Here is a 144179-nt window from a genome sequence, read left to right on the forward strand (position 1 = left end):
AGCTATTTCAACTGCTCTTTTAAATGCAAGTTGTGCTTCAGTTGGTTGAATGCTTTCTTGTAAGATTCCACAAACTAAATGATCTCTCAGTACATCATTAAGCCCATCATTGAAATGTGACAATGCTTGGACAATCTCTTCAATTCAGCTATCCTGAAGTGGATTCCCCTTCCTTTTGATTCCACTTATGAAACCCTATGAGTTCTGCAATAATGGTCCTGCATTATTTTCATGATATCAAGAAAGCTCATTTTGGCTGACTTGGTTGGAGCAGTTAAACTTCTAAGTAAACTGGAAGCCCAATCTACTCAGCCAAACTGATGTTTGCTTCTTATTCGCTATTTCATTTATTTCACAATACAGCTCAATTCACTCATCCATTGTGCAATCAAATACATATATCTTTCCGATGTAGCCATCCATTTCTACTTTTTTTTATTTAGGATTTTTATCACATGGTATTCACTGTTTATAAACCTGTGATTGTGTCCATTTGCTGCCTTGTTCTTTTTACTTAAATGTCTCTTCCCTTCTGAAGAACACATGCTGCGTTGTTTTTAACTCAAACATCTCACTGCATATTTTTAACTGAAATATCTTGCTGCACTTCAGGTTTGTTTTAAAACTTCCTCGAGCTTCCACTGTTACGTTTTGTATCTCTGAAACATAAAATTAATTGCAAGAAAAAGGAGGGAGACCAGAAGAACGGGTCTCCATTTCATTTTTACTTTAAGCAAAGCACACACTTATTATGTGGTGCTGTGATGATGTATGCTATTTACATACTTTTAAATATAATCAGTTTTGAATTATATAAACAAAGAATACTTAAACAACATATTTACAATATTACTGAAATACGAAATATACAACACAATTCTATAATATATTCTACTCATTCTTCCCTAAAGACCTTTTGACAGCAGGTAAACAGTTAACTCTTATTGTACAAAATAGGATCCAAAATAGGCATTTCCCTAGTCAGTTCCTCAATATATTGATCCAGATATTCATCTCATATATATTCCATGTATTCATCCTTCAAGCTGTTGAAGAAAATTTGATTTGTCCAGTCTGTATGTAGTTTAAAACCTCTTGATTATTATACAACCTCTAGATTATTAAGCACATCAAATTTCCTGATTCATACCATGCCCAATATTACAGTGATGATGTTGTGGCCTCAGAAGTATCTTCAGCAAATTTTTTCTTCTGTTTGCTTTTGCTTGAGATGGTAAATTTATTCTAGTTCAGCATTATTATTTGTCACACCAAGATTATTTCTCACATTGGCACTGATCCCTTCCATTATTAACAATGCCCCCTTGTCCCTTTTTTTTCATTCTCTATCTATCCTAAATATTGAATACCTGGGATTATTTAATTCCAGGCTTTAGACACTGAAGAACTATATTTCTATATGACAATTAGATATTGTCTGTTTTCTAAGTCCATTAATTCACTTATGATTTTGCAAATGTATAGAACATTCAGATTTGCCTTAATTTTGTCATTTTAACATTTTCTTGTAATGGAACACTTTGTTTTTGCTACATTTTTCATGTGACACTTCTCTAACTTTATCTTCCTAAATTCCTTTAAGATTTCCATCTCCTTGTCAAGTTTATTTCCACCCTCCATAATGCCACAGACAATCTCCATCCACTGCAAAGATGGTGATTTTTTTCTCAGTTTAGCTGCAGGTTCTGCAGGTCCCACCTGCCCCAGAGCCTCAGGTATCTAAAGCTCTGTACGTCATGTACATCTCTTCAGACAAGTTTTCATCTCTCTAATCCTGCTCCCTCTGTAGTTATTAGCATGTCGCATTGAAAGTAATTCTGAGATAATACCTTTTATAAACATTCTCCTCACTTCCTAAACTCAGCCTACTTCTCATATCTTTATCAATCCGTGTTTTTGGCATGAATACAGACAACATGTTATCTATTATAGTGAGTTGGTAATGGGTAATGTTCATCATCCTTCAAGCTAAATATTTTGAACTGTATGGCAAAAATTTTTGAAGGGTATTGATAGTGGGTACAGAGAAAAGAGATACAAGTTCTTGTGATTATTCACAATAAACACTATGGATAGAGCAAAGGAAAAGTGAAAGATGATTCTGATATATTACTCAGCCCGCTTTCAAATGGTACATTTATTTACCACAAATGGTTTGTACTCCTATGGATGAACAATGAGCTGATTCAAAGAAGCTCTGACGAGAATCTCTTTGGTTGTTACAATACTGGGCCTTGATCTTCTCATCATCCTTTTCCTTGATTGCAAAGTGCACATCACAGATGATAATGAATTCTATCTTTTGTTTGTCTCACCTGAAGGTTATCACCTGCAGTAACCTGCTTCAATGTACATCACCCCATCCTCCTTCTCTCGAAATAAATTTAGTAATTACTACAATTTTTTTGCTGTTACACCTCAAGGTATAATGGGCAGCAAATAATTCATGCCCTCAAATATGCTTCAGGGACTTTGACAATCAGCAGCAGGAGCTCTAGCACAATCTCAGCAATGCTTTGGTGAGCCCAATGTTGCCACAGGGTTTAGATACTCATGTTTAATAGGTTAATAAATGGAGTTAGAACAAGAGAGAGAAAAAAAACATAAAAGGATATTAAAGCTGTAAAATGCAGAATTGTAGGAGGTGCTCAAAAGAGTGACAAACTGAACCAAAATCTCTAATCAATGACCCACAACTGAACCAGCTCACTCTGATAATAACAGAAAAAGTGGCCTACCTGAAGTTGTTGAACTGAGTCTGAAAGTCTGTTGCGCCTAGACAGAAAATAGTGTATTCCTCAAGTTTACACTGGGCCGTGAGATTAGGTGAGCTTTATTTGTTACATGTACAAACGTTTGTACATCAAAACGCACAATGTCACATCAATTAGCAAGGATTGTGCTGGATTGCCCAGAAGTGTTGCCACACTTCTGTTGCCAACATACCATGTCCACAACTCACTAACCCTAACTGTATGTCTTTGGCAAGTGGGAGGAAACTGGAGCACTGAGAGGAAACCAATGCGGCGTAGAAATAGCAGACAAACTCTGAAAGACAGTGCCCAATGTTACAGACGGTGCTGTAAGGTGTTGTACTAACAGCTACACTACAGTGACATCCCATTATAACACTGCAAGAGGTCAAGGATGGATACATCAAAGAGGGATGCAGAATTGAAGATGTAGCCAACAGGAATCTCAGGATCTCTCTTGCACTTGTGTTTCTCCAGTGTACAGAAAGCTATGTTGTTTGTGTCAGATGCAGCACACATGATTGGAAGGAGTTGCATGTGAAACGCCACTTCATCTGGGAGGATTATTTGGGTATCTTAAGTGATGGGAAGCAAAGAGTTAAAAAGGCAGATTGCATCTCCAGCAGTTACTTGGAAAAATCCTAAGAGAAAGGGAATAGTTGATTGAAATGGAAGACCAGATCTAGAAATCATGAAAGGAATATTCTCTTTGGAATGCTGAAAGGGGAGAAGAGGGGTAAGGTGTGTCTGGTGATAGAATACTGTTGACGATAGTAGACATTTTGAAGGAGCATCTTCCCTAAACTATCAACTGGATAACTGCTCCAAGAGTATATCCCCATGGCAACTCTGGCTTCACCCTTTCAAAGGTTTCCTTTTTGTGTTACCATCACTCGCCTATCCCCTCTACAGCTTTAAACAAGCTTGTTTTCTCCTTTTCTTTCCAGTCTGAGTGGAAATGATAATTCTGTTTCTCTTTCCACAGTTGCTATCTGAGTGTATCCAGCGTGCACTGCAATTATATTGGATTTCCATCATCTGCAATGTTTTTGTTCTCTTCCTCTAAAGCCTGTTGCAATATAATTTCCCTAAAAACAGCATACAGAGCTAAATTGCCCAGCATTGTTGTGCAAACAATCAAAACAAAAACAAAATACACAAGAGAAAAAAGGAAATATTAGAAGCACTCAGCAGGCCAGGCAGTATCATTGGGAAGAGAAATGGTTAATATTTCAGATATTAAAGAAATAAACTTACGTTGAAGTGGTGGGGAGGGATGGAAAAGACATGGATGAAGGTGATAGGGTGCAAAATGTATAGCTGGGGAAGTTGGTTCTGTGATCATTTTGGCTGAAATATTACATCATAGGATAAATGTTCACGTATCAAAAAAGCATATGGTGTGAACATAGTTATAGCTTCATGTTTTTTTTTCCTCACTGGAAATATTTGCCACTACTAATAGCTTTTGATTGGCACTGAAAAGCTCTGCTTCGGGTTAAAGAATTGGATATCCCTTTGTGTTCTCTTGATCTCCATCTTAAGTCCTTAATTACAACCATTCTTAAATCAGGTTGTCTTTACCCCTTCAGGCCTTTCCCCACCAACAATATTCTCATGCTTCCGGATCTGTGTCACTGATGTGCTCAACAGGAAGAGGATTAAGAATCTTTTCATGACTCTACTGGCAGGAAAGCAGAAATAACTTACAGATGATGAACCAAGGGTAGATTGAACTCAAGACTGCTGCCACAATCAAATATCAGTATTGTGCAGCAGGCCTCTTAATAGGAGTCGCTGGTCATTTTTCTCTACCTGTTAACGCCCTCATTGTTTTGATGTTTGGTTTAATATTTCTTATAATGTAGTTTTAATGTAGTTCTTTGCACATGCATTAGCACAGTTAAACATTCACCTACCCACTCCATTTTCACCCAGTTCGTATTCAGTCACTCACACTGCAATCACACCCAGTAATGCTTTGCTGTTTGTGATCCTTATAAAGCTCTGTACCATGCTTCTGCCCTTTCCTACTTAATTATAATGACTTACCTGAATCTGCACGGATTGTTGAAGTTCATCTGTCACTTTGCCTACCCATAGATTGGTGCTTGTTTCCACATTGAATCAAACATGGAAACAGGTTGTTTAGCCCACTGAGTCCACACCTGCCATCAAGTTCCCATTTATGTTAATCCAACATTCACCCATTTTCTTATTTCTTCCCATATTCCCATCAACATTCCCTCAGAATAATCCATTGACCTGCACACACAAAGGATGACTTACAGCAGCAAATTAACCTACCAACCCACAAATAGTTGGGATGCACCGAAATCTAGAATATCCTGACAAAACACGTGCTGTCTTGGGCAGAACATATAAACTCCACATGGACAGTGCCTGAGGTTAGAATCCAGGTCACCAGAGCTGTGAGCATCTGTTCTTGTTGCATTCACTGAAGATGTGTGTTGCTGCAAGAAACAAATGTTATCATTTCTGATCGTGTCCAGGAATGAACAATGTTAATTGACTTACCTTCTTCAGATTCCAGTATCTGGAGTATCCCATGATCCCAGTAATTTTGCAAACCTTTCTTTGTGATTTCAATGATTAATGAGACTTAATTATGAATCAGAATGATTCTGTGCCAGAGTATGGAACACACCAGAATTGATTGTGGTTTGGTGTCCAGCATAAAACACAGGACAGTACCATAACAGACAACACAATTGCAACCAACAATTGTGCAAACAGCCATGAGCAATCAACAATGATCAGAATGGTCACATGCACCAATGTCAATAGTCAAGCTTAAACAAATGTGAGGAGGCTCAATAGTTATCAACAGAACAGCAAGAACAGAAAAGGCCATTGAACAGATGTGCAATAATTGTTCAGGTATTATATCTGATAGAGTTTTGTAGAGAAGATGGATAGCTACAGGAAAGAAGCTTCGAAGATGACTTGCGGTCCTGGTGGTAATGGACTTGTAGCATCTCCCTGATGGCAATTTGGTGAATAGTTGACAACTAGGACGACTGGAGTCAGCAGTAATTTTTCCAGCTCTCTTCTTTGCTCTGATGATGAACAGATCTTTTAATGTTGGTAACTGACAGCCAATGATCTTCTCCACTGAGTGGACCATTTGCTCACCCTGGTCTTGGCAAGGGAGGAGGTGGCAGGAAACCAAACAGTGATAGAGGTGGTCACAACACTCTCAATGATGGCTGAGTATAAATTCATCAGGGTCTATTATTATAGTTTTTTTAACATATCGGGATACTATGTCGTGTTATGACATTTCTGATCTCTGATCCATTTAAATTTGCACACAAACCAAGTGAATGAACAAAGAAAATGTAATTTAGTTGTCAATCTTTGAGATGGGTTTGCAACTATTAGAAAATTGACTCAAATGAATTCAAAGAGAGCAAATCAATTTGTCAACTTAGACAAATTGCACCTTTATAACTGATCTCAGACGCTTCACACTCTTGTGCACAGACAAGCTTAGAATGTCTGAGGTTATCATAATTCTCTCTGGCCCAAGAAGTATCTGCTAGATTAAATTGATATGCTGCAAAATGCAGACTTAAGCTTTCAGTACGTATTTGGTGGCTGTGCTGCAGAGGAAATCTCAAAGCAATTGTATAAACTTTTAATGGATGTGGTGGCGTGTGGAGAATGGGGAGAGATAAAAAGACTGCCAAGAAGCTCTCCTCCTGTAGACCATAAAAAACGAAAAACCAATCTGCATGCCTAGTGCTGGTTCCCACCTAACTACAAAAAAAAAGTTTGATTCTCAGGCACAAGGGCATGAAATCAAAGTGAAAGATATAATCTAGGGGGATCACTGAAGGTGTATCAACATGACTCATTCTTCAGCTGCTGAATTTGTAAAGAAACAGAAAGAGAAACAGACAGGACATTTGGACTTCTCTATCTACTCCACTATTCAATAAGATTATGGTTTCTATTGTTCTTCAGAGCATCTACTAAGACTAGCTCCATATCTCTTGATTTTCTTAACATCCATACCCTTTTGATCTTCATCTTGAATGTGTTTGGTGACCAAACTTGCACAGTTATTTAGTACTAAGATTTTAAAAAATTCACTCATTTCTGGGTTTTATGTCATTTCACTCCTGAATTGTAAATGTTGGTGTAAGATCAGTCTAAATTATCCTACACACAAGGAGAGTCTGTTTAATTTTTCCAATTCCATGAATCAGTCTCAGGAATCTTTGTTGGACTCCAATCGAAAGTACACCTTCAAAGAGGAAGACGAGATCAGTCTGCAAAATTCCACGTGTTGTCTCAAGGAACTACATAATTGCAGTGACAATCCTTTACCGTTATACTCGCGTACTCTTGCAATAATACCCAATCTACTCTCCTAATTGCTTGCTGTGTCTGCACATTTACTGCAAATGATTAATGCAAAAGGATAACTAGCACCCTGTCTACACCAACGTTCTCTAATCTTTCACCACTTGTATTATATTTTCCATTTGCTGTATTCTCAATTCAGTGAGTCAGTTCACATTCCTCTATCTTCATTCTCACCAGCTTTGTACCATCAGCAAACTCAGATGTGTGAGCCACTTCATTCAGAGCACTGATAATGATTGTAAATAGCTGGTACACTTAAAATTAAGACCATAAGACTATAATATCATAAGATATAGAAGCAGAATTAGGCAGTTTGGCCCATTGAGTCTGCTCTGACATTTCATCATGGCGGATCCAATCTTCCTCTCAGCCCCAAACGTCTCCCTTCTCCCTGTATTCCTTCATACACTGACCAATCAAGAATCTAAGAATCTACCAACCTCTGCCTTAAATATACGTAAATTGTGCACTAGCAATTCACACAATTCACAAAGACTTTCACGTCATCTCTCTTGTATTTACATATGCTATGGTAGCATAGTAGATAGTGCAATGCTATTACAGCTCGGGGCGTCAGAGTTTGGAGTGCAATACCAGCATCCTCTGGAAGGAGTTTGTATGTCCTCCTCATGGATTGCATGGATTTTCTCTGGGTGCTCTGGTTTTCTCTAAAAATCCAAAGGTGTATTGGTTAATAGGTTAAATGGCAATTGTAAGTTGTCCCATGGTTGGGCTAGGGTTAAATCAGGGTTGCTGGTGACGTGGCTCGAAGGGTCGGTAGGGCCTACTCTGCGCAGTATCAAAAAAAGTTGAATAAATATACTGTGCAGAACCAGAGAGAGTGTCTTTGACAGTCTTTACGTATTAAGCCTTATTCTCGACAAAGTTTTGAATTAGTCTGGGTGTATATTGATTTATATTTTCTAAGGGATCTTGAGGGGCAGACATGTTTGACACATAATTGAGTTCTGCTCATTGAGAACATTTAGTTATATGTCAAAGGTTATTTTGACTGTTTAACTCATTGATAAGTTCAATTATTATGTGCAATTGTATGCAACCTGGCTTCAGAAAGATCTGTTCAGAAAATACTGTTCAGAGGTGAAACAAAGATACAGTATCTCCAGGTTATGAGGTAAGGCTCCCGTCATTAGTCTTTTCTACAGAAGTATGATCTAGGTTCATGTCTGAAGAATTGATAATGGAGATAAGAGCATGTTCCTTCACCTAATACGTTGAAGAGCAAAGTGCAATGTTAACAGATCTCGTCTGAATTTTATTCTTTGTGTTGCATCAGGAGAACAGGATGTAAGAAAATGTTTAAATTAAAGCACTTCATTCTGAACAAGGATGTATTTGAACTCCACTTAAGGTTGTAAATGTATACATAATGATGAACTGATGCTTGAGCTGGTGATGGTTCCTGAGTTGTTAGAATGTGGAAGTATTCCATTGTGTAATCAACCAAATGAAAAGACAGAAGCAAATATGGTCTTTTTCCACCCTCAAGCCTGTTCTGCGTTCAATTAAATCATTGCTGAATCTTTTTCCAGAAATTCAATCACATCATTTTATTTTTTCAATGTCATGTCATCAAAATTTATATTTATTTTCCTTAAGCAAGATGCAGTAACAACCATGTCTGGGTTATTTTGCATCACTTAAGAAATTTGAATTTGCACTTCCGGTTGTGATGTACCTACACTAACACTGTGTAATATCAGTCACACAGGGTGTGACATCATTGCCTTACAACAATCCCCATGAACATGGAGGAGATTAGAACAAAACATCTCATGAGTTACCATCAAAGGATAATTTTGGGTCCATCATTTTCAAGGTACAGTATTAGGTTTGGATGTCTGTAAGTTATGTACCTTAGCTCACATTCTTCAGGCCAGCTTGCACACAGCACCAAGTCACACTTCCAGTGACCCTCAAACACCTCCCAAAGTTCCACTGAAGCTCTTGAACCCCTGACATCTTTCTAGGCTCCCAATGAAAGACACAATTGCAAACTGCATCCCCAAGCACTAGCCTGAAAACCAGCCGACCCCAGGCCTCATTTGCTTCAGACTCCTCCCCAACCATAGGAACTCCTCTCCACCCAAGCAATTATACATCAAGTATTTAATTAACAATGACCCACATCCTGATGTTTACTAACAAGTGGTACCTAGAGAACCATCAGTTGATGCAGCACCCAGATCAATTTATTCCTGGCATCCATGTAGGAATGTGCAAGGAGTTGGCACTGAATTCAAGGATGGAATTAAGTCCTGCTCTTGGTTTGATGCTGGCCTTGGCCAGAATGCAAATGTAAGTCAAATAAATGGATTTTATTCTCTATTTTACTGGGACACAATCCTTTTAATTCAGTTGAAAATATTTTAAGCAATTTTATTATTTGTGATATTACTTCTTTAATTCCTAATATTCTTAAATTAGACCAGACCATAATACGATTAGCTCGTTCTAGAGTGCCCCCTGACACTCTCACATTTCTGGCATACTGCTAATGTTTTCCTCAGTGAAGTGATGCAACATGCTTATTAAGTTCTTTTGCCATTTCTTTGTCCCCTATTATTACCTCTCCAGCATCATTTTCCTTTGCCTCTCTTTTACTCTTTATATATCTGAAAAATCTTTTGGTATCCTCTGTTATATTATTGGCTATCTTGCCTTCATATTTTATTATTTCTCTCCTTATGTCTTTTTTAAGTTGCCTTTTATTGATTTTTAAAAACTTCCCAATCCATTAATTTCCCACCAATTTTTGCTTTATTATATGCACTCACTTTTCCTTTCCTGCGGTCTTTGACCTTCTCTTGTCAGCCACTGTTGTGTCATCCTCCCTTCAGAATACTTCTTGTTTGGAATGTATCTATCCTGTGCCTGCTGAACTTCCTGCAGAAATTTACCTTAAGCTCCCTAATCAAATCTGGGTCATTACATAACACCGAATCCAGAATTGCCTTTCCCATGTTAGCTCATCCACAAGCTGTTCTGAGAAGCCGTCATGTAGGCATTCTACAAATTCCCTCTCCTGGAATCCAGCCCCAACCTGATTTTCCCAATCAACCTGCATATTGGAGGGAATTGCCCATGATTTTCATAACATTCCCCTTATTACATGCTTTTTCTATCTCCCACTGTAATTTCTATCCCACATCCTGGCTACTGTTCGGAGGGTTGTATACAACATTAGGGTCTTCTTACCCTTGCAGTTTCATAACTCTACCCAGAACGATTCTATATCTTCCAATCCCTTGTCATCTCTTTCTAAGAATTTGATTTCTTTTATTTTAACCAATGGAGCCACTGCACCCCCTCTGCCTACCTGCCTGTCCACTTGATACAATGTGTATCCTTGGATATAAAGCTGCCAACCATGATAGTTTTGCAGCCATGACTGTGATGCCCAAATTGTCACACCTGCCAATCTCTAACTGCACTGCCAGGTCATCTATCTCATTCTGTATATTGCGTGCATTCAAATATAGCACCTTCAGTCCTTTATTCATCACCCTTTTTTTATTCATGTTACATTTCAGCTCATCCCACTGACTGCAATTTTGCCCTATCATCTTCCTTTCCTTCCTCGCAGTCTCACTGCACAATGCATAGACTTATATACCAGCTCGGCTCAAGCTTGGCCCAATCTCGGCCCAATCTCTCCAGTTTCTATCCCCCTGCCAAATTAGTTTAAACCCTCCCCAACAGCTCTAACAAACCTGCTCATAAGGATATTCGTCCCCCTTGTGTTCAGATGTAATCTGTCCTTTTTGTGCAGGTCGTACCTTCCCCAGAATAGGTCCCAATGATTGAGAAATCTGAAACTCTGCCCCCACCCCACCAATTCTTCAACCGTGCATTCAACTGAACTATCCTGTCCTGACCAGCACATGGCACTGGGAGCAATTCAGAGATTACTACCTTGGAGGTTCTGCTCTTCAACCTTTTCCTTAACTCTCTATAGTCACTGTGCAGGACCTCTTCCACTTTTTTACTCTGTAGTCTTGCAACTGGGAAGCAACACAGCATCCTGGCACCTTTTTCAGGGCCACAGAATCTCCTGTCTGTCCCGCTAATTTTTGGGTCTTGTATAGCTATGATTCTGCCTAACTTGGCCCTTTCGGAGCTGGCCACAGTGCCACTGGCCTAGCAGCTGCTGCTGTCCCTGATAGATCAACCACCCCCCCCCCCCCCAGCAGTATCCAAAGGTGTATACTTATTGCTGAGGGGAAAGGTCACAGGGAACCCTGCACCAATTGCTTACTCGCCCTTTACTTTTTCTGGTGGTGACCCATGTACTATCTGAAGCCTGAGCTCTAGTTGTGACCACCTCAGTAAAAGTTAAGTTGTTGAAACTTTTATCATCTTTGTTTAAAATTTGGCCATAGAAAAAGTATGATCAGTGAAATGCAAAGACTGGGCCAGATTTAGCACAACCAGGATTACTGATTCATGCCTATGTTTCATCTGTCATGATAAATACACACAAATGTAGCCCATGTGTACTCATGTCTTCAGCATAATTAATAAATGAAATAATTATGAGATTGATGACTATGCTACCACTCCTCTGCTCCAATACCACAGTGTTTTTGTTTTTCATTTTTCTCAGGAGTCAGAAGTGGGCGAAGTTCAATTTGAACAGAATTTCTTCTTTTGGAAGGGAGAGTTGAATAGCTTTCTGCTCCACATGACTCCTCGAATCATTCCTAGCTGAAAGAGATCTTGTGTTACTTTAGGCAGTGGCTGGAAATTCACCAGATTCTAATCGTGAATGTCTCTTTTAAGTTCAATTTAGATCGATGAAAAATTCTTTGAACATTTTATAATTTTAAGTCCCTTTTTTAATGAATGGAATTGAATACAAACGTAGGTTTATAGGTTGTGACAACACTGTCTGGAGTACTATGCGTGATATTAGTCTTACTTAATGAGGAATGCAAATGCATTAGAATCAGTACAGAGAATATTTACTAGACCGATACATTGAATGTGCAGCTTGTCTTATCAGGAAAGATTGATTTATCCACTGGTGTTTAGGAGTATGAGAGTTGACTTGACTGAAACAAATCAGATTCTGAAGGTTCTCACCCAGCTGGATGCAGGGACCCTGTCGGGAAATCCCTTGTGTGGGAATATTGAGAATTCAAGAGTCACTGCTTAAAAAGTAAGCACAAAGGCTCTCTGGGTTATGGGTGACCTGACTTATTGAAATCTGACTTTTTACAAATTCTAACATAAATTTTTCAAAGCATTTTTCAAGAGAATAATGGCAAAATATTTTATGTCCATTAATGGCTAGATATAGTATATACAGTATTCCATTAGTTTAACTACAGTGGTGTTAAACTAATTATATGATAAAATGAAAGAATTACAGGAAGTGTATATATAGTATACTGGTACAATATGAGTAGCTTACAAAAATGGATATTTCTGACTTGCATAGAAATCAGCTTGCAAATGGTTCTCAGGAACAGAACGTTTCTGTAACCCAGGGATTGCCTGCAATCACTTACTTAAGATGATTTTCTGTCAGAGTCGTGAGCCTTAAGAACTTTCTTCCTCACCGAGCAGTGGAAGAGAGTTTTGCATACTTTTAAGCTAAATAGAGACAGTTACTGGAGAAACAAAGAGAGGGAAGTTTTCTGGTGGTAAGCAGAAATGTAGAGTTAACATTGTGATCAAATGATCTGTGATCTTATTAAGTAGCATTGCCAATGAGCCAACTCATAACCCTACTTTATACATTGATGAGGAGATATACATAAATAAATGAAATAAGTAGAATGCTAGGCTTTGGATTTTGAAGCCTATCTTTTTTTATTGCGGTCAAAACACTGCCTTATGATGAAAGAAACTAAGTTTCAAAGGAATTTGCTTGCTGGCTTTTACTCTAAAATGCTGAGCAATGGAGCCAAGAGCAACAATTCAGCAGCATTGCAGTTATTCATTACATTACCAATCACTCTTGGAACCAATCTGTTCAATATTTTACAAATAGCTGGAACAAAATTTATAGATCGAAAACAAAGGCTGTAATGATCCATATTTTTTTCTATCAATCACTCTTGATTACTTTCAAGGATTCTGAAGCAATCATAAACTGGAGAAACCAAGCCAAAGAAAGGGCTTGTATATAAGGAGCAGAGAAATATTAAGGGCACACGCAGGCCTTAGAGCACAGTGTATTGCAAACTCACTTGCTTGAATTGTAAACAGAATTGTGGTTAGACTTTTAATGGGGAAAGGTGTCATTCTTGGAGAGGCAATATTTTGCAGCGAGAGGATACATATTGAACAAATCAGACATTCTTTAAAGGCTGGCAAAAGGATTAATAACCCAGAAAAGGGGTTACATAGTCTTCCACTTTCTTCAGCACTATAGGTTCCAAACTGAATTATCCAGAGTAAATTTTGTTGGCAGCCATTTCTGGGAAATAATGCCAAACAGAAGTTTGGCTTGAGCACTTTGCTGCACATGATAGTTCAGCATGCTTGAGGATGCTTTATCATAAGGGGTCCACCAAATAATGTCATTATGCACTCAACCCTTTTTCCAAACTGATGTAATCAACAGTTTAAACTTCAACGTAATGACCAGCCGGGGATAGCTCATTTAAACTAAATACACAGTGTGCAACCTTATTAATTGCCTTGAGGTTTAAAAGGATACTCTTTAAATAGTAGGAGACCTGAAGGGGCAATTTTAGTATTGATTGAGGATTTCTCAAAAGTCTCCTGCAGTATATAAAGTGTGTTACAATTAACAGACAATATTTTTTCTTCATTATTTAGCTGCTGAACATTTTATTCATTGTGAGTAAAAGTGCAACCATTACTGGGAGGTCTGGGGCAAGCATGGAAGGCCAGTCAGGGAAGGTCTTCAAAAATACGATCCTGCTAGGACTTATGACCAAAGTTATTTATTGGATCAGCTTTAATAGTCTGTCATCAGGGAAACTCTGTCCCATTCTGTGACATGACCTTTGAACTTGTCCATGTACTTAAACTTCTCTCTTTATGACAGTCAAGGTGAAAGTGACTCTCAGTGATTTTCAGACCACTAGATCATTCCAAACCACCATAATAGATGAGGAAGGAATTAACCACATTGTAGTTCATGATCATTGGTAAAATAACATGACAGTTTGTTGTGTCAGTCAAATTATTTTACAGTCACGCGCCCAGCCTGAATGAGGTCATTGTTTTTAAATGAGAAGAATCTCTGGCTATCAAGGGGCAATCAAAGGATGTTGACAGAAAATGTATGATTAGTCATGCTAAGACATATTGAAGGGCATGCAATAATGCCAAATTTTGGGCCCCCTCAGTGTGACTCATCTCTAGACACTGTGATTTAATTGAATCTTGCTGGTCTAGTATATTGAGGAACAATTATATCAAATAATACATCAGCAGACGATCCATACTTTTGTCTATGAAGGTAAACCCCCTAATGCTGCCTTCCTCTTAATAAGTTTTGATGTGTGATTCCTGTATGCCTGAGCCCTTATCCCTTTGAGTGCTTGATAGCCCATGAGAAGTCATTTTGTTAAAAATAACCAGTTCCAGATTGTTGTGTAGTAAACAGGAGGAATAGTTTTGGACTGTTAGCTGTGATGCCTTTATGAAGGGGACATCAATGATCAGTACATGGATACCTAAAGCCTCTCAGAGCACTGTTATTAGTCAGAGTACAGTACCATTGATTCAACCGTCACACATGGAGTTGACCCAACTGACAGACCGTGAGTCACCACACCTTAACTCTGCTGTCATCCTTGTCTTCTGTGTAACAGCTTTCTCCACAAGCTGAAGACAGTTTATGACAAGGACTGGGAATGGAATAAGTAGATTGGAGGGGAACAGGTCGTGGCTTCTTCAGAGGAGACACAAATTACCATGGATTGTGCCTCTTTTTGAGTTAGGAGAGTAGATGTGACACATCTCTGCTCCTGCAGGAAAGCAGTCAGTTCATGGAAAACATCTTGCTGTTCATGTAGTCCATGGTTCTTGGAAGCCTATGAGCTTCTCATGGATTATATCCCAGTGTCCAATGAGTGCAGTCCTCGTGTCCTCTTGAATCATGTTTTTTTCTCTAATCATGTCCTCTTAAAGATCATCTCTCTACTTATTGAGGGTATCAAATTGTTCCCATCTGGTAGAGACCAAATCTCCATCTGGATCAGGATGAGACTGCAGCAAAGCAGGAAACTTTGGGGTGTAATTTCTAGCTATAGTATATAGTGCCTGTTCCCAAAACCAGCTGGGACCATGTGATGCAATTGCCACTGAGCCCCAGCTAAGAATGCTGTTTCCAGCATTGTCAAGAGACCAACAAGAATATGGAGAAAGACTTTGTCATGCTTCATGTCTTCTCTTGTTCTGTGCAGACAGGCGTGACAATTGGCAAACCTTCTCAATAAGCATGTACACTAATCATGTCATAACTACACCCACCACCAGTCATGGTCTTCATTGAAATCTTTTGGAGCAGCAGAGATCTACAGAACTTGAATCTCTGCCATACCAGACTGCTTAGAGCTCATGTCAGACTGCAAGCCACTCATGCTTGAGGTCTGTCTTTGTGTCCATCTAAACTGCCTTTCACAAACTTCATGTGTCCCTTTAATCCATTGCACTCTGAGGTGATTGTATTTGTATTAACTGCATTAATACATTTACTTGTCATTATCATCATCACTATCCATCTGTTCTCTCTGTCTTCTATTCTTTTTCATAATATTCTGGTAAAGGGGACGAAGGGGGCCTCTTACCAATACTCTACAAAGACAAAACAATTAGAAACATAGAAAACCTACAGCACAGTCCAGGCACTTTGGCCCACAAAATTGTGCCAAACATGTCCCTACCTTAGAGGTTACTAAGCTTACCCATAGCCCTCTATTTTACTAAGCTCCATGTACCTATCCAAAAATCTCTTAAAAGACCCTATCATATCCGCCTCCACCACTGTTGCCGGCAGCCCATTCTACACACTCACCGCTCTCTGAGTAAAAAACTTACCCCTGACATCTCACTCTGTACCTACTCCCCAGCACCATAAACCTGTGTCCTCTTGTGGCAACCATTTCAGCCCTGGGGAAAAGCTTCTGACTATCCACATGATCAATGCCTCTCATCATCTTATACGCCTCTATCAGGTCACCTCTCATCGCCCATCACTCCAAGGAGAAAAGGCCGAGTTCACTCAACCTATTCTCATAAGGCATGCTCCCCAATCCAGGCAACATCCTTGTAAATCTCCTCTGCACCCTTTCTATGGCTTCCACATTCTTCCTGTAGTGAGGCGACCAGAAATGAGCACAGTACTCCAAGTGGGGTCTGACCAGGGGCCTATATAGCTGTAATGTTACCTCTCTGCTCCTAAATTCAATTCCACAATTGATAAAGGCCAATACACCATACTCTTTCTTAACCACAGAGTCAACCTGCGCAGCTGCTTTGAGCATCCTATGGTCCCCAAGACCCCTCTGATCCTCCACACTGCCAAGAGTCTTACCATTAATACCATATTCTGCCATCATATTTGATCTACCAAAATGAACCACCTCACACTTATCTGGGTTGAACTCCATCTGCCACTTCTCAGCCCAGTTTTGCATCTTATCAATGTCCAGCTGTAAACTCTGACAGCCCTCCACACTGTTCACAACACCCCCAACCTTTGTGTCATCAGCAAACTTACTACCGCATCCCCCCACTTCCTCATCCAGGTCATTTATAAAAATCATGAAGAGTAGATCCCAGAACAGATCCCTGAGGCACTCCACTGGTGACCAACCTCCATGCAGAATATGACTCATCTACAACCACTATTTGCCTTCTGTTGGCAAGCCAGTTCTGGATCCACAAATTGTAGTTTTAAGTTGAGTCTAAAAGAAAGTACTGCAGAAATGCAGCAGCATACATATTTATGCAAGTATTCATGAGGTGCAGGATCTGCACAAGCCTATGTAGAGATCCTCCTTCCTATTCTTTTAGATCAGGATGTGGAGGAGATAATGAAAAACATTTTATTATCCAGCTTTGGATGTGTAGCCCATGTGCAGAGGAGAAGTGGGTAGGTCAAATTTTGGGTCGTGGTGCATAGGGTTGTAGGAGATGCAGTGTAGATATATTGGGAGTTCAGATGGTGCATGAGCTTTTGCAATTGTGTCTCTGTCTGAAATCACTATTCCTGGTGGTTTGCAACTTATCTTGACACATTTGTTGTTTTTTTTGTGGTATTGCTTCTTTGTGCAGGGACTGCTATGTTGGAGGATTCAGAGGCACAGAAGAAACCCCCTCCCATATTGGGTGTGGTGGGCCTCCTACTCCCTCCTCGCTCAAAGGCATTCAATTTCCCGATATGTATCTCACGTCACCAATTCCGTGTCCAGTTCAAAACTAAATACCGTGCTCTCTCCTTCTTGTGGCAGCCTCTTCATCCTCATTGGTAATCCCAACATGTGTTCCTTCTGTCAGGCTGTCACAGAGAGGCCATCTTTCTCTGATTGCTGCTCACATTTAGTTTTAGTGCACGTTTCCATTACCATGTACCCTGAACCTAATGCTCGCTTATTTTGATGCATCGGAAATTTTTTTTTTTCGCTCACATCTGAAAATAAAAGGTGCAATCCAATTTCTAGATGAATGTCTTTGTACAGAACTGTATTTGTGGGACCTCATTTCAATTTATGGGGCCTCCATGTGAACGGTATGTCTTATTTCCAAAGAGGAATTAATACCAGTCAATCAGCTGAACAGATTAGATAATTTTCTATTACTCTGGTCTGTTGTGTACAGCAGATCTTCTCAATAATCATTTAGAGTAACAGGAGACATTTCAGATGCATAACCATAATAAAAATTTATGGCATATTTATTTTTAAACTGGGACCAAAGCTGAGAGTTTAGTTGTATGGTTGTGCAAATATTGTGGCTCATCTGTTATTTCTCTTCAACTGTGTTCTATTGACAGAGAAGGTCAATGCTAATTGTGAACAGCTGTAAGACTGCAATTCCAATTTCTCACACCAGTGAGGAGAGAGAGTTTTATTTTGATGGTTAGGTGATGGATGGAGATGTCAATCACCAATTAAGCTACAGGGAGACACTTCAACCCACCAATTGTATGATCTGACCTTTGTCAATAGAAGATGACAAGTTCGGTTGTACATGGAACTGACTATATTATCAGGGTCAGTGGCACAGTGAAGCTACCAAATTGTTTTTGAGGGCAGCTATGACATCTCTGTTAGAAACTGTATCTGAACTCCAGGAAAAGAAAACAGGTGGCTGTAGTTTGTGTCCAAGTTTGACCCATGAGAGGCATCCTGGAACTGAAAGGAAATTTTCCTGAAGCCTCCCCATTTCCTGCAATGGAAAATCTCATTTAATTAATTATATCCACCATATCTAACATTCTACATGTTTAAGTGGCTTGTTAATTCTTGTACAATTTCATTTCGTCCTTCACCAAACAAGGTACTGACATGAAGAGAGCATCAGATGTCTAATTCCGACTTTTATCATGGGATCCATTAACATTAAACTTGCATAAGCAGCACACAGTTAATTACATTGAAAGTGGATATTGGATAGGATTTTTAATCTGATTTCACTTTTAATCCCAGAACTAATGGTACCATTGTACATTTTGAGCAAAAAAATAGCATGTAAAGCAATTTTAATGGAAGCAGCACAAGATGTAGTGGGCCAAGCAACTTGTGAGAAAGTGGTTGGCTGTTTGAATATTATAGTGAGATTCAACCATACAGATTGGCCCAGTTTCTTGGACATTGGGGATGGCAGCAGGTGAAAAAGAGATGATTTTCTTTTCTTCTCTGCCTGTGGACCTGGAAAAAATGCTCCAGGCGCTGTAGCTGCCCAGTAAACTTCAACCCCGATGATCTATGTTCCTTCTCCTGATCATCAAATGAGCAGGTGATTTGTTGGAGAATTAACTGGAGGGAAGTTCTCTTCAATGTTTGATTCATGTTTTCCCTGTAATCAAACACCAAAACCAATCATCCAGACATATTTGAGGATCTCGTTGTGCATGAAGTGGCTCTTGTGCTCCCTGCATTTAAAACAGTGACCATGCTTCATTACATGCAAAACCGTTTGGATGTTTTGAGCTTTTAAATGATTTGTTTAACTGAAGATTTGTTCTCTCTCCTTAGAGACAATGGCAAATATTAGTAAACTTGAGAGGGAATCATCTAGACCTGATGGTGCTTATAGTAATGTGTGAGAGTATTAGGATCCACCATAACCAAATTTTTACATACTCTACAATAGCATGTTAATTTTTCCGTAGTATACTTCTCTCCTTCAGCACAACAAAGGGTTGCTGTATTGACATAAAGAGAGCATCAGATATTCAATACCAGTTTTCAGTATGGGATCTATTGACAAGCTTGAATAAGGCAGCACCTTGAATTTCATTAAAGGTGGCTGTTGAAATGACTGATCTGATTTTATTTTTAATCTAAGACCTAATAGTACTATTGTGTATTCTTAAAAGAGTATACACTGCTGAATATAACTAATTTCATTTTAGATTTGAAAACAGGAAATGATAACTAATAATTGTGTTACTTCCATTCCCCATAGAACATATGATCAAATCACAAGAGAAGCTATTTTGAGCTGGATTGTACTGGTAGGGCACATCCAGTACTAAGATCTCAGTTATGTTGAGACTGCATTTAGCAACTGGGACAGGGCCAGTTACTGATATATCCTTAAAGGAAGACAGAGGTGGAAATGAAATATTTTCCTTTGCCAAAGCTATCATTTGATTTAAAGGGTTTTAAATTTCTCCTATTCATTGACATGGTAACATTAAAGTAAATAAAGTTTTTTTTTCAAATCTTGATAGGTAAACATTAACTCCAAACACAAAAAAAAGTAATTAATACCATTATAGTAAATAATTCTGAGACAATTTCAAGGAAGCATAGTAACATATCTGATACGGCTACTGTGTCGGACTTCGAGTGACATGTTTTTAATCCGGATTCTGGTGCTGTCTCTACGGAGTTTACCTGTTCTTCTCGCAGTTTCTCATATGACCCATAGATGTGCAGTTAATTGTCACTCATGTCTGGGTAAAATCTGAAAGAGTTGATGGAAAAGTGGGAAGCATCAAATAGGATTTGTATATTTGGGTGCCTGATGGCTGGCACACAATCCAGGAGTTGTAGAGCCAGGTTCTGCAATGCATGAATGATTTTTGTACTGAATCTCTGCCAAATAATTCTTACTGCAGTGATTAGAGTATTTGATTCTCAGTAAGCCTAGCTTTGCTGCTGGATTTCATGTGGCAGAGCCAAAGAATTTCCAGGTCTTCCATTTCAACATTGAACTGTGGTGATGTCAGTTGGAACTGCTGACCAGATCCAATACAATTCAACCCATTCTACCAATTTCACACATTCAGCTGGTTTATGAGGGACTGGTGTTTTCTCATCTACTGATACACAATGGGTCAGTAATTAAGTTCTCACCCACTCTGCAGAAGTCCCATCTGGCCATTTTTAGTAAGATACTTGAGGTTGAGAGATTATATTCAGCATCATGTGACTTCTGCAACCTGTATGTTTACAGCCATTCAGTTGATGATTAAATGAGGCATGACCTCCAGTGACTGTTCACGTAGTCAATGTCCTTTTTGCTGACATCTGCGAATGAATGACCGGGTCTCCCTTCCTGATCAGTGTAACTTTGCGGCAGAAAGTTTTTACTGGAAAGGTCAGAAACAGGTTTACTGTTATTGACATTAGTCATGAAATTTGTTGTTTTGTGGCAGCAGTATAGTGATCTGATGACAGAGGGGAAGAAACTGTTCCTAAAATGTTGAGTGTGGGTCTTCAGGCTCCTCTGCCTACTCCCTGATGGTAGTGATGAGAGGAGGGCATGTCCTGGATTGTGAGGGTCCTTCATGTAGGCATCAACTTTTGAAGATGTCCTGAATAGTGGGGAGGCTTGTGCCCATGATGGAACTGGTTGAGTCTATAACACTCTGAAGCCTCATCCATTCTAGTGCATTGGTGCCTCCATATTAGATGGTGATGAAACCAGTCAGCATGTTCTCCGCGTACATCAGGAGAAATCCGGTGACATATCAAATGTCTTCAAATTCCAAAAGGAGTAGAGGTACTGGGAGGTATTCTTCACGATTGCATTAATATTTTGGGCCCAGGGTAGATCCGCTGAGATATTTATGCCCAAGAATTTGAAAATGCTCACATATTCCGCCACTGATCCCTCATGAAGATTGGTGTGAGCGATGAAACACCAGCCATAAATAATTGTAATGGCAGCTTCTCATTTGACTTTTAACAAAGATTTACACCGCTTTTTTACCTCTGTCTTGTTGTCTAACTCAACAGCTTGATATTAACTTTATTAGTTACAAAGTACAAATTTTTAAGTATATCCCAGGTGGTCCAGCAGAACACCTATAATATGGCAAGTGCGGAGCAGTTCAATGGAATTGCATATTCACGATAGGATACATGTCAACTGGTGAAAATCAAATCTTTAAAACTTCCCAACACCTGTTGAATCAAGCAAATCTCACATTGAAGTGAAATGCAATGTGTAAACACAATTCCTACATGCTGACATTTGTAAAAGCTTTCAAGATAAAACATCAGACATGAAAGGACTATGTTATGACAGTACCTTGAGTACTATAGCTCTAAACGATAGAAAAGTATCTTTCTGTCTTTCTCCCTCCCCAAGCCAACCAGCACCGCTCCCTCCTCTACCCTCTGTCTCCCCAACATATCTCTCTCCCCCTCCCTCCTCTCCTCTCCTTTCCTACTCTCCCCAATACACCTCCTCTTCCTTTCCCAGCTACTTTTCCTTCTCTCCCGTCCCCAGGCTCCTTTCTTCTCTCCTCTTCGAAAACCCCCATCCCTACTCTTCCCTTCCCAACCCCCTCCCTCCTCTCCTGTCCCCAATCACCCTCCCTCCTCTCACATTACCAACACCTCTCCTTCCTCTTCCCTCCCTAACCACTCTCTCTCCCCTCACCTTCCCAACACTGCTTCCTACTCTCCATTCCCTAACCCTTTCCTTCAGTCTCTTTGGCAACCACCCTCCGTCCTCTCCCTTCCCAAAACCCCTTCCTTCTCTCCTCTTTGCAAGTCCACTTCCTCCCTCCTCTCCACTTCCTAGCTCCCCACCCTCCTCTCCTCTCACTAACCCCTCTCCCTCTTCTCCTCTCCACAGCCCACCTCCCTCTTCTTCCCTCCCCAGCCCACCTCCCTCTTCCCTCCGCAGCCCACCTCCCTCTTCTCCCCTCCCCAGCCCACCTCTCTCCTCCCCTCCCCAGCCCACCTTCCTCTTCCCTCCACAGCCCATTTCCCTCTGCTCCCCTCCCCAGCCTGCTCCCTGCTCTCACCTCACCAACCTCTCTCTCCCCTTTCCCTTCCCCAGCCCACCTCCCTCCACTCCCCTCTGCAGCCCCTTCCTGCTCTCCCCTCAGCCTTCCTTTTCCCTTCCCAGGCCCTCTTCCTCCTCTCCCCTCCCCAGACCCCTTACATCTAATCCCTTTGTAACCCCCCTCCGTCCTCTTCCCTTCCCAATTCCTACCCTCATCTCCCCTCCCTAGCCCCTTCTCTCTCTTTCGCAAGCCCCCTTCTTCCTCTCCCCTTACCCAGCCCCCCTCCATTCTCTTCCCTCTCCAAACACCTCCCTCCTCTCCTCTCCCCAGCACCCCCATTCCTCTCCCCTCCCCAGCACCCCCATTCCACTCCCCTCCCCAGCCTGCTCCCTCCTCACAAACTCAACAAACTCTCTCCCTCTTCTCCCTCCCTAAAACCCCTCCTTCCTCTCCCTTCCCCAGCCCCTTCTGTCTCTCTCTTTCGCAAACCCACTTCCTCCTCTCCCCTTACCCAGCCCCCCTCCATTCTCTTCCCTCTCCAGACACTTCCCTCCTCTCCCCTCCCCAGCACCCTACATCCTCTCCCCTCCTCCATCCTATCCCACCTCCCTCCTCTCCCTCAACAACCTGAGTTCGCTTCCAGCACATTCTGGCTACTTCCAGAATCACAGAAAGCAAGTTGATGCTCATTGTACATTTAAGTGCACGTACTGCCATGTTCATCTATTCCTCTCATAGGTATTGCTACACTCAGAGAGTATCGATGTCTATTAACTTCCACGGCACCTGGACAAACACTTGTGATTTTCTTATTGTTGTTTGGAGCTGTGTAGTTTTTGCCCGGGGAGTCTCATTTTCACAGATGTCAGGGGAGATCGGCAATATATACACCTCTCTCTGGTGCTCCTTGTGGTGAATATATTTGGAGTAATCCTAATCACAACTGAAAACATTTGTTGAGTTTTACTTGACTGCAAATTTGATTCTTCAATAATCGATGAAGACCAATTCAGGAAATTGGATTGAGATAACTGTGTTGGTTAGATTACTCTCACTGTTTCTCAGTGCTTGAAATATGCAAATTGTATTTATTATGAAGGTGTAGAATACAACCAGCCATTAATCTTCACCGGGACCTGTTTATATTTGTTAAATTAGCTGTGCTTTGTGTGCTAATGTGATGCAGTTCTTGTCATTTTGGAAACATGAAATTCTATTAATTCCCCTCCCATTCTTGTTTACTTTGATGCAAAGTATGAAATGATTGGAGCTGTGTGAGGTAGAGAAGGCTTCACATTCACACCCACTGATGTTGCTTGCTTCAAGTAATCTGTGCCTTCATCATTTATAACACACACCCAGCAGCTGTTCAAGCGTAGTTTGCTTTCATCACAGTGATCTTTATTAATACACTTTCTCATCTGTTTATCGTGCTGTCTGAGTTGCTCGTGCCTTCCATGTTGTGTTATCACTGACTCGCCTATTTTTTTGTCTTGCTCTCAGCCTTGGCTTAGTTTCAGATTTTGATAAATTTTCAACCTGCGTCCTTGGGGATGTTCTGCAGTGGAGCATTATCTGTTGCAGTGCCCGTCCAAGAGGTGTGATACTTCAGAGCATGATCTCCTTCCAGCTCAGTGCAGTACTTGCAGTTTATCATTTGAGAAACTGAATCTGTGTTAAGATTTTAAATCATCCCTGGTGTGATACAACGGTGTGGATGAGATTGAAAGAGCTAACAAGCAGGGATATAACTAGTCTAGAGTAGATTAAAAGAGCAAACTAGCAATGACTCAACTATAAATCAAAGAAGGCTGGAATCATTCATTAGGACAGGAAACTTATGAGCAGAGAGGGGTAGAAATACCATTTCAGATCTTTCTTTGTTGAACCCTCGATGACACAGTAATAGAAGCATTTCTGATGGTTACAGACATTGAGCTGAATGGTGCTGAAACTTCAGCCTTTGGAGATGTTAAGACTACCCCCCCAAAAAAAATGACCAGAACAAAATTTGATGGTTTCAGATAAAGAAGCCATCATTTTTTTTGATGGATGTACTTTGAGGTTTTGGTCTATCTTTATAGCTAAACACCAACAGGCAGTGTGAGCCATGCAATGCAAAGCTAATTGGATTCTAAAGGCTTTCCTACTGTGTGAGAAAATGTATTAAACTCTTTAAAATAACCTGGTCCCAGAATTTATAAAATTAATCATTAAGTCATTGCTTTGCAACTGGATACTTGATATTTCAGAAGTGATTTCCAATTTTTCCTCTAAAGCAGAATGGAACACTGAAAGCCAAGATTACTTGACCTCCAATTTGTTGTGTAATTGTGCTTATTAAATCAACAGTCACAGAATTCTAGTGCAGATGATTATACATTGGTTTGTAGGAGTTCCGAAAATTGCAATGCATTAATCCAAAAGGAAACATCCTTCAGGGAATGCAATGTCAAAAGATGGCAAAATGTTGAAGTTGTCATCCATTAGCAATCTTGTCCCGTCCTTGTTACAAACACTTGTATAATAAGCATTCAGTTATCACAAGCATGTTAATGCTGTTTCTGTTTTCATTCCTTATTAATCACTTTGTGGGAGCACTCTCAGCAATGACTGGTCTCAACATGTAGTTGGCTTCATTAATAATCATTCCTCTTGATTTCTTTCTCAAGAGGGTTCCAGCTTCCAGTCTGTCCTAATCTGTCATGGCATTGACTTAAATTCCTAAGGGTCTACTTGGCCATAAGCAGCATCCATCAAACAGTGGTTCATTGACATTAATCCTTGTTTTTGTTCAGACAGGCAAGGTTAAAATCACTACACAAAGGTGAAAGAATTGTACTTCATTTTTGGTCAAACATTGCTGTTGGATCACCTTTGTAGATAAATTACTTCTCCTATTGAGTCATTAAAAATGAATCTCAACCCATTGTTAATCGGGCAATAAGTCCAATGGCTAAAACTTTGTGACATTGAAGTATATAATGCAGTATTTGAACACAAGTTTAATGATTGTAACCAAAACATCAGCAATTTCCACTTCAAGCTCTTGGCAACTTCTGGAGAAAGCAGATTCCAAACTCGGCTGCGTCAAGTCAAGTCAACTTTTATTGTCATTTCGACCATAACTGCTGGTACAGTGCATAGTAAAAATGAGACAACGTTTTCAGGACCATGGTGTTACATGACGCAGTACAAAAAACTAGACTGAACTACGTAAAAAAAACAACACAGAGAAAGCTACACTAGACAACAGACCTACACTGGCCTGCATAAAGTGCACAAAAACAGTGCAGGCATTAGAATAAATAATAAACAGGACAGTAGGGCAAGGTGTCAGTCCAGGCTTTGGGTATTGAGGAGTCTGATAGCTAGGGGGAAGAAACTGTTATATTGTCTGGTCGCGAGAGCCCGAATGCTTTGGAGCCTTTTCCCAGACGGCAGGAGGGAGAAGAGATTGTATGAGGGGTGCATGGGGTCCTTCATAATGCTGTTTCCTTTACGGATGCAGCATGTAGTGTAAATGTCCGTAATGGCAGGAAGAGAGACTCCAATCATCTTCTCAGCTGACCTCACTATCCGCTGCAGGGTCTTGCAATCCGAGATGGTGCAATTTCTGAACCAGGCAGTGATGCAGCTGCTCAGAATGCTCTCAATACAACCCCTGTAGAACGTGATGAGGATGGGGGGGTGGGAGATGGACTTTCCTCAGCCTTCGCAAAAAGTAGAGATGCTGCTGGGCTTTCTTTGCTATGGAGCTGGTGTTGAGAGACCAGGTGAAATTCTCCGTCAGGTGAACACCAAGAAATTTGGTGCTCTTTACAATCTCTACCGAGGAGCCATTGATGTTCAGCGGGGAGTAGTCACTCTGTGCCCTCCTGAAGTCAACAACCATCTCTTTTGTTTTGTTCACATTAAGAAACAGGCTGTTGGCTTTGCACCAGTCCATTAGCTGCTGCACCTCCTCTCTGTAAGCTGACTCATTGTTCTTGCTGATGAGACCCACCACGGTCGTGTCATTGGCAAACTTGATGATATGGTTCGAGCTGTGTGTTGCAGCACAGTCATGGGTCAGCAGAGTGAACAGCAGTGGACTGAGCACGCAACCCTGGGGAGCCCCCGTGCTCAGTGTGATGGTGTTGGAGATGCTGCTCCCGATCCGGACTGACTGAGGTCTCCCAGTGAGGAAGTTCAGGATCCAGTTGCAGAGGGAGGTGTTCAGGCCCAGTAGGCTCAGCTTTCCAATCAGTTTCTGAGGGATGATTGTGTTGAATGCTGAACTGACGTCTATGAACAGCAGCCGAACGTATGTGTCTTTTTTGTCCAGGTGGGTTAGGGCCAAGTGGAGGGTGGTGGCAATGGCGTCATCTGTTGAACGGTTGGGATGGTACGCAAACTGCAGGGGGTCCAGTGAGGGGAGGGGGGGGCAGCAGGGTCTTGATATGCCTCATGACGAGCTTCTCCAAACACTTCATGATGATGGATGTATCACAACCTGTTATGGAAACACCAATATGCTTGAATGGAAAATTCCTCAAAAAGTAGTGAATATGGTTCAGTCCATCAGGGGTAAAACCCTCCACACCATTGATTACATCTGCAAGGAATGCTGTCACAGGAAAGCATCGTCCATCATCAGGGACCCACCACACATGCTCCCTTCTCACTGCTGCCATCAGGAAGAAGGTACAGGAGTCTCAGGACTCCTACCACCAGGTTCAAGAACAGTTATTACCTCTCAACCATTAGGTTCTTGAATCAAAAAGGATAACTTTACTCAGCTTCACTTGCCCATCTTTTCTCACAACTTATGGACTCACTTTCAAGGACTCTTCGTCTCATGTTCTCAATGTTTATTGCTTATTTATTATTATTATTAAATCTTTCTTTATTTTGGTATTTGCAAACTGGTTGAACACCTGGTTGGTGTGCTCTTTCATTGATTCCATTATGGTTATTATTCTATTATGGATTTATTGAGTATGTCCTCAAGAGTACATATGTCCAAATGCACTCAGTGTCAGCAAAACCAAAGAGCTGATTTTGGTCTTCAGAAAGGGTATGACAAGGGAATACAAACCAATCCTCATAGAGTGATCAGAAGTAGAAAGAGTGAGCAATTTCAAGTTCCTGGTTGTCATTATCTCCGAGGACCTAACCTGGACACAGCATATTGATAATGAAGAAAGTAAGACAGTGGCTATATTTCATTATGAGTTTGAGGAGATTTGGTTTGTCAACTAAAGCACTTGAAAAGTTCTACAAATGTAACCTGGAGAGCATTCTGACTGGCTGCAACACCGTCTGGTATGGGGGACTATTGCACAAGATCGAAGTAAGTTGCAGTAACTTGTAAATTTAGTCAGCTCCATCATTGGTACAAGCCTTTGTAGTATCCAATACATCTTAAAGGAGTTGTGCCTTAGGAAGTTGATATCCATCATGCCGGACATGCCTCATTGTTATCATCAGGAAAGAGGTACAGAAGCCTGAAGGCACATACTCAGCAATTCAAGAACAGCATTTTCCCCTCTGCCATCCAATTTCTAAATGGACATTGAACCCATCAACACTGCCTCACTACTTTTTTTTATTATCTGTTTTTTCCACTACTTATTTTAACTTAACTACTTAATAGACATATACTGTATATACTTAATGTAACCCAGTTTTTTCTCTATATTCATTATGTAATTCATAGTACTACTGCCATAAAATTAACAAATTCCGTGGCATATGCCGGTGATACTAAACCTGATTCTGATTCTGAAGAAAATGAATCTCATGGTTGCCAAAGCACGTCTAGGTTGTGTTCTCCAGAATATTCTGAATATAGCAGTGATCTGATGTAACCGAGGTCATGAAGTCATTGAAAGTTACAGTCAGGAAAGAAGCCCTCAGTGCAAAAGTCCACACTGACCAACAACTATCCATTTAAACAAAATTTACCCTAATCCTGTACTACTCCTTTTTATAACTTTCCCTGCAATCCCATTAAATCCACTCCTCACAAACCAAAGCTACCACTCAACCACACACTAGGAATATCTCCAGTGCCCAGTTAACCCACCAACCGGTATGTCTTTGGGATTTGGATGTGGAAGGAATCAGAAGCACCCCAAGGAAACCCACACATTCAAGAAGAATGTGCAGACTCCACACTGATGTTCACGGCAGCTGAGCCAACAACTGACGTAACTGTGTCGCCCATGGGTTGTGAGGGCTCTGCAGTGACTAAGCCATTCACACCTTCATCAGGCACAGTTATTGTTCAGCAACTTCCTGTGTTCAGAAAATGCCACTTGCATTTGAGGAGCATCTTTCAAAAGACAATGAGGGTTTGTTTTTAAATTTATGTTTTGGATTCTTCCCCATTTCCCATGTGTTTTAGTCATGTTTAATTTTTACTCAATAAAATGTTGAATCTGCTATTTAATATATTGTATTTATTCCCTGGATTTTGATAGCTAATCACATGGAGGACTGATAAATTCACATCATAAAACCCCACTCGTGCTAGATTACAGTGATCTGAAGATAATGTTTCATAATAACTGATGTCAAAAAAAAGGGATCTTCATCCCACAGAGATCATTAAATGGTTGTGGTATTCAACTTTGATTTTAGTGTTTAGCAGAGGAATAATACTGCTACTTACAAATGGTTATCTCAGATGATGGAGTCATAGAAAAGTACAGTACAGAAACAGTCCATCTAGTCCATGCCAAACTATTTAAACTGCCTATTCCCATTTACCTACACTGGGACCACAGCCCTCCATACCCCTATCATCCACATACCTACCCAAACTTCTCTTAACGGTGAAATTGAGCTCACAACTATCACTTGCACTGGCAGCTTATTCCACACTCTCACGACCCCCTGAGTGGAGAAGCTTCCCTTCAGGTTCCCCTTAAACCTTTCACCCTTAACCCATGACCTTAGGTTGCAGTCCCACCCAACCTCAGAGGGAAAAGCTTGCTTGCATTTACCCGATCTATACCCCTCATAATTTTGAATGCCTCAATCAAATATCCCTTCAATCTTTTTATGTTCTAAGGAATAAAGTCCTAACCTTGAACTTAAGCAACAGCTTGAAAATTATTCAAATAGTAGAATATTTTATAATGAATACTTGTCAATACCCAAAAAATAGGTGGAATTTTAAAAAAAAATGCTTAACTATTTTAACAGTTCAAAAACAAATCAGATAACAATGGAATATCTATGAATTACCAACCCAGCATTGAGAGCTGACTTACCTTGAAAATATTCTGAAATTTCCAGAAGTGCCTTTGAATTTCTTGGCATGATTCAAACTGCGCCAAGCAGAAGGTATAAAGTTGCTTTTCCTGTAATTGCTCGATTTTATAATTGTGTTATTTGCTTCTTTAATTCCTTAGTAAATGGAATTTGATATAGCATTTATTTGGTACATAGAAACTTGAAGCAAAAATAGTCATTAGCACCACATCAATGGAATGCCTTGGTCATTGGAACTAGTTAGTGCAGTTGATAGTTGGATGATGCTTGGATGATTTTTTAAACACAAGGACACATAACACAAATATTCTGTTGTTGATGTGCAGTGGGATGAGTTGTTGTTCCTTGAAAGGTACATGATCTGATTATACACCTTCTTCTAGAAGTCATCTGAAGGAGACTTTCTATTGATTAGATTCTAAAACTGATTAAAGTCAGAAGAAGCCAACAGATTTGAAAGTGTGGCAACTAAAATCAATTAAACTATTTTTCTTCCAGTCAACTTGCTCTCTCAACTGGTTGGAAGTGACATTCTTTCTCCAGGTATTGTGTGTCTTTTCAGATTCATAGAAAATGATCAGCCAGGTGTAACAGTAACAATAAAAAAATCATTTTTCTCCTTGTGAACAAGGAGAGGATCAAAATCCTTTCATAAAACATGACCTAATATATTGGCCTACATTTTAACACAACAGTTGACCTTTTGATTGGATTGAAGGTGACAGCATAAATCTTGGATTTTTGTACATATATGCAATTTTTTTCTTATGCACATCAAACATATGCAAAAAATTCAACCAGGTTGATTCTCTCCAAGCCCAACAGTTATTTCCTGTAGCAATCTGTCAGTCTTGTAAATTGATACATGGATTGTTTGGTTAATGGTTCCACAATCTCATTCTCCACCAACATGGACATTAATCTGAGCTTCCTTTTGTGTGTCCCTGAAGCCATTTAACTCAATTATCTGTCATACTTATACTCATATGCACTCAGTGCCACTTTTTTAGGTACACCTGCTTGTTAATGCAAATATCTAATCAGTCAATCATGTGGCACAAACTTGATGCAGAAAAAACATGCAGACTTGGTCAAATGGTTCAGTTGTTCAGACTAAACATCAGAATGGGGAAGAAAAGTGATCTAAGTGACTTTGAATGTGGAATGATTGCTGGTGCCAGACAGAGTTATTTGAGTATCTTAGAAACTGCTAATCTCCTGGGATTTTCATGCACAATAGTTTCTTGAATTTACAGAGAATTTTGTGAAAAGCAAAAAAAACAAACATGCAGTCAGTTCAGTGGGTGAAAACAGCTTGTTAATGAGAATATGAGGATGGATGGACTGGTTCAAGCTGACAGGAATGCGATAGTAACTCAAATAACCACACCTCACAATAGTGATTGTGCAGAAGAGTATCTCTAAACACACATGACAGTGAATCTTGAAATGGATGGGCTACAGTAGCAGAAGACCACGAGCATACAGGAGGTACTTAATAATGTGGCCACTGAGTGTACATTGCAATCAATTCATTTAATGATGAAGCTATATGAAGCACCCGCTGTTGTATATTCAATAGAATTTGATCAAAATGATGGAAATGGCCTGGCAAATATTAAATCTCTGTTTGTCCATGATAACTATGTATTAATACAAAAATGCAGAATTATATACTGTAAATTACATACTTAACAGGATTATCATTGTAAGCTATTAGACAAATAGTTTCTGTAAAGTTTATTGTAACTGGAAGCAATTATAAAGAGCACATTTAGGGGACAGCAAGATTACTTCCTCCTACACAGGTCAGCTGCTCTCAGCACTGATTATACCGGAACATATTCACTGCATTTGAAACGTTTCAATCTAAATGAATAATTAATTTCAACAGGACATTTGCAGTGGGATTGACTGACTCATTCACCAGCACTCGTATTAAGTTGTTAGCTTGAATTAATTTCTTGCTACCTTGTGTACTATCTATACCCTTAATGTGCTTCTATTTTAAATTAATATTTTCTTTTACATTTAGTAATGGAGAGAAGGAAAATGTAAATCGTTTATTTGTGATATTCTGATCTCATACACTTATTCAGACACTAAAAAGTTTGAGAGTTTCTGTATTTTAATGCTGGCTGTGCAATATTAATAATAATGACATTTTTAATTGATGCTGAAATGCTCAGTGAATTTCAGCTAAGCGTTTCAATTTAAATGTAGTTGTTTGGGAATTCTTGAGCATTCTTAATTTATCCATAGAGTTCAGTCATTTCCATTATAAATAAAATGAGCTTTATTTGTCATGTGTACATCGAAATCTTGAAACATACAGTAAAATGCATTGTTTGCATCCAAAAAAAATCAGCGAAGAGTATCCTGGGCACCATGCTTCTGTTGGCAATATAACATGCTCACTGCTCACTAACCCTAACTGTATGCCTTTGGAATGTGGGGGATAAACTGGAGCACCGAGAGGAAATACGCAGTCACAGACAGTGACGGGAATTGAACTCCAATCTTACATCTGGCTCTGCATAGTGAAGATTCTGTGGAGGCTTACTTTCAAGCTGCTAAAAATTATTTACTAATCAGCAGATTATATGCAAAATCTACCTGAATAAAGGAAACAATTTCTTCCCAAAATGGTGGAATATAGATCATGTACATTTTCATACTTAAAGTCCGAAATAGTGGCAGTTGAGATCGGTCATGTGATCCCTTGAGTCAGTCTTAAATTAGTTTTCACTTTTTTGGCCTATCTGCGTATACAATAATTTCCTGAGTATTCAAACATCACCAAAGTATGTCATGTATATATCCAACATTTAAGTGTCCAAGAATTTTGTAGTAGAAAATTGCAAAGACTCGCAAGTTTAGGATTGAGGAATCATTTTTTTCTTCTCATTCCACTGTAGCTAGTTTCTTACTTTGGTATGATGACTCCTAATGCCTCTTTTTAGTCCATTCCATTCCAGAAGAGAAATAACTTCAGAGTCTAAATGTTCTTCAAATCATTTACACATTTGTAATACCTACCCAGAGTTTCTTTTAGCTTCCTACATGACTAAACTGAATGGTCCTCCTGACAGTTTGAATACATTAAACTTGAATTATCTTTTCATCTTCCCCTTTTGAAAGTTGTAGTTCTGGTTGATAGCTATTTTGAATGGTGATACACTAAATTAGGAATAATCAGATCCAAGTGCACACTCTACGTCGACCATCTTATTAACTTTGAAATTTTTTCCAGGATGCTGCCAGGATTAGAGTGCAAGTCCCATAAAGAGAGGTTGGACAAACTTTGGTTGTTTTCTCTGGAGTAAGAGAGGCTGAGGGTAGACCTGAGGGGTTCATATCATTCTCTGGGGTGACAGAGGCTGAGGGAAGAGCAGGTAGGAGTTTATAGGATTATGAGAAGCATAAATGGAGCAGACAGCCAGTATCTTTTTCTCAGGGTTGAAGTGTTTAATACTAGAGAGCATGCATTGAAACAACTACTCCTACACATCTCCTTTGAGCTTTTCTCCCTGAAAGTTCAAAGGAGATCTGCAGAATGAGTTAGTTTTTACAGACTGGTGGAAACAGAGTGCGCTACCTGAGGTAGTGGTGGAGGCAAATACAACTGAGGCATTCTAGAGGTTCTTATGTATATGAATATGCAGAGAATTGAGGGATATCAGCCTTGTATGGGCAGAAGGGATTCATTTACTTTGACATTTAATGTCCAGTTGCATATGTTCAGCACAGCATTGCAGGCTGAAGGGCTTGTTCCTGTGCTGTACTATTCTATGCTGTATGTTCTAAGTGCCTATTAAGGTGCATGAAAAAAGAGCCATAGACTGTGCAGTTCGAGCATTAATAATGAAACATATTTCAATAAACAATGGTGTAATCAAGCTGTTTAAATTAAACTGAAGTGGATGTGTCATTTTAACTTTGCTGGTATAAATTGATGTTTTTAATGTTAATTTTCCAATGAAATCCATTTACCATAATTAATTCAAAGTAACAGTATTTTTACAGTGTGGGTAATTCTCATTGAAAGCATGAACTTGACCTCAGAAATTGTCCCTCTGAATTGGAAAATTACAAATATATCATCGTTATCTCAGAAAGGTGAGCAGGAGAAACCAGGAAGTCTTGGACCTGTTGATCCAACATCTGTTATGGGAAAGTAATTGGAAATTATAATTAAGGCATGAGTCACTGAACATTTAAAAAAGCTGGAACTGATTAGGAGGAGTGAATGTGAATTTGTAGTGGGTGGGTCATGCCTAATACATCTAATTGAATTACTTGAGGAATTAAAAAATACTAACAGACCAGAATAGATCCATAGATGTAGTTTATTTGGACTTGCAGAAATCATGCATTAAATCTTCACAAAAGGAATTGTTTGCTTAGAATTAACATTCATACAAATCTAAGGAAGTTCTGTGCCTTATAAAATTGGTAATGGGAATAGAAGGCAATTAGGTACAAGTTCATCCTTTATTTTAATAAGTGTGTAATGCAGCATTTCAATTTCATTTCTGAAATTCAGTTTCATTGGCTTCAACAGAATGGAATTTCTGAAGCAGACTTCAACACAGATGCATTAGAATCTGCCATGTTTACTCCAAAAAAATGGAAATGAATTAGTATCTGCAAAGTCTGGAAAAATAGGGGTGTGGTGGAATAAATGAATAACAAAAATATCATGCTGAGGTCTCAATTATTCAACGGAGTTATTAATAACTCATCATTTCTACAAATTTATAAAGAGACAGAGATTGGTGCATCACCAGTGGTCACAAAATTAAATAGAAAAGTTGAGTTGTTGAGCATGGCAAAGATGTGGCAACGTGTCACAATAAAACCAAAATATAATGTAACAGTTTCACAGATGAACAGTTTGCGCCAATAAATTGGAGAGATATTGTAACATGAAAGTAGTCAATGAGCTGTCAAGTAAATATGATCACTTTGTCTGAATGCATGCTGAAGACATTGTGATGCTCTTTTATATTGGGAACATACAGTATCTGTTAATGTGCAGTGTAACTTATTCCCTTCCCATCACACCAAGTGGAAGCAATGTTTCTGTTAAGAAGCAAGTTACTTTGCAAATATTAGGGTTTAACTGGCGTAGCACAAGATGTTGAAGATGTTATGTGGCTTGGCACAAATTGTTAAGCTATTCAAAAGATTTTCAACAAAAACCTGATCACTCAATCCAAATGTGTGAATTCTGCTCTGGAAGAAATGTGTATAGCCTCAGGAGCCATCTGGGCTATTATATGCAACACTTGCCTTGAATTGCAAACAAAATTGTATTGCAGGTATGAGTCCAGAAAATAACAGAATCTTTGCATGCAGAGATCGGCCCTGAATGGAGAGTTGAAGCCCATTGTTTGAAAGTGACACTGTATGATTTTGATTGCTAAGAGCAGGAGTTTGCAACCTGGGGTCCACAGACTCCCTCAGTTAATGATAAGGCTCCATGGTTTATAAAAAAAATGGGTTGGGAACCCCTGGCTAAAGGAACCCATTGTGTCTGTGTTTTTCTAGGTAGGCCCTATGTGTTTGCTCACTCCCACTGCCTTCTTTCTGACAAACCCCAAGCTGTTCCCACTTTAGCTCTCCTCATTGTTTTCATAATATGACCACCATACTCCCTGAACACACACAAACTCATGCCCCAAATGCCTCATACTTCCGGTGTCACCTTCCTAAACTTTCCAGATATATAGGGTGATGCTGGCCACAATTGTCTCTCCCCATGCCAACCTCCAATCGTCTTTACCAACAGAATGTCTTGTGTTCCTTTTCAAAATCCTGATATATCACACCTACCAATTTTCCCTATTTTACCTCACTCTCATAGGTTTATCAGACATGTTTTTTCTTTCATTCATTAAACCACGTGGACTCTGCCTAATTAAGTAATAATTAATCATTTTCAATGTGCCATGACAGCTTTGCTTCCTAAAACGTTGATTCAGACATTCCAACATTTGTTTACTGCACAAAAGGAGGTAATGTGAATTAGGTGCCTATATTGCTTGAATTGTTCCAGAATTGAAGTCACTGTGATACATCTGCTCTTTTGATTCCACCCAATTTTGAGCCCAGGTCTAGGAGATTCATCAGCTTTTTGTCTTAGTTCAAAGGTTCAATAGATAAATTTAATGTCAGTGAAATGTATACAATATACATCCTGAAATTCTTCTTCTTCGCAAACATCCACGAAAACAGAGGAGTGCCCCAAAGAATGAATGACAGTTAGAACCCCAAAGTCCCTCCCAGCTCCCCGCCCTCTAGCGCCTAAGCGGCAGCAAGCAACAATACCCCCTACCCCCCCGGCAAAAAAAAAGCATCGGCACCCGCCACCAAGCATTCAAGTGTGCAGCAAAATTAACAACAAAGACACAGACTTGTAGTACTCTGAAGACTATGCATTCACTCGGTATTCAACATACCACAGGCTCTCTCTCTCTCTCTAATAAGGGAGAAAGAGGTATCCCCATTTCTTTGATTTGTCCCCACTGAATTTTGATCTGCCCGTCTCCATAGCCCCGAGATCCTGGGCCTCCAAAGGTGAGCTGAACTCTTAGGCCGTGCCCTTGGCATGTCGGATAGCGGCCCGTCATGACACCCTGAGAGCAGGTCCCATTTCCGCAAAATACTAAATTCAGCGTGTAACTCCAGGTCAGGGTTTTCAAAAGAACCCTGAAAGGGGAAAACTAAAGATATTAAAGATGGAAATAGAGCTGTTTCCAAAGATGCAAACAAAGGAGTCATCATTTAGCATCATCATGACTAAGCTCTGCCTTCCAAATCTTTCTCCAATTTGTTCTATTTACACTTCTTGGTAATATTATAAGTCTTCTCTTGCTCCCTGATATTTTTTTTAAATCTCTTCGGTTAACCGCAGATGGATCACATTTTCCATGGAGAGGTAATTTTTCACTGTGAGTCACAAGATATTGATTTAATTGATTAGATTTACTTGCTAATAAATCAATTTCCCAATTTCATTCAGCCAACTTCTTTATAATACCACTGTAACAACTTGGTCTAAGACTGAAGTTTCCAACTTAATTGTGTTACATGAAAACAGAGTGTAAAATTCTATCATATCATCATCAATTCTCCTTGAATAATTCTTTGCTAAATAATTACAAATTAACCTAGTCTCATTAGAAGCCGTGATCTAGAATATCCCAATTACTTTCTGTTTCAATGACATATTGTACCAGAAACTGTGAGATACCATTTATAACTTCATCCTTTCCATAGAGTAGTAGTAGTAATGTGATCACACTTGAGTTGAGTAAAATGTTCTTCTAAGGGGTTGTCTATTGGTGGGTCTTAGGGTGGCTATAGAGGCTGATGTAGGAATCACATAACCAGTAAGTTCGGATGGATTACCTTAATGGAGAACATGGGGAGGCTGATGTATGGGCAGCCACCAATCAGTTCTGGACAGATCAGGATCAAGGTCCCGTGACGTGGAATGCAAGACGACTATGGACACATCAATGCTGGAGCCTTCCTTTACCTTCGCTGTAATGTGTCATTATCTTCAGCCAGCTCCACTGTTGGGGTCTTGGTTGGATTGCTCTTTGGAACCTTTACCTTGACCTTCCCACCATGGGTGACCCTACCAGGAGCTAAGCACCAGCCAGAATTCCTCTTGGGATCTCAGAAACTCACTAGCCTTACCACAACTATTCTTTGGAGAAGTTTCCACACAGACAAAGCACCAGCTGACAGCAGAACTTAAAGGAAGCATCATTGCAAGAGGGCTAATATTTATTGCTTGATTCATTTTAATCCCACCAATGGCAAAAATGAAAGGAAGACTGTTGGTATTGTGCTGAGCAGAATCATGTTGAAAGGCTGTTTTATACTGTCGACCATTCTAAAATGTGTTATCAGATCAGCCCATCTCTCACCATGGGGACCAGGTGAAAAGCAGTTTTCCCAATACTGCAGATATATATTTTAAAGCCCTCAAGTGGGAATGTAATGCCTGGTTAATGTGCACAGCAGACCAAAGCTGACAGTTTGCCACCTGCGTGCATTAAATTTACGGTATTGAGCTCATAATAGACAAGCCATGTTGTAGTAAATTGCTTTTCTGCCTTCTAGTTTTGAGGAAATATTTTCCATGAGTGTCAAGCTGTCAGCTTTCAGCTAGGGTTGTCAGGCCCAGCACCAAGTAATTCAAAGACACCTGATTGATAACAGGAAAGCAAAGGAATTGGAAATCTTACCTTGGTTCATTGTTCCTATCACTAATGATTTGAAAATGGGGAAAAAAACAGGAAAGCTGCAAAAATCAGATATATTCTGCGACTACCTGAGGTGTGAATTTGGGGAGGCAAATGTACAATGATGCAGCTTAAACAATAAAGTATGCTATATTAATAATAGAAAGAAGTAAACTAACTGGTAGCTATGATTCCCTCTTGAGTGTTAAGGGAATAGACTGGGGAAAAGCTGAGACTTAAATTCTGTGGTAGCATCCAACAGAAATTTGTCCATTCCTAGGATAACACTTACAGACAATTGTTAGATGTTCTTGTGTTTTATACTGCTTTTTTTAGCTTCAGTAATTCTGATAGAAGTGGCATCCCTGACTCTTATAGAGTCACAGGTGCATGTCACTTGGAAACAGGACTTCCAGTGTACTTAGTCCACACTGACCATCAAAAACCCACTTATACTAATGACACCGTCATAGTATTCTATTTCTGCCATATTTTCATCAATTCTCCCTAGACTCTACCACTCCAAGTGCACACTAGGAATATTATCTTTGGAATGTGGGAGGAAACTGGACCATCTGTAGGAAACCCACATGATCCAAGGGAGAACATGCACACACGTAGACAGCGTTGGAAGTTAAAGATGTGGAATTGTGGGGCAACAGCTGTACTTGCTACATTACTCTGCCACCACTGCACCATTATTCCATGACTCCACTGAAGAACGTTAAAATCCAGATCAATATTTTTGTTTGATGGGCAATGACCTTGGTAATCGACTGTAGGTTGAGAATTTCTGTTAAATTTATTTGTTGGTGGTATGTGGGTGTCAGGAGCTCAAACAAGATTTATTGACTATATACCAGTGCTCCTGAACCAAACAGCTTGCTCAGCCATTCCAAAAGTCAGGTTGAGTCAACAACATTATGGTGGGACAGGGATCACATGTAGGCCTGACTTAGTATGAATATTGATAGTGTAAAATGAATAGAGCTATGATTTTCAATTTATTTCCTTCTCCCAGGAGTATTAGTGAGCCAAATGTGTTTTTAACAACAGACCAGTAATTTCATGGCTCCCAATGCTGATATTAGATTTTAAGTACTAGGTTAACTTTACAACTTAAATTGTGATTGTGTTTGAATCCATGACGCTGCATCCTTCACTCAAAAACTTAGGTACTGAGGCACTTACTTAACCACTATGGTGCTGCAACAGTTCTCCTCATTGCATAAACACAGCCATGCTCAACCACAGAAGCCAAAGGTAAGTACAACAGGTGAGAGAGTGTATTTGGTTTGAACTAGTTCTTTGCGACTCTCAGCAAATGTCAGGTTTTAATTACATCTTAAATCTTGACAAAGAGCACATCATTTAGTCGGCATATTTCCAGTAATAGCTCTGACATTTAATTAGAGGATGTAGGGCCATTGATTTTAATGCTGAATTTGGTCGGCTTTTAATTAGCTAGCTGCAAGTCGATGATGAGAAAAAGAAACATTGAAAGGAGTTATTGAGATGTTGCATAGAATATTTAATATTTAAACCAAATTGCCTAACATGGTAAAAGTGACCACTCCATGATGCACTGAATTGCCCCACTAGTTGAAAGATGAGAAAATAAGCAAGGAAGACATTTTTATTAAGGCTTGGTATGTTAGTTTCCTGCTGTGTGATATGATGTTGAAAGAAAATGAGAAAAGTTTCATTTTTATTCAATGTGCGCATGTAGTTAGGAATGAAAAGTGTTAGCCATGTCCCTTTGACCCGTTTTGTCAATATGGAAGCTTAAATATAGTCACAGAAAGAATTTAAAAATGGCTGATATAAAAATTTGGAAATAATGGAACAAATTCATGAATGAAATTTGAATAAAAATAAGCTGCTTTAGAAAGAGAGTTTAAGGTTGTCATTTTGATTTGAACTGCAATATCTCTTAGAATTTTGCAATTTAACTGCTGACTGTGTTTAATGAATCTGTTCATGCCATGTTTCAAAGTAACATATTCCACTTTTGAGATAAGTGGTCTAAGCCTTCATGGTAAAATAAACAACTAACGACAATACTGGGTCCAACTTTCAAGTTAGATCCAGTCACAAAGCAACATCTGTGAGAAGCGGGTATAAAGGGGTCATAAAAAATGATATTTGTTTAAGATTTATTTACAGAATATGCATCTCCAATTAATTTCACATCAGATTAGGACAATTCTCATTAAGTACTAGAAAGCTGGGTATTCCATGCATTTACAATGTACCTTTAATAAGGCCCTGGGTAAATTGTGGGCTGAACTTCAAAAACTGGCGCTGAGTTGCAAAGGAGATGGAGAAAATTCCAAAAGCAATAAATTTTGTTAGTTGCAATAAATTGTAGAAACCCTGCACATATTAGTTTCAGTGGGGAAATCATTTTAAACACAAAGATGCATACTTTTTTAACACCATCAAATCATGCTATGGAGTATTTTCCCAAGTAATTATTTTTTTTAATTCACATTCCTTAATATATTGCATCTCATTGCTCCAATACAGGGATTTGATTAGTTTCATTCCAAATCATTGCTGCAGGAATGGGTGTTTTTGTCAAATGAGGATTAAAATTGGATATAAAATCTTATATCCAGTTGCAATATGTGCACTGAATTTAAGTAGCTGATGTACAGTATACCTATCTTTTGATCAGCCAAGACAATTTATTGATCCTATTGAATCTCTAGGCCATGGCCAGTCCAGTGTCACCTCAGGGAACATGGTACGTTTGAGAGAGAGGGTCTGGTTTCTCTTTATTTGTGTCTGAGAAATGTAAATACAGAAGGAAAGCTGAAGGGAATTTCTTTTGCAGTGAATGGCTGTAAGTTGTGTGGTTCAAATCCCATGGATTTGCACATAATGAATCAGATAACACAGTATGGGAATATTCTGCCCACCTGAAACAAGGTTGAATTGCAGAAGAGTTCTGTCTTTTGAAAACAAAATGCACCAGTCTAGTCGTTAAATAATCCACGTAGAATCACTCAGTTCAACTCTTCGACAAATGAATCTGAATTGCCAGTTATACCTAAGAAAGGAGGGAGAAATAAAACAGGGAGTTGTGGACCTATCAGCCTAAAATCAGTAAAAGGGAAACATTGGAATCCCCAATTGAGGTAGTTGTAACTGGGAACTTGGACCCAATATGGATTTATGAAAGGGAAAACATGTTTGATGGATCTGTTTTCCTTGTGGTTGTAAATTGCAAATGAGATGAGCTCATGAGAATGACGTGCCACCCAAGACACTATTAAGCAAAACTGGAGCCAACAAATTGGGGACAATATAGTGGTGGAGTGAAGATTGCTCTGTGGACAGAAAAGAATGAATAATTTGTTTTTGGGTTGAGAGACGGTGACTAGTTCAGGGTTGATGGAATCAAGTGCCACATATCCAAGGAGCTGAATGATCAGCTCCTCCTTTTGTTTTTCTCTATTTGTATGTTTTTCACATCAAAACACAAATAATGACATTGTATTGATGTAATATCTTCTCTCATGTAGTTGGCAGATGGATAGGGAAGCCTAAATGAAAACAACATCACTGTTAGAAATGAGAAGGAAAATAAGAAATGTTGACATTGATGGCTGACATAGGACTGAAATAGCTGCAAGTGATAAAATATGGTAGGAAAAATAGTGATATCAAGTTATTGTTAATAATAAATGTCAGAAAAATGTTGATATTTAGAATAAATTGAGAATCCATGTATGTAAATCACTGAAAGTTAGCATGCAGTTGCAAACAACTAGGAAGGCAAAATGAATGCTTGCCTTTATTACAAGGAATTTTGGTAGAAGAATAGAGAGTTCTTGCTCCAATTATACAGTGTGGTGTTGAATAGCTACCTGGAGTGTTGTCTAGAGGTTTACTTTCCTTGCCCAAAGGAGAATATATTTAAGTTAGATGGAGCACAACAAAGGTTTACCTGGATAGTAAATTTGTTGTACACTTAAGCAGATTAGGTCTTTATTCTGCTGAGTATAGAAAAATGAACAGTTTCTCCGAGTGAGACCTCAAGATCCAATATTGAAATTAGGAAACAAGTAAAGGAGTCTTTTCACCTATAGGATGGTGAAACTTGGGAATTCACTTCCAAAGATATCATCAGAGGCTCAGATGCTGAGTGTCCTTAAGATCGATGAATATCTTGTATCATAAGGAAATCAAGAAATGTGAGGTTTCTTTCTTCCAAGAATCTATACTTAAATGTGTATCCGATTTCCAAGTAACTGCAATAGCTTTTTTGGCTACAAAAAATTACTTATAATTTAAGAGATAAATATGAAACATTTTTGAAAATTTGGAGCCCTTATTTACAAAAGACAGGATTAAATATATAGATGCTTTTAAGATGAAACAATTGGTTATTAGGGGAAAGAAATAAATATACATATTAAAATTATTACGAACTCCATGGAGCATGTGGAGATCTTCCAACCACCAGGCATTCTTTCTTTCTTTCTTTCTTTCTTTTTTTTTCTATGGGGCAGTTAGGGGGGAGGGGTTAAGGGGAGGGGGTATGGGTTATATACATTGTTTTTTCATACTTTGTAATCATTTAAAAATGCAATAAAAAATTATTAAAAAAAAAGAAATGTGAGGTTAGTGAGGTAAAATGAAAGTCGTGATTTTATGGAATGCACAGGAGACGTGAGGCTGAATAGTCAGCTCCTCCTTCTGTTTCTTCGGTTCTTATGTTCCTTGCATCAAAACACCAATAATGACATTATACTGATGTAATATATTTCTCTCATGTAGTTGGCAGATGGATAGGGAAGCCTAAATGAAAACAATGAAAACAAAATGGAAATGAGATGGAAAATAAGTAATGTTGACATTGATGGCTGACATGGGATTTAAACAGTGCAAATTATGTAAACCAAGGGTAGGCCATGGATGGTGTCATTTGAAGCTTTTGAGGAAGTTAATTTGGGAAATTTTAATGTGGTAGACGAGAGTGGAAAGTCAACCCAAGTGGGGTTTAGCAAGAGAAAAGAATGATAAAGAGATGGGACGCAATGTCCATTTAACTCCCAAAGCTGTCAAAACTAAGATTAAATTTGAACTAATCTTGTGCTGTAATTTAACATTAGGTGCATGAAATATTCCTCAAGTGAAATTTTAGTTAATTTTACTTTTGTTTTCTGGACTCTGCAGTAAAACATGACCTATTGAGGTTTAGTATGTGGGTGCTGATCTGTTCAAGTGAAATTGAGCAGCATTGACATTGTACTTCCGCCAATGTGGCATTCATTGAACCATAGAGTAGAGAGCACAGAAACAAGCCATCACACATCTCATGACATCATAGACTGTGCTGCAGATGTTTCCTTCACTTCTGGCAGAAAACAGACCTCGTGGAGAGAAACTACAGCCTCCATTGTTAACGTACAAAAAAAAACAGGGACACCTCTTGCAGGGTTTGGAACTGGGAAGTCAATATAAGGTCTGTAGTCTCACATTGGAATCCTGCTCATGGAATCTCCCAGCTTCAATTTCAATGTGAAATTATTCACTGATGCTCCCTTTACCGATCGCAGTCTTTTGTTTTAAACAAACACTTCCTGCAGCCATTCCTGGTCTATTGAGCAATCCATTCTAAGCAAAGACTCAGGAAAACTAACAGCACAGGATTCAGTCAGGGCACTTCCATCATGGAAGTGCACAGATAGGAGAGCAACACGCCTCCCCATCTCCACCAATTAGAGTAGCCTTTGCTACCACACTACTGTGGCTACAATGGTGAGAAGTCAATCATAGAATCATAGAGCTGGGAAATAGGCCATTTGGCCCTTCTCATCCACATGGACCAAAGGACTCCCTTCCTGATTAATACCATCTCTTAGCATTTGGCCCATATCTCTCTGTGCTTGGGCTATTCCTGTGCTCACAAAGACATTTCTGAAATGCTTTCAGTGACCCAACGTCAGCCATTCTCTCAGGCAGTGCATTCCAGCTACAAACCACTCTGGCAGAACAAAGTCACGACCTGTCAAAATGCCTTCCCCTTACTCTGTATCTGTGTCCTTCAGTTTTATTGACCTCTGTAAGGGGAAAGGTTTTCTGCAGTCTGTCTAATCTATATTTTACATACCTCCCTCTTCAAGTCCTCAAATTCAGAGACATAGCAGTGGAAAATTCAGAGATCCCATCTTGTTGGACAGTGTATCGACTAAAAGTCACATAATTTGGGCTAAATTCATGAATTTGCATCTAACAATGAGCTTTTGGTTGTCCTAAGCCAATTCCATCTGGTGGGTACAGGCCAAATTGCTGACGATTGCACATTGACCTGGAAATAGGAGTGAGCATTTAACACAACAAATGAAGAAGAATTCCCTTTGCTCAGCTAGAATATCTTAAGCCATTGACATCAAAGTTATTTCCTGGAAACTCTCAGCAGTCCAGGCAGCATATATGGAAAGAGAAACAGTTAAATGTCTATGTCTGGAACACCTTGTCAGAACTGCTTCTCTTGATACAGATGTTGGCTGACTTGCTGTGAGCTTTTACTGCCTTTTAGTGAAGACCCAGCATCACCAATTTGTTTAGTTCAGAATGATTACAATATAATAATCACTTATATTCAGTATTTAAAAAGCTGTGTAATTGTTAGATTCAGGTAAGATTGACCGAGTGTAATAGGAGCAGCCCATTTTTTATGAGCTGAATCTACCACACTCACTCTGCAGCCCACCTCACCCCTCCCAGGCACAACCATACTCCAATCTGTTAAAAATAGCTACTTGGGCAAAGTCTCACGAGGCAGCCGCTGGAATAATTGCTCCAACAATGTTTGAACTTTCAGGGACTGCTTGAAAAAAATGGAAAATAACTTTCATTTATTCATTCTTCTGAATATCATTGATTACATTTTTAACTTTGCTTCATATCTCCAGAAGGAGAAATAAAGCTATTGAATATTAAATCAATCCTGTTGAGGATGACAAATCCAGCCTGTACTGCATTTATTAAACATTTCTCATAATTAATTTCAGGAGGTAATTCTATGCTCATCTCTGGAACAGTACCTTCTCTTACAGTGTTCACCACTGAAATGCATGAGGAGGTGGGACAACAATATATTTATTACACTTGGTTAGAAAGCTTTTCTGAAGAGATGAAGAGTGTAGTATCTCTTAATTTTGAGGCCGTTGTGACAACCAAAGATGAATTATAGAACATTTTCAATGCAGTCAATTGTAATCCTCTGCCTCAGCTGTCAATCGGTGATGCTTATAAACATTTTTTTTTCATTTATTTTTCTCCACATTGTATAATCTAATTAAAGGGAAAATTACAGAAGATAAAACTACTGTTTCCTCATTTGTTTCAATCACAGCACCGAAGAAGTGTATTTATATAATACTCTTAAAATAGCACCATATTGCCAAACGCCTCACACACTCTTTATCAATGAAGTTTTTAGTGTAAGGAGATTCTAGAACCAAAGGCAAAGCTTGGTTACAGAAGTAGATTGAAAACCAGGGAGATCTTGTAGAAAACAGTCAATGACTTCTTAGGTTATGTTCGGATTTTTTTTCTCTAACATGGTTGCAAGCACTTATTAAGGCTGAGGACATTTCTTACAAAATCAATGTGCTTTGCAGTGATTTCAGTTACTATGCAGACATCTTTTAACTCTTTTAATCCTTCATGGTCACTTCACGAACTGCAATGCATTCCAGTTCTATATTAGCTGAGATAAGATGCCAAAGGTGACAAAATTGATCCCATGGTTGAAAGTTTAAGTTTAATAAAAAAAAACATGTTCAATTCTGTGAGATGAAGTATTTAATCACAGAGTGTGTAAAATGAGAAAGGGGTGAAGTTTCAGCTCTTATCACTCCTGATTTAATTAGGCTCAATAGTGAGTGTGAGATCTTAATCCTTAATCCTAGCAGAAAATTCAACAATCTGAAGCCGTTACCAGGCAACATGGAAATATCTTGCGTGAAGCACGACCAATGCTCATTCTAATTGCTATGGTTTCCATGCATTCAGTATTAATCTACAACAAGGTGAGCACAATCAAAACACACTTTGTGACTAAATTGGCTTTATATCCTCAGAAGGAAATAAAAAAGCTTAATGGTGATCCAACAAAACTTATGAAGAAAAATGTGTTATTAGCTAAAGCTTCAGTCAGATAGAGATTTGGAGATCCCAAGGAGTATTGGTTGAATATTAGAAGTAAGACCAATCAGACGCATTGTTTTACCAAGTAACCCAGTAACTTATGAAGTACTTTTGAAGCCGGCATTAAAAATGTATTGTTACACTAAGAGCCTGTGATTGCATTAAAAAGTTAGGAAGATAGAATTCTCTGGTAAATGGGGTAATATGGATGAACAGCAGAGATGGAATGGACCAAAAGGCATGTTTCCATGCTATATGACAGTGAATCTATAGAATTTCCACTTAAAGGATACGATTTTGAAGTGGAGCAGTTTTTTTTTTCTCATTCTAAAATTAATGGTCAGTTTAACAACCGTTGCATACTTTATTTAGAGATACAGCACAGAATAGGCCCTTCCACCAGGCAACCCACTGATTTAACCCTAGCCTAATCATGAGCCAATTTACAATGACCAATTAACCAACCAACTGGTACATCTTTGGATTGTGGGAGGAAACCAAGGCACCATGAGGAAACCCACACGCACACGGGAAGGAATGTACAAACTTGATTACAGAGGATGGTGGAATTAAATGCCGAACTCCAACGCCCCAAGCTGCAATAGTATGGTGCTAACTGCTACGCTACTGCGGCACCCCGTATGAGCGAAGGTTGCTTCGATATTTTTCAGGACTATAGTTTTTAACTGTATAATTAAAACTGGAATATTTCACCAAACAGACTAATTTAAATGTTGTAGAGTGATGATCCTTCTTGCACAGTCTGTACAAAAGGTGTCATAATTATGTCATCTGTAACTATCACCAAGTTGCTTCTAAAATTGGATTAAAATACACTGTTAAGTTTAAGACACCTTTGAAGAGTTCATTTTTCTCACAAGGTTAGTCAAAGAAAATGCATTTTATAATGAACTACCATTGACAAATTGAGGTGTACCAGGCACAAATAGAAATGATTTGCACAAATCCATGAAAATAATAAAGCGCCATTGATGGGCAAGTATTTTAAACCACATTAGAGAGAATCTGCTGTCAGGCCTTGCTTAAAAAGACACTTGCTAGAGCTTCTCTGGGAGTACCTGCAATAATGACCTTTAGAAACAGATGCTGACATATTGGATCTTGTTCTCCGATTTCACTTTTTACTTGGTTGTCGCTCTCTGGCACAAGACTGAATATGGGCAGGAATTTTAATTTGAGAACTGATTTTTCCTGTAGAAACCAATAATTTGATTGAAATATGTACATATGGAGGCACTATTTAGCCTGGCTCATCCTATTGAGAGACATCTGTTATGTGATTTCTAATGTAAAAGAAGCTTGTGCAAGTTAAATAAATGCTGCCATCAAAATCTGTCTTGGAAGCCAGGAATCCCACTGTGCGGAAGAGGGCCAATTGGAGTTCATTTAGCCAGATTGCAGCCAACCTGGCCCATGCCCCACAGCTGCAAATTCCTTTTGTGTTGGTGACATCTCTGTCTCAGCCATTTTGCAAGGTGCAGCGGGATATGCTTGGTGACTAGATAACTGGGAGTGGTAACTTAGTCCCTGCCCAAAGTTTGTATGTAAAGTTACTTGTGCTATTTCAATGGAGGATATTTGGCATGTGTCTAACTTCAGTCTTGTGAAGCTTATTGACAAGGACCAGTACCCGCTTTCTTGAGGAACTTCAGCAATTTAATCTTGCCGTCCAGCCACTTTCCCCATGATCAAGTTCCAAAACCAAGGAATTTGCTTGTGAGTTCTTTGATTTTGGATTTGAGATATTCTGGTATTTCTGGCCACAGTTTTCCTTTAGGAAGTCATTATTGTTTTCATATTGTAAAGCAATTTCAGTCAATGTTAGCACTTTTTTTTGGTTAAAGATATAGTTTCTACAGGGCGTCACCTGATGTCTAGAGATGGATTCTGTGAATGTTGTCCAACTACATTTGGAGACCTTTTCTTTCAAATACTGTACTATCTTAATGGCATGTGTTGTAAACCCAAGGAGTATTCTGAGTATCTTGGAAGTTATTACTGTAACTTGTAATGGCTGCTACTTTTCCAATATAGACACATTCACAATACTTTAATTTTGTTTGTGGTACTGGGAAACTGTTTGGCTGTGAATAACACACACAAGAGACAGAGAGGTGAGGAACAAATGTGAAGTTGTTTATATGACTTGTGAGTCATTTACCCAGAATGCTCTCTCACATTACGTTCAGTAGGTAACACACAGGGAAGCCTAACAGCAACCCGTAAGGGTCAAAATATTCATGACGACATAACGTATCCCTCCTGACAATTTTAAAAGTTTCTCTCCCACTTGCCATACCCAGACCAGCTGCTGATTTATTAACATTAAATGGAGTAATTATCAAATTCAACCAACAACAAAAAACAATTTTTCTCCAAATTAGAGGAAAAAGGTAGACTGCCTCTATTGGCAGTCATGACCCTGGGGATTATTCTGCCCCATGTGCAGAGGGTTAATCACTAAACTAAAGATTCAATCTGTCTGGAGGCCGCCTGTTCCTGTACCAACGATCTGAGATTCTTTTTATCCATGCTGCCAAGCAGCCACCTCCGCCACTCCGCTGAGAACCCAGGCTTAATAGCGATTTCTAAAACTTACTTTTCTTTATTACAGTAATCTTGGTTGACAGTGTCTCTTCACTTTTACAGGCGTGTTCAATATGTCCCTTCTGCCACAGCTTTGGCAATCTAAATCCTTACACCAACATTTTTTTGTTGAATGCCCAATTTTGCCATAGTGGTGACATTAATTGCCAATAGGTATCTTGTTCTTAGAGTCAGGAGAAACTTTATGAACTTGGGAAGGTGTGCTTAATAGCTGTGCTTCTTTAGCTGCCTTTTCCATAGAAGCACTAATCTCAGTTGCCTTATGTAAAGTTAGTCTGTATTCTCTAAGCAAATGCCTCTATGTGCAGACCACATCCGAGTCTATCACATAATGTATCATTCAGTGACTATGCAAGATCAAAGTGTTCAGACAATTGCTTTAGCACTGCCACAAACTGTGAAAAAGACTCACCTTCCTTTTCATTCATTTTATGAAACCTAAACCCCTCAGCAACAATCAAAGGTTCAGGTGAAATGTGGCCCTTTAAGACTTTAACTATGTCATCATAAGGCTTATCACCAGGGCTAGCTGGTTGCATTGGACTGCGAAATAAGTTAAATGTTTTAGCACCCATCACAGTCAGAAAAGTTGGAACATGAATATCGTCTGAAATTTGATTTTCCAGTGCAAAATATTCAAATCTTACAGTATATGAACTCCGTTGCTCTGTCATTTCATTATACATTTGGCCCCATACTTCCAAACATTGTCATCATTCTCAAACACAATCACGTTCCAAAGAAGTTAACTGGCCTTATCCATCTCCCTCTCCCTCTCATATTTATTTTATTTACTGTCATGTTCTCTTTCTCCTCCCTTGGATTCCTCACTGACGACACTTCCTGTGGCCATTTTCCCCTGGCATGCTGCGGCATCACACAGGTGGTACAATGTCAGTGTTGCACATGGGCTTTTCTTGGCGTAGGGAACAAAACAATAAATACCATGTGGGGACGTCACCTCGTCGCCAGTTATGATGTTTGTGGTTGTGGGAAGCCGAGTGGCCGTGATTAACCCACACTCGAGAGACGGAGAGGTGAGAAACAAACGTGCGGATGTTTATTTTGCTTACAACTCATCTGGCCAGAACACCCTCTCACATTACATTCAGTACGTAGCACACTGGGGAACTTAACAGCAACCCGCGAGGGTTAAAATATATATGAATCCATAACAACTTTAAACTTTGATTGCTAGCTAATCATGTCTTCTTTATAAAGCATATTAGCATCTGAAAAGTACGCCTGTGCCTCTACTTCCTCAGAAGGCTATGACAATTCAGCAGGTCCCCATTGACCCTCAACAATTTTTATAAATCTTACATAGAAACAACTTATCCAGATGCATTGCAGCTTGGTGTAGAAACTGTTCTATCCAAGACAGGAAGAAATTGCTGAGAGCTGTGAATGAAGTCCAGTTTATTATGGAAACCAGCCTCTCCTCCCCTCTGTCTGCATTTTCCACTGCCTCAAGAAAGCAGTCAATGTAATCAAGCACCCCACCCACTAAAGTCGTACTCTCTCACCCCTCCCATTAGGCAGGAGGGTCAAATAACCTGTTCCTGCATTGCATTGTTCTATGTTCTAAACCCATCAGTCAGATTTATTTAAAACTAAAATAATTACATTTTTATTCTGTCAAGCAATTACATAAAACTATTGAAATACAAGAGATATTAAGTACATAAACAGCAAGAGCAGGACACTTATCCATCAAACCTATCCCACCATTCAATATAATGAGGGCTGATATGCTTCTGACCTCATCTCCTCTCATGTGGCAGCTATCCATGCCAGTTCAGTTCCCTGATCTTTGGGGGTTTGGGGGGGGGGGGGGGTTCAAACTTCCTTTAATACCCCATGATTTATCCTGCACAATCATCAGGGATAGAAAACTCCAGAGATACACCACATTCTGTGAGAAGTTGTTCCTGTGCACCTCGGTTTGCAGACCACCCCCTATTCTTGTAATTATGTCCCATTATTCACAATTCTTGCATTTGTGGAACCAGCTTGAATGACCTCTGTCGTGTCTTCTCAGGATCTTTAATGTTCCAGGATAATCTACATCCATTCTTTTAAAGAATATAGTTCAAAATTCTTCATCCACAGCATAAGCCTAGTGGATCTCTTTTGGAACGTCTTATAACCACTATGTCATTTCTTAAATAGAGGAACCAAAACTGTGCACTGTACCCCAGGTCAAGCCCATCAAAGTCCTGTACAATTGTAACAAAGTTGATCACTAATACTAAGTTGAACACGAGATTTGAGTTTGTGTTGAGTAACTGGAGTTGAGCCTTTATCTCAAGAAATGGTATAGATCACCTGTGTTGATGTTGGCATGTCATTTATCTTTCCAGAAAATAACATCTTAAGGCTCAGATGTTTAGAGTTATACATTTCCTTGTTTCTCCCCTACCTCCTCCCTTCCTCACCCCACACCACGTGCAATCTTGAAGGCAAGGAAGAAGTGCTCAACTAGTAATAAATAAAAACTAATCAATCTCATTAATTCTGAAAACAATCATTGGCATCACATATGAAAGCTAGTAGTTCCTACTGAAAACGTTCTTGAGTCAGGATAACTTCTGGTACTTGGCATTTTTAATGACATTAAAGGCAAAAAAAATCCTTATAGAACTGCAGATATTAAAAGTCAACTTTTGATACACTTTGACCTTGTTAGAAGTTATATAAAATATACAGTGTTCCTATTAAATTTGATCTCTAATTGCACAAAGGACAAAATGTTTTAGGTCAATGCCTAATGCTAATTTTTGCTTTTATGCTGAATTGATACAAGCATTATCCTGATTTATGACATGTAAATTCTATTTAAAAGAAATGGGTCAATATTTATGTCAAAAAAGTACAGTATGCAAGTCAAAATATATGAAGAGAACTGAGCTGCTTGAAGGATGTATTCCCATCGTGTTTGCAGTGGTGATGCCTAAGTTCATAAATTTCTGGTAATTGGTCAACCCACTAGCATTGAACACAGTTAGTAAAATTAATAACAATAAAATTGATCTGGTCATTTGCCTGAAGCAATTAGATATTTAATGGTTCACTGGCTGTACAGTTTTAAGATTTAGCTAAAAGTATGCTTTTCATTTTGCATCCTTTACTCTGAAGGTGATTTGGTGTCCCCATGTTTCCTTGCCAAAGTTTTGGATGCACCATCAGGGAAAGTTAATTTATCCTTCAAAGTAGATCTACTCCAACCATTCAGCTTAAGTTATGTTTATGTTTGCTGAGTGGGGCCATTTTTATAGCTGTGGCATAGTCTTCTATCAGATTAATATTTGCCTAGATATAAACCAATTCAATATGTGTCTGAAGTTACATTCCTTATAGTCATCTAGAGAACCAGAACTCCAGAATTCTATAAATTCCATGGGTCCAAGATGGAAACGAACAATTCCATGCAAAAAATGAGACATGAGAGATACTTAAAACCAAGTAAATAAAAACAGCACTGTGGAGCAGCTGGTAGAACTGTTACTTTGAAACACCAGAGACTGGGTTCAATTCTAGCGTCTTATGCTATCTGTATGGAGTTTGCACATTCTCTCTATGGACATATAGGTTTCCTCCAAGGGCTCATTCCCTCCCACATCATACAGATATGCAGGTTGGTGAGTTAACTCGCCACTGCAAGCCTCATTTGCCACCACTCTGAACTACTGACTCACTTTAAAGGACTTATGTTCTCAGTATTATTTTTATTTGCAGGTTGTCATCTTTTGCACGTTGGTTGCTTATCTGTCTTTGTTTATGTATAATTTTTTGTAAATTTTCATTTTATTTCTTTTGCCTGTAAATGCATTAAGAAAATTAATCTCAATGTAGTACGTGGTAACATATATGTAGTTAAATTGCTCTTAGTGTACAGGTGAGCGGTAGAATGTAGAGGAGTGGCTGAGAATATGAAAATGAGTTTTGTGTAAGTTGGTAGTTAATAATCATCATGGAATCATAAAAACATGATTTTGTGATTTTAAGAATCATATTGGTTGCTCACATTATTGATTGATTGCCTGGGCATGGCACAGATGTAGCACAGTGGCTTTTCCAGGTAGTTCAGCTGTCTCATAGGTCCAGTAATATGGACTTGATCCAGTTTTCTCTGTATAATGCTTGCATGTTTTACCTGTGGCAGGCTGGGTTTCCCCAGAATGCCATGATTTTCTTCCACGCCTGCTAGATGTGCTGGGTGTCAGTTTCACTAGCCGAGGTAAATTGTCCCTGGTGTAGGTGGGCGACTGGATAATTAGAGTGTTAATGGCCATGTGGGAGAGAATAGTGTGGTGAACTACATATACCTGTCTGGACACGCCCCCCCCCACCCCCGTTGACTGCTGCTGTGGCTCCTCCCACTGACCCCGGTATAAAGGTGATTGATGGTGAACTACATATACCTATCTGGACACCCCCCCCCCCCACCACTGACTGCTCCTGTGGATCCTCCCACTGACCGTGGCTCCTCCCACAGACCCCGGTATAAAGGCGACTGGAGCCTGGGCGCTGCCCTCAGTCTCCAGGATGTAGCATGGTGGTCAATTGCTGCTTGTTCTTTCTTCTAGTCAATAAAAGCCTATATCTCGCCTCACGTCTCAGAGAGTTATTGATGGTGCATCAAATAGGCTATAAATAGAAATGCCAGAGAATGGAATTGATGGGATTGCTCTCAGAGCTAAACATAGACTCAGTGGGCCAAACAGCCTCCATTGAAGTCAAAGGGAAATACTTGATGTGTCTTTAAAAGGCTGACCATTTATCCTGAGTGGTCAGCCACTTACACCACAAAAGAATGTCCAACCTTCAGCTTTCAGTAACTGAAAGGCAACTGAAGTGTTCCCAGAAACAAGAGAAAATCTGCAGATGCTGGAAATCCAAGCAACACACACAAATTGCTGGAGGAACTCAGCAGGCCAGGCAGCATCTATAGGGAGAAGCACAGTCGACATTTTGGGTGGAGACCTTCCAGCAGGACCTGCTGAAAGGTCTGTCTTGCTACAGGGTCTGGGCCTGAAACATCAACTGTACTCTTTTCATAGATGCTGCCTGCCCTGCTGAGTTCCTTCAGCATTGTGTGTGTGTGTGTGTGTGTGTGTGTGTGTGTGTGTGTGTGTGTGTGTGTGTGTGTGTTGCTTAGATGTTACCAAAGGCTGTTTAACTCATGTCTCCACAGGTTGAGAAAGAGTTTCCCCACTAGGGAAAGAATTATTCAGTATAATCTGAATTATTCAGATTAGCTTGACTAATCTGTTGGAGTTTTTTGAGGGTGTAACAAGGATGTTAGACGAGGGTAAGCCAGTAGATGTTGTGTACCTAGATTTTCAGAAGGCATTCGATAAGGTGCCACATAGGAGATTGGTGAGTAAAATCAGAGCTCATGGCATTGGGGGCAGGGTTTCATCATGGATAGAAAACTGGTTGGCAGATAGAAAGCAAAGGGTAGCAGTGAATGGGTGTTTCTCAGACTGGCTGGAGGTGACTAGTGGGGTACCACAGGGCTCTGTATTGGGACCACAGCTCTTTACGATTTATGTCAATGATTTAGATGAGGGCATTGAAAACTATATCAGCAAGTTTGCTGACGATACTAAACTGGGTGGCAGTGTGACATGCGAAGAGGACGTTAGGAGAATACAGGGAGACTTGGATAGGCTGAGTGAGTGGGCAGATACTTGGCAGATGTCATTCAATGTGAATAAATATGAAGTTATCCACTTTGGAAGCTGGAACAAGAGGGCAGAGTATTGTCTGAACGGTGTCGAGTTAGGTAAGGGAGAAATGCAAAGAGACCTAGGAGTCCTAGTTCACCAGTCAATGAAGGTGAATGAGCAAGTGCAACAGGCAGTGAAGAGGGCAAATGGAATGTTGGCCTTTGTTACAAGGGGAATTGAATACAAGAGCAAGGATGTTCTTTTGCATTTGTACAGGGCCCTGGTGAGACCACACCTGGAATATTGTGTACAGTTTTGGTCTCCAGGTTTAAGGAAGGACATTCTGGCAATTGAGGAAGTGCAGCGTAGATTCACTAGGTTGATTCCTGGGATGGCAGGGCTGTCTTACGCAGAGAGATTGGAGAGATTGGGCTTGTACACGCTGGAATTGAGGAGATTGAGAGGGGATCTGATTGAAACGTTTAAGATAATTAAAGGATTTGATAGGATTGAGGCAGGAAATATGTTCCAGATGTTGGGAGAGTCCAGTACCAGAGGGCATGGATTGAGAATAAGAGGTCAGTTATTTAAAACAGAGTTGAGGAAGAGCTTCTTCTCCCAGAGAGTTGTGGAGGTGTGGAATGCACTGCCTTGGAAGACGGTGGAGGCCAATTCTCTGGATGCTTTCAAGAAGGAGCTGGATAGATATCTGATGGATAGGGGAATCAAGGGATATGGGGACAAGGCAGGGACTGGGTATTGATAGTGAATGATCAGCCATGATCTCAGAATGGCGGTGCAGACTCAAGGGGCCGAATGGTCTACTTCTGCACCTATTGTCTATTGTCTATTGTATAATCACACTTCCAGCATTATGTTTATAGGTCAGCAGATCACAGCTTTTCAAGTGCAAGTCCCAACACTTCTCAAATGTGTTGAGCATTTCTGGCTGTATCAGGCAGTGAGTTCCTGACACCCATCACCCTCCACATTCCTCATCTTCATTTTAATCCTCCTACCAATGACTTTATATCAAGGAACTTACTTTCTAGTTTCTGCTAAAGGAAGTAAACCTTTATTCATTGTATTTCTGCCTTTCCTATCTTTGTACACAATCAAATCTCACCTCCAGCCTTCTAAATTCAAAGGAATGAACCCCAGATTATCCAATCTTTTCCATTGGTGGCAATATCTTTACATCATACATGTTCTGTGATTTTGCAGAAGGTACATCATGTTTTAATAACAATTTGAGTATTCTAACTACCATCTGACCATTTTATAACAGCTGTCAGCTGGAGATCTTTCAATCAGTGCGTGACAGGTATATGTGTATTTGTGTTCACATTCAATAAATTGTTTTCTTAGGAGGTAATTGTCTGAGATTAATTTGGCAGAATTAAATGCTGGTATATTTTCATCTTGTCATTCAAGTGACTTTTGGTTGCACTGTTTACTGATCTGTGTTAAAGAGTTAATTGCTTGCGGCTTATTCTCAATCACCTCAAACTGAAAATAAATCCCTTTCCTGCACATTGAAGGCAAAATGTTTTATTATTTATCTGGAAGTTTCAGAAAAAATAATAATCAAAGGTAGTAAACAGTGAAGAGTGAGGATTGGATGCTGTTCACATTAGCACTGTCATCAAATAAAATCACTAAGCTGATAAATATTGTAATCTTTCTCAATGTATAGCCTTATCTCAATGATTTGGCTTGGATACATTTATACTTTCTCTTTCTCTGTCCTGCACTCTTGTCCTGTATGCATTATTAAAATAAATTTTTCCATTCTAGATTTTGACTTCAGTCATTTCTGAGCATCTACCTACATATTGAACCATTTCTCAACCCATAAAACCACAGCTCTGCACTCCTACTAGCAAATCTTAAAGGTCTTACACCATTACCTTCTTGACACCTGTGGGTAGTCGATTTGGCAGATTGATTTTCTTCCCCAAATTTGTAAAAGGAACTACTCTTCTACTATTAGTTGTGAAGCATTTGTGGTATCTTGTTTTCATTGATATTACAGTTGCAAATTCTTCAGTTCCTCTGTAACACCAAGCTTCAAATCTTGCAAAAGAAAACAAGATCATCAAATGGCCCATAATTGACTGAGAACTTACCAGTGAGAGTCATCAGACTTGTTATCACAGCAAATCCTGTACAATCTGAGTCCTGTTTGACACTGTAACATTGCTATTTCGAGCAATTTCATTGGATAACAGTCTCAAATAGGAACTGCAACTAATCTCATCAAAAAATTCAGAGATTAATTTATGTTGAAATAACTACATATAAATAGCAGAGCATTCTCTATTAACTGAAATCTTTCTTCCCCATCTGATTCTGTGATATATGACCACACTGAAACTACAGGGTAAATTATTGGCTAAGCAAATATAATTGGATTCAAATTTCAATTTAAAGGAAAAATAAACAATTTTATTGCATTAGTAAGTTTGTTTCCAGCAACTAACATAAAGATACTCTCTGCAAGTTGAATGATTTGTGTTTAACACTGGGAATGATCAGAGAGGCAGCTGTACAAAAGGTTTTATTTGTGACAAGACATTGTCTGCGAATTACAGAGTGTAAATATGTCACGTACAGTTTTTTTCAAGAAAATAATAATTCAGCGATGGCATCCTGTCATCGATGGTGCCCCATCTGTTGCACAAGCAAGAATGTTGTGAGTGGAATGCTCTTATCTTTGAAAAATTACTCAACAAGTGAAATATTGACTCCCCCTACATCTCAGTTTCTAGTTTCTAGTCCCCTCGCAAATAGCAACTCTTGTATACTTCCACGTTTCCATCATTTATGAAGCAAACATAAGCAAGAATCAAAAATTTGTTGCCTGGCAAAATGGATTCATCCAACTGCAGGACAAATTATCAGAATCTCCTTTATTGCTGGCAGAGTAAATTCTTCTCTAATTGCATGGGGCCTTCCAGATTCCATATTCCAGATTTAGCAATGAGCAATTAAATGTTGTATGAAGCACACAAACCATCACTGTTTTGTTGTGAAGTGCTGACAAACAAGTTTTGAAGAGCTTTCTGTTTCTGAAAGTTTTCACAAAACTGATTCAAAAGCCAACTTCTCGTTTGCTTTATCGGAGTACATTCCCTTCAAACGTTCAAGGGGCCTGGACAGTTTTATTGTCTCATTTGAAAAACCTTTTAAACACAACGGACACATTGGTTGCTGTTGGTTACTTGGTGCTGGTATAAATTCAGACTTCAGATACTCTACACTATACTGTCTACACCTTTTCATCTGGCCTGCTTCTGCCATTTCCATTAAGGATTAACAACCATGATCAATCACCTATTTTTTAGGTCCAAACTTAAGCATTGATAAAGGGGAATGTTATGACATCATCATAGCTCAGGCAAAACCTGACACTCTGCCTGAAGTTACGTAAAGTGGGGCAGCGATATCTGGGTTGGGTCATAGGTTAGAGTAATATGGTCAAGACCACTTGAAAGGGCAGATTCTGAACTTTACCCCATTGTATGTCATACTCAAATTCACAGAAATTTCATCACTGAGTAACACTGCATTACAGTAGTGAATGTCAATAATGTGCAGGTTGGGCCTGGAAAGGGTATGATTTATTCAGTCCAGATTTCTCATGAAATGCCAAGTACAGAAGTGTCGCATTGCTTTTCAACAACTATAATGTGCTTCAAGCAAAATCTAAGAGAACAGTGGGTTAGCAAGTGATCAATTGATAACATGATCACTGTAATGAATTATGAGGCACTGAGAATCAAATGCTTATCGTTTCTTAAATTAAGCCTGTAATCCCTCATCTGCCCCCTTGGCTACTGAGTGCCCCAACCACCCCAAGGGAGGGGGGAATGTAGTCCATTTTGGGAACTACTGTTCAATATTATTTACATTCATCCTTAAAGCAGATGGTTGATTCAATGTCATTTGCCTAAAGGCCATTAGGTACTTGATCTTAGTTGGAGTCTAACTGTCAGACTATTGCAAACTAGCAAATCTCAATCACTGTTCCACTTGTGTGGTTGTTACATATTGCAAAATCTCACAAGTGAAATAAGCATCAAACTTATCAAAACTTCACTTTTCATATCTGCAGGGTGATGTGGGAAATACCAGGAAGGGGAGCCAAACAGAAAATATATCTTCCTAATAATATAGCCTCAGAACCTTGAGGTGTCACTCACTTCAGAAAATAATTGAAACTATTCCAGGAATTCAGTGCTCATAGAAATGTATATTAATGACATACTAACATGAAAGTATCACTCCTGCATATGTACAGTCAGAAACTATTAAGAACAAGGAAGTTTATTTTTCTGCAAGCGGTATATAGACCATACATCTGACTTCTGTGACAAAAATGAGTTTATTTCTGTTACAAAACAGATTCAGTGAAATGGTTTATTCAAATCATACCAGCGTACAAATGAATCGAGAGGAGCTTATCACTGAATATTCAAAGCAAATTTAGCATCAAAGTACGTACAGTATATGTCACCATATACCACCTTGGGATTCATTTGTTTGCAACAGTTTATAGGAAAATAAAGAAATACAAGGCATATCTATACATAACAAAGAATGACAAATGTCCAACATCCTTTGAGCCATGCCACCCTAACAACCCTATAACCCCAATTAATCCTAACTAACCACAGGATAATTTACAATGACCAATTAACCTGCCCCGTACATCTTTGGACTGTGGGAGGAAACCCAAGCACCTGGAGAAAACCCACACATTCCATGAGGAGTACGTATGGAGATTCCTTACAGATTGGCAACCAGAATTGAAAGTAGTATTCCGGAATTCCCGAGCTGTAATAGTGTCTTGCTAACTGCTACGCTACTGTGGCACAATAAATAATACCGAGAACATGAGTTGTAGAGTCCTCAAAAGTAAGTCTATACAACTCATGTTCTCAGTATTATTTATTTACTTTATTTATTATTTGCACGATTTTTCATCCTTTGTATGTTGGATGGTTGTCAGTCTTTGTTATATATAGTTTTTCATAAATTCTATTGTGTTTCTTTAATTTTCTGTAAACGCTTGCAAGAAAATGAATCTCAAGGCAGCATATTGTAACATGCACGTACTTTGATAATAAATTTACTTTGAACTTTGAAATGCTCTCTTTGTGTTATTTGAGTTAATTTGGAGCCAGAAGTAGTGAATAACAGATTTGTGACTTTGAGCCCTGAACCAGATGTCTCAATACTCCGACAACCCATTTAGACTGAACTCTCCAGATATTGGAAGCATCATTTTCTCCCCTTTTGCGTTCAATATTGAATTTGTTGATTGTTGGATATCAGAAATGCCTTTATCACAGATACAACACACGTCCTTCTGTACCTTTCTTATTAATTCTCATTGTAAACCAGATCCTCATGGATCCTCATAAGCAGTTTCCACAGCCTGTTAATGATTTATTTTGCTTTGTAAAAGGAAATGTGCCACTGCAACTTTTTAAATGTAGAGAAGCAATTCAGACTGTTCTGTGTGATTCAAATGTTGGTTTCTAACTCCAGATCATTGTTTTGCAGCATTGAGTAAACTGGGTATATTATTGAGGAAGTGCTATATTAGTTAGGTAATTAGAAATACTGCTAAGGTCCTCTTTCCATGCTGTATTACTCTGTGATTCAATAAGCAGTGTACAGTAAATTGTTAAAATGATTTATCACTGTCATATGCACAGAGAAATAGTGAAAACTTTTGTTTTGCGTGTCATCCATATAGACCATTTCATTACAGCAGTGCATGTTGAGGTAGTACAAGGGGAAACAATAACAGGTTCCAGTAGTAGATATGGCCCAGTCCATCACGGGTAAAGCCCTCCCCACCATTGAGCTCAGCTACACAAAACGCTGTCATAGAAAAGCAGTAGCATTCATCAGGGACACCCACCACCCAGGACATGCTCTCTTCTCACTACTGCCATTGGGAAGAATGTACAGGAACCTCAAGATTCACGCCACCAGGTTCAGAAACAGTGCTACCCCTCAACCCTTTGGCTCTTAAACCAAAGGGGATAACTTCACTCAACTTCAATTGACCCATCATTGAAATGTTCCCTCAACCAATTGATTCACTCTCAAGGACCCATCATCTCATGTTCTAGATATTTATGAATGACTTTATTATTATTATTATTATTTCTTTCTTTTTGTACTTGCACAGTATGTTGTCTTTTGCACACTGGTTGAATGCCCAAGTTGGTCCAGTCTTCCATTGATTCTGTTATGGTTATTATTCTATGGATTTATTGAGTATGTCCACAAGAAAATGAATCTCTGGGTTGTACATGGTGACATAGATGTACTTTGATAACAAACTTACTTAAAATTTTGTACTTGAGATTATGAAATAAAGTGTCACAGTTATAGACAAAGTTCAGTCTAGGAAGACAATAGGTGAGGTAGATTGTGAGGTCAAGAGTCCATCTTAATTTACTAGGGGATCATTCAATATTTTATAATAATGGATAGAAGTTGTCCTGAAGTCTAGTAGTATGCACTTTTAGCCTTTTGATTCTTCTGCCTAATAGGAGAAAGGAGAAGAATGAGTGTCCAGATTGTGGGGTTCTTTGATTATTGTTGTCTGCTTTACCGAGACAGTGAGAAGAGCAGAGTCCATGCAGGGGAAGGTGGTTCCTGTGGATGTACTGAGCAATGTTCATAACTCTCTGCAGTCTGTTGTGCTCATGGGCACAGCAGTTACCACACCAAGTTGTGATGCACCTAGACAGGATATATTCTCCAGTGCAATGATATGAAATGCTGAGGACAAGAGTGGACATTAAATCTCCTGAGGAAGTAGCGGCACTGGTAAGGTTTCATCGCATCAATATGGTTGGACCAGGACAGGTGAGGTTCACGCCAAGGAACTTGAGGCTCTCAGCCCTCTTGACCTCAGCACTGTTGATGTAAGCAGGAGTGTGTGCACCACCTCACTGCATGATGTCTATGACCAGCTTTTTGTTTTGCCGACATTGAGGGAAAGGTTGTCCTGATAGAATATCATGAGGCTTTCTATCTCCATCTGGTACTCTAACTCACCTTTAATTGAGATTTGGCCCACTATGTTGGGATCATCTACAAAACTGTCATGTAAATGGAGTCAGAACAGAATCTGGCTGTGCAGTCATGAGAGTACAGGGATTAGAGGAAGGGTCTGAGGATGCGGCCTTGTGTGGCACCAGTGTTGAGGATGATTGCAGTGGAGGTCTTACTGATTGTGGTCTGTTTATTAGGAAGTGAAGGATCCAGTTTCAAAGAGGAGTATTGAATCCCAGGTCGAGGAATTTAGAGATGAAGTTGCTTGGAACTAATACTGATTGGTGTATATGACAAGCACATGGATAAAAGAAAAATAGAGGGTTATGGGGTAGTGTGGGTTTAGTACTTTTTTTTAAGGATTATATGGGTCAGCACAACATGGAGGGCTGAAGGGCCTGTACCATGTGTTCTATGTGTGTGTTTTTCTTTGTAGGCATGCTGTGAGTCTATCTGTGCGTATAAACATGCTGTGTGTTGTGTGTCTATATGTATTGTCTGCATGTGTATGATCACGCAGCGTGAGCGTGTAGTGTACACAAGGCAATGAACCAAAAGCTGGAGGAACTCAGTGGATCAGGCAGCATCTATGGAGCAAAATGGACAGTCGACATTTCAGGTTGAGACCTTCCAATGTCCATTTCTTTCCACAGATGCTGCATGATCTGCTGAATTCATCCAGCTTCTAGTGCTCGAGATTACAGCATCTGCAGTCCCTTGTGTCTCCATGGTGTATATGAGTGTTGTGTAAGTGAGTGAATGTGTACATGCATGTTATGGGTACTATGTGAGTGAGTGTGTATGTATTCATAAAGTACACTGCAGATGCTGTGGTCAAAACAACATGTTCAACACGCTGGAGGAACTCAGCAGTTGGGCAGCATCCATGGAAGTGAGCAGTCAACGTTTCGGGCCGAGACCTTTCATCAGTCCTGCCCTTCTAGTGTCTATTCGGCACGGACTAGAAGGGCCGAGATGGCCTGTTTCCGTGCTGTAATTGTTAAATGGTTATGCATGTTATGTGTGTGGAAGTGCACATGTCTGCCTGCATTTAAGCATATATTCATGTATAATTAATGTCGCTACCTCAAGATGTGCTTGGGGGTAATTGGCTTCTGAAAATTCCCCTTTAGTGCAGACGAATGGCAAAAATATTATAGCTGATTCGATGACCATGAGAATAAGTTGCTGGGCTACAAAGATGTAGGGAACGATGGAATGGGACTGATGGGATTGGTCTGCTGGGAGCCAGCATAGATTCAATGGACTCTGTGATGTAATAGTAAAGTAGTCTGATTTCCAATCATCTTAAAGCCTTTTGCATTTTAACCATGTTACTGCCCTGCCAAGACCAGGATAACCAAACTGCAATTGGACTGGTGCCTTTAATTAATATCTGAAAACTTATTACTAAAGGTTCATTTGAGCAACATACACTCTTCCAATTTGGCTGAGACTAGCCAGTCTGATGAACCCAAGCATGCTGTCTGTGCTGGACATAACTTCACAGCAATGTACACTGGGGGAAAATATCAATGCTGCTTACATTTTTTGGACAATTTCTAAGCTTGTCTATCTTCTTTCTGTGGATCTTCCTTTGATCCTTAAGATATATGCTTAGAAAGAGTATTGGTTTTAAGGGGAAGGATTTTGGAAAGAAAAAGTGGAATATAACTTTAGCATCCACATGTGTTGAGGTAAGCCCAGCTTGTGAGTTGATCCAATTGCTGCAGTGCTTAAGCCCCTTACAATAATAAAAAAAAACTTCTATGGCCCGATTACGAATTACAGCTGTTATTGGGATTTAAGTAATCAGAACATCTCAAGAAATGAAACTGTCCTTTTCAAAACAGGTTTTATTTTCTCCACTTGTCCAGAAGGATAAATGGTCCAAATCCTTTTAGTTAAGACTTTGATATTTTAGTCATTCCAAACAGGTTTAGGGTAAATATAATTAAGGCAGTAAACTTCCACAGAATTATGAAGGATATCTGCAGGAGCTAGTCATGTGAGAATGTGAACATAAAGCAAAATCAGAACAACTAGGCTGTCACAGTCTTCTCCACCAACAGCCCCTCACAACTGACAGAAAATGAATGTAAATGGGGATACATTTTTTTCGACCATCAGTTCTCCTCCAACATACAATCAACACTAGGCATTATCCTGTCACCTGCCAAATTGCAGACTTCTTCACCCATCAGAAAGACAGGCTTTGTATATAAATTCTCCTCTAAAAGCCACGGACAGATACAAAATTGAATCATTAATTTTGCATTTGAATCTTCTTTGAAGCTTCAACAGCAAAATCTGACATTCTCAATTAAATATGTTCTTCATGGTAAGAAACAAATCAAAATTTTAAGTACTGGAGTTCATAAAAATTTACTAAATCATTGTTCCTCCACAGTTCATTGGACAACTTCATTCTGAATATTTTGTGCTTTTCTGTAGTTAACCAGTCAGAAGCACTCTCATAATAAACTGAAAGCTAACAATCCTTTAAACAAGAAGAGCAAATAAATAATCTGTTAATGAGTTGTAGTTTAAAAAAAAACCATGAGGTGGATTGCAAAGGTTATGTTGAAGAATGACTGGATGAGCTGTAAACCAACTGGGCATAGCTGGAAAATGGGATGACAAACCCACCACCCCCCAAACATAATCCAAAAACTAAAGAGTAGTTTTCAAGAAGATATATCTGATAGCAAACATAAGTTACAGGTAATGCTGAACACTTGCTCTGTAATAATCAGATTCTCTGTTAAGTCAGCAGAAAAGATTCTGTGAAAGGTTTTGCAATTCAGTGCCATTGTCTTGAGCAAACATTAACATAATCACATAACTATAATATAACCAGATCAAATAATTTATTTTAAAGATAATCAAGGGACTGTGGAATAGCATATTATGCATGTATTTGTATTAAGTTTTCAGTTCCACGGATCAAAATGGATTCCTGAGAAATGAAGCAATGCATTATTATGCTTGTCTACAGTCCACAAACATAAACATTCAGTTAAGTAGTTAAAAATGCAAAAAGATTGCTTTCCTTGCTGTAGTTTTTAATGATTTATTATGAGTCTTGAGGTTCTACTTCCATGAAGAACTCACAGATATTGACATACAATATTTTTGGCCTCTGTCCTTTACCATTGATAAGCCAAGCAAAAACATACCAAACTGTGATTGTTCTCTCATTGCATTCTAGCTCAGGCAGACTATGGAATACTAATGTCTGCTTCTATCAATATTGCAAAGAAATCAATAATTTCACCTGAAACATAGCATTAAAAATGTTGAGAATCTCAAAACTTCTATTGATTTTACTTGTTCCATTTAGCCAAGAAAGTTTGTTTCTTTATTTAATTGTTCTGTGCACAAAACAGGGTCAGTCATCTAAAAACCTGATTGCTAAAAACATTTGGATGCAAAGTGTACACATTTCTGGAAATTATAATGCAGTTGTCTTAGTATGTGACACACTGGCTATGTTGTAATAACAATCAATATGCATCAGTTCACACCAAACTACAGAAGTGAAAGCTTAGAATTTCCCCAGTATAAAATGCCCTGGAGCAGGAGATCTGTGTGGAAAATATTCATTCTTGCAGTGGACAATTCAAACTCAGCTAAAGTTAGGAAAAACAAAGAATTGTATATCAAGTCAAACCACTTGGCTGTTATTATAATCCATAAACCTTTTCCAAGGCCTTGTGTGCCATTGTGACCTCCACCCTCCTAAAACAAAGTGAACATAGAGATTAAACTGGTGATAAGAATAGTCCACTCACAGTTAAGTACTTTTGCTTGCTTCTGATATGTTGTAGAGTCTTTCCAACAATATAGATGGACTATGTACCAGGGATTAAGTTTACTCTGAGAAATCATGGATTGGAGTTGATGCTGCTGGATACCAAAAGATGTATGGGTTAGGGTTAGTAAGTTGGGGCCATGCTATGTTGCTGGTGGAAGCATGGTAACATTTGTGGGCTGCCCCTCAGCATAATTCTTACTGATTTGATTTGATGCAAACAACACATTTACTGTATGTTTTGATGTGCATGTGACAAATAAAGCTAATCTTTTTCAAGCTCTTTAAGCTTTACATACACACTTCATTTGCAAGTTTTCATGCACTCACTTCTGGAGAATTTTTCCTGCTTTAGTTTAAAGAAGTTGCGAACAGTTTGAGTTTCTAACTCTTAAGCCAGCAATTTGAATAAGCTGGTATTTCATACTGTATGTTTGAATGTTAACCAAGATATATGTGGCCCACCCAATTTCAATTTACTGGTGGCTGCACTGCTCTCTGTAGCAATTAATGTAGTGCGTTTAGAATAACATCACTTTACAACACAGCAGGATGGAAGGAGGAAAATCAGCAATGTGCCTGTATAGTGGTGTAATCTGACTTGATTACTGACTGCCATTTCCCAAAGCTGGCTTTCTCATCTTTATAACCAATCATCTCTTGACTATCTATTGAACATCTTGCTACCACCACTTGGCCCTATTACCTGGAGCATTGATCTCCATCTCTCATTCAACCATCAAATCCATGCAGCCATTCTTCACCTCTTACACCAAGACCCTGCTGCCCCCCTCACTGGATGCCCTGCAGTCTGTGTACCATCCCAACCACTCAACAGATGACACCATTGCCACCACCCTCCACCTGGCCCTAACCCACCTGGACAAATAAGGCACATACGTTTGAATACTGTTCATAGACTTCAGTTCAGCATTCAACACAATCATCCCTCAGAAACTGATTGGAAAGCTGAGCCTACTGGGCCTGAACACCTCCCTCTGCAACTGGATCCTGGACTTCCTGACTGGGAGACCTCAGTCAGTGTGGATTGGAGGCAGCATCTGCAACACCATCACACTGAGCACGGGGGCTCCCCAGGGCTGTGTGCTCAGTCCACTGCTGTTCACTCTGCTGACCCACGACTGTGCTGCAACACACAGCTCGAACCATATCATCAAGTTCGCCGATGACATGACTGTGGTGGGTCTCATCGACCCACCACGAACGACGAGTCAGCTTACAGAGAGGAGGTGCAGCGGCTAATGGACTGGTGCAGAGCCAGCAACCTGTCTCTGTATGTGAACAAAACAAAAGAGATGGTTGTTGACTTCAGGAGGGCACGGAGCGACCACTCCCCGCTGAACATCGACGGCTGCTCAGTAGAGATCGTTAAGAGCACCAAATTTCTTGGTGTTCACCTGGCGGAGAATCTCACCTGATGCCTCAACACCAGCTCCATAGCAAAGAAAGCCCAGCAGTGTCTCTACTTTCTGCGAAGGCTGAGGAAAGTCCATCTCCCACCCCCCATCCTCATCACATTCTACAGGGGTCGTATTGAGAGCATCCGGAGCAGTTGCATCACTGCCTGGTTCAGAAATTGCACCATCTCGGATCACAAGACCCTGCAGCGGATAGTGAGGTCAGCTGAGAAGATCATCGGGGTCTCTTTTCCCGCCATCACGGACATTTACACTACACACTGCATCCGCAAAGGAAACAGCATTATGAAGGACCCCATGCACCCCTCATACAATTTCTTCTCCCTCCTGCTGTCTGGGAAAAGGCTCCGAAGCATTCAGGCTCTCACGACCAGACTATATAACAGTTTCTTCCCCCAAGCTATCAGACTCCTCAATACCCAGAGCCTGGACTGACACCTTGCCCTATTGTCCTGTTTATTATTTATTGTAATGCCTGCACTGTTTTTGTGCACTTTATGCAGTCCTGTGTAGGTCTGCAGTCTAGTGCAGCTTTCTCTGTTTTTTTTTAATGTAGTTCAGTCTAGTTTTTTGTACTGTGTCATGTAACACCATAGCCCTGAAAAACGTTGTCTCATTTTTACTGTGTACTGTTCCAGCAGTTATGGTCGAAATGACAATAAAAGTGACTTGACTTTTCGGAGGGAATTGCACTAACAGCCACGGCATGTACCATACTGAGCTTGATTGACAGCAGAATTATTCAGTTATTATCAACTCCATATGCCAAGCAGCGCTTCTGATCCCCCATGCCTTTCTGTGTTCTATCATCATGAACACTTACCCTTGTTTTCTGTTTATCCTGCTTGCTTGAAGGCAAACTTATGGTAATGAGTTCCACATACATTTTACTCCATAGCTATAGGAGAGGTTTTAACTTCCCTGTTTGAATGATGGTGATGATCATTAATTGATTATCGATTTACAGTCCTTAGATTTTGCTCTTCCCCACTCCTGGAAAACAGAAGAATTTTTCTATTAAAATCTTTCATGATCAAATCTTTACCGAATTACTCTTTGGCTTTCAATCAGCCATAACTTTGCATTTCTGAGGTTACCCTCATAAAATGAATCTCCAATGTGTCGAAATCTGTTTTATAACATGAAAATGAGTCTGGTCAGAATAACTTAAATAAGGGCCAATGCAAACCTGGTATAGCTACGCTACTTTTCAATTGTATGATGACAAAAATTAGCCCAAGTGTTCATTGGTTTGTAGTTGTGGGTTTCCTTTCCACTTGGCAACTTCAAGTATAATTGCAAGGCCCTTAGCTGTCAAGTAATTGCTAAGACATTATGCAGTGATCATATCTTTTTTCCTTGTTTGAGATTCTGCAAAAGGGCAAATACTCTGCAATGTTGGTTTTATATTGAACAAATTATTGTTGAAATCTATTAATTGACACACCAAAAATGAAACTGTGACAGTTATTAGGTTTTCTCTGTTGTACACCCACTTTAGAAGTGATTTAACATTTTAGCATTCTGCAGTTGCTTGTGACAATATCCATTATGTAAAATGCTAATTTCTAGAGTCAATTGTTATGCTATGGACATGGATGAGTAGTCTTTATATATTTTTACATTTCTGTGTTATTCTGACTCAGGGGTTTAACGAATAACAGTGAACTTCCTATAACAGTGAGCAGTAGTTTAATGGCCAAGTAGCCTGGGGTGTGTCAGTAAACATTAAAACGTGGTAATCTTGCAGACATCATTAGAGTTTCTTAATGATTAGTGGTTCCTATGGCTGTCATAGCTGGGGGTTGTGGGCAGTAACAGGATTAGCTCCCATTACCTATTAAATGCTACCAGCTCCTGGCCTTCACGTGTGGCTAAGCCTAGCAGAACCGTTTCTACTGACTGGAGAAAAGGTAAAGGCAGATTACTAGTGCCTTGAAACCAGTCGCTTTTGGCAGATGAGATTTGTCAGCCGTGGTTGGCAGCTCATCTGGGAGCAGGAAAACTCCGATCTCAAACTTCCGCTGCCTTGTGGCTATATTCACTCATTGGGAAGACTTTGGGAGTAAACTCCAAGGAAAAATCCAGAGCTGGAATCCATAAGGTACTCCTACATTGAGTTCAACACTGACTGGCAACTCCAGTGACTCTGCAACTCCAGTGACTCTACTGGTGCCAAACTATCAGTTTGGACTCATCAACTGCATGAGAGGGGGAGCATGCTGCATGAGCAACAGTTTGCTCTCTATATCGTACAGCCTTGGTTTGTGTATCATTGCACCAATTTAAATAGCTAGGACATAATATTCAGGCCATAATACAGTTTCCCCTACTTAATCCATCGAATAATGGCCTCCTTTACCCAGAATAGCGAAACTGTGGAACAACAATAGTGTCATAATTACCGTAACATAGTATTGTTCTAATGTGCAAGAAACAAACTCAGTGAATCAGGCAGCATCTGTGGAGCGAAAGGCATGGCTGATGTTTTGGGTTGAAACCCTGCATCAATCCTGCCCAGACAATACAAAGATTAGATGAAGTGAAAATGGATAAACACAAAAGGGAGAAAGGAATCTTTTTTACTCTGTCTTCTCCTCTTTCTTTCCAGTCCTGAGGAAGGGTCTTGGCCTGAAATGTTGACTGTTTTCCACGATGACCGTTTTCCATAGATGTTGTCTAACAAGCTGAGTTTGTGCGTGTTGATCTGTATGTCCAGCATCCGCAGACTTTCTCATGTTTAGAAATCTTTAAATAACTGCTGTGCCCAGCGGCTCATGGGCACCAGAGAGGAGACATAAAGATGACCCCATTCAAGGTTGAAGAAGATTTACTGATTGCGATCAGATGTATCCCACTCAAGCCCTGTGACTTTGGTTAGATTACCTGCAGGAGCCACAGTAGATATGCTGATAGGGTCAGAGGAAGGAAGAGGAGTTGAGGGGTGCAGGGAAGGATTACAGTGGCAGGCAGGGACTTGATAGCCTGATTGGCCATCCTATGAACTTGCCTTTCTTTGGAGTAGAGTCCTGCCTCTCAGATTCTTACAGATGGCTTGATGAACATTAATTAAGTACCCTCCTTTCTATTGCTAACTCCGTGACATCTTTACTATTGCAGAATAGCCAGACAGTATGCCAGCCAAAGCAAGACCTCATTATCACTTACCTTTCTAAAAACTCTGATTCAGCAAAGCCTTTGTGAACTATTTAACAATGCTGTAGATCCTATTCCTGCATTATGCCACAGACTAAATTACAAAAGGTTTAAGTCATGTAACAGAGATTTGTTTCAGCTTTATGTATTTAAGTTTTTTTTCTTCAGAACAAAACTTGATAATAACCACTTTGGGATTGTTTTGTCTCAATCCATAAATGCAACTGGAAATTTCTGGGCATGAGCCCCTCTTGAACCCCGAATGCAAGGTTCACATGAGGGAAAAATAGTTCAGCATAATTCACCTTTTGGAGGAAAGCAAGCCAACATGGACCTCATTGATAGAGAAGCCACCATTGCTTGACAATCCTGAGACAATATTTACTCCACTTATATCACTGAGGCTTGGTCTCTATCAGATGCTCATCACCTTCTGCCAAATTCTCCTGCAATCAATCTACACCAAGGGTATGTTACAGCAGCCAATTAAGCTACGAGTGTGACTTTAGGATGTATGAAGAAACTGGAACAGCCAGAGCAAACCCCACACAGTCACCCCCCCCCCACACACACACACACACACTTCCAATCAACAATTTTGTCAAAGCCTTGTCAAGGATTGTGCACACAGAGAGCACTGGAGGTCAAGAATAAACCCAGACTGCCGGAGTTGTGTGATCAATTTGAATTGCAAGGCTACATTTCATCAATACCACAAACACTAAATTAGATCATTTGCAAGGTCCATAAAAGCAAGGATGTACTACTGAGGCTTTATAAGTTATTACTCAGACCATATTTGAAATATTGTGAGCAATTTTGGGCTCTGTATCTTAAAAAAAAAGTAGTGCTGTCTCTGGAGAGGGTTAAGAGGATGTTCACAAAAGTGATTGCAGGGATGAAAGGCTTAATATTTGCTGGCTCTGGACCTGTACTTAATGGAGTTCAGAAGGCTCTCATTGAAACTTAGTGAATTTTGAAAGGCCTGTATAGTGTGGACATGGACAGGGCTTTTCCATTAGTGGGAGAGTCTAGAATTGAGGGCACAGCCTCAGATCCAAACACCCCTCTGTAGATTTATTTGGTTTATTCCCCTCTATAGATGTTGCCTGACTTGTTGAATTCCTCCAGCATTTTAGAAACATAGAAAACCTACAGCACAATACAGGCTTTTCGGCCCACAAAGTTGTGCTGAACATGTCCCTACCTTAGAAATTACTAGGCTTACCCATAGCCCTCTGTTTTACTAAGCTCCATGTACCTATCCAAAAGTCTCTTAAAAGACCCTATTGTATCCACCTCCATCACCGTCACCGGCAGCCCATTCCACACACTCACCACTCTCTGCGTAAAAAAACTTACCTCTGACATCTCCTCTGTACCTACTCCCCAGCACCTTAAACCTGTGTCCTCTTGTGGCAACCATTTCAGCCCTGGGAAAAAGCCTCTGACTAACCACATGATCAATGCCTCTCACCATCTTGTATACCTCTATCAGGTCACCTCTCATCCTCCGTCGCTCCAAGAAGAAAAGGCCGAGTTCACTCAACCTATTCTCATAAGGCATGCTCCCCACTCCAGGCAACATCCTTGTAAATCTCCTCTGCACCCTTTCTATGGCTTCCACGTCCTTTCTGTAGTGAGGCAACCAGAACTGAGCACAGTACTCCAAGTGGGGTCTGACCAGGGGCCTAAATAGCTGCAACATTACCTCTCGGCTCCTAAATTCAATTCCACGATTGATGAAGGCCAATACGCCATACGCCTTATTAACCACAGAGTGTGTGTTGCTCAAAATTTCCAGTATCTGCAGAATCTCTTGTGTCTGGAAGGACAGAACACTTTTCATCCACTTTGTAATAAAGCCTTAATGTGTTTATCAGTCAAATGTGCTGGAAATGGTCCAGGAAAAGACAAGATCAGCTGCAAACGAGCAGACCTGGCCTGCGTTAACACCGGGAAATGACAAATCTCAGGTTGTCAGTTATAATAGCAATTACTGACATGAACAGTTCATTTTGTACAGAAAACATTTTTTTCCCCTCTGAGCCCTTGGTTTTCTAGCTGAGCTCTGTTCAAAAATAGCCCAATTGTTAAGATTCAGGGAGCATTCAAAAGTAAAAAATTGTACAGTAGATATCTACCCTGGTGTAGTGTAGTATATAAAATTGCCTCTAGGCATTGTAAAGGTAACTTGTTATGATAATTTATTGAAGCATTACTAGAAATTGTGGAATGTTATTTTGAGAGAAGAACAGCAACCATCTTTTGAATACAGGTCAGAAAAAAATATTGATACATGCTGTGGATTAGGTTTAAGGATTCACTCCATTGAATACAATACTTGCAGAATGGATCAATAGCTACGTACTTTATAGTGAGGCTTCATGGTGTTTTATTAGAATTAAATTGAGGCTGGTCAGGAAACTTGAGGAAATGGAGTATTATTTTTTCTCATTTTGGAAATGAAATTGAAGGGAATGTTATGGGTACAATGATCCAAAAATAAAGCTTTTCTTTTTCTAATCTGCATCCTTGTTAAAGCAAACATTGAAAAGGAGTGCTTGTAAGACTGGCAGTTTGACGTAAATCTTAGGCCTATTTATGAGTGTCCTGATGTATTCAGTGCCCAAGTGAATAACTGGTAGGATTCTGACGCACATATCGGGAGGCCTTCTTGTCCAAAACAATTCCTTTATGATAACTATGACAGCAGGTTCCAATAAATGGCAAGGTTAGGTTCAAGCAACAATGAACATACATCAGAAACAGAAAATGCTAGAAAAATCCAACAGGTCAGGCAGTACCCATGAAAAGGAAAATAGTTAGCAAAGACAACCTTTCATAGAACTGCAATATCCAGAACACATAATCCATGCATCCAGCATTTGTGGTGTTTTTTTTTAAATTTTAATTTACTATTTGACATGCATCGACTTCCACATGCTACTATAATGTTTACCGGCTGCATGGAAAAAGAAAACAAATTAACTCTAATTGCCTTGCACTTAGGATTTGCTTCTGATACCTCTGGTTTTTGCCCTGTTTCCTCTGTTCTTTTATTCAATAACACCATCTATATCTGTTGCTTCAGTGTCAAATGGAGGAAGGTACTAACTAAGGCTGGGAATGAAGGTTCTGCTGGCAGGAGCTAAAGGCTTCTGATTGAGCCTGAGATGGAACCAGGGATGGTATGATTGTGCTACTGGGAAGAAGAAAACTTATATTTATTCTGGAGAGCAACTTATTTTCCATATTTGGTGAGGGAAGTTTTGAGTCAAGATTGAGTACACCAGAGGCTAATATATTCATTGGGTTTGATAGCCATGTTTCATTGTGAAGCATTTGTCTCATATACAAGTGGTTGCTAAAGATCTAGCAATTATCTCAAACCATCCACCTTCTTAAAATTAAGGACAATTGATTTCACTGAGAATTTTGACTCAGTTGGCTAATTTAACAATTTGCTTTTGACAAAAAGGAGATAACTGAACCTTCAAAGAGGAAGTACAGCATAATGGGTCAAATGGCCTCTCTCTTTGCTGTAAATTGCAATGAATCTATATGAATATTTGCAATATTGTACATATGCATTAATGTTCAATTATATCTTGTAGTGACAAGCTTGTAGTGGCAAGATTATACTTATGTGGGATAATTATGAACCAATTGCATTTTTGTTACAATTGAGCTTCCACCTTAAAAGTTGTTAAATGTGAAACCACATGGCATGACTTGGTTTGATTTTGCAACCTCCATAGAAATCTAGAGACATATTTCCAAGAAATTTTGCTATGCACCATTCTCTGTACTTCATATGGAATCGAAAAAGGATCTAGCACAAATCAGGAGGAACAGACAATGAGGGAATATATACCACTGGACTAGAAGTGCCTAGCCATCATCCCTGATGATGATAGTGAAGTTTGACATTGACGCGTTGGTTAAAATCGATACCTGTACCTAGCTGGAAGCCTGAGAAGAGGTTATTCTTCATTTGGAATTGTTGAAAGAAAATACAATTTAAGAACTTCTGAAATGTTTCAAATTAATCCAGTCATATTGATCTGCACAACAATTCTATGTGTTGAATCCCTCCTTTTCGCATTGTGTATGCTGGGCAGAGTCTGTTTATTTAAGTAAAGTAATTGCATTGTTAGTTTCCTGCAATAATATAACAGAAGGAACCTGGAGTAGGTCATCCAATCCCTCAAGCCTGTAATGCCATTCTATCAAATTGTGGGGAATTTGCATCCTAATTTCATCTACCTGCCTCGATTCTATAACCTTTAATATCCTTGCCTAGCAAAAATCTCTCAATCTCACTTCACAGTATTTAGCTGAGCTCCTCTCGACAGTTTATTGTGAGAGAGAATTCGGATTGCTTTTCAATGTAGATAAATACTTTCTGATGTCAACCCCTGAATATCTTTATATCTTTGCAGTTCTGTTCCATATTCTGGATTCCCCGTCATAGCAATTAACTTTATTCTTTATCCACTGATTCAGTTTATTATGTTAATGCCCCAGTGATGGGATTGCCTATTCCTTTCAACTAAGGAATGCAGAAGTAAAAGATGGTAATGTTGATGAATTCAAAGGCAATTTTAGGATTGGTGTCACAAAGGTTTTCCAGCGTGGTAGCACCCAGGATAAGTTCCTTACCTAGTACAATTATCTCTGAATTATTAGTCCAGAGAAAAACATTCAAAAGTGCTGGGGAACTGAAATTTTATGAAATAAATCTAGGCTCCTTTCAAATTGTCAAATGCTCATTGCATTTCTGCTGCTATCCTAGATCTTCCAATGCTGCAAAGTCCACAAACTCTATCTGGACATGCAAAGTCGTTACAGAAACTGTTATTGATGAGATGGATAAAGAGAAAATGAGAATTATAATCAGGAATAATAGACTTGAGAGGAAAAGGGATATATAACATGTACTCATCGTACCTGCCTGGAAAGAGAAAAAATTGATGTCCTTAAGCAATGCTTGGCAGGATATTTTTCCAGCACCAAATGTAAAAATGTATGATCAGTCCCTGTCCTAGTCTAGTGAGTGAGATATGAAAGATCATTTCATTGTAGGTTCTTACTATCCATTTATTGGCATGTTCACAATGCACAGTTAATAATGTCATCGAGTCATGAGGCATGGAAACAAACATCTACGCTGACCAGTGGACACCCATCCAGTATCCAGTGCTTGCTTCATAAACTTCAATGCCTAGGTGATTCAAGTGCTCGTCTGGCTACTTATTGAACGCTGTTAGTGAATCTTGTTTGTGATATCAGGACCTTGAGGTGACTTGATAGATGTGTACAATATGATAAGAGGCATAGAGTAGACAGCCATGGTGGAAATGACTCTTGCAAGGGGACATAACTTTAAGGTGTTAGAAGGAAAGTATGGGGGAAGGGGGGGTCAGATGTGTCAGAGGCAGGTTTTGTTTTTGTACACAGTAGGTGCTTGGAAAGCACTGCCAGATGAGGTGGTGGGGGCAGATACACTAGGGACATTTAAGAGACTCTTAGATAAGTACATGGATGAAAAAAAAATGGATGACTGTGTGGAAAAGAAGGGTTAGATTAGTCTTTGAGTAGGTTAAAGACTAAAGACTTCAGGTCCTGTACTGTGCTGTACTGTTCTATATTCTAGGTAAACCACATTGACTACACTGCCTTTATCAATACACTTTGTTATCTCCTCAAAAAATTAAATCATATTGGTCAGATCAGGTCTGCCGCTGAGAAATCCATGCTGGCTATTTCTGGTTAGCTCTTGACTTTCCAAGTAATCATTAAATGGTCCTTCAGAATGTTTTCCAATAACAACCTTCCACTGATGCAGGGCTCAAAAATGTGTAATTGCCAGGCTTTTCGCTGCTGCCCTTCTTATAAATGAGGAACAACACACACAAAATGCTGGTGGAACACAGCAGGCCAGGCAGCATCTATAAGGAGAAGCACTGTCGATGTTTCGGGCTGAGACCCTTCATCAGGGTGCTTCTCCTTATAGATGCTGCCTGGTCTGCGGTGTTCCACCAGCATTTTGTGTGTGTTGTTTGAATTTCCAGCATCTGCAGATTTCCTTGTATTTGCACTTATAAATGAGGACCTCATTTTCCATCCTCTAATAATTTAATACTTTGCTAATGGCCAACAACAATTTTAAAATGTCAGTCAGAGCACTAGAATTTTCTTCCTTTGCCCCCAAAAGCAGCCTTGGCTAAATCTCATCTGGACCTTGGGATTTATCCATCTTAAAACTCACTGAGCCATCGAGTATCTCCACTTTATTCATGGAGGCTTGGACTCGAGTTTTATCTGCCTCCTCTCTGAGTTCTCCAACCACCAAGTCTTTGTGAATATCAATGAAACATATTCATATTGGAACTCAACTCTTTCTTCTAACTCCACACACACATTTTCCCTATTGTCCCTAATAGACTCTGCTCTTTCCCTAGTTTTTTTTTGTCTTAAATATGTGTTTAAAGTGCCTTTGACTTTACAGTAATTCTATCTGCTGGTAATATTTCATGATGCCTCTTTCCCTTCTTAACTTTTTTAAGCATCTCTCTTGACAGGTCTCCCATTTCCTTAGCTTTCAACATTTGCCAGATGCTTCCTTTTTTCTCTTTCTTTAGTCTTTGGCTTTCACCCTTCCAGCAAAATGAAGGTAATCAGGTTAAAGTTATATTCTTTTCCTTAAGCTGAAAGGTACCATCGGACTAATTTTGCATCATTACTTGACTTTTAAGTTCTATCTCAAAGTTATGAATTATTTAAGCACTGAGAAACTTGCAATATTCAGAGTTTGCATAATCACCAGCACATTATGTTCACAAAAAAACAACTTTTTTTTGATAACTTACTGTCAAAATGCTGACACTAACAGAGTTATTTTGGCCTTCCCAGTTAAAAGTGACATCATCCATAATGGAAGTCTTATCTTCCATTATGATAACAGGGTATCATAATGAAAGATAAGACTGCCTGTATTGTATTCAGTAATAGATCCAGTCCCTTAAGCTCATTGAGACTGCGTCAACCATGAACCATCCACTTACACTATATATAATCTCTTTTTTACTATTCTCTCCACATTTCCATCAAGTCCCTCCAGGTTCTACACTCTACCAACATACTAGGGGTAGAGTGGCTCAAAAAACCTACTGGTCTGCACTTCTTTGAGGAAATGGTTGTACAGTACTTGGATGTACTCATGTGATGTCAAGGAACATGTTCAAACTCCACGTTTCAACACCTGATGTCAGGAATATACCCAGGTCACTGAATGTGTGGGGTTTGTTGCATTAATGTAGCTGCACCTTCTCCATCATCTTCCTCTTACATTCACCATTGCACTTCTGAAGATATTAGTTACTACATTCTGGAACAGGGTTTCAACCAAACTCTGGTCTCCTTCTCAGGCATTCATAATCTGCAGGTGAACCTAACACTTGTTCATATAATCTTTAATAACTCCATTAAGGTTCCATTCTTGAATGAATGAAATCCTACTTTACTCATTCTCAGCTTGTCATGGCACTAATATTATTGTGTTCATTCAATGCTGCACTCACTCCAAGTTAACTGTATCCATCTTGACATCTCGTCTTTAGGACCAGTTGCAACATAAAAGGACCTTGAAGACAGCAAACTTTGAAGTGAAGAAGCTTTGAAGAAAATAAGCAACATTTTGGTGTTGAAATATAAGAAAACACATAACAAAGTAAGGGAAAGAGATAGAGTACTTTCAGACTCTGCACATTTGTAAGATTGTTTTTTGACCTTGGAAATGAACAGGTCAGACAGATAAATCCCTTTCCTCATTTTAAATCACTCAGCTATGATGCACTGTAGCTTAGTATAAGCTGTTATAAATTGATAGGATGTGACTTTGTGGTGCATGCTCTGTGACCATATAGAAATGAATAGCTTCATTTAATCTTCTCATTATTCCCAGAGTGTAACTGAAAAATATTAATACTTATTAATATCCAAATGCTCTCAGAAGTGGAAAATAGATATTTAGGGATGGTGCTTGATCATGATCAGAATGGAATAAAACAGCATTGGTTCACTGGCAGGGGTTTCTCATTGAGATGATTAGCGATTTGTAGCATCATAAATTCATATAACAACTTGTTAATTTTGATTTAGGCAAGTCAAACAGGATAAATGGACAATGTATGAAGGAAAGTGAATATTTTCATTAAATAATAGAATTACATTGACATAGAGGAGTTGCTAATGTGTGGTATTATCATATGGTTTGCTGAAATGGCATTTTTACAGCACATCAGGGCAATGAAGTTCACTGAATGGGGTTGACTACATGTCATGAACAAATCCCCAGAATTGCAACACTTAAGTTAAATTAAGCAAGGCAATCCTCTTTTTATATTTAATGGAATATTGAAAAGTAATCACTGAATTTCCATATTGTAGGTGATGAGGTGCTGAGCTCATGAATGAATAGACCATTATCGCATACTTAGTATGGGCCACAGCTGCTATCCCATGAGTATGAGTTATATTATAATGTTTAAGTGATTCGTTGGGCCTGATCTGAAAATAATGAGCATTTTGTTCACCATGGGATAAAACTCATCCTCTGATGGAAAGGCATTGGAAACTTTTGGGAAGTTTCTCATAGAATTGTTTTTGCATATTTTTCTCCCTAACGCTGACCAGCATTGCCGAGCATTTTCTGCTTTTCCGAACTATTTTTTTTTAATGTGTGAATTTACGAAGGAAACTAACTGCTTCCCTTAGCAATACCCAATTGCAGATTGCAGTGTTGCCAAGCCCTTTGGCTTCATTGAAACGTGGCTCAAATCTTAGGCACTCCTTGTCAAACCAATGCTTTTAGAAAATCCATGTACAGTGAATTCTCCTAATTCAGAGTCATATATCAGCAGGTAGAGTACCATCAAATTAAATATTCCCACATGTTCAATTTTCATTCGCTAAAAATATTATTTGTTGCATGATATGTAAAAATCAATTTTGCCTTGATCCCTTTGAGAATTTACTGTGGGGAGCAAGAGAGGACTAGTAATAGAGAAATAAGAAATTGTAGATGCTGGAATCAGAAGCAAAAAATAAACAGGTGGAAGAACTCAGCAGGTAAAGCAGCATCCGTGAAGGCAAAAGGAATGTGCCTCGTATCAATTTGGATCAAGACCCTATATACTAGGACTAGCCGCAGAATAGCACCTCTTATTAAATTGATTTAATTTAATTTGGTGATCAAAATGTCAGCTAGTCATAGTTATGCAAGCATTCCCAATTAATTAATGCTAATTTATATGTGTTTCATATTATTAATTGCATTTCATTTGGGTTTTCATTGCAAGTTCAAAAACTACATTGCGTTACTGTTTGAAATCCAGATGGACTGAGCATAGTCCATCTGAGAGACAATCTTTCAATATTTGTTCTGCTCAGTTTAATATTGATGCTTGGCATAATATGGGCTGTGGTTTCTGAAGAGGAACACTGATTGTGATTCTAAGCAGTCCATCTTAAATTACTTGTTGGCTGAATGCTTGTTAATTCAAGGTATATTTCTTTGGAAAATGTAAACACACAAAAGGCAAAAATAAAATGACGTATCATCTTTGGAATATAGGAAAATGATTTAACTATTAGAGTTATATACCATGGATAGAGACTATTGTGACCATCAGATATGTGATAATCACAAGAGAATCTGCAGAGGCTAGAAATCTAGAATAACACACAAAATAAATGCTGGGGAACTCAATAGGTCAAGCAGCATCTATAGAGAGAAATGATAAGCTGATATATTGGGCCAAGGCACTTCATCAGGACTGGAAATGAAGAGGGCAGAAGTCAAAATAAGGACGTGGAAGGAAGAGTAATAAGGATACAAGCTAGAAGGTAATAAGTGAAGTCAGGTGAGGGAGAAGATAGGTGGGTGTGGGAGTGGGGTGAAGTGAGAAGCTGGGTGGTGTTAGGTGAAAAAGGTAGAGGGCTGAAGAAGAAGGAATCTGATAGGAGAGGCAAATGGATCATGGGAGAATGGGAAGGGGGAGGGGTGTCAGAGAGAGGTGACAGGCAAGTGTAGAGAAGAGGAAGGGGTGAGAATGAAGCCAGAATGGGGAATGGAAAAATGAGGAGGGAGAGAGGGGAGAAATTACTGGAAGCTAGAGAAATTGATGTTCATGCTGTCAGGTTGGAGGCCACCCAGATGGAATATGAGGTGTTACTCCTCCAACCTGAGAGTGGCCTAATGGTAGACACAGGAAAATTCTGCCTTTTCTGGTGGATGGAACGAAGATGCTCAACAAAGAGGTCCTCCAATTTATGTCAGATCTCAGCAAATTGGGGGCTCATCAAATGACAGTTGCACAATACAATACAAGCCCTTAAGCCCACAATGTTGTTCCAAACTTTAACCCAGTGCAAGTTGTAAGCCAATTATCCTTCCTCTCTCATCTACTACAGTTAGCTTAAATCTGGGTATTGACTTTTTGCTAGCGGAAGCAGATTTTTCCTTGTACTAGTCCATCAAGAAGTTTGTATGTTCTCCCCATGACCGCATAGGTTTCCTCCCTCATTCCAAATACATGCAGGTAAGTAGGCTAACTAATGACTGCATTTACTGAGATTAAACAATGTAGCTAACTGGTCAATCTCTGGTCTGTATAAAGTCATCTGGTGGTTATTCCAAGCATCTTGGAGAACCTGCCATAGTTCTTGTGTAGAATTTGGCTGCCTCACTTGCTTCTGTCTCTCCACGAAATCCCAGACAGCTTTGATGATGTTGAAATCAGGGCATTGTGGAGGCCGTACCATTTGAAACCATATAAAAAATCTACTGTGCCTAAGACTTTTGCACAGCACAGTATGTCCTTCCAAGGTCATAGTTAGTATCTATCAATCATCCAAATAGTTACTCATGATTTGTCAGGGGCCTAGACAGGATAAGCAGTCGGAATATTTTTTTTCCAAGAATAGGGGAATCAAGAACGAGAGGCACAGGTTTAAGGTGAAAGGGGGGGAAATGTAAAGAGATCTGAGGGGTAAATTTTTCACACAAGGAGTGATGAATATTTGGAACAAGCTGCTAAAAGTGGATGTAGAAGCAGGTATTAATACAGTCAGTGCAGGCTTTAAAAAGTGCATGGATAGATAAAGGTACTCTTCTGGTAAGATTGTGGCAAGCTCTGATGCAGCAGCCTCTCAGAGGCCAACCAAGGGTATCTTTTTTAAATGTCTTTTTTGACGATCATAAGACAATGCTGGACATTTAGAACTTCAAGTACTGCAGGTCTACCCCATCAATGAGCTGCTCGTTAGCAGAGGAACGGGTTTTGCTGCCTACTACAGAAAGGCATCAGAATCGATGCGCAGAGGTGGTTTGCAGTCTAACAGCGAGCGATTATCGTGGAGGTTTCTCTTATGATTGCAAGACCCTATTGGACATCGGTAATGTAAAATACTGCAAGTCTGGTTCACTGGTTTAATGGCATGACCGAAGCAGGGGTAACAGTTTGGCGTCAGTTGTAGCACAGAATAGGTCTCGTGCCACGGGTGTGCCTATTCCAGCCATCCAGGAGGGGTGACATTGGAGGCGGTGTGGCATGGCATTCATGCTGGATTGGGGTTGGCCCTTTCCATTGGTACTGCCCTCCAGTGTTCACTCAGTGGAAGACAAGCTGGATTGCGTGTGTTCATCTGCAGACTGCTGAGGATTTGTTCTTGCCAACAACACCCATGCACCATCAGATTATATGACATGTCACTCAGGAGCTAGGGCTATATATATATTGTGTGACTGTACGTTTACTGCTATCTTGAATGTGCTATACAGTATGTGCCTTTTGCGCTGTGGTACTGTGTTTTGCACGTTGGCCATTGTCTTGTTTGGCTCTATTCATGGTTTGTCACGTATGGTTGAATGATAATTAAACTTGAACTTGAACATGAAATTGGACAGGAAAATTGTCAGAAACACACTGAGTCTCAGCAATTTGCAGAACGGTAAACTTTATTTTTCGAGTCTGCAGAGTCGGACCCAACCAGCTCCTGCTAGATTGAGTGCCGAATTACACTTTGCACAGTTTTTTATACCCTACATTCTTCTTTAATCTCATTACAAAATTACAAATGTGATTACCCCTTTGGCCCACTTATCAGCCTCAGCGCATTAACACCGTTATTGTTCAACCGTTAAGCATGTCTTTCCGTTACCCGTATCGCTTCTTTAATCAGCAAGCTATTGTTTCATCCTGATTTTGCAAATTGGTTTATACGTTGCCCTGCAAGTTGCTTTGCACGTTCTTTCTGTGTCAGCACATTCTAAATGGACTCCTTAAGAATCATTTCTCTCAATCCACCCTTTTTCTTTTTAGAATGTGCTATCAGTTGGGCTTTTGCCACGGGTTTACATAGGCTTCTTCCTCTAGCTCTATTTCCCTTTGTAGGAGTACCTGAACAGGATCAGCTGGGGCCCCTGGTTGCATGACTTGTCTTGCCACCCGAGCTACTAGCTCCCGCAAGCAGGGGATCAGACATGGTAGCAGAAGGAGGACCATCAATCCCCCTCCTATAACCCCTAAAGCGGTTCGCCACCAGCCTCCTTTCAACCATCCGTCCAGCCAGTCCCAATACCCCAGCAGCTTCCAGGTCTGTACCGGCACGTGGGCCAGTTTCCTTATTTTATCTGATATTTTTTGAACCACCTTTCCGTTGTCATCTATCTTTAAGCAGCAGTTGGTTAGATTAAACTTTCCACATACTCCTCCTTTTTGTTGTAGTCATAACATTTCTCGTTTACATGCCAGTGTGATACAAAGGACCCTGGAAAAACCGTCATGCCCACCCTTACCGTCGTCCTGCACTTATCACATCCCCCTTCAGCGCTTCTCAACAATAGCAGTATATACATTACAGTCCCAAAGTTCATTCTGTCCGTCTTTTGAGCTTTAGCACCATCGGGTCTTCTCCCTGGACGCAAGTCCATTCTGCACCTTCTTCGGGCTTTACGGGTCCCTTGATTCTCGCGGCGTGGGTCCACCCTTTTTCTTTTGTCCTTACTGCGGCTTCGGTGGTCAGTAGCACCTGGAATGGGCCTTCCCACTGCGGCTGTAACTTCTCTGGCTTCCAAGTCTTAATCAGGACCCAGTCACCGGGCTGAGTTCGGTGGAGTGCGAAGTCCAGAGGTGGGGTTTGTGCGAGTAACCCCTTCTTGCGCAATTCTGCAAAAGAACGAGACAGTGCCTGTAAATAGTCCCTTACAAAGACATCTCCCCCTTGCAGGGAAGGATAGCCCTCCACCTTGTTCCAATATGGAAGGCCAAACAACATTTCATAAGGGGATACTCCTATATCTTTTCGAGGAGCCGTGCGGATTCTTAGTAGGGCCAGGGGTAGACACTTGGTCCAGGGTAGCTTGGTTTCCATCATTAGTTTTGTCAATTGCGTCTTCAAAGTACTGTTCATCCTCTCAACTCTTCCTGAGCTCTGAGTGTGCCAGGGGGTGTGCAGCTTCCACTGGATTCCTAAGGCGTCACAGATTAGCTGGTGTGTTTTTGAGGCAAAGTGTGTTCCCCTATCTGAATCAATAGACCCCATTATTCCATATCTTGGGACTATATTTTCTAATAGGATCCGTGCCACTGTAGGGGCGTCCGCTTTAGTGGTTGGGAATGCTTCCACCCACCGAGTGAAGTGATCCACAATTACTAACAGGTACTTCCATCTCTGAACTTGTGGTAGTTCCGTAAAGTCTATTTGGATCCGATGGGACGGTCGGTCGGCTAGTGTTTGTCCCCCCTTATGGGTGGCACGCATCATTTTCTTGTTTACCTTTTGGCAGGTGTAACAGCCCCACACCTCCTGTTGAGCTAGTGTGAATATCCCTTTACAAACATAGTCCCTTAGGATAGTGTCGCACATAGCTTGCACTCCCCAATGGCTTTGTTGGTGTAGTTGTTGCAGTATATGACGAGTTACTTCCTTATTCAGTACTTGCCGTCCGTCGGGGTTCTTCCACTCGCCTTCTGATGTTTGTCGGGCTCCCCTGTTGATTCCCCGTATAAGAACTGTGCCGGGTTACAACTATTGTTCCTTTCAAAGCTTACATCATCCTCGACCATCAGAATGGTTTCGTATTTCAGTATGCGAGAGTCCGTCAACCACCGCTGAGCTTTTTGGGCTAAGAGGGTGCTAAAAGAGGGTGCTAACGGAGTGCTGGGTATACACCGTCATTCTTCCCCCAAAGGTTAATTTCCGTGCTTCTTCTACTAGTACGGCTGCTGCCGCTACGGCTTGTATGCACGTCGGCCATCCCCGGGATACCGGGTCTAACATTTTTGATAAAAAGGCCACAGGTTGCCGCTTTCCTCCTTTTTCTTGGGTTAGTACTCCTAACGCAGTTCCTTCATTGTTTGTTGCATACAGCTGAAAGGGCTTTTCCAGTGCTGGCAGTGTTAATACCGGGGCCCGAATTAGTTGCCCTTTTATTTTCCGGAACTTCTGTTCTTCTTCTTCGGTCCAGCTGATTATTCCCCGGTCTTCCTTTGCCAATTTGTCGTACATAAACTTCACCAGGGAGGTATAATTCTCTATCCAAATCCGGCAATAGCCCACTAAGCCCAGAAATTGTCTTATTTCCTTCTTTGTCCTGGGAAGCGGTATTTTAGTTATTCCCGCTATTCTTTCTGGGGTTATTTGGCGGTGCCCTTTACTGACTCTGTGTCCGAGATATGTTATTTCCTTCTCGACAAATTGCAGTTTCTTCTTGGACACCCGCAATCCTTTTTCTCCTTGGTAATTCAGGAGTCTTATAGTATCGTCTCGCACTACCTCCTCTGCTGGTCCCGATAGTAGTAGGTCATCGACATACTGTAATAGTTGGTTCTTTTCGGTACAATGGAATCCAGCCAATACTTGCTCCAGTACCTGTTCGAATAGGTTTGGGGACTCCGTGAACCCTTGGGGCAAGACGGTCCACCGGAGTTGCTTCTTCCGCCCAGTGAAGGGATTTTCCCATTCAAATGCGAACATATCTCGGCTACCTTCCTCCAACGGGCAACTCCAAAAGGCATCTTTTAGATCTATCACACTGAACCATTCATGTTCAGGAGGTATTTTGCTCATTAATGTATAGGGGTTAGGCACTACCGGGTATCGTGTTTGGACTACCGCATTTAAGCCTCTCAGATCTTGAACCATTCGATACGTGCCGTCGGGCTTTCGGACCGGTAGGATGCGGGTATTAAAGGGTGACATACATTCTTCCAGGAGTCCATCTGATACTAATGTCTCAATTACAGGTTGTAATCCCCTCCTCCCTTCCATGGCAATGGGATATTGCCGTCTTCTCTCTTCTGCTTGTTTGTCCCACTGTGGGTCGTTTACTGGAAATTTCCGGTCCCCCGGTAACTCATTCGGCTGTTCCCTTCCCCAAATTGATATTGCAGCTTGTCGTATCATTTGCCTCTCTTGTGCAGAAAATAGCGTTCCCATAATCGCATGCATTTCTTCCCAAGTGTAAACATTAGGTCCTAAGAATTGATCCAACTGTTCTGCCAGTCCCATTGGATCTTCTAATAAAGTTTTCATATCTTTCTTAAATCCTCGTACTTCGGTACTTGTCAGAGGGACGTTTACAAATCCTGTTCCTCCCCGTTCTCCTCCCATTGGAACCTCTCGAAGGGGACACAGCTGTACCTCTTCCTTTTTTAATTCGTCTTTCTTTTTCTTATCTGCTCCTGTCACACTCCTTGTTTCGATCCTTGCTTTTGCTTTTTCCCTAACATCCCTCTCTTCCTTCTCCGGGTCTATTTCTTCTGTTTTTTTCACTTTCTTCACGTCCGCCCTCTGCTCCCGCAAGGGGCGCAGAAGGCTGGACTTAGGGAGGGGGTAAATGATCGAGTGGGTCCCACTTCCGCTCCCCTTTAATGCCCAATTTAAAACTCTTTGTTGTTACTCCTGGCCAGGGAGCCCAACAAAAAGCATAAGCAATTTCTTCCGGTTTTACATTTGGTTTTGAATTAACGTAAATGTTTAAGGCTTGTCGTACCCAATCCTCCTCAGACCCAAGCCGTGGCCACCAGACCGCAGGTTTTTCTATCGGCTGTTTCGACCAAATTAAACAGTACTGTATCATTTTTTTCTTTTGTTTCCCTTTTAGTCTTCCACATCCCCAATTCTCAAACATTCTACCGAGGGGGCTATCAGGAGGAACCCCCGGGTATGGTCCCGATCTCTCCGTTTCCTCTTCCTTTTTAGAGCCACCCCCTCCCATCTTATTCCGCTCTTACTTAATCCCGCACCCTTCTACTGCAACAGTAGGCACTTTACCCGGTGCGTCCCAAGGACTTTTATCAGGAGGACCCCCGGGTAGCGATCCCGGTCTTCTCCGTCCTTACTTATTCCCGCACCCGTCTACTATAATAGTAGGCACTTACCCGGTGCGTCCTGGGGACTTCCAGTACCAGGTACTGTCCCCTTCTCCCCGTTTACCGCTCTGCGCTGTCCGGATATCACTCGCTCAAGCCGCGTTGGAGCGACGAGCAAGGAGTCAGGGACCGCCAAACTCGGCGGGGTGCACCGTCTCCGATGTCCTTCCTCGTGTCCACCGCGGCAGGAGTGTGGATCCCGGACGAGCCCCCACGTTGTCAGAAACACACTGAGTCTCAGCAATTTGCAGAACGGTAAACTTTATTTTTCGAGTCTGCAGAGTCGGACCCAACCAGCTCCTGCTAGATTGAGTGCCGAATTACACTTTGCACAGTTTTTTATACCCTACATTCTTCTTTAATCTCATTACAAAATTACAAATGTGATTACCCCTTTGGCCCACTTATCAGCCTCAGCGCATTAACACCGTTATTGTTCAACCGTTAAGCATGTCTTCCCGTTACCCGTATCGCTTCTTTAATCAGCAAGCTATTGTTTCATCCTGATTTTGCAAATTGGTTTATACGTTGCCCTGCAAGTTGCTTTGCACGTTCTTTCTGTGTCAGCACATTCTAAATGGACTCCTTAAGAATCATTTCTCTCAAAAATTATAGAAGGATATGGATCTAATGAAGGTACAGTGACTGGGATGGACATTGATAGCATCATGGTGGGCATAGACAAGGTGGGTCCTAAGGGCCTGTTTCTGTGCTATACATTTCTTTGATACTATGATTCTATTTACTAAAAGCGTTTCCTTCAAATACAATTTTCAGAAGAGCGTTACACATTCTTGACCCCTTTATTAACGCATGCTGCTCAATTTCATTCCTTTGTCTGAATGGGAGGCCATATTGCTACGACACAGTAGATAATGAGATAACAAGTGACAAATTGAAATGTAATGCAACTACAACAATCTGCCGTTTAAGTTGCATTAATCAGGGATGTGGGGTTTTGAGAGACTGCACATCCATTTCTGGTGCAATTACAAGGGGATCAATGGGCACAATATAACCAATGTAAAGACGATTATATTGTAAATAGTTTATTGGCCAGCATTAATTCACACTAGATAAATTCAAGAAACAGTGTTACTCAGTAGATAACAGATGGCAAAGGTGAACGTTGGCCTCTCACAACCATTATCTCACTTCACAGCTTCCTTGCTAAATGCATTGCCCATTAGTAAACCCTGTAGCGCATTCCTGTTTAAGAATGTCATTAGTCAGCATTCCTGCTGTATTCTGACATGCTTTACCAGATGGCAAATATCATCTACAAACAAACTTGGGAATGATCGATCACTCCATTATTATTGTTGTCACTTCTTTTTAGCCAGCACTTGCCCCTCTCGGTCTGATGGTCAGAATTCCTGTTAGAAACTTGGGCGAAAATGGGTCTTGACGTGAAATAGTAATGGGAGTGGCTGTGTAGAACTGGAAAGTCTTCAACAAAATTGTGATTGGCTTGAAATTGCATTCCATCTCAGTCTTGCCTCAGATGTTGACATTCAGCAAGATCAATGGGACTTGCTTTTTTTTAAGCCACTCGACAGTGTGGCAGCTCCACTCCCAGTTACTCTTTATCTGTGAACCTTTACTCTGAGGCTCTGATTGTAGTAGCTGGTAGCACTGATGTGCTCACCCACCTTCTCCACTTCACAGAAGTGAATACTGCTTTGACAGAACATTTAATTGAATAGGATTATATTGTTTCAAATGGCCAAGTGGGTTGACATGCACATGCTACCGATCACTGGTCACTGGTGTAAAGCTGAGAGAACATTCATTTAGTTGTTGTGATCTGATTTGGGATGCTTAAAGGGGTGATGGAAACTGATTTTATGAGAACTACCAAAAAGTAATGCTTGGGACAAAACACGGAAATAGGTTTGGTTAAGTAGCACTGCTGAAGAACCACTGTGTGTTAAAAGGTCCTTTTGGGCATTTCCTGGAGAATATTACTCTGTTTCCAGCAATTGTCACTGATGTATCAGCATGTCATCAGTAGAACCGCACTTTGGTGCACTTACAATATATTTCCTGACTGGAAACGTAGGCATTAACATCAAAAATTAAAACAGATTACTTAATGCCACCCATAATGTTTGTTATACTTCTATTTGTTTAACGGGATAGAGTCCTCAGATCATATGGAAAAGATTCAAAGAACTAATAAAGCAGTCTTGAACCACTTCCTTGACAGACATCAAAGATGTTTGTTGCTGAGAAAAGAATAAAAACTGCCAAAATCAGTGTTGCTTGCGACAGTTGATTAACATGTGAAGTTTAAAGGGCTTAAACTGCAATGAAGAGAGAGTATTAGGATAGGTTGCATCCTCAAATGTTATATACTATTTTGGATATCATCATAGATGTAATAATCCAGAGGAAATAAGTTGCAGAGTTGAAGAGAAGAAACAGGTGTATTACCTGAGGAAGGTAAACAGTATAAATTGGATTTTGCAGCTGGTTTCAGGGTGTCAGGCCCTGAGGCAAGGCAAGGGCCAGTTCTGCTTGGTTCCACTTGCTGCTCCACAATGTTTACTCAGCTCCACACTGATTTGAAGCTGTGGTCTGCTCCGGCTGCAGTGATGCCTGGCTTTGTGTCTTTTGTAGAACTTCAGTTGTGAAGCTATTTGCACAATTTGCTTCTTTTTCTCTTTCTGCACATTGGGTGTTTGATGTTCTTCTTTTCTCAATGGGGTCTTTTGAGGTTTCTTTGTTTAGTGGCTGCCCGTAAGGTGATAAATCTCAAAGTTGTACAATGTATACATATTTTGATAATAAATGTACTTTGAACTTTGAACTTTCTCTGCATGCAGCTCCAGTTAAAGATAATGGGAGATAGTTGGGGGTCTCACAGTCTCTAGTTTCCTCGTCCTTCCCTTCTACAAGGCCAGCAGTTCTTCAGTTAATTCATCAGATCCCCACATGTCGGATTTCAACAATATAGATTACCTTGTTACTTCTACTTTTTTTTAAACGCACTGTGTGTGAGAGAGAAAAAAATACAACCACTCCTAAATAGTGACAAAATTATGCATACACACTTAATGCTAATTAATGCTGCAAGCTAACTTTTAAAGGTGAAGAAAAGATGAGCCAAGTAAAGGATGTGTTGAAGTGGGAAGTGCTGTTGGCAGGCTGATTGACATTAACAGGCTGATTGATTTTAAATCTAATATAGTTCACAGGCAGAAAGAAAATGAAGTGGATGCATGTGAATGTAAATGAACATCTGTTTCCTTCTGACTGTTCTGAAAGAATAGGTAAGATTTCCCAAGTCAACATTTTAGCTGTATCAGAAGGTAGTGTCAAACAATAACCCTGCATCAGGGCATTCAACCCCTTAATTTTGCAAGGTAGAAATTTAGATTGATTCGCCCTGGTGAATTAATGTTCCTCTGAGTGTTTAGTATGCTCATCGTTTACTAATAGATCTTAATGACACACTGTATCAGTGAATATTTCTCTTTTCCACATTACCAATTCCTTTTTTTTATCTGTTTTATATGCTAACATGCTGGATCAATGGATGCTAAAGAAACTACACTGAGGCAGACAGGAAGGCTCTGTAATGGGTAGTCAAAACTGCACAATGCATCACCAGCACCAGTCTACCCACAATCGAGGACGTATGTACAGAAAGGTGCTGGTGATGTCACCCTCCCTGCTCACATACTACTTATGCAGACTCAAAAAAAGTCAACACGTACAAAAAAGCTGGATGAACTCAGCAGGTTGGGCAGCATCCGTTGCAATGAGCAGTCAACGTTTTGAGCCGAGATCCTTCGTCAGGACTGAAGAAGGAGGGGGCAGAGGCCCCATAAAGAAGATGGGGGGGGGGGAGGGTGAAGAACCAATCAGAGGAAAGATCAAGGGGCGGGGGAGGGGAAGCAGGGAGGGGAGAGGCAGGAGAGTTGAAGAAGGAATTTAAGGGGAAAGCACTGTGGGTAGTAGAAGAAGGCAGAGTCATGAGAGAGGTGATAGGCAGCTAGAAGAGGAGACAGAGTGAAAGTGGGATGGGGGAAGGGAAAGGGAGGGAATTACCAGAAGTTGGAGAATTCGATGTTCATACCAAGGGGCTGGAGACTACCCAGACAGTATATGAGGTGTTGTTCCTCCAACCTGAGTTTGGCCTCATCATGGCATTAGAGGAGGCCATGTATGGACATATCCGAATGGGAATGTGAAGGGTCTCGGCCCGAAACATTAACTGCTCATTTCAATGGATGCTGCCCGAACTGCTGAGTTCATCCAGCTTGTTTGTACGTGTTGATTTGATCACAACATCTGCAGTGTACTTTGTGTCAAAAAAAGTTACTTTCTCCAAGGCAGTAAGGCTGATCAACACCTCCACCCTCTAACCCACCCCACCACATCCCCACCACCACTACTTTATCATTTCCTGTCAGAGTCACCTCATGTACAGATACTCCTGTGCCCAGCATCACTTTATGGACAGAGAATCAATCCGTTTACAGTATATAAGTCATTTTATGTATTTATTGCCACACACACACACAAAATACTGGAGATACTCAACAGATCAGGCAGCATCCATGGAAATGAATAAACAGTCAATGTTTCAGGCTGAGACCCTTCATTAGGACTTCATCAGGGTCCTGATGAATGGTCTTACCTCAAAATAGCAACTGCTTATTCATTTCCATAGATGCTGCCTGACCTGCTGAGTTCTTCCAGCAAGTTTGTGTGTGTTGCTCTGGATTTCCAGCACCTGCAGACTTCCTTGTGTTTATGTTCTTACAGGTGTACTTACTGTGTTCTTTAAGATGAGTTCCGCCAGCATCTTGTGTGTATTACTTTGATTTCCAGCATCTGCAGATCTTCTCTTGTTTATGACAAAACTATATTTAGTGCTGATGCCCATAGATGAAGTTTCAGTTAAATCGATTTTTGGCTGATTAAACAGCATTTTAAGTGAAGAGTCCATGTCTCCTGATTGGTATTTTTGATGTTAGTATAGTGTAATACTATGGGCGCAGTCCAGAATTTAGAAAGGATTCAGGGGAAAAAAATGTATTCCTCTTCTTTAGTACTGTTATCTGGCAGAACTTAAACTGCTCTAATCTTCATTGAAATTGAACTGAATTTACAGATATCTTTACCAAGCTGGAACATCCAGTCAATGAAACATAGGCAATATAATTTACTCAAAGCTTACAGATTGGATTTTTATTATTCCAGTGAGCTAAAAGGACAATAAATTTTTTTAATGTAGGTGCCTAAATTTTTAATATAGACACCTGAAAATCTAATTTAAACATAACATTTGGAATAGAAACTGACTTCAGCCAATTGGTTTTCAGTTATTAATCTACTATAAAATGAAACAATTATGCAATTTGTCATTGTTTATCACAGTCAGGAGAGAATGTAATGAATGTTACCAATAAATTGTCAGATACAAATTCAACATTTGACACTTACGGTATGATGGAAAGCTAATTAAAATACTGAAAATGTGCTAGTTTTAGTTCTGAGAGATGTATTCAGTTTTCTTAGTTGGATATTCATGAAATATGATTTGAAAAGATATTCCTTATATATGGAATATAGTTTGTATGAATGCAGAGTTAATTTAGCATATGAATGTGTAATGGTACAATGTAGTGACATATTCAGTGCCAACCAGTTAAAATTTGTTATTATAGCTATGTCCATCACCAGATATTTTGCACAGAGATCCATCCAAGTTGTTGCATCCCACACAAAAGTATATTCCACATTATTCTGCTCTTTACATTCTTGTGAATCTTACCATTAGTGTTTCAAAGGTAGCTTTATGAACAAAATGATACCTCCCTTTAACATTAGCGCTTTTCTTCAGGCTTTGAAAGCTGAAGAATGTGGCATAATCAGGAAGCCAATAAGTTAAAGTTATTTGTCCTTGGATAATGACACCATGCTGTAGTAATAAGAAATGCCAAAGATTTTGCATCCATTTTGAAAATCATCCAATAGGAATAACACTTTTTAAAATAGAACTATAGTTAAGATTGGAAAATGAAAGCAGTACAAAGGGGAGAAATTGTTTGATTTAAGTATCTTATTTTAACCCAATCATGCAAGGTTTACCTTGCTCTTAGTCTATCTGATGTCAGCCTTCAGTACACAAAGGGTTTATAGAACAGTAATAGGGCTTGTTGTCATCGAAGGCCTTAAGTCCTTCAAAGGTCTCTTCATTGACCTTCCCAGCATCCAAAATGGCATCTCAGCTCATCTGAAACATTGTCACTGATATCCTATTCCATGTTTATTTCTGCCTCATCATCACTTTCCCTCCACTGCTATCAACCATGATTTAGTCGTGGAATTATTACTTCTAACTTGAGAGACCATGGATTCAAATTCCATTCCACTTCAAATTCCAATTAATTGAGTCACTAAGCACACATATTTGTAATGGTATTGGGTTTGCTGACTACAAAGTTCTAAACTCAACAAAGACCTTAAGCCCATTCGGATATAATCTCACTGAAGGGAGATTATACTTTAACTACCTAATCTTCAAAGACTAGTTTACTTCCCTGTTTATTCTTCAAGGTGAGTTTAGCTGCTAATACCCACTATTTGAGGAGTGGGTCCCCTCTTTCTACCAAGGAGAAGATACCTCCAACTAACAAAGTCATTTAAAACACAGTTTCATTTATTTTTACTGATACACATTTAAATCCACACATTCTTAAATTCCTAAAACACATTTAAAACTCATCGAGGACATACCTTAAACATTTCCAAATTACAGATCATAACTAAAACACAAACCATTTCCTATAACATAAAGCATTTCCTAAATATAAAGCATTTCTGCAACATAAAAGATTTCTAAAACACAGATACAATTCCTATTAACTAAAAATACATACCATAATTCATACCCAAAAGTCATCCATCACAGAAATCCAAGCTGAAGGAATGCATTCTAGTTCATCCCATGTGTCCTCCAGGTTTCTTCTTGATATTCCACGCCTCCATTCCCAGTAAGCCTGAGATACTCTCTGCATTTACAGCCTTTTTTCTCCCACTTGGCTGACTCACATATATATGATATTTCCTCAGATATCCTTTAATGGTCTAATAACATTTGTTGGAGACAGGTCTCAGCTAAGGCTGTAAGTGCTGTGAAGCTAACTTCTCTGAATACATAAATGTTCCAACTATAAACTCATCAGTTATTGATATGCTAAATGATATTATCCATCTGTTATGCAGGCATCCATCTGTTCTGCAAGACTCTAAGCAACTTAAGTGTCAGCTTGTCTGTTTAATACAACCCAAATTAAACAACCCATTGTCTTATACTACATCTTTGAGCAGTGATAAAGCAGGAGAAGTGACCTATCAAATTTTCCACAGACAGAGCAAGGGCACTGTACAGACAATACTTTGTTTTAACTTCAAGCTGATTACTGCTTTCCATTTACAGTTTAAGAACTGAAGACTGACTTCTTTTTATAACCAGAAGCTGAACAAACTGTTAGTTATAAGTTTACTTACATCTGTTTGTGATCTTATAAGTGGTAGTTGCTATGTTTAGAAAGCTGAGATAGCATACAACCAAGAGGCCTACTTGCCAGTATCCATCACAATTTGAGTACAAGCTCATGGTTCAGACTTAATTGTTTCTTAAATTCTTAGGGATGGTTTTGAAGGCAGATAAGGAGTTAGGACTCAGTTTAAGTTTTAGGGACAGTGATGTGGGATTCAGATTAGGGTTTAAGAACAGGGATGTGGAGAAGTTAGAGGTCAGACCTCTCCTCTGCATTCTGTGTTCAAGGTCCAGTGACATGGAGAAGTGACGAAATATGTTCAGAGTCCAGGCTCCCACTGCATGTTCAAAGGCCAGTGGTGTGGATGTGGGACAAACTGCATTCAGAGTTCAAGCCTCGGCTTTGTGTTCAAAGGTTGGCGACATAAATGGGCGATGATGGACATCCATGGATGTCGGGCTGTCCCAGATCGGTGGGTCCCAGTATAGGATGTCCATACAAGAGGGAGTCACAAGGAGGCACGAGGGCCAGTGAGTTGGCACACCGGAGTTTGAGCCTGGAGCTCAGGCTCCTGTCATCAGCTGGATTGGGCTCAATACCAAAGATTGAAGCCTGAGGGTTGATTCAAAGTCGGGAAATTGAAGCCTAATGTCCGAATCCTGGAGGCTGGAGACTACGGATTTGATGCCTGCTCTGGAGTTTCAGTCTGTGTGTGTGGGAGGCTGGGAGGGAGCAAAGCAGCTTGTTTTGCTGTTGGTGTTTTGTTGCTTATTGTGTTCTTTTTTGTTGTGTTCTGTGTTGATCCACGAATCATTGTGGCCATGCTATGTTGGTGCCAGAATACGTGGCAATACTTGCAGGTTGCCCCATCATGTTCTTCGACTGTGTTGGTTGTTAATGCAATTAACGCACTTCACTGTGTGTTTCAATGTTCACATGATAAATAAATTTGAATCTGAATCCGAAATTAGGCTGACACTGGAACACAGTATGAGTGTTCTCCCTTGCTATTAGAAGATTTTGCATAGTTCCTTTTGAATACAGCATTAATTTATGAATGTAAAGTCATATTTTGATTGGTTGGTGATAATATGTAATTACAGTATTAGCACTGACCTGTTAACATGCGATATTAAAGTTCTTTTCCTCAATAACAGTAATCTTTCCAAGTTGGATCCTATACAGAAGTACATCCACATTATTCTACTCTTTTAGTTCAGGTGAATCGTCAAAACCTACCTTACTACTGAGGATGTCCATCATTTCTATCACTGGTTTCCAATTAGTGTAAACATATCTTGTATGCATGACAGGTATAATGAAGTTCAAATTGATAATATCAAAATTTAATGTTGCATCGACTATTTGCAGCTCCTCTCCTTGGCCAATTTCACCAGTATTGAGGCTTGGATTCTGCCTACCTACGTAGCTCTTTCGGGCTGTCCATTTCATTCATCTGCCTGACACCAGTTTCCAGAGATGGACTTTCTATTCCAAATGCTGTTATGGAAGAAGCAACCTGAGTGGAAAATATAATTGCAGCAAATCCAAAGTGTGGACTATAGTTGAGAATGTTGAAAGCTAAAATGTGTGAAATAGAACACAGGGGAAATGTCAGGCTGGGCATGTTGATAAATTAAGAAGCAATGATAGAACTTGAGAAGAAAATGGAATGATTTTCTTTGTTACCAATATTACAGATGTCATGGGTGAAAATGACAGTGCACAAATCAAGGCCATTCAGAAACGAGAAATGACTACTCGGAGAAAAGGTTAAGATGAGTTAACTTGCCAGCTCCCTGCAGATCAATTACCATTTCATTCAGTGAAGTTATTGAAATCCGACAGAGTCAGTTTAACTCTGTACTATTGGAAATCTTTGTGGGTTATCTATTTGGCACCGCAGCCAGGAGACTTAAGAATGATCAACCATGATAGAAATAAGTTAAAGAATTTGGTATAGTGTTGTGACTTTGCAAAGCCCATACACAGGTATTGAGAGATCAGTTTATAAATCATCTCATAGATAAACACCTTTAGGCAAAACATTTCAAAACACAGTATCTTATCTTGACAGGGCAAATGAAATTGCTGCTGCCATGGAAATGACAGCACAAATGTGAGCTCATTTCAGCATATGAAAAAGCATAACCTGCAGTAATGATGATGTCTTCTTTATCAAGCTAAGGACACCTGGGCATAACAAGAATCTTTGATAAGAACCTCGGCAACCACTCTGCGAAACAGTATTGTTTACAATGAGCTTCTCTTACAGCAGGAAGATGAGACCCATATCCTACAAAGTCAGGTAAAGTAATAACAACTACAGGAACAGCAAGAAACAATTCCAGGGGCTTTCTGCACAAGGTTGAAAGGAATGAGGACCATCAAGATTATTCTTCAAATAGCATACACCTGCAGATAATTACAGAAAGAATATCACTGGTGATGGGTGGCCAAAATATTGACATGAGCGTAGGCTCCACAACAGAGGGAAAAGGCATGTAGGTTTATGAGTTCAGCAAGATTCTATAATGTGGACTACAATTTCAGAAGTCTAAATTGAAGACATTGGTGCAGAGCATCCAAACCAAGAAATTAAGTTATGACTGATTCTACTAGGAGTGCCATCACGTTGAGCTGAGACTGTTTCAGGCTAAACACAGCACATTGTCCAGGTGGACTATTGATGTGGTTCAGAGTTAGTCAAACATTCCTATATTACCATTGAAAGAGAAGAGAGACAGAAGAGAAAATAGACCATCTATGTCACCTTTGCAATCTTGATAATTTTCCATTTCTGGCAGGCTGTAATTTATACCTGGGACAAAAAATTGGGACAGACTCTTTCCAATAAAAGCCAATACAGTTTATTGCTCTCTGAAGGCAAATGAAATACATTAGATGCTCCAGGCTTTTTGTTGTCTATTTACCAAGTCAAAGCAGAATGCAAAATTCATGCAAGTCTAAACTTCATCACAGTTTTTATTGCCAGTAGACTCTGTATTTTGTCAATATCATCTTTCAGAATTCTGGATTGAGCTATGCATGTGCAGTGTCCAGAGGTTCCCATTGGTTTCATGGCCGATTGACAGCAAGAGGGAGCAGGGGTTACCATAATACAACCACACAATCGAGGCTCATGCATTCATTGCATCAGATAGCAGTCCACTGCATTATTACTATGATTTATTCTCAAGGTTTTGATAATTGCATATTGATTCTATTCATAAATCCTATTGTATTTCTTCTCTGTAAATGCCTGCAAGAAAATGAATCTCACTGTAATATACATACTTATTATTAATGTATGGTAACACACTTCCTTTGATGATAAATTTACTTTGAAGTTCAATGTAGCAAATGTGTTCAATCCCAACTTTATGACACTGGGTTCATTGTGCTCTGTTTTAAACAGAAATCATTTGAGTAAATTTTCTCTATCTGTGGGGCAATTGCCACTTGACAATGAAACTACTTTTCAGTGTATACTTATATGCATGTATCTTATTTAGGAAAGAACAATGAGGACTGATGAGTCTAATGGAAAAGAACAGTAAAATTCTGAAAGAGAATAACTAAGGGGAAATTGTCCAGAGTACAATATAATAGATAAGTCAATGAAAATAACTCAGTCAAGGTTAATAAGAAGGGAATAAATAGAGGGTGTTATGAAGGAGCTGTTATTGAGTATGGCTCGAAAGGAACATTACACAAAATGTTTTTCATTCTTTTCCTGCTTTCAGTAACTCAAGTGATTTAACTTCAATATTAATAAACAGGATAATCTGCTCTCTTCCTTCCTATTATTGAAGCAAATCCTGCAACCTTTGTTTATTCCTGAACACGATTTTAGCAAGCAGATCGTCTTGTTAAAATTGTGAGAATTTAATGATGGCAGAGATGAGAAAAAAAGAAAATTGTCCCTTGGGAGGCAGAAACATTCTCCTCTGGTAATACAGTGGTGCAGTAGTTAGCACTTCTGCCTCACCCCTCCAGTAACCTAGGTTCAATCCTGACCTCGGTTCCTGCCAGTGCAAATTTTACACATTCTCTCCTTGATTGCACAAGTTTCCCCTGGCTTATTTGACTTCTCAAAAATGTGCAGCTTGATTAATTGGCCACTTCATTGAGGCGAATGGCCTGGGGAATCAGGAGGGAATTGATGGACATGTATGAGAAAGGACAAGCTGGTATGGTACCAGGAAATGAGGAGAAGAAGGATGGGACTAAATGGAATTCACCTCTGGGATCTGGATCATTTATCATGTTACGTACCTGTGGGTATCTTGTACTTGTCACGTGACAGTGGTGTTGAAGCTATACTGGACTTAAGGTAGTGGTCTTGTGATGGTGGAGTGATGTCATTTTCCTGCCAGTAGAGGTCATGTGACATGTTTTTTTTACAGGGTATAAAAGGAGGACCCCTCCCTGTGAGGAGGGGCAGTTTGTGTCTGGATTTGCCATTTTGACTCCATGCCACTGCGTGGTCCAATATTATGACGCAGTTTGGTTGAAAGGTGAAGTTTTATTTAATGCCTACAGTTTAAAAGGTCATTGCCCGCAGTTTCTTTATAATACTACCAGTTAAAAATCAGTGGAGAGTGAAAATCGGAGTTTGGGAGCTAAAAGGTCGAGGAAAGTTGATTTCGACGGTGAAACAGGTTTGACCTTGTTTGATCCTCATTCGGAAGGAATTTGTTGGCTGTCCCCGTGGTAACCCCTGCAATAATAGCAGAAAGGGTTGGGTACTGTTTTGTAAAGGAAAGGTCAGTGCCTTTAAGCTGCTTTATTTTCATCTTCGTAAATTCTCCAGGAAAAGTATAGTTCGACTGGGAACTGCAGCAACACGATGTGAAAGAGAATCTAAATCATCTAAAAAGTCTCTCCTTTAATGGACTGTAAGCATTTTGAACTTTTGCAGTACTACTTTGAAGAACTGTTTTTGCTTTATTCCTTTAAGAACTGTTTAAGCTGCTGCACAGCAGCTGATTTCCGGTTATGTTAGTGGTTTGTTTACTTTTGGGGGTTTGTTTTTCAGTGTTTAATAAATGTTTTATTTGTTATAAAAAACCCTGCCTCACTTATATATTCATTGTTGCTGAATCCGTAACAATCAGCATGTTTCATTCTTCGAAGGTGTGCTTGTGTGTTTTCTTGGTGCCAGTATAAACTAAAACTGGGTAAATTTCTAAGCCAATGAGGTCATTTCTGGCTGAGCAGCTTCTCCCAGCACATTTACTGTTGTTGCACATCAGACTTTAGAGGACTCATCGGTGATGAAGTTGATAGTGATGTTTTAAGAGAGCTCCATCCGCATTTAATGGAACTCTCATGGATTTGTTGATTATACAGCAGCAGGGAATGCAGTGAGTTTGTTTGATTTTAACAGTGTAAACTTACAGCACCCTCCACTGTTGTCAGCACAGTTAAAATGAAGGCCATAGTTCCTAAGCTCTTTCAGCAACTTCCACTTCATTTACTGGGTTTCTTGACCTCAGCTGTCTCAAATGATGTGAAATGAATCTTCAATATCTGCCACCATTGTTGACCTCTCTCCCAGTAAGCTTTCTATTTTCCACCTCTCAGAAGTTCATTGATATCATGGCTAGTAGTTCTTTCACTTTCATCTTTCAAACAGTTGTTTTTTTTTGCACCATTTCAGAATTATAGAGCAAGGGAAGCAAGGATTTTCTGCCCGTTTATATACACATCCAATAATGCTGCTTGGCATTCATTGGTTATTTTTAAATGCTTTTTTCTTGGATAACTCATTGAATATTAATGATGTCTACCAGGGCATTAGTTTGGTACACACTTCTAAGTACTCAGTTAACATATAAGTAGAGTAGGAGAGTATTTTAGACCATCAAATCTATGCCAGTGCACAAAACAATCCCAGTCTTGCACTGATGTTCTCAGAATAATCTTTTCATTCTCTCACACACACACACACTCTCTTTCTCTCTCTCTCTCTCTCTCTCTCTCTCTCTCTCTCTCTCTCCCTCTCTCTCCCTCTCCCTCTCCCCCTCTCCCTCTCCCCCTCTCCCTCTCCCTCCCTCCCTCTCTCTCCCTCCCTCCCTCCCCTCCAGAATTCTGCAATTCCTGTACACACTGATGACAATTTACATTACCAGTCCATACATCTTTGGGATACGTGAGGAGCAGAGACCAGAGCACCTGGCAAGGAAGTTGTTACAAGGAAAGTGTGCAAATTCCACGCAGCGTTGGAGATCAGGACTGACCCCAGGCTGCCAGGGTAGTGAGGCAGCAGCTCTTCTGCTTGTGGCCACTGTCCCGCCCCCAGTCTGCAGAGCGGAGGTGAGTTAATATTGGTGGAGCTATAATTAGCAGCTAACCATTTCTTCAACAGTGGCTCTACATTGCAATGCCATTACTTCATAATTTGAAGCTCAGAACTATTTGAAAATACCTTTGGGGAATGCAGTTGCTGCTTGGAAATTACTGAAATAATGATTATATACAATTTTTAAAAGGCCATTCAACCCCTCACAGTTGCTCAGCTATCCCATAAGATCTTTTACCTCAGCGACACTGGGGTGCACTCATCCCATATCAGTTGATTCTCTAATATTTAAAAACTTTCATTTTTATTTTCAGTATCATCGTCAACTGAGCCTTAACAACCTCTTTGGGCAGTCTCCCCTTCCTCTACCACCACTCCGCAATCCCGTGTCTCTCAGGTCCCACCGCCAGCTCCTAGGTCTTTGGAGACTCCAACTTCCTCTCACCCCAATCCTCCCCTCCCCTCTGACACTACCAACCCCCTTCCCCCCCCCCCCAATCCCAGCTCTCATCCATGCAATGTCTTCACCATCCCCTCGGACCTTCCCCTTTCTGAGGCAGAACATTCTGTCCTCAGTAAGGCCTCACCTTTATCCCTTTGTGTCCACACCTCAGTGAGTTCCGCGCCCGCAATGACGCTGAGCACTTCTTCTGCTGTCTCTGTTTCCAAGCCTTCTTTGGCAAGGACTCTCCACCTCGCAGCGATGACACTTTCTCCCATCTTCAACCCTCCTCCTCTTCCTGGACACCATGCTCTGGTCTTCTGTCTGCTCTGGATCTTTTCATTGCTAACTGCTGATGGGACATCAACCATCTTGACTTCACCACTCCTCTCTCTTATTCCAACCTCACTCCTTCCAAATACACTGCTCTCCATTTTCTCTGCACTAATCCTAATCTCACCATCATACCTTCAGATAAGGGGGGTGGTGCTGTCGTAGTCTGGCGGACTGACCTCTACCTTGCTGAGGCCTCGCAACAACTGTCAGACACCTCCTCTTACTTACCCCTTGCACAGGACCCCACTAAGGAGCACCAGGCCATTGTTTCCCACACCATCACTGACCTTATTAACTCTAGGGATCTCCCATCCACTGCCACAAACCTCATAGCTTCCTCACCCCGCACCTCTCGTTTCTACCTCCTACCCAAGATCCACAAACCTTCCTGTCTAGGCAGACCCATTGTTTCTGCTTGTTCCTGCCCTACTGAACTTATATCCGCATACCTTGACTCAGTTTTAAATACCCCCTGGTCCAGTCTGTTCCTACCTACATCAGTGACACTTCACATGTTCTTGATCTTTTCAACTATTTCAAGTTCCCTGACGCCGATCATCTGTCCAGTCCCTATATACCTCCATCCCCCACCAAGAAGGCCTCAGAGCTCTTTGTTTCTTTTTGAACACCAGACCCAACCAGTTCCCCTCCACTGTCACTCTCCTCTGTCTGTCAGAACTTGTCCTCATTCTCAATAATTTTTCCTTTGGCTCCTCCCACTTCTTTCACACAGAAAGTGTAGCCATGGACACTCACATGGGTCCCAGCTACGCCTATCTTTTTGTTGGCTATGTGGAATAGTCCATGTTCCACGTCTACATTAGTATCACTCCCCAACTACAACAACTGCATTAGAACTGCTTCCTCAACCCATGCGGAGCTTGTTGACTTCATCAACTTTGCCTCCAACTTCCACCCTGCCCTCAAATTCCCCTGGTCTATTTCCAACACCTTCCTCCCTTTCTCAATCTCTGTCTCTATCTCTGGATACAGCTTATCTACTGATGTCTATTATAAACACTCTGACTCTCACAGCTACCTGGACTATACCTCTTCCCACCCTGTTACTTGTAAAAGTGCCACCCCCATCTCTCAATTCCTTTGTCTCTACCACATCTGATCACAGGATAAGACATTTCATTCCAGAACTATGGAGCTGTCCTATTTCTTCACAGAAAGGGGCTTCCTTTTCTCCACTATCAATGCTGCCCTCAATCACATCTCGTCCGTTTCACGTATGTCTACTCTCACCACATCTTCCCATCGCCCCACCAGGGATGGGGTTCCTCTTGTTCTCAACTACCACCCCACCAGCCTTCATGTCCAGCACATAATTCTCCGTAACTTCCATCATCTACAGCAGGGTCCCACCACCACTTTATTCTTTCCACACAGGTCGCTCCCTGCGCGACTCCCTTGTTTATTCATCCCTCCCCACTGATCTCCCTCCTGGCACTTTTCCTCGCAAGTTGGAACAAGTGCCACACCTCCTCCTTCACTACCATTCAGGGCCCCAAACAGTCCTTCCAAGTGAGGTTACACTTCACCTGTGAGTCTCTTAGGGTCACGTGAATCTCTTGGGGTCATCTACTGTATCCAGTGCTCCCAATGTGGCCTCCTGTATGTGGGTGAGACCAATGCAGATTGGGAGACCACTTCGCTGAGTGCCTATGCCCCATCTACCAGAAAAAATGGGATCTCCCAGTGGCCATCCATTTTAATTCCACGTTCCATTGCCATTCTGACATGTCAGTCCACGGCCTCCTCTATTGTCACAATGAGGCCACGCTCAGTTTGGAGGAGCAACACCTTTTATATTCCATCCGGGTACCCTCCAACCTGATGGTATGAACATTGATTTCTCACACTTCTGTAATGACCCCCCCCCCCACTCACCATTCTCCATTCCCATTTCCCTCACTCACCTTGCCTGCCCATCATCTCCATCTGGTGCTTCTCCCCCTTTTCTTTCTCCCATGCACTTCTATCCTCTCCTTTCAGACTCCCCCTTCTCCAGCCCTGTATCTCTTAGAAACATAAAAACATAGAAAATAGGTGCAGGAGTAGGCCACTCGGCCCTTCGAGCCTGCACCACCATTCAGTATGATCATGGCTGATCATCCAACTCAAAACCCTGTACCTGCTTTCTCTCTATACCCCCTGATCCCTTTAGCCACAAGGGCCATATCTAACTTCCTCTTAAATATAGCCAATGAACCAGCTTCAACTGTTTCCTGTGGCAGAGAATTCCACAGATTCACCACTCTCTGTGTGAAGAAGTTTTTCCTCATCTCAGTCCTAAAAGGCTTCCCCTTTATCCATAGACTGTGACCCCTCGTTCTGGACTTCCCCAACATCGGAAACAATCTTTCTGCATCTAGCCTGTCCAATCCCTTTAGAATCTTTCACCAATCAACTTCCCAGCTCTTTACTTCACCCCTGCCCCCCACACCAGGTTTCACCTATCACCTTGTGTTTATTCCTCCCCTCCCCCCACATTCTTACTCTGACTCCTCATCCTTTTTTCTCCATTCCTGATGAAGGGGCCTCGGCCTGAAACGTCGACTGTTTCCTCTTTTCCATGGATGCTGCCTGGCCTGCTGAGTTCCTCCAGCATTTTGTGTGTGTTGCTCGGACTTCCAGCATCTGCAGATTTTCTCCTGTTCATGAATTATAAAAGTGGCATGGTGGCACAGTCAGTGGAACGACTGTCTCACAGCAGTAAATATCTGGGTTCGAGCCTGACTTGAACCCAGATTGCCCTGGATTCCTCCTCACATCTGTAATTGGCTGCAGTAAATTGACCCACTTGAGTGATAGATCCTGAAGGGCAGTTGATGGGAATGTGAAGAAAATACAATGGGATTAAAATAGAGTTAGTGTGAATAGATGATTGATGGTTGCCTTGGGTTCAGGGGGCCTACGGGCCTGTTACCAAGCAGTATCTCTGTACGACTCTGGGTGAAGAAATTGCTTCTCATCTCTGTCCTGAAATGCTAACTCCTTACATTGAAAATATGATCCATGGTTCCACATGCTACAGTCAGGGAACACATTATCCCTGCTTCTATCCTGTCAAAGCACAGAAGGTTTTTATGTTTCACTGAGAGTACCCATCATTCTTCTTAACCTTAATAGGGATTAGACACTGGATGTTTAATCTCGCCTGCCTGTCTGTTTTTTTTTCGTAAGCAGAATTCCCACTCACTAATGTGACTCATCCTGTGGAGGGATTACTTTTGAAGATTATTAAACCCCGAGGTGAGACTAGATCAGGCAGGGGAACTGTGATTGTGGAGGCTAAAGCATGAATCGCTTTATGTACAGTTCGGATCCTGTTTTGGAGTCAAAAAAGCGATAACAACTCAGTCAAATAAACTAAAATAGGCAAGCTATTAAAAATATACAGTTACAGGAATTATTGTGTAACTCTTTCACAATAGGTTCCTGTTTTAAGCTGGATGGAGGTGAATAGGAGAGGTTAGAAAATGCAAGCAAGCAGTTTTACATAGGAATTAAATGTAAATTATTAGTTAGTGAAAAGAGAAATATTGGGCAGATGCTCTTCAAAATTGTAGCTCCCTGACATTTATTGTCTTGCATTATTTTAACTTGCAGTTTAACTTGGCTTTGATTCAGTGTCCGGAATGTTTCGTGTATATTAAGTATCTCAAGAAGGCAATGGGCCCTTGCCGATTAATGGCCTTACATTTGTGGACTTTCTCTAAGGAAGCAAGAAACTGTTAACAAATCCTTAGAGGTGAAAATGCCAGATCACAGGCAATGATATGAAATTTACATTCCATCTGGCATGTTGGCCATTCTGCAGTCTGAGGTATTGCCCAACGCTGATTTCAGATGCCATTTTTTTCAGTTTACTTAGCTGTGAAAATATAATCACTGCCGCTGAACATTAAATAAAGGGAATGGCTTCTGCTGCACTTTTGGTTCTTCGCGACCTCACCAGAAGGCAGCATTTTGTATCGCACAACTTTCTCTTCTCTCCAGTATTTGAAAATGTTGATTGTTTGTTATCTAATCAAAAGGTTTATATTTGCCCACCTCACCACTCAAAAGAGAAGCATTCACTTTTCTCCAATGCTCCCATATACCATCCAGTCTGGAATTTTTCCATAGTTGTTGCTTTGCAAATTGAGATGATTGGGAACTAAAATTGTATACATATTTTCAACTATTTTAATGACTGCTCCCTGGGTGAAGAAAGGAAGACTTGATTTATATGGGGAAGCGCTGGATTTCTCCAGAACATGGACACATGCAAGATAGAGAGTGAATTGCCACTGTCTAAACTGGCCCTCGTATTTAAGAATCTGGGGGAAATTGATGAGAATATAGGCCAAATAAAAGTGGTTTCAAGCAAATGAGAGCTTGATGCTAGGTACAGAGGCTGTGAGCCAAAAGGCTTGTTTCTACGCTGTATAATTCCATGGCTTTATAGTTCATATGATTTTAAAACATCCAAAGTGGTTATACGAAGGCACATTTTTTGAGATTGGTAATATAGATCTAGTGACTTGGTTTTCACTGATAGAAAATTAAAATATTACCAAGAGATTAGCTAATGACTGGAATTTTGATAAATGTATGATGTCAAGCTGTTCTTGCGTGGCCACTAAGTGGTCAGGTTCCTGAACAAGCTGCCAAAGTCCTGGAACATTAGTCCAGAGTGAATCCCACCAGTGCAGATGGTGAAATTAAGTACAAATAATAACATTGAATTGTAAGTATTTCACTTTATTAAGATTGTCTCAATCATAGTGACAATGTATAGGCATCTGTTAGTTTTGTGAGACCATGGATCTGCGCCTTGGAAGGTTTCCAGGGCGCAGGCCTGGGCAGGGTTGTATGGGAGACCGGCAGTTGCCCAAGCTGCAGGCTTTCTCCTCTCCACGCCACTGATGTTGTCCAAGGGAAGGGCACTGGGACCCAAGCAGCTTGGCACCGGTGTCATCGCAGAGCAATGTGTTGTTAAGTGCCTTGCTCAAGGACACAACACGCTGCCTCAGCTGAGGCTCGAACCAGTGACCTTCAGATCACTAGACCGATGCCTTATCCACTAGGCCACATGCCGACACAGTGACAATGAAACCTCAGTATTGTAAAAATTCAGCTGGATCAATAAGGCCTTTGGGGAAGAACATCTCCCATCTTTGCCTGGTCAATCCTAGGCATTAGGTTTTAACTACCTCCTTAATTCAGAGTAGTTTAGATGGAAAATAAATGCTAACGTTGCCAGCAACATCAACATAAATTAATACATTCTTAAAGTACCAAGGACAGGTGGCGACACACAACAGGCTTGTATTCCTTTTGGTAAGGAAGATAAAAGAGCACATAAGCAAAGTGCTAGAGTTGATGAGAATCTATAAGGGAAAGGGAGAGAAATATTTTCCTCCAATAGAAGAGCCTACATCAAAGGAACATAAAGTTAGAGCTACGACATTAATAGTTGTGTTAGGAAATACTACTTCCCACAAGGATAATGAAAAAGTTAGAACTGAGGATGCTAGGTCAGTTGACAAGTTCAAAGTTGAAACTGATGGTATTTGTATGAGACAGATGAGATATTTATAGTTACAGTCTGTATGAAACCATGATGAAATTGAACAGTAGAACAAGTTGATGGGGCTGAATGGTCTATGCCTAACCTTATGTCCACTTTGGATTGTCAGCTTCTACAGTTTAGATTTAAAATAATGGCAACACTTCTTTTAACCATCCTACATATTAAAGCCAGTTGAGCAAAGACTTTTTATTTGATATTTTGGTTTTGCCACCATCTGTTCGAAACTTGCCTGCCAGGAGCTAACAGCATGAACATCAAAGCTGATTTAATGTTTTCAATTACTTATATTTTTAGAGAGGGAACTGATATAAGGTCAGTGCAACATGAGTATGTGAAGGTGTGTGATACAAATATATATTAACAACCTTTTCATGTTTTTTGGATTCTTATTTCTGAACAAGTGGTTCAATAAATAAACTGGAGAGAGCTTTGGAACTCACATCCTCTGTTTGCAACACAACTAAACCAAAACTGGAATTAAATTAAATTAATCCAAACTGAAAATATGTATATGTTTAAAGATTTAAATGTTTAGGTCATTTAAATGATTTTAAATCATTGTAAAGATTTAGATTATGTTGGATAGTTATTGAACTTAATATTCATTCCATGAATATTATTTTTGGAGGCTAACAGACTCCAATATCTATGTAATTTCCCCAGTCTTATGACTGTAATTTCTTTTTAATAACCTTTAATTTCTTTTTAACAACCTCCCATATTGAGGACCATCAGGGTGTTATTGACAAATGTCGTTTCCTGCATATCAAGGTTCCAGTTTGATGTTATGTTTTTCTATGTTCCTCCCAGAGGGAACTGCTTCCCTTGTGAGCAACATTAGATAGGATTTTCTGAAACACACATGATGCATCATTGACACCTGAGGATCATCCAGGACTAGACGGATGGGTCTTATGTCATATTGGTTAATGGCCATGATTATTGGGATGTCCAACAAAATCCCTGGCCTGGATAACTGGATCCTGAGCGTATATAAAGAACTAAACCAGATTTTCTTTTCACCAACCTGTCTCCACCTGCAGGATGATTTGTAAGTGGCAATTCCTGTATGCTTCATGTTGCAGGCCCTTATCTCAACAGGTAGAATGTTGAGGGTCCACATCTGTCTTTCTCCTTTTGCTGATCTCTGACTCCCCTTCACATACTTCCCTTCCCTCGGGCCCAGTTTCCACTACCCACACTCCCTCACCCTAGAATACATCTGGCACTAGACTTTGCAAATAAGATGTGTGGAATCACAGGTAGTTGTGTGATAAAATAACATAACCTATGTAAACTGCTGGCTCTCTCTTTCACCTTGGTTACTCCCATCCAACAACTTGTGGTGCAAAATTTGATCTTGCACAGAAAAATGCCTTATTTCCTCATTCTGATGCACAGTGATAAGCATTGAAATGTTTAGTGAAGAATACAATAACGTGCCTGATGGAATATATGGACCATCCCTGGGGAAAACGGAGAAGAACATGGATAATATAGAAATTTTATTTTAAAAAATCCTCCTGAGAATTGGTGTGTACCAAAGAACTTGTGATAAACCAATTCTCATTTTCAAAAGTTTTGCCAGATCCAGCCAACAAAAGTTAGCTTAAAATCTATGATAAAGAAATATTTTTATCTTAATGTTTAATTGGCAAATTGGTTTATTATTATCACATGTAGCAAAATACAGGGAAAACCCTTGATGTGTATGTTATCCATACAAACCATTACATAGTGCATTGAGGTAGTACAAGAGCAAAACAAAGACAGAACACAGAATGAAGTGTTACGGTTTCAGGGAACGTTTCTTGTGGACAAGGGCAGGGCAGGAGCCATATCAAGCCCTGATGCATCTGAATAGGATGCTTTCTGTGGTTCATATGGAGTTCAGAAATTCAGAGTAAAGAAGATAATTAGAAATAGCCAACACTGAAATTGAGAAAGAATTTGATGTCAGGAAATATAAAATGCAGGGTCCAAGGGCTTCCAGATTTTTCAACAAGGTACAACATAAGGGACTATTGATGAATTCAAGTACTGGAAAGAGAGCTATGATTAGAGGGGTAGGAAGTCACAGATGGAGTATGTTTTGATAATTTTCAGTGAATAGTTTCTTTGAAGGAATAGGCAGGGACAAGAAAAACTACAACAATGCTGGTGCTGTTACTTACCTTTTGACCATATGGATGTTTCGTTTCACTAAATTTGTGTAGTCAGCATTTCAAACATTGAATAGCAATGTCATCTTAATAGTAAGGCAGCAGCTTAAATGATCTTTCACCTCACCTCTTGGTAAAAGCTTTCCATGTATCTATTACATAAAACATAACCAGCTAATTATATTTTTAATTGAAATACCTTAGAGATTTACTCCAGTTATTTTTAATGTCTGAACAGCTTGCCGTTTGGGTGTGTTTAAACTTGATCAGACCAGCAGTCTCATGACCTGCATCTATCATCGAGTAGAATTGAATTGAACTGACTTTATTTCTTATACTCTTAACATACATGAGGAGCAAAAATCTTTATGTTATGTTTCTGCCTAAATGAGCAATGTGTAATTTATAGTAATTTGCAATAAATAATAGGTACAACAGAACAGTCAATATTGTTTAGAAATACAATTGTGTCAGTGTGAATTAATCAGTCTGATGGCCTGGTGGAAGAAGCTGTCCCGGAGCCTGTTGGTCCTGACTTTTATGCTGCGGTACTATTTCCCGGATAGTAGTAGCTGGAACATTTTGTAGTTGGGATGACTCGGGTCTCCAATGATCCTTTGGGCCTTTTTACACACCTGTCTCTGTAAATGTCCTGAATTGTGGGAAGTTCACATCTACAGATGCACTGGGCTGTCCACACCACTCTCTGCAGAGTCCTGTGATTGAGGGAAGTACAGTTCCCATATTAGGCAGTGATGCAGCCAGTCAGGCTGCTCTCAATTGTGCCCCTGTAGAAAGTCCTTAGGATCTGGGGACTCATGCCAAACTTCTGTAGTTTCAACAGACTGAAAACAGTTAGTGCAGCTCTGTAACTAAACTGCATAGGGAGTTCAATAGAAGGAGCCTGGCACGTCCAGTTAAGCCAGGCTAAAGCTGCTGTGGAATCAACAAGCTGGTGGGGATTTAGGCAAATGCAGGTGCCTCACAGGCTTTAACAGCTCACTGAGCATTCCTCTTGGCAAGGGCTATCTGGCCATCCTAGAGAGAGCCTTTGGACAATGATGCCTGAGGCCTTGGAAACATTTGCAAACTCTTGATCTGCCCACACAGGTGAGGTTCACTCTGCTGAGTCCTCAGGCAATAATTTTAGATTGTGGGCCTAGTTCAGAGTGAAGTGCCCATTAAATGATGAATTTTGTACCTCTCAAAAAATATCAGGTTTAACAGTGGGGCAGTGTTGGTGTATTGTGCATGTCAAAAAATCAGTTCTGTTGAAGTTAGTTCACAAAACCAAAGACTTGCACAGTTTTTGGGGTGGACCCAAATGCAAAAAGAGAATCCATCAAGCCAATTTGATAGACACTAAGAAAGAATCCATCAACCTCGCTCTTAAGGTGACCAACAGACATTTAGTCATTAATAGACATCCTCATGTTAGTGGTGCCTAAGGCTAAGAAAGAATTCAGCTGCAATGAACAAACACTAGACATTAACAGACCTATACACACAAAATGTTGAGTCCCAAAGAAGGGGCTTGGCCTGAAACGGTGACTATTTATTTATTTCCATAGATGCTGCCTGACTTGCTGAGTTCCTCCAGCATTTTGTGTATGTTGTTCAGTATTTAATCATGTAATGCAGTTTAGTGTAAGCGTGACTTTAAGAATTGAGTGCCATATATACTATGGCTCTGATGCAATGTTGCATCAGATACTACTGCTGAGTTGAGTCACTGCCTTCACAAAATAAGTAGGTGTTGATAGTTCCACTATAATCTGTTTATACAAGTAACAACACAAAGAAATATCATCCATTTCTTTTTTTGGGGGGAATTGACGATTGATTAAAAACTTTAATTAAAATAATATCACATCTATCAGAAATCACTTTTTGATTAAACAATAATCAGAAATATATCAAATCACTTTTGATATAATTTGATTTTTGTTCCTCAACTGTGACACACTGAATATGTAGAAAACTTTCAGACACAGCTATGATTCTACAAATAATGAGAGTAATGATTGACTTAATTTTTGTTGGGGGTTGGTTGAACAACTTTTGTCAGAACCCAGATAAATGTCTGTAAATCAAAGCTGCAAGGTATTAAATGTTTACTTCCATTAATGGTACAGTTTAAAGTTAACCTGTTGATGTACCATTCCTTTGCTACTTTACATTAATGGCACTGGGATTTTTGCACAAATTCTGATGATAAATCTTCCATTGTTCCATACAGCACAGAAACATGGATTTCATGAAATCCATGCTGACAAGATGGTATTTCCCCTCAACTCTCTCAACGTTCAATTACTCACATACATACTTGGGCCAACTTACAGTAGCCAATTAACTTACCAACCTGAACTTCTCGGAGTAAGAGGTAGCACCCTGAGGAAGCCTTTGCAGTCACCAGGAAAGTGCATACACTCCAGTCAGATAAAGTACGGGATTGAACTGGATTGCTGGAGTGGTGCAATAGCAGCTCTTCAATTATCTAAACTGAGGCAATAAAATGTGACCATCCTAGCTAAATCGAAACAACTAAGCAAAGTAAACATTATTATTGTTTTCTATGTGGGCATACAACATCAATTTCATAGTTTGTAACTTGGTCAAGGAATACCTAACTTCATCTGGCTGATTTCCATTTGGAATTGGGAACCTTCATTGTAATGTGATGTGTTTTGAGTGTATATAAATTTTAGTTGGAGTATTAATTCATTTGAATAAATTGATACCCGAGGATGATTGCTGAATAGTTTACGTGGAGGCCTGATGTATTTCTACTCCATTTACATGTAGTAAAGGAACTGGCTTAGCCATGAGTAAACGATAGATCATGTCAGTTCATAAAATCTTGAGGGAACAGAGCTGAATGAGAAATCCATTTTGTTCATTAGCTAACAGGCAAATTGGAGTTAGACTTATTAAATCAGATGGACAATACTGAATGCTCAGGCAGTCCTTCTCTGAGATATGTGTTCTCTGATAATCATTTCTGGTCAAATACTGTCACTTGCCTCCATCTATAAAAACATCTCAACAAAAGTCAGTGGAAGCATAACTATGGCAAGTAGATCACCATGACAGTGGCCCAGATTTTACCCTCAGCATGACGTTATGCCACTCGCAATAATCTCAGATAAATGTTGTCCACAAAAATCTGCAAGGCTCAAGCTTCCCTTTACAGGTGTTGATTGCTTTTGGCTATCAGATCAACAGCATTCCTCGCCATAAATGTCCTTGAGCAATCAATCACATAAAAAAAATCCCACAGGCAGTAAACAAACAGGTAAAAACACTTCTTTATTAACATTTTAAGGACTTTGCAAAACCATAAATAAAACTTGCAGAGTGTGCACATTTAGAGTACAAGCTAAAATATTATAAGTGTGCATATTTTATTATTTTATATCTATTATACTTATGCTTATCTAAGAAAATTACGACCCACACACTCAAAATGTGTTCTTTTTGAAACCAGAGTTATCATGACTTGGTACTCTACTAAAAATACTATGATCATCAAAATGGACGATTTTAAAATATTTTGTCATATTGTCATTGTATGCTTAATTTTGCACTGTATTAATGTTCCTTATTGTGATTTGGGGTTTCTTAATCTGTAAAATGTATTAAAAAAACTAATAAAATATTTTGTAATGAAGTCAACTTGTAAATAACTTAAGTTTCACATGAAACCTGTATCAAAGAACTGAATCACCAAAAGCTGTTTCGGGATTTTTGTACTAAATTGTGCATACACTGAAATCACAAATTTGCTTTAGTTTCAAGATACAGTGATGGCCGGTGTTGGTAGCTTTGTGACCATAAAACTTGTCCTCCCACGCTCACTGAGTTCAGTGTGGCAGAGAACTTTTCTGATTATAAATAGCTGAATCATGTGAGTCAGCCAATAACTATGTGGATTTGTTTCTAATCTGCTTTTATAAGTGGTATGAGCAAAACAAAGGATAATTGTAGAAACTGGGATAAACAAAAATAATAAAGTGCTGGAAAATTTCAGCAAGTTGTTGCATCTATGGAAATAGAAACAGTTAATGTTTCAGGGCAAAGCCCTTTCATTAGAACAGGTCAATCTTGGTAGCAGAGAAGGTTGGGGAAAACAACGGGAAGAGGAATACAGAGAAGACATTGGGAAGAAGAATAGAAACAAAAGAAAAGGGATAAAAGGGAGGACAGACAAAAATAGCCGGGCTTGAAAGAAGAGTGAGCAAATTATCGGAAGTTGGAGAATTTGATATTGAGTCTTGTTGGTTGCAACATGCCCAGATCAAAGATGAAGTGTTGTTCCTTGAGCTTGTGTTGTGCCTCACTATAACAGTGCAGGATACTGCAGACAGAGAGGGGTCAGAGTGGGATAGGGTGTTATAGACGTAACTCAGTGGGGAATAATTTATCTTGGTCCATAAGTGAAACTAACCATTGTCCCGGCTTAAGCACGTGATGCTCACATACAGTGAGTCAGAAATATAAAACAGAATAAAGAATTTGTCCTGCTGAACCTCTAAAGGTTTGTATACCCTTGTACTGACTTGAATCAGAATCAGGTTTATGATCACTGTCTTATATGACATGAAATTTATTGTTTTGCAGCAGCAGTACAGTGGGGCAGTAGTTGATTGACAAATTTATCATCCATCACTTATTCAACCTGGCAGGACACAGTTCATTCTGAAATCCAAATCTCAAAAGGGTTCAACTAATGGATTGCAAGAAGTGTCTTTAGTTATTGTGATATTCAATGCCATCTTAGTTGGCCATAACAAAGGAAGTAGTTTGATTATGGAGAGTCTGCGTAAGAGCCCCAAAGCTAATATCATATTGTATAACAGAGAGAAAAATAATGAAGGATGTTGAATTGAATTGAATTGACTTTATTTCTTACATCCTTCACATACATGAGGAGTAAAAATCTTTACATTACATCTCTGCCTAAATGTGAAATGTGCAATCATAGTAATTATTATAATTTATAATAAATAGAACAGTCAATGTAACATAGAACTACACTGAAATCAGCATGAATGTAATCACTCTGATGTCCTGGTGGAAGAAGCTGTCCTGGGACCTGTTGGTCCTGGCTTTTATGCTGTGGTACTGCTTCCCTGATAGGAACAGCTGGAATAGATTGTGGTTGGGGTGACTTGGGTCCCCAATGATCCATCGGGCCCTTTTTACAAACCTGTCTTTGTAAATGTCCTGAATCGTGGAAAGTTCAGAACTACAGATGCGCTGGGCTGTCCGCACCATGCTCTGCAGAGTCCTATGATTGAGGGAAGTACAGTTCCAGCACCAGGCAGTGATGCAGCCATTCAGGATGCTCTCAATTGTGCCCCTGTCAAAAGTTCTTAGGATTTGAGGGCCCATATCAAACTTCCTGAACTGTCTGAGGTGAAAGAAGTGCTGTTGTGCCTTTTCACCACACTGCCAGTATGCACAGACCACGTGAGGCCTTCGGTGATGTGGATGCAAGGGAACTTAAAGCTGTTTACGCTCTCAACCCCAGAACCATTGATGTCAATAGGGGTTAGCCTGTCTCCATTCCTCCTGTAATACGCAACCAGCTCCTTTGTTTTTGCGACATTGAGGGAGAGTTTGTTTTCTGGACACCACTGTGTCAGAGAGATGACTTCTTCCCTGTAGGCCACGTTGTTATTGTTTGAGATTAGGCCAATCAATGTAGTGTCAGCAAATTTAATTAGTAGATTAGAGCTGTGGGCAGTGACACAATCATGGTTATTCAGGGAGTAAAGGAGGGGACTTAGTACACAGCCCTGAGGGCTCCTGTGTGAGAGTCAGAGTGGTGCGAGCTGATTAGAGTAGTGCTTCACCATTCCACCAACCTTCTTCCTTATTATTTCCCAACTTTTCCCAGAAAGATGACCATAGACCCTCTCTCCTTCTCAGGACTTAAAAGAACTCAGATAATAAGAGCCACCAAGCAAATGATACGAGAAATGTGTTATGTTGCTGGCAAGCAGAAAGAAACTCCTTGTTTAAAAGATCTATTCTCAGGGATTGTACAAAATTAAGGCCTACTTCTGCTCTGTAGAGAACAGAACAAAATGGGGGGAAAAATCAATAGAATTAGCAGTGTCACATAAAAGTGCTGGAGTGAATCTGAGTAATATCCTGTCATTGAACAGGTGATGGATTGGTGTTATGATATGAGATTGCACTCCAATAAGATTTATTTAAAGGAAGTTCTTGGGAAGTAACACACATAAAATGCTGGTGGAACACAGCAGGCCAGGCAGCATCTATAGGAAGAAGCACAGTTGACATTTCGGGGCGAGACCCTTCGTCGACTGTGCTTCTCCCTATAGATGCTGCCTGGCCTGCTGCGTTCCACTAGCATTTTGTGTGTGTTGCTTGAATTTCCAGCATCTGCAGATTTCCTTGTGTTCTTAGGAAGTATTCCATGTGATTTTATTGCTTCCCTTCATGGCTGAAACCAAGTGTAATTCACATCTGTATTCATAAATGGACGATTACTACTGTTCACTAGATTTTTTTTAAGTGTGAATTTATTTTCAGCATCAGGTTTTTTTGTAGTTTTGGATTTGTATGTTGGACCAGTCTAATTTGTGCATGAAAGTTATGCTGAAATCCTTATTTTATTAATAATTAATTGGAACCCCTAGTAATTTTAGTACTCTCTCAATAATCACAAATTTGAATATATAAATACATTTGGGTAAAAATCTTAATGAATATTCAAATAATGTTGAGACCCCCATGTGATAGAAATAGTGCTGAAGATATACTGGCTATAAATATAGCATCAAGTGTGGGTCTGTAAATTTCGAAGCACCAAGAAACCGCAAAAGGATAATCACCAAGGAAGCTCATCCCAACCAGATGTTCACAAGTGTGCCCAGTTATCTTACCTACCTGCTGTTGTGCAATCCCAGCTTCATGTGAATTGGGAGTGAGGGATGTTGACTTGGTTGCTAGATTGAGAAAAAATTGTTAATCCCAAGGGAAAGGAAGTATTAGTATTTAGCTGTCAATTAGAATCACAAGAGAGATATCACTTGTTGGCTCACCAAGAATAAAGGTGTCAGGGGTAGCAAGGCTGAGAAAATGTTCCTTGGCTCATTAAAGCTCATTTATCTATTGTTAACTCTATCATCACAACATTTAATTGCACTTTGAACAGTTCAAATAAGCCAACTGGCATTATCTTGCTTAATTGGATATTCTAAATATTTAGCACCTGCCCAGGAATAATATTTTATATCCTGCAATCTGATTTACCAGAGACACTTGTGAGTAATATTCTAGCACTTCAGGAGAAGACTTCAACATAATGTTTGCATCCCCTCTCAGGGTTGCTGCTTCATGATCAGCTTTCCTGATAAGAGATTATGTCAGCATGATTGAAGTCGTATAAAGTGGGAAACTGTGGTAGGTTTTAATTATTCTAGTTCAGAGATTTAAACCGATTGTGATGCATCTGGTAGTTGTTGGATAGGTGGTTTCATGTACATTATGATTTGGAATTGGGTTTATGTTTTCTAATATTAACAGGCAATTGAAACTACAGGTGTTTCAATCATTTTCTGTAGCATTGTTTCATTCAAAGCTAATTAAATTTGATGCATTCCATATTACTTTTCTCCCTGTGGAGCATATCTATAGAAACATGCTTGCTGAGGTTAATTCAAGAAAACAATGGCTCATGCCTGGCCATAATATTGTAATTACTACTGGGCATGATCATCTATCTGTGAGAACTAAGTTTAGAGAACAACACTGTCAAGACGAGTTAACTTCCAGTCCAGAATATGACCAGGAACACATCCAGACTGGTTGATAAATGTAAGGTGAAGTTGAAACCTCAAGTGAGAGAAAGAGCAAGTATCCACCTTGACTTTTTTAATTCAAAGATACTGTACAGTAATAAGGCCTTTCGTCCAATGAGCCCATGCCACCTATTTACATCCATGTGACCACTAACCTGTACATCTTTGGAACATGGAAGGAAACCCACAGTGAGAACATAAAACTCTTCACAGATAGCAACAGAATTAAATACGGCCCACTGGCATTGTAATATCTAAAAGAGTTACCTTATGAGGGAAGGTCAATCTAGTTGGACCTACACTCATTGGGTGAGAAAAAATGAAAGCCAATCATATGGAAAATTACTAAGTTTCTGAGCGTATGTTAATATGGCTACAGGTGAGAGGATCTTTCCCCGTATGCTAAAATCTGGAATCAGGTGCATGCATTCAGAATAAGTGGTTACTGATTTATAAAGGAATTGGGGCAAATTTCTTCTCTTAATCCTTCATCAATGTGTGGAATTTTCAATCCCTGTACTCTGTGGCAGTTGAATCATTGACTGTATTTAAGGCTGAGACTGACAGTGTTTGTCAGTAGCGTATCTAAGGTATGGCATGTGTCCTGGGCACCACTTGAAGGGGGGGGGGGGGCGCCTTGAAATTGAGCAATTTCTATTAAAGTCAGACAAGCCATCTTCTGATAGTGAAAAAAGAATTTTCTTCAGATGTATGATCTGTCTTTGATTATCATGAGTGAGAAGTACTAGGATGGCCTTGTTTCAGATCATTGTGTCAGAAGACCGTGAAACGTTTCTTCATGGAGAAGAAGGAAAGTGGAGCTGAAGGCCAGAAGAGACGGAAGTTGGAGGCGGAGGAAGCCAAGAAGTCGAGTAAGTTCTTCATGCCCTTCTTTGAAAAGCCCGAAACAAGTAGTTCAACATGTTCCATGGAGTCGCCTGCACCTGCTACAAGTTTGTTAGAATCCGAAGGTGGATCAAGTACAAATGCGTCACAGGCCGAGGAGGAAGTCAAGTCAGATAAATCAGAGAATGACGAGATTAAGAGTGAGGCTGCAACAGAGAACGTGGACATGACAGGAGGGGAAGACGATGGTGGTGGTGGTGATGATGTTGAGTTTATTAATGGGATTTTACCTGCTGATGAGATTGAACCTGATGACACTGAACCTAGTGAACTGGATGGTGTCAAGCAGCATGAACTGTCATACCAGAAGTGATTGAACAGCATGACATTGGATTTCTGAAGTTTAACAAGGATACTGGAAAAGCAATACTGCTTGACGTGTTGAGAACAGAAATAATAAAGCTAGGTTCAAAGTATTTCCAGAACAGTGAGGGGCCTTTCCTACCAACAAACAACTGCTCAATGAACAAAACTTGATTCAAGAGGAAATTGGGAAATGGTCGTGGTGAGGAAGTGACTCGCTCATGGCTGGTCTACTCCCCTTCTAAAAAGTCTGCATTTTTTATCTGTTGTCTTCTCTATTCCCAGTGAGACCATCAATCCTCATTGGAGCAGGAAAGTGGATTCAACCAGTGGAAAGCACCTGAAAGGATGCATTCCTGAAAATGCCAGGGATAATTGGGAATGCTTCACATAGTGGAAAGAAATGGAAAGAAATTTAGCTGGAAACAGAGCAGTTATTGATGTGGTATTTCAGTCACAAATAGAGAGGGAAAAGCAGGTGGCGTGATATCTTGACGAAAATCCTTCACTGCATAGAATTCCTTGCGACTCAGAACCTGGCTTTGCGAGGACACGGAACCACTTCAGCTGGACGATGACTCCAATGTGGGAAATTTCCTTGGCTTACTGAAACTACTGGCCATCTTTGACCCTGTCATAAGAGAACACCTCACTCATTTGGAAAGTCATCCTGGATCCACGTCTTATCTTTCACCGGGTGTCCAGAATGAATTCATCTACATGGTGGCATCTACTGTTCACCAGAGTTTACTGAGAAGCATTCGTAAAGCCAAGTACTATGGTTTCATGTTCGACTCGACTCCTGATGAGGCACACCGTGAGCAGATGTCAGAAGTAGTGAGGTATGTGGAAGTTGATTTTGAGAGGAAAACAGTCCGTGTTAGAGAGTCCTTCCTTGGTTTTATCCAGATAAGCCAGAAGGATGCTGAGAGATTGGTTAAAGACATCTTGAAACAGCTAGAGAAGGATGAAATGGAGCTACAAGATTGAAGATTGTCGGTCACAGTGCTATGACAACACTACTGTGATGGCTGGACACAGAAGTGGTGTTCATCAAAGAATAAGTGAGAAAAACAACCTGGCAGTGTTTGTGAATTGCGACAATCACTCACTCAACTTGGTAGGTGTACATGCAGCTAAGCAGGATACAATGATGATCATGTTTTTTGGAACCATCAAAGCTTTCTACGTGTTTTTCTCTCATTCAACACAGCGCTGGGAAAAACTCAAAAATACCGTGCCTGTGGTTGTTAAGTCGGAGTCCGAAACCAGGTGGAGTGCAAGGACGGAAGCAGTGAAGCCCGACAACAAATACCTTGAGGAGATACTTTGTTCTCCACGACATGATAGACAATGAAAACGAGACCAGTGAAACAAAAAGTGATGCTAGGCAGCTGTACAACTGTGTGTTGAGTTACGATTTTCTGATTTTGCTAGGATTTTGGAACAAAGTACTCATTCGCAATGACCGTATTCAAAAGAGGCTGCAGGATCCTAGCATGAACTTCCACGATGCTGCCCTTGATTTGGAAGCCCTCCGAGATCATTTTTATGATGAAGGAGAAGTGTTGGTTAGTGAGTCACTTGAAGGAGGAGTCAGTCTCTGTCAAGCATGGAATATTGAAGTTGGAAGATGTCAGAGACAAAAGAAACAAATGGCTGATGAGAACTCGAGAGATGCTGGGTTAACAGCTAAGGAGGAAATGGAAAGAGTCATGAAGGGAACACTCAACCATCTTCACAGAGAAATGGATGAAAGGTTCGCTCGTTTGCACGACACTGACACCAAGTTCGGGTTCCTTCTCACTTTTGAGGGACTGTGTTACAGCGCCGACAGTAATGACCTAAAGAAGAAGTGCAAAAATCTGGGCGAATTGTACAGCTCTGATGTTGATGAACAGCAGCTATACGAAGAAATTTTGGATTGCAGAATGTTGCTATCAAGGTGGGTCAACATGAAAATATCAAGACCTGAAGAGCTTCTTGAATTTATTGTTTAGTATGGAGATGAGAGACAATAGACAGTAGGTGCAGGAGTAGGCCATTTGGCCCTTCTAGCCAGCACTGCCATTCACTGTGATCATGGCTGATCATACACAATCAGTACCCTGTTCCTGCCCTCTCCCCATATCCCTTGCTCCCGCTATCTATAAGAGCTCTATCTAACTCTCTCTTGAATGCATCCAGAGACTTGGCTTCCACTGCCTTCTGGGGCAGAGCATTCGACATATCCACCACTCTCTGGGTGATAAGGTTTTTCCGCATCTCTGTTCTAAATGGCCTACACCTTATTCTTAAATTGTGGCCTCTAGGTCTGGACTCACCCATCAGCGGAAACATGCTTCCTGCCTCCAATGTGTCCAATCCCTTAATAATCTTATATGTTTCAATCAGACCCCCTCTCATCATTCTAAATTCCAGTGTATACAAGCCCAGTCGCTCCAATCTTTCAACATATGACAGTCCCACCATTCCAGGAATTAACCTTGTGAACCTACGCTGCACTCCCTCAATAGCAAGAATGTCCTTCCTCAAATTTGGAGACCAAAACTGCACACAATACTCCAGGTGGGGTCTCACCAGGGCCCTGTACAGCTGCAGAAGGACCTCTTTACTCCTATACTCAATTCCTCTTGTTATAAAAGCCAGCATGCCATTAGCTTTCTTCACTGCCTGCTGTACCTGCATGCTTGCTTTCATTGACTGATGTACAAGAACACCTAGATCTCGTTGTACTTCCCCTTTTCCTAACTTGACTCCATTTAGATAGTAATTTGCCTTCCTGTTCTTGTCACCAAAGTGGATAACCTCACATTCATCCACATTAAACTGCATCTGCCATACATTTGCCCACTCACCCAACCTGTCCAAGTCACCCTGAATTCTCATAACATCCTCCTGACATTTCACACCGCCACCCAGCTTTGTGTCATCAGCAAGTTTGCTAATGTTACTTTTAATCCCTTCATCTAAATCATTAATGTATATTGTAAACAGCTGCGGTCCCAGCACCGAACCTTGCAGTACCCCACTGGTCACAGCCTGCCATTCCGAAAGGGACCCATTAATCACTACTCTTTGTTTCCTGCCAGCCAGCCAATTTTCAATCCATGTCAGTACTCTGCCCCCAATACCATGTGCCCTAATTTTGCCCACTAATCTCCTATGTGGGACTTTATCAAAAGCTTTCTGGAAGTCCAGGTACACTACATCCACTGGCTCTCCCTTGTCCATTTTCATAGTTGCATCCTCAAAAAACTCCAGAAGATTAGTCAAGCATGATTTTCCCATCTTCGCATTGCTATTCAGATAATGCTAACCATCGCAGTTTCCATCTCCAGCTGTGGGAGATCATTCAGCAAGTTAAAACTAATACTTTCGTATTTGAGAGCCTCCATGGGTCAAGACAGACTCTGTGATCTTGCTCTGCTGAGTGTGGAAAGTGAAGCAGCTGATAAAACTGTCTTTGATCACATCATAGACCAATTTGCGTCTGTGAAAGCAAGGAAGGTGCAGTTATAATTTTCATGTAGTGCCATAATTTGTTAATTAAAAGATTAACAAGCTTGACTTGTATTTTGAGCTGATATTATGGTGAAGTTATCGAAAAGATGGGTGTCAGATATTTGGACAGGGGCTCAATTTCAATGCTTGCCGTTGGTGCTATTTTCTGTAGATACGCCCCTGGTGTTTGGTTTATAAGTCAGTGACTGATTATGACAAATAGGAAGGAAAATGCTGAGGTCAAGATCAGTGCTGCTCATTGAATGAAGCAGTAAGTTTGAAGGGATGTTTGGCTTTCTCCTGCTCCTAGTTCTTATAATATGTTCTTATATTTGCACTTTGAAGGATACAATGGATGTGGGCTGTGGACATTCCTCAGAGTTCATAAATTGTGTTCCTTACTGCGATGAGTCACATAGCAATACTTTGTGCTGTCAGTTAACACAATTATAGGTGAGCCTCATAATGTACAGCACTTGAAAAATGTAATAGATCAAATTGCCACCTAGAAGCAGTACCTAAAGCCCCTGTCTCTCTGGCCTCACCAGATCAAGGCTGACCTTGAGCATTGAGGCCTCAGCCACAGATATTCTGAAAAAAGTAACAAAGGCAAATTGAGTGAAGGAACTTTGGCTTCTGTCAACTGCTGCAATTAATTTCTATGGGTTTGAAATGATATTTGGAGGCATTTAAGTACTATTTAAATTGGAATAATTCTAGAAGAGCATTGAAAATATTACATTTGACAAGTTAAAAGATGAACTTTATTATAATATTCAAGCATTTAGAAATGTATAAAATGTTAAATATTTTTTCTAAATTATTCCACTATAGTTTAACACTTGCCTCCTCATCTGCAAGCTAAGATCCCCCAATGAAATCAGTGGTCACAGATCCAAATTGGACTAGTATTGGAAGTAATACTAGGGAACTTCAGCAAGATTGAGCTCCAGATTTGTGTGGAGTTCAGCAACAAGGCACAGTGATAATTGCAGCATCATCCATTGCTCCATAAATCCCAGACTTACATTTATTAATAAAGTAGGTATGCAGTATACAACCCAGAGATTTGTCTTCCCACAGACAGCCAAGAAACAAAGAAAACCATGGGATCCGTTCAAAGAAAAACATCAAAATCCCTGTTTCCGCCCCCCATGCACAAAAGAACAGATTGCACAACTGCAAAAAAAAGTGAAAAACACAGAATGTAAAACACAAAAGCAAAAGAGTCCAGGCACATTCAGATTAGCTTAATTCTAGTTCAATCTAGCGCTGTATCGTTTGTTATGTGCAGGCCACCCTGATCAAAAATTGCCTAAAATAGCAACAAAAAACATGGAATGACCAGAGGCCAGAAACACATCATAACATGACCTACAGGTTCCAATCCAATTCACAAAACACGTCGATTAAACCTTTCCCAAGACCCAGGACTCTGGCACCATCCTCCTACAGCATCAAGGGAGTGAGAGACCATTTGAATGCCTGGACCTTCCTCCCTTCACTTATAGAGGTCCTGTCTTATAAATTGAGAGGACAAATCTGACTCGACTGTTGTGCACAAGTCTCCCTTGATGAGTGCAACTTGAGTTTAACCCATTGCTTGATGTAACTCTAAGGCATTGAAAAGCAAACCCATGAAAATAGAAGTATGGGCTTAAAAAGTAAATTGAAGTAGAGGATTGTTTTTAGCATCAAACACTCTTGTCCACATTTGCAAAGCAATAAAATTTATAGGCTTCCAATAGAGGCTGTGAAAAGCATAAAATTTAATTACCGCTATCTAATAATTGCTCTCTGCAACTACTGCTCATACTTCAAATGTTGTGTATGACCAGAATCGGTGTGTGACTGTGGTGAACTACATATACCTGTCTGGACACGCCCCCCCCCCCCCCCCCACCGACTGCTCCTGTGGCTCCGCCCACAGACCCTGGTATAAAGGTGATTGGAGGCACTGCTCCTCCCTCAGTCTCCAAGATGTCATATGGAGGTCTCTTGCTGCTGACTGCTCTTCCAGCGAATAAAAGCCTATATCTCGCCTCACGTCTCTGAGAGTTATTGATGGTGCATCAGTGACAGACATGGGCTACCACTTGCATTAATAGTTTAACTTGTGCTTTGTGTATTTGTCTCAAATTAGAAAACTGGAGGTTTCAGAAATTTGATCCCGCAGCACAAGAACATTGGAATTGATTTTGAATATGTTGTTTTCAATTCATATTTTTGTCTTTGTGCATTAATCTAGATTTTTTTCCTAATTGCAGGTAAGTGAAAATCATTCAAACACCCTGCACAATGATGATGCTGGATGGCTATGAGATGCTATTATCTTGTAGTAAGGTAAGAGGAAAGGTCACAAGGAGATGAAAGTTGTTCCGTGATTCTGACACTGGTTGGACAGCAGGTACATTTTTTTTGATTAAGAAATACAATTATATTGCAAACCTTACATTTTATTATGTTTAGAACAGTTTATGTTCTATAGACTTTCAAATGCAGATGAACACAGTTTGTTTCTTTCAAACTGAGTTTAATCTGTGTTGTGTGTGTTGAGCAGCAGCACTTAGTTAAATAGTTTTTTTGGATTTATATCTAACACAGAATGAGACTTTGCTATCTCAGGTTTCAGATTCCTCATTAAAGCATTATAATACTGTTGTTAAATTCTAATACATAAAGATGGATGTGTAATCAATTTCAATTTAGGGCAAGCTTAATTTTTTCCACTGAAAGAACTGCACTTGTAATCATAGTCATTTTTATCACCTGCTGTCACCCTGGCAATTGCCCACTGATCCACGACAAATTAAGTAGCAATAACTTGGTCTTTAGCTACTTAGGTTTAATTAGTAATCTGGGAAGTTTGTCCCTCTGTAGAAAAAGGCAAGTTTGGCTTGTGGAGAGAGTGGAACATACTTCTGAGATGTGGAATGCCTGCATCTCAAGGCACTGGAAAGATACCCGTGATATTACCTCATCAAAATCTGCCAAAATTCATGGAAAAATAACCAAGCCTGTATCCTATCTCAGGTCAACATTCCCACCAGTAGGTTCTGTTGTGCACACTCCCAACACCAGACTGCTGAAATTCTGAGCTCTGTTACAAAGAATTATCACATGGCCAGAGGAAAAGATTCAAGGATCTGTTCAAAATGTCTTTGAAAAGAAATGCAATCTCCAATGACTCCTGGGAGTCACTGGCATATAACTGCTCAAATTGGAGAAGGAGCATTCAGGATGGTATTGTAAAGTTCACACCCAGATACAAGGATCACACAGTGTTCCAGTGTAAATAAACATCCCATCTGCCCATCCCCTCAGGCATCTCCTTTCCCATCTCTGGAGGAGTCTGTGGTATTTGAAATGCCCTGATTAGTCATCTCAGAACCAATTGAACTGGAATGGAAGTATGTCACCCTTGATCCTAAGGGTCTGATCATAAAGAAGACTACAGGTAGTACATCTGGTACAGATCAGGTTCAGTACAAAGTGACCTTTTTAAATGCATTAGAATAGCTCAAGGCCATTCAGCCCTTTGAACCTGCTCCACCATTCAGAAGAATGTAGCTTTATTCTCACCAATTGCCTTGACTCTATGTTACCTTATCACCAGTGGCCAATGAAAATCCAATGATCACAAATGAAACATTATTTCAGACAATAATACAGCAATTATATAACAGAGAACAATGTTAAAAAGACAGATTAAAGCAGATAGAATGTGGGCAAACATACATACTATACTTAGTTCACCGTACTTAAGCGTACAATAAGTATGATTGACAGAAAATTGGTCAAAATTTATTAATCCAGTATACTAAAAATCTAAATGATTTATTTAAGTGGAAGGAGTCAGAGAGCATTGTTTCTTTTGCTTCTTTTGGTCCAGATTTTTTTATAGTCAAGAAATAAAGAAACTTGCTTTGCTATTGTCTATTCTAGCAGCAAATCACCTCTTTTTGTGGGCCTTTGCCTGGTAACTCATGAGCAGCAATGATCTAACCAATCAATGTATTCTCTGCAGAAATTTGCTATCTTCGTTAACAATATACATTTTGAATTAATCAGGTTGAAGAATTCTTATGGTGAGTGCAAGGTGAGTTAAACACATTCAGATCAGAATGATATTATTTTGAGATGCAGATCAGCCTTTGGTATGAATTTGCATCATTTGGGGTCTGACGAAAAATGTGAAATCTTGCACAGTGCTGGATGCATGTGTGGATCTCTGATTATGTTAGCAAGCTAGCACAGATTGCGCAGGAAGCGGCTGTGAAAGCTTGGGCCACTGGTAAACTCACACATAGAATCCAGCATCTGTGAAGCTTTTGAATATCCCTGATATTTAGAAGCATTCATTAACTATTAAAAATCAAACAGAAAATGCCTTATATTATGAAACTATTTTGAAAGTGTTAACAAAAGTATTTAAAAATCTTTCAAAGATTGCAAGATTTTTAAATAACTAAAAACATTAAAGCAAAGACATTTTTTAAAAAAACTACCTAATTTTAGCCATTCCTTTTTGTAGCTATTGCTCTCAAATTAAATGAATATGTTTGTGGATGCTGTATAGGATTAAAAGAGACATAAGCTCTACAAGAAGATTTCTGCTGTGCAAATGTTCAAGAATTTAGTAAACACACGCTCCTTGTGAAGTCTAGTGAGGAATCCCAGTAGGGACTTAACAGGTGATATCTCGTCAATGATCTTTACATTAATGTGGTTGTCTCAAACTTGCTAAAACTTCTGAAAGTAATTACTGGCAGTATAGCATAGGATTGATAGTTTTTTCCAACAAACTCTGGCCCAATATGAAACTGTGTACCAAAAGCAAAATATAGAGCCAAGGTTCCCAACCCCTTTTATACCACGGACCCCAGGTCCCTCTACCTGAAATAGAAGGAAAGATGGTCTGAAGTAGATTCCCATCCTTTGACAGATGGGAAATGGAATGGAAATGTATATTTAAATTTTTAAAATCTCCAACAATACTTAAAATCCCAGTGAAAGAAACCAGTACACTATACCTTCATATTAATCCCTTCATATTAATAAAGTTATTATTGATTAAGATTTTATACTTGACTAGTGATCTGTGGTTTTTTTTTATTTGCTATGTTTAGTAGTAGTAAATTAGGAAGTACCTCACATTCCCACCCTTCCTGTAAACGATGCTTGATTTCTGGGCAAGTATATATGTGTGCTGATGTTAAGTAGAACAACTCAGGCAAGAACTTCCTGTTTGCATGAACCTCATAGCAGCAGATGCAGCAAGTTTTTGTCCAGTTTTCCCCATAATGATAGAGATTGCTTCGTTGTTACTTCTTGTAAACTTCTAGCAATTTTTGATTGATGTTTTTGTGCATATTTTCTTAATGTTTTGTCTTTTACTTTCTTTATTTCACACATCTTGCTCTAGTCCCTTCCTTTAGTTAATTAAAAACTGTTGACCTTCACTGATGCTGCAGATTTAAGGTGTGCGTATGGTGTCTGAAGCACATGATCTGTCTATATTAAAAAATCTCCATATGGACACCATTGTATAAATACAATCATACATATTGTTAAGAGTTAACTCAAGGCCCACCATTGAAAAGGCAATGATTCAGCTAGATATTGAACTTTGAATTCAGATGCAAATATTATCAAAGCATTCCCATAGTGGTGAAGTAGATAGCGTCATCCTGAAATTGTATCTTCATTTCCATGTTTATTATCCATGAATAGTTATAGATTTAATCATTTCCTTTCACCTGACAGTGCAAGAGAATGTGACACTGACCTACTCTGCCCAAACCATTCTGTGTGCTGATCTTTCATTTTTAACCAGGCTTTTCTAGCTTCCTCTTTTATTCCATTGTTGTACTATTGAATCCAATGCAGATGGATTTACTGTTTGCAAACAGATGGAAATTAAATATGGAGAAATGTGCTATACCGTTTGTTAAGAAGAATGAGAAGAGGCATTACGAATGGCATGGTCCAGGCAGTTCCCAGGTTATTTAAGAGTTCATTCCTCAGAGCTGTTTGAAAGCTGATTTCTTCATGTCAGCAGTGCCCGTTTTCTATTGCTATCCATATCATATTGCTACATACACTTGCTATAATGCTTGAATTTCATCAAATATTCACCTTAACATAACCCATTACTAAACAAATGGAATACATACTGTACCCTGTCACTTATTAACACCACGAAACACCCTTTTTTCTTATTACCAATTTGAAATATGCTTTAAAATGTGTAGGGGGATTTGCATAAAGTGAGATTTCCATAGTATCCATAGCCAGGAGAGCTCCTGTTACAATTTGTTCAGGAAAACTGGGCCTTTCAGGTGCACAAGTCATTGAAGATGGCATTACAACTTGAGAAATCTGCTGAAAGAACATATTGGAGCTTGGGTGTTATTAATAGAGGCATAGGCTACAACTATCATTAAGTACTGATTAGGTCTCTGGTGAAATGTTATTTTCAGTTGGAGGTGACATGTTTTAGAAAAGTCTTGTAAGCAATGGAGAAGATTTTTGAAGATTTACTAAAATGGAACCAGGGTTCAGGTAATTCAGATGTGCTAAGATGCTGGACAATCTGGGTTTTTTCTTCAAAACAAAGAAGATACTTTATCAAGTTGTTTGAAATCACAAGTAATTCTGAGAGAGCAAATGAAATTTGTTCTTCGTGGCTGGTTAGGTAAGAGGACAGATGACATAGACTGAAAGTAATTTAAAACAATTGGCAAGCAATATTTTCTGATCTGGAGTGCATTCTTCTGACTGGGTGATTGTAGCACATTCACAATAGAATTGTATAAATACATGAAGAGGTGAAAATAGTCATGGAGAAATGTAGTAAACACTATGATCTTGGATTGTATGCATAATCCAACTAAAGATGTAGCACAGGCATGATGGGCTGTAAATGGCTTCTTTCTATACTTTATTTTTCAGTAGTTCCATGATGTATCCTTAAGGTAACAGCATCAGAAAACTATCTTAAAGGCTTCTTAGTTGAGAATGCTTTCTGTATTTTGTTTTCCACATGTTTTCTACAATCCTCTTCGCTGATGACTTTTGACATTCTTTGAACATTATATATTTTGTTATTTTCCCCAAGCAGTAAGGCTGATCAACACCTACCCACTAACTCACCTCTCCATGCCTTCAACCTCCACCTCTTTATCATTTCCTGTCAGTCACCTTATGTAAAGGCTGGTGGTGCAGTGACATCTGCACCAGACTTCAAGGAGAGTGGTCCCAGGTTCAAATCTGGCTGGCTCCTCTCATGCTTTCCATTCATGCTGTGTTGAGCTTTGAGCTAGCAACTTGGCCTTGTAAAAAATAGACAAAGATGCTAAAGGCATGGCAAGGTTGCCACCCAATGTGCCACAAGATGTGGAAAGGAACAACGACCTCCTGTGCCTAGTGTTAAATTATGGACATACAATCAATCTATTCAGAAAAGCTATTTTATTTATTATTATTGTGTATTTTATTTGTATTGTGTTTTTTTAAATCTTACTGTGTTCTTTTTTGTGCTGCATTGGAGCTGGAGTAACAGTTATTTCATTCTCCTCTACACTTGTGTACTGGAAATGGCATAAAACAATCTTGAATCTTTTTGTCCACCGCTATAAACGTGTACAGATGCCACACCATGATGATAGCAGGGGTGAAACATGAAACTCAGCAAGGCTCATTAGCTGTGATCACAATGGAGGCAGCTCTGGGAGTAACTAAGAGAATGTAATCTCCCTCATGGTCAATTTTAAGAGTTGGTTGCTATTTGAATACTTTTTTATTGTTCCCAAGACAAGTGTATGCATCTAATGAACTGCCACATGATTTTTTATTTAAAGAAATCAGGGAATTGCCATATCCCAAAACAGTACACTTAGTTACATTGAAAACAGCAGCTCTAACAGATGGTCAAACACTATAACTGGTTTAATATTTCTTTATGACCACAAATCAAGTTTATTAAAAAATTAAAACTTGTTTTTTATGTAATGTCTTATCATAACACTTTCCAAATGTTTCAGTGGATGATAATTAGACAACATAATGGATACAAAATGTTGAGATATTCAAGAGAGATGTATTAAAGAAGCATCTCGGGTAAAGAGGAAGCAGAGGAAAAGGCCAGTAAGGCGATGCAAGAGATTTGGCCCAGTCACCAACAGGGGGTGATGGAAGTGGCAAATGCACTATAAAGACAGATTTGGACTCCAGTGGATCTGAATGAATACAGTCAGCCCTCCATATCTATGGGTTCCGCATCCGTGGATTCAACCAACAACGATCGGAATAAAAACAAAAGCTGTAAGTTCTCTCTCCAGCACTCGTTCTTTGAGCATGTACAGACTTTTTTTTTCTTGTCATTATTCCCTTATTCCCTAAACAATACAGTATAACAACTATTTACATAGCATTTACATTGTATTAGGTATTATAATTAATCTAGAGTTGATTTAAAGTATACGGGAGGATGTGCGTAGGTTATATGCAAATTCTACACCATTTTATATGTGGGACTTGAGCAGCTGCGGAATTTGGTATCCGCGGGGGGTCCCAGGGCCAAACCCTCGCGGATACGGAGGGCCGACTGTACATCACAGTTGTCACTGATTTCAGAGACAAGTTTATTCCCACAAAGTCATTCAGAGTCTTCCCCAATCAGAAGCACTGGATGAACCATGACATCCCCATTCTGCTGCGTGCCAGATCAGAGGCATTCAGGTCTGGCGACCAATAAAAATACAAGAGGTCCAAGTATGATCACCAGAAAGCCATCTTGCAGTCAAAGTGCAATTTCAGACTAAACTTGAATTAATGACGGTTGCTTGACAGCTGTGACAGGGCTTGGATGCTATCACCTCATATAAAGTTAAATGAAGTGATATAGGCAACAACAGAGCTTCACTTCCAGATGAACACAATGCCGTCTATGCTCATTTTGACCATCAAAACATGGTGGAACCATCATAAACTCCCAAAGCCTCTGATGACCTTGTGATTTCAGTCCCTGAGGCCAATCTGAGAGCGTCCTTTAGGAGAGTGAATCCATGGAAAACAGCCAGCCCAGGTAGAGTACCTGACCAATTTCTAAAGACCTGTGCTGATCAACTGGCTGGAGTGTTCACAGTATCTTTAATCTCTGAGGTACCCACCTGCTTTGAGCAAGCTTCAATTATACCTGTGCTGAAGAAGAACGTGGTAACCTGCCTCAATGACTATCGTCTGGTAGTACTTCCATCCACAGTGATGAAGTGTTTTGAGAGGTTGGCGATGAAACACACCAACTCCTGTCTGAGAAGGGACTTGGATCCACTCCAATTTGCGTACCGGCACAACAGGTCCACAACAGATGCCACTTGATTGGCTCTTTACTCAACCCTGGAACACCTGGACAGCAAAGATGCATATATCAGCATGCTCTTTACCAACTACAGCTCAGTATTCAATATTATCATCTCGTCAAAACTAATCAATAAGCTTCAAGACCTAGGCCTCATACCTAGTTGTACAATAGGATCCTTGATTTCCTTACCTGCACAATGCAGTCAGTTTTTGAATTGGCAACGACATCCCCTCCACAGTCTCCATTAACATAGGTGCACCACAAGGCTGTGTGCTTAGTCTCCTGCTTACTCACGTTACACTTATGACTGTGCGGCTAAGCATAGCTCCCATGCCAAGTTTTAGGTTTGCTGATGACACCACTGTTGTAGGTTGAATTAAAGGTGGCGATGAATCAACATATAGGAGGGAGATTGAAAATCTGGCTGAGTGGTGCCAATGCAACAACCTCTTACTCAATGTCAGCAAGACCAAGGAGCTGATTCTTGACTTCAGGAGGAGGAAACCAGAGGTCCATGAGCCAGTCCTCGTTGGGGGGATCAGAGGTGGAGAGTGTCAGGAACTTTAAATTCCTCATTTCAGAGGACCTGGCTTGGGCCTAGCATGTAAGTGCAATTACGAAAAAAGCCAGGTGTTGCCTCAACTTCCTTAGAAGTTTGAGAAGATTTGGCATGATTTCTAAAACTTTGACAAACCTGCATAGATGTGTGGTGGAAAGTATCTTGATTAGTTGCATCACAGTCACATATGGAAACACCAATTTTTTTGAAAAATACATCACACAATGCTCTGAACACGTCATAAGTGATGTAACCTGGGGCCATCGGGTGTTTTGGGTCTTTCAGCATCAGACACCCTCACCCAGGCTACTCAGCCATGGTTGATCAAGCCATGACTAGTGCTCAGGTAGCATGTGCTACAGATCCCCATGGACTTGCTGTCTTCATCCAGAGCCATCTTGAGCCATCTGTGGCCTCAGTGATGTTGCTGATGGCTCTCTACCTCCTTCTACTAGCGATGCCCAATGCACTGAGGGCCCTGTGAAGAGACTGTCCAGATGTCCACTTCAACGGGCATGCACTTTGCCTTGCATCCCTGCCTCCGACAGTCGCTGACCAGTTCCCCGTATCTGGCAAGCTTCCCCTCGTGGGACCCCTCCAGATGCTCCTCCCTTTTGTAGGAACTGAAAATCCTTCAAAAAGGGATGGATATGACCCAGTCTATCATGGGTAAAGCCCTCCACACTATGGAGCACATCTACATAGAGTGTTGTCGCAGGAAAGCAGCATCATCAGGAACCCCCACAACCCAGGGCATGCTCTTTTCTCGCTTTTGCCATCAGAAAGAAGGTACAGGAGCCTCGGAACTCTCTCCACCAGGTTCAGGAATGGTAGTTATCCCTCAACCATCAGGCTCTTGAACCAGAGGGGATAATTTCACTCAGCTTCACTATCCCCATCACTGAATGTTCCCACAACCTGTGGACTCACTTTCAAGGACACTTTATCTCACGCTCTCGATAGTTATTGCTTATTTAGTTATTTACTTATTTCATATTTGCACAGTTTATTGTCTTTTGCGCATTGGATGAATGCCCAATTGGTATGGTCTTCCATTGATTCTGTTATGGTTCTTGGATTTACTGAGTATGCCCACAAGAAAACAAATCTCAGGATTGAATATGGTGACATATATGGACTTTGATAAGAAATTTACTTTGAAATTTGAACTTTGGACTGATGTAGAGATTGCTGAGAATTGAAATGCTGAAGGAAGGAGGTGGCAGGATATGGAGGTGTGAGGGTTTATTTGAGTAGGACAATAATGAATGAGGAATGGAATTATATGAGTTCAAAATGTTTGAGCTTAACATTCCAGAGAGTAGATGTCAGATTTGGTCAGAAAAATTTGAAATGTTGAATCTGGTTTCAACAAAGATGTAGCTAAGGAATTAAGCAGTAGGTCATTGGAGGAAATAGTGAAGGTGGAGGCAGAAGTGAAACTAAGGGAATCAGATGAGAGAAACATAAGGTAAATAACAAACAAATTCTCATGGCTACTAAATTATCTATCACAAAATGGTCAAAGTCAATAATGTATTATTTCAAGTCTTTGCAATTCCCAATGCAACTTTTTTCCTCTGCAGTATGTTTTACTTTCTCTTTCTATCTCCCTATCCCTATCTCTCGATCTCTCTCTTTCTATCTCTCGATCTCTCTCTTTCTATCTCTCGATCTCTCTCTTTCTGTCTATCTCTCTCTATTCATCCTTCAAAGTCAAGGATGACCTTACATAAGAAAGAAAAACATCAGGATCAGAATCAGGTTTATTATCACTGGCATGTGATATGAAATTTGTTAACTCAGTAACAGCAGTTCAATGCAATACATAATATAGAGGAGAAAAAATACAATGAAAAAATAATAATAAGTAAATCTTATTCAGTATACTTTATATCATATACATATATTGAACAGATTTAAAATTGTGCAAAAAAACAGAAATACTATATATTCTTTTAAAAAGTGGATGTGTCCAAGGGCTCAATGTCCATTTAGGAATCAGATGGCTAAGGGGAAGAAGCTGTTCCTGAATCTCTGAGTGTGTGCCTTCAAGCTTCTGTACCTCCTACTTGATGGTAACAGTGAGAAAAGGGCATGTCCTGGGTGCTGGAGGCCCTTTAAAAATGGACACTGCCTTTCTGAGACACTGCTCCTTGAAGATGTCCTGGGTACTTTGTAGGCTAGTACCCAAGATGGAGCTGACGAGATTTACAAACTTCTGCAGCTTCTCTCAGTCCTGTGCAGTGGCCCCTCCAAACCAGACAGTGATGCAGCCTGTCAGAAAGCTCTCCACGGTATAACTACAGAAGTTTTAAAATATATTTGTTGACAGACCAAATCTCCTCAAACTCCTAAATAAGTTTAGTCACTGTCTTGCCTTCTTTATAACTGCATCAATATGTTGGGACCAGGTTAGATCCTCAGAGATCTTGACACCCAGGAACTTGAAGCTGCTCACTCTCTCCAGTTCTGATCCCTCTATGAGCATTGGTATGTGTTTCTTCGTCTTACCCTTCCTGAAGTCCACAATCAGCTCTTTTGTCTTACTGACGTTGATTGCCAGGTTGTTGCTGTGGCACCATTCCACTAGTTGGCATATCTCACTCCCACACATCTGGCATGTTCTGGTTTCTTGCAAAAGAGAGTGAGTGACCTAGAGAAGTACTCATGTAATTTTCTAAGTGTAGGGTAGGGTTGTAGACTAAAGTCATTCATCACTATGAATACCAGAAACACCTTCTGAAGTCACTACTACAGCAAATGCAGTACATATCATCAACCCACTATATGAGAACCGGTTAAAGGCAAGGTACAAATACATGCCTTTATATGTAGCTGAGCAATTTGATTGTCTAAAAACTGACAAATCTTGGAGATAACACCTGGAAAAAATGGATGCAACAATCTGTGTAACAAATCAAGTGTTCTGAGGATATTTAAGTTACAGTCTTGGTATCTGTGAAGGGATAACACATTCTAAGAGCAGACACCACTGTAACAAAGGGGACTGGAGGAGGCACATAAAATTCTCAACTTGCAAATCGGCAAGTTGCTGTCAGAGATATGTTTTTCAACTACAAGAAGGAAAATTGAAGTCTTTACTGATAGGTTTGTACTATAATAAATGTAACCAACTGAACTCAGCGTGTCAACCCATACTTTTCCCGCTGAAGGAGCTGGAAAAAGATACGGAAGACACATTTAAAAGTCTGTAACTTTTTAATGGCATAACTTATGATAGTGAATCCTAACCGTACTCTCTAGCCCTAAAAATAGCATTTTACAGATGTGTGATCTCATTTCTTAAGAATTTAATTAGTGCTAGGATTATTTTAAAATTTGACTTTTTTTTATCTTTCTTTTCTCCCTCCTCTCACGCAGATGTTTTACTAATTCGTCCTTTTATTGCAATACATGGTTTAAATCCAATTTATAATTCTCATTTTAGCTTCTGCAGCATTCAAACTCTATTCCATAGCATGATATTATATTTTATCATCATCATAAAGGTTAATTATGATTTGGATGTTTAATTAGGCAGTAATGCATTTCTGGAATGCTGATCCCAGTTCTCGTACCTGCACTACATTTACGTTAATGAGAGAGGTCAGATGAGAATGGCCAGACTGGATTAAGCTGACATGAAAATGACAGTAACTCAAATAACTACCGATTACAACTTTGATGTGCAGAAGAGCATTTCTGAATGCTCAGCACGTTGAACCTTGAAGTGGATGGGCAACACACTGATTTGCACTCCTGTTCAGCTGCCACTGAGTGTATGTTGATGTTACCTTCGTGTTTGCTCTGTGATTACAAAGGATGAAACAGCTATCAACTTGAACATCAAAATAAAGCTGAAGCAATTGCTCACCAAAGGCTTGTCACCTGTTTTGAATTAGTTAAGCTTGCTACAACCTCTTTGGTAGATTCAGTAACAAGAGAAAATCTACAGATGCTGGAAATCAAAGCAATACACACAAAATGTTGGAGGAACTCAGCAGGCTAGACAGCATCTATGGAAAAGAGTAAACAGTTGATATTTTGGGCTGAGACCCTTCATCAGGACTGGGGAAAAAAAGAGATTAGAAGTTAGAGTAAGATACGTGGGGGTGGAGGGGGGTGGAGGGGGGCAGAGGAAGAAGTACAAGGTGATAAATGAAACTGGGAGAGAACAGGGGTGAATTAAAGAGCCAGAAAATCAATTGGTGAAAGAGATACAGGACTGGAGATGGGAAGCCTGATCGAAGTGGACAGAAGACCGTGGAAGAAAAGGAAGCGGGAGGAACACCAGAGGGAGGTGATGTGCGGGTAAGGAGATAAGGTGAGGGAGGGAAATGGGAATGGGGAAAGGTGAAGAAGTGGGGGGGGGGGGGCATTACTGGAAGTCTGAGTAATCGATGAACATCAGATTCCTTCTTACCCTGCTGCTTTATCTCATTCACCATTTGATTTCCCAGCTCTTTACTTCAATCCACCCCCTCTACCAGTTTCACCTATCACCTACTATCTTGTACTTCTTCCTCCCCTCCCCCACCTTCTCACTCTGACTTCTAATCTCTTTTTTCTGGTCCTGAATAAGGGTTTTGGCCCGAAGCATCGACTGTTTACTCTTTTCCATTGATGCTGCCAGCTAGATTCACTGTTCATTTCTACCCCAGCTCTGCCTGAGGCCCTAAAATCCATACCCTTCGGTGCCTTTACTGCCACCATACATAGGTTCTCCTGTTACATCCATCAACCCACCAATCCCAGCCATTTGACCTCCCTCTTGACATCAGCACCAACCCCAGCCCCATCAGCTCTCCAGTTGACACAAATAAAACCAGTCTGTTGACCAACTTCTGATATCACCTCAGCGATTAAGCATATCACCAGCCCTACAATCACATGAAATTCTGTTCTTGAATAATCCTCCTGTTCCGACATAATAACCCCATCCTTTTTTCACACCACCCTATTTCTGTTCCCTTAAGCCTCTTTCCATGTAATATCCACCCCTCCCATCCCAGCCTGAATGAATTCCTCTGCAATGTAAAGTGCTACTAAGGTAGAATAGACAATAGACAGTAGGTGCAGGGTAGGCCATTCAGCCCTTCTAGCCAGCACCGCCATTCACTGTGATCATGGCTGATCATACACAATCAGTACCCCGTTCCTGCCCTCTCCCCATATCCCTTGCTCCCGCTATCTATAAGAGCTCTATCTAACTCTCTCTTGAATGCATCCAGAGACTTGGCCTCCACTGCCTTCTGGGGCAGAGCATTCCACATATCTGGTTTAGTAATGACTATTGAAAATACCTGGCGAACTGTTCCTCTGTTAATAGGGCAGGACAGGTGTTCAGGTGGCTGAGAAGATAGTTCAAGGTCCACAATCCCAGAAATTGTCCAAATAGTTTAATATCCCAGTTTGTCCGGAGAGAAATGAGACTCTGTGAAAGACAATGTGAGCAGAGAATATAAAAGAATGGGAGAGAGAAAGAAAGAGAGAGGTGTGATTTGGTAGTCCGACCTCGTCTTTATATCTTGGACCCTTCGTGGATTTTGGCAGTCCATGGAGTTATGTTCTACCATTTTCAAATATGTTCATTATGATTTCTGTCAGGGTCTTTAGAAATGCTAGTCTATGGAGGAAGTGTTGGTAAATGGGATTAGCACAGATAGGTCTTGTTAGTCAGCATGGACGTGATAGGACAAAAGGCCTGGTTCTTTGCTGTATGACTCTAACTCTAATGTAGACAAACCCCACATTTCAGGATAATGTGGTGGGGGGTGTTTATAGAAAATGGGCCATATCATAATTTTCCATCATGCCAAGCTCTATCAGTTGCACATGGATCAAAAAATACAGTAGTTGAAAAAAAAACTATTGATCTTTTTTCCCCCACAATAATTCCACAAGAGCACGTTTTATTTTGTATCTCAAATTTTTGATAAAAATTTGTAAACTTTGGGAAGGCAAATTACTGTTAACCAAACAGGTGTAGTTTGGGGGTTCACTGCAGTCACAATTGATTGAGTCAAATAAAGTCATTACAATGGCCAAGCTACTTGTTTGAGGGTGTATGGCATTTTATGACATTGTGAACTACGATTATTTGAATAAAGAACAGTTGCCTTGAAGGTTTTGCCGTCTACAATTCCCACTCCATTGTGAACATGCTATTATTTTGACACTTTTGTCACACTCAGAGTATACTGAGGTATTGTAATTATTAGAAGTTGTGTTTGACCACTTGGAAATTCCTGAGACTTTGTAACATTAAAAAACATTTAAGCAACAGAGCTACCAGAAGAGAGAGAGAGAAAATGCAAACCCCATTTCCAGAAAAGTTGGGATATTTTCCAAAATGCGATAAAAACAAAAATCTGTGATATGTTAATTCACGTGAACCTTTATATAACTGACAAAAGTACAAAGATTTTCAATAGTTTTACTGACCAATTTAATTGTATTTTGTAAACATACACAAATTTAGAATTTGATGGCTGCAACGCACTCAAAAAAAGTTGGGACAGAGGCATGTTTACCATTGTGTTACCTTTCCTTTTAATAACACTTTTTAATCGTTTTGGAGCTGAGGATAATAATTGTAGTAGATTTGCAATTGGAAATTTTGTCCATTCTTGCTTGATATAAGACTTCAGCTGCTCAACAGTCCATGGTCTCCGTTGTCTGATTCTCCTCTTCATGATGCGCCATACATTTTCAATAGGAAGTAGATCTGGACTGGCAGCAGGCCAGTCAAGCACACGCACTCTGTGTCCACAAAGCCACACTGTTGTAGCTCGTGCAGAATGTGGTCTAGCATTGTCCTGCTGAAATAAACATGGACGTCCTGGGAAGAGACGTCGCCTTGATGGCAACACGTGTCTCTCTAAGATCCTAATATACGCCTCGGAGTCAATGGTACCTTCACATACATGCAACTCACCCATGCCGTGTTCACTGATGCACCCCCATACCATCACAGATGCTGGCTTTTGCACCTTACACTGACAACAATCAGGATGGTCGTTTTCATCTTTGGCACGGAGAACTCAACACCCATTTTTCCGAAAACTGGCTGAAATGTGGTTTCATCTGACCACAGCACATGGTTCCAGAGTCTTTCGGTCCATCTGAGATGAGCTCGGGCCCAGAGAACTCGCCGGTGTTTCTGCATAGAGTTGATGTATGGCTTCCTCCTTGCATAATACAGTTTCAAGTTGCATTTCTGGATGCAGCGACGAACTATGTTAAGTGACAATGGTTTTCCGAAGTAATCCCGAGCCCAGGTGGCTATAATTGTCACAGTAGCATGACGGTTTCTTAGGCAGTGCCGCCTGAGGGCTTGAAGATCATGCGCATTCAACAGTGGTTTCCAACCTTGCCCTTTACGCACTGAGATGTCTCTGAATTCTCTGAATCTTTTCACAATATTATGTACTGTAGATGTTGAAAGACCTAAATTCACTGCAATCTTGCGTTGGGAAATGTTCCTTTTGAATTGACTTAACAATTCTCTCATGAATTTTGGCACAAAGGGGTGAGCCACAACCCATCCTTGCTTGTAAAGACTGAGCCTTTGATGGACGCTACTTTTATACCCAGTCATGATACCTCACCTGCTACCAATTAGCCTGCTTAATGTGGAGTCTTCCAAACCGGTGTTACTTGAATATTCTATGCACTTTTCAATCTTATTTTAACTCTGTCCCAACTTTTGTTGAGTGTGTTGCAGCCATCAAATTCTAAATTTGTGTTTATTTACAGAATACAATTAAGTTGGTCAGTAAAACTATTGAAAATCTTTTCCTTGTACTTTTATCAGTTATATAAAGGTTCACGTGAATTAACGTATCACAGATTTTTGCTTTTATTGCATTTTGGAAAAAAATCACAACTTTTCTGGAAATGGGGTTTGTAAGTCGAGCCCATTTGATCAGACAACATAGGTAAAGGAAAAGTACAAAACTTGGTCTTAGATCAAATAGGAAGCCGCAACTACAATTAGCAAAGGGTTATCTTTAAAGATCTCTGAGCAACCAGTGGTATTGCAGACAGGAAGGGTGGTCCATTCAATCACCAGCAGAAAGTGACAAGCGAATGACATAGGCAGGAGCTGCAGCCAGTGAATGGTAACCTGGTTAATCACCAGAAGTCATTTCTCCTTCGACTGTCAGTGAATTGAATCAAAAGGTCAAAGCTTAAAATTCAAAATAAATTTATTATCTGAGTACATATATGTTGCCATAGACTGCCTTGAGATTCATTTTCTTGCAGCCATTCGCTGACAAACAAAGAATTACAGTAGAATCAATGAAAAACTACCCACAAGCAAAAGACTGACAAAAAATGTACAAAAGAAGAGGAAATGCGCAAATAAAAATAAATAATCTGAGAACATGAGTTGCAGAGTCCTTCAAAGTTGGTCCTTAGGCTATGGAAACAGTTCAGGGTTGAGGTGAGTGAAGTTATCTACAATGGTTCATGAGTCTGATAGTTGAAGGCTAATAACTGTTCCTGAACTTGGTGGTGTAAGTCATGATGGTCATGAGTGTGCATAGGCTTCAGCTGGTAGTGTAGTGGGGTATAAAGAGCATAGCTTATTATGTACAGAGCTAGGCAGGGGAGTTACTAGTCTAACAGTAGGGATGCAGAAGAATCAAAAAATGCAGGCTAAAACATCACTGCTGTAGTTTCTGTCTAAATCGTGTGAAATCTTGTGTTTCCCAACAACAGCTGTAAGCTCCATTGACACTTCTTCATGGAGCTCCTGTTTTTAAAACATTGTACTATTTCTAGCCTTGATTATCTCTAGTGAGGATTCTGCGATCTGATTGATTGAAGGGCCACGTTATTTCATTTCCTAGCTCACATCAGGCAGAGGTCCCATGTAGCGGGCAATGAGCTGGATCCAATTGCAGCATAAAGCAAGATTCCAGCCAGAAACCTACAAAAATGTGGTAGACACCCATCAGCATGACAAACAGTGAGTTCTTTACCTTTATTGTACATTGAAAAAATCCTTTCAATAATGATTCTTTCACAATATAGATTGCTGATTCCAAAATTAGATTAATTAAAATATTATTTTAAATAAATCTTCAAGGTGAGATCAAAATAGCAAAGTTGAAAGAAACATTTTCATATATAATATCACCAGCGTTTTCTATACCCAATCATATTTTAGAATGTTTCTCTGCTTACTCCAAGACATTTAGAAAGTACTAAAGTCATGGATATAACTTGCAAATAATTTATTTCCCAATGTTATAAAATTCTTCATATCCTGTTCACACTGACAGTACTTCGGCAAATACAGATTGAAAGCATATGTTGAGAGAGCACTGTCACATTTCTTTTTACTATGATAGCATATAGGCTTCTGATAAATGAGCTGTTAATTTGAATATTCTAAGTTCCATTTGTATCACTATTACTGCCACATTACGGTTACCTCCCAGATTGTTTGCATTTACACACCACAGGCTGTTCTGTGAATTGTCATGATAGAAACACCTTGGTTATTGAAAGAACCTTTTGATTGTAACTATACAAGGGAAATTAGTGCAGGAATAGCTTATAATTTGAATATTGAAGTTAGGAGTCATCTTGGAAATAAAGCAAAAAATCCAAAGAATCCTATCAGCATTAAGAAAGGATGTGAGCATTTTAGCACTATTTTTAAATGCATTCACTCTGTCACTGCATTTTGCCCTCTGTTACATTCACTGTGAAAGCTGTCTCCTGCCCCTGTGATATAATAACTAGGCTGCATACTCACACATGCTTCATTTCACTTTAAGATAAACTCAGTGCAATAAATGATGATGTTTCCCTTCATTGAAGTACATTCTGTAAAATGTGCATTTCGTGCCTGCCATTTTAGTTACCTTGTTCACTGTGTTAATGTCTTCTGCTTCATTACGGATTATACTAAGCTTTTTCCTGTGCTGGGGTGGCTGGATTTGGTCAAGCGTTCGGGCTGCTGCAGAGAATTTTACGGATTTACAGCCGTTTATGTTTGAAGTCGCATTGAAATCTGAATTTAAAAGTAGAAGTGTCAGAATGTCTATATAATGTGTAGGATTCCTTCATTTGCAAATACACCGAGCATTTCACTTAGCTTCATTTTAGCAACTGGTAATGATCCACAAAGTAATAATAATTCTTACTCCCATGTGATTTATGCAATTCTTCCCAATAACTTAAATGCTTTAACTATCTGCAAATTTGGATGAATCCTATTGTAACAAATGGAGCAGGTAGAGAATCAGGAATTTGACAATTGTGAGGCACAACATTCACATATTTTCTCTAAATTAAACTATAAACGATGAGTTTGTTGCAGTGTAACTGATCTATCATTCCAACTGTCCGATTCACTGGTAATTAAGCCAGTATGCTACTTTTGGATGCAAACTAGTGTAACTTCAACATCACCTTCTGAAATCAAGAAATAATTCTCGGTATTTTCAATGAAATGAGAAGTCCTCACATTGGTGTAAAATACTCATGGATCTTAAATAATGTCCCAGTGTGCCCAGATTCAGATGGAGTTCTATCTGTAGTGTCTTAATATAATTCAGCTTTCCTGCAAGTCGGTATTGTTTAGCAATTTCATCCTTCATGAATTTGAGTGAAAGGATTATAATTTCTAGGAGTATAGAAAAGTGGTTCAATAGAGAATGTTGATAATGATGAAGACAAAATATCGCCAAAACTCTTAAATATATTAGAGACTCATGACAAATTACTTTCCTGAAAAGCAACTAAGGGTAATAAATATTTAAATAGAAATCTAATGTTTTACAGCTCATGAATTTAGTTAATTTATAATTCCCTGTTAGATGTTTCACTGAATCTAAGATAGTTTTGCTGCAATCTGCAGTGTTTTCACTTTAACAAGAATGCACAACATATAAAAGGACTGCCCACTGTTTAGAGCTGATTTTCTCTACAGCTCATTGCAGCTGAGAGGACAAAAGGCAGTGAGTGACCTACAGAAAGCAAAGACATTTCATGCATCAGTACTGAATCTTTGAGATCTGGCTGCTATCACCTGGTTCCCTTGGCAACCAGGGTGTCTTTATATGTTAAGAATCTCTAAATGTTGGCATGAGTGATGTGGCAGAAGAAACTATTCAGAGGGTGATGGGTTGAAATAATGTGTCTTGGCAGTAAAAACATTCAGTTGCAAAAAGCTTGCTCAGGAACTCTGAACATCAATTTAAACAGGCTAATGTGAGATCAGACTCCCTAAGCTACAAGCTTTTTTTTTGCTTTATTTCTCCTTTGCAAATTCTTTACTTTTATACAGAGAGAAATATTAGTTGGTGAGTTTCTTGCAGATTCATGTTTCTGTTGTAGCTATAAACTTACAAATAATCCCATTTATCTTGCCAAAATGCTGTCTGAACTCATTTGCAATGTTATGGGAGTGTTATAGTCATCTAATACATTTGCAGAGAAAATCAACAAGCATCAGCTAGATTACCAAGTATTAGTCGAGCCAGAGATAGGCTTATACAGTATAAGAAGTGACAGTGACTTAGCTCCGTACCTGTAATTCTAAGTAACCTAAGAAGCTCAGGAACTGTAGCTTTGCCATTCACCTGTGACCTGATAAATTGAATAAGCAGATAATCATGGAAGTCAAACATGGAAATATAAATTCCTGAACCTTATCTCCATTTATCTTTAAAAGATTCAAGTGAAGGTGAAATCAAAGGAGCAGTTCCAACAATCCATTTGATGATACTTCCCTGGTTCAGGAGTTGGGCAAAAATGTTTGGGAAGAGTATTTCAATTTTACTTGGTCTAGCATGTATTAGCGGTCAGTAACTGAGTTGGAGTTTCAGAGTCATTTGCCACATGGCCATGTAGAGGTGCACGAGGAGATTTGGTCAGGAGAAACAACTAAATTACTGCACGGGTAAGATTTTATTGATGAGCTAAAGAAGGAATGTAATAGCACTTTGGTTAATATTTTGTTTTTGAAAGTAGATATAACAGAATATACAGTACAGAAAAGGGGCACAATTCAAATCATCCATTCTAATGTTTACCCCTGAGTTGAGCCTTTCTCATTCTTCTTTCTCTAACTCTGTCAGCAGAGCCCTCCATTTCCATCTCCCGCATGTTTGTTTGTCCAAGTTTACTTCCTTGTTATTAACCTGAACTAGGCAAAACAGATAAAGCTGGAGGAATTCAGCAGTCAGGCAGTGTCTGTGGAGGGAAAGGTCCGGTTGATTGGGTTCAGGTGAACGATCTTGACCTGAAACATCAACTGTCCATTTCCTTACATAGATGCCTCCTAAGATGCTTACCTTTATGTGCGTTGCCCCAAATTCCAGCATCCACAGTCTTGTGTGTCTGAACCTCAGTTAGTCTCTCTGTTGTTGAGTTCCAGAGACTTGTACATGTTACCTGTAGTTCCACTCTTTTTGACAAGTGAAAACATGTTCTCCATGTCAACTCTATCAAAACCTTTCCCAACATTAAAAGTTGTTTATTAGTTAGGTTTCAACCTTCTCCTTCACGTGGAAAGAGACCCAGTTTATTTCATCCATTCTCAATCAGCAGCTTTGGGATCATTCTTCATGATATATTTTGTGGCCTGTTTGGTGTCTCCAAATCCTTACCGAGAAATGCTGATTTTAGGATGGAGGTGGGGAGGCAGACATCACCGTGCATCCAATTGAAGATATGGATTAGCTTATAAGCAGCATCAAACTCACACTGATTGGCAACAGAAGAGTGGGTCGTTGAACAAGTCCATGAGGTCAATATTAGTTCACATTAGGGGAAATGAATTATTTTTTCACTGATATTTCCCTTCAC

Source organism: Hypanus sabinus, chromosome X2, assembly GCF_030144855.1.
Source record: "Hypanus sabinus isolate sHypSab1 chromosome X2, sHypSab1.hap1, whole genome shotgun sequence".
NCBI lineage: Eukaryota > Metazoa > Chordata > Chondrichthyes > Myliobatiformes > Dasyatidae > Hypanus > Hypanus sabinus.